The sequence below is a fragment of the Panthera tigris genome, chromosome B3, assembly GCF_018350195.1.
Source record: "Panthera tigris isolate Pti1 chromosome B3, P.tigris_Pti1_mat1.1, whole genome shotgun sequence".
Taxonomy (NCBI): domain Eukaryota; kingdom Metazoa; phylum Chordata; class Mammalia; order Carnivora; family Felidae; genus Panthera; species Panthera tigris.
The window spans coordinates 98,194,922-98,339,100 of NC_056665.1; the positions used below are offsets into that span (position 1 = coordinate 98,194,922).

The 144,179-nt window shown below is 40.5% G+C and overlaps 1 protein-coding gene across 2 annotated transcripts; it reads right to left on the minus strand.

Annotated features, from left to right (window-relative positions):
- Window positions 1-624: 624 nt before the first annotated feature.
- TRIM9 (tripartite motif containing 9) lies at window positions 625-111,662 on the minus strand. 2 transcript variants are annotated; one of them, XM_042989689.1, is made up of 10 exons: window positions 110,716-111,662; window positions 49,832-49,927; window positions 47,401-47,523; window positions 35,346-35,456; window positions 33,844-33,997; window positions 25,555-25,712; window positions 24,223-24,361; window positions 7,359-7,662; window positions 4,661-4,823; window positions 625-2,634 (listed from the first exon to the last, which is right to left on the minus strand). In XM_042989689.1, exons 1-10 carry the CDS (start codon window positions 111,535-111,537, stop codon window positions 2,572-2,574), a joined length of 2,133 nt encoding a protein of 710 aa, XP_042845623.1. In that variant the 5' UTR covers window positions 111,538-111,662; the 3' UTR covers window positions 625-2,571. The 2 variants fall into 2 exon arrangements, with proteins under 2 accessions (XP_042845623.1, XP_015399990.2); XM_015544504.2 differs by having other exon boundaries at window positions 2,565-4,823.
- Between the last annotated feature and the right edge of the window lie 32,517 nt (window positions 111,663-144,179).

Below are 144,179 nucleotides of genomic sequence, written 5' to 3' on the forward strand. Positions count from 1 at the left end.
GGAGGGGTAGAGAGAGAGGGAGACACAGATTCCAAAGCAGGCCCCAAGCTCAGAGCTGTCAGCACAGAGCCCGACGCGGGGCTCGAATTCACACACGGTGAGATCATGACATGAGCCAAAGTCAGACGTTTAACCGACTACGCCACCGGGCACCACCCCCCACCCCCACCACCGACCACCTCAGAAAAAACAGTTCATTTTAAAAGGGTAATGACAATAATACTGTTGTGATTATTTAAAAACAACTGTATGGTTCAGCCAGTCAAAGCAATGTTGGAGGCACCAGGTTTGAAAAAGTCAGTGACACTGTATTTTGCAATACACGTTTATGGCCTTTCTCAGGAGCAGGCTTGTTAAAAAGTAAGTCCCCGATATTTGGAGTCAGACCCAAACAGCATCTAAGTTCTAAATGTTTCACACCAAATTAAGATTCAGGAGGTGGGTATCACCAGGAGACAGTGCCAGGGCTCCCAAGGAAATCAGATGAAGAGCAAATATTTTCAAGAGCTCGGGGGACTTTCTAATTACACTTGGCTGGAGAAATATCGTTCCAACAAAGGTGAATTGTCATCCCAACTAGGTAAAAACCACGACATTCTGAAGAGACATATGATCTTCCCTCATAAAAATCTTTTATTGGCACACCAGAAATATCCATTTTTTTCTAGTACAGTAGCTGTATGCATCTACAATGGCCATTCTGTGTAAACTACGTGTTACAAGTCACTAGAAATCTAATTAGCAAGATGAATTTAATAAAGAACAAGAGTAATTATGAGTCTACAGTGGCCCAGCCTTCGAGTCTCATTGGAGAGTAAATCAAATATCAAACTAGTGTTGCCCTGCAACAGAGTTTTTCTGTAGCCAAGAAACCAAGATGGACGTAAACAGGATAGCACCCATTCAATAAATTAGGTACGCTTAACTAGAAAAACACTGTAACTGATAGAAATGACCTAAATAAAGCACGAAAGGAAATAATCAGCTATTTACATATATTATTTTTTGCCAAAACTTTAGTTTGTTAGCCTTCCCACCTTACCTCTTCTATTTGTTATTCTTGTTTTTTCATGGTGAATTTCTTGGCTCACTGGCAAATGCTTAGGCAACTGATCAGGACCTCTTTCCCTGTTCTCCGTTTTCTAAAACTTCACGGCAAACTAAAGAATCTGAAAGGTAACCTGTGCGAGTCTATCTCTCTAGAGAAGTAATGAGAATTATTGTTCTGTTCTCAGTCACAGCCATGACGCACAATCGCATTTTTCTTCCACACATTGAACTACTCCAGAGAGCTGGGTTGTGCATGGCAGCAGAGTGGACGGATTGGTCATTTGTGACAGGCACAGGTACACATGGAGACAAGCGTGTTTATCCTGAGAATGGGGGTGCCGTGGACTGCAACTTCAGATCCCCCATTACTGAAAATGGGGTCTCTCTCTGGTTGCTTTTGTTTCACATTTATTTTTAAGGCTTAGTGTCATTGCAGCATTAACAAATAAGAATGCTGACGTCGTTTCTGTCAAAGAAGGGCTCTGTGATGAATGGCAGCAGGTACCATAATTAAAATAGCGTTGTTGAAAAGGCATCGAGTTGGTATGTTTCTGCCGCTATGGCCAGAATGTGTAGATTTTTAGCATCGCTCTTGGAGATCTGAGAGATCTTGCCAATGAGCCTCTTTGTCCCTTGTTTATTCCCTTTCTAGTACTTATAACAATTTTGTAATTGTTTTATTTTCAGTTTGCTTTCCTATGAGAATATAAGCCCCAGAAGGGCAGTAACCACACCTGTGTATTCACCACTGTGTCTCCAGTGTCTAGAACAGTGCCTGGTCCATAGTAGGTTCTCAATTAAAAACTTGTATTAAATAAATGAACCAAATCATAAATCTCCTGGTCTGCCTATGTCTAGAGACTTTCTAGTTTGACTAGATGACCAGGGTTTCTGGCCTATCCTAATCATCCTACGTGCTGTGAACCTCTGTGTAGCCCTATGGCTAATATTTTTGTGCTTCGATGGATAGTATAACTTCTCAATGCTGCATTCGTTCTGCCCATCTCTCAAAGACTAGCTATGCAGGGCTAACTCTGCATGAGAGATAACAGGGCAAGAACCTTGTAGGAGGTAAACTGCAAGCTCCAAATTCAACTCATTCTTCCCCGGCTCTCTTTACAACCTCTTTGTCAGAAAGCTTAAGAAAAAGGTCATCAGGAGAATATTCTCTCGGTGGTACCAGTTCAGTTAGTCACCAATAACATGATCAGAAAAGAAACAAAATAGAACTCACCTACATTAAAAGAAACTTAAGTTAAATGAAAGCAAAATCTGGGAGTGGAAACTAAGTGACACGGTGGGCTGTCTAGGTCCTTTGTTGCTGGACGCGGAAGTGACGGCAGGCATCAGAGCAGGAGGGGGGTTGGAAAAGAAGGGGTGGAGCTGTGGGGTGTGAAGACACGGGGGTCCAGCTTTTCTCTCCTCCTCCCCCTCTGCTTCCGGAGTGCTCCCTCTGCATGCTGGCTGAGCTCTTGCTGTCGCTCTCTCAGGCAGAGGTGAGGACGGCCCGGCCCGTCGTCCTTAGGCTATTGATGCTCTGCTGGAGTAGAAGTCGGGGACTGGGAGCCCGGTGTGAAGCGTGACCTGGGGGACGAGACTGTGAGTCCTGGAGGCACCGCGGGAACCCTCCCGGCATGCCCCTCCCCAGGGCACAGGGCATGTGTTCCTAATTCAACAGGGGCCCTGTTGGCTTCCTTTAACGTCTATTCTAGTAGACGTTAAAGAGAATTCTAGTAGAATTCTGCCTGTGCGAGGAGCCTGGCCACCATGGTGGGCTCCCAAATCCTGGAGACACTTGATAATATGGTTCTCATCCATCTGCCTCTTTTAAGGATCCTGGGAAGACCGTGTTCCTTATGACCGAAGACACAGGCATTGATCTGCAGGTAGCAAAGCCTGTTGGCGAGGACGCAGTGACACTGCCAAGTCCATGGATAGAGAACAGGTGAGCAGACAACCCTTCCCTTACCACTTGTCCACTAGTCACTCCCAGGAGGGTAAGCCTTTTGTATGGGGAACGAACAGGTGATTGCCAGGTAAGAAGAAACATGGGCACTTATACGGTTTCCCTGGTTCCGTGCAGCCTTGCACTTCAGTGGGAAGCTGCACGGATGTGGCTGGAACTGTTCCATGCGGGGCTGTCATCCCTCCCCTTCTCGTCCCTGTCTCCCCCAGCCCAAGAGTCTTTCTCCAGATACTCAGAACATCCCGGAAACCGCTGAAGAGCATTGAGTGCCATACTCCTGGGAAGGGGAAACAGCTGAAAATGTGGAAAACTTCGAAGGAGGTTTTTCTAAGACTCACTTCTAGGGCAATTTATGGTTTTCTTCCTTCCAAGGTAGAGGCTGACCTCTGAGAGATTAGATTTCAGCCTCCCAGAAAACCCGGTCTAGTCGCAGGAAGAGAGAAGGGCAGAGGTCACTGGGTTGTAATCACTTTTACTGCACACACTGATAAACGACAATTTTTTTTTTTAATAGTTCCCGAGATTGCAGTTCTGAACAGAGCAAAAATCACCTGCAGTGTTTTGATTCCCAAGGCCTATGTACCTTAAGGCAGCCGTCTGCTGAATGAGGTGCACAGCTGATAATGAGAGCTCCAGGTGAGAAGGGCAGGGGCAGCCCCTCAGGGCACCCCACAGCTCTCTGATCTTTGCCCCAGCCGTGGCCCCTTGGTCCCACCTTGCCCCTGTGAGGCCCCTCATACCTTAGAAACTTTGTCCTGGTTGCTCCCTCTGCCAGGAAACCTCCACACGGCTCGCTCCCCACCCCCCTCCAAGGCTCAGCTCACCTGCCACAGCAATAAGACCTACCCTCAGACTGCAGCTGCCCGCCGGTCCAACCCCAGCACTCTCCACCCCCTCGCCCTGCCCTTGGCCTTGTCTCCCTTGCACTTATTGCCTTCTAACACATTATATAATTAACGTAGTAATTTGCTTATTATTTCTTCTATCTCCTGTAACTCTATGAGGGCACAATTTTGCATGTTTTGTTTTCACTGATAAACAACAATACTTACAGTAATTATAATAATGGTGCCTTACGTATTAAAGGCACCCAGTAGGTGTTTGTTGAGTGAATGCATGAGAAGAACCTGTAGTTTTGCCATTTGCAGTAAATCCTAAGTAAGTGGCCCACAGGCAGGGATTGTTTTCTATCCCTGTGGCATCTAATAGAACCGAGTAAGAGTGCAGAGAAGATGTTCAGGATTTCTGATAATGGTGCTAAAACTTCAGTCTCACACCTTCACTTCTGGGGTGCTTCTGGCGCTCTGCATAAGTCATTCCATCTGTTTTCATTCCAGCTGGTTCAGGGGTTTCGTTCCTACTAGGGATGAATCTAGGCCTCGGGGACGATCAATAGCAAACCATGAACAGAGTTCCAATTCGCTGCTCATTAGACTGCGTCCAGGCTTAACGAAGGGGCTGATGCTGATCTGGAATCATCTCAGTTGTCACCGTTGATCCCTTTCCCCTCTCCTTTCCTCCGTGTCTTGGTCTGGGCCTTACACGGTTGGCTTCCCTGTCTCGGGGATCAATGTACTGCCCGCGGGCAGGCTTTGAAGCAGAGCGAGCAGAAGCCGAGGTGACACCCGGGGGCGCGGTGCTTACCTGCACGTTCCTGTTCAGGCTGACGGCCGGGAAGAACAGGCCTTCCAAGTTCTCGAAGGCTATGGGCCCCTGCTGTTCGTCGTTGATAAAAAATGTCAAGGTTTTCCGATTTAAGTCGAGGAGCACCCCGATGGTGGCCCCCTTGGTGATTCCTCCCTCAGTTCTGTGAGAAAAGAAAACATCACGTGTCATCATTCTAGAAGCTCTCCTTTTTGTGCCAAATGTACAAACCCTTTTGACTAACCAGTGTTTCTCGACCTGTTTAAGAATATCGTTCCCCACCTTCAAATATCTTTTTTCCTTAATCACCCTGCCTCACATAAAATTTTCATATCACAGATATGCTGCGTATGTTTCTGTGTTGTGTATATATCTGTGCTTTGTGAATGAAAAGAGTAACATGTTTTGCTTGCCCCCAACCCCCACACTAATTTTCACTCCCTTGGGGGGAGATAGCGCCCCCGTTGAGAATATAGAGTCAACCACACTGCTCTGCTGTTGCTGAGGGTGAACTCTTTCTCAGAAGGTCTCTACCACTGAACCACAGCAGCAGAAAACAAATCAGTAAAGTGCAAGAAAAAACAAAGTAGGCTTTGGGCTATCAGAGCTCTACCTACAGCTGTGCTGTGTACTTTGCACAAATGGTGTGGCTTGAACATCAACTCCAAAATGACTTAATTTGAAAGTCAAAATAAAGAGTCACTTAAGCTAAATCTAAAGCATATGCATGAAAAATTGGATTTGGGGCCTTATGCTACTCATTAAATAGAAAAAATCATTCCGGAAAGATGTTAATTTTTGGCCTGTTGAGTTTGAATTGAGAAGGCTGTCCATAAAATGACAACATCGAAGAGGATTCTCCCCTGCAAAGTGAAACAATTACGTTGTAGAAGATGGAGTGGTTTTCAAGAACCTGCACTGAAATGTCATTTTAAAACAAAGTATGTCTTATGCTTCAGTTGGTGGTTTCTCAAAAGTCATTAACACGGATGACCAGATTTGTCTTACTGGCCACTTCCCAACTCTTTGAGGTCTAGCAACATTGAACTTCACCCTGATCTCAGCAGAGCATACAAATTGGTAAGTGTTGTTCCTCCCCCCCGGCATGCAGAATACAGACTGTACATAGCGGTTAAAAGACAGGCTTGTACGTTGCATCTTGTTAATCACAGCTTCAACAATGACAGCACAGGCGACGTGCAGTCTGCACGCAAGCAGACGTGTTCAGCTTCAAGAACGTGTTTTTTTTTTTTTTTTTTGCATAGTGTGACACTTGTATTATTCTTTACTCCTTTACTCCAAAATAAAGAAGCTAGAAGGGAAAAGTAAGTGTGCTACCTCGGGGAATGGCATCAGGAATCTAGTGACTGAAGGCTCCCCCACGTGTAAATCACCAAAGGTGACCGCTCATCTACATCTAGAAGGATTTGATATCAGGTGCAAGGGCATGTATGTTCACTTTCAGCGATAGTGGACAACGCACACCTGAGTGGAGATGTATAGAAAATGTCTAAGGGAGTAGGAAGTGGAGGTCCTAAGAATCCTACTGGCTGGAGAAGGAGCAGAGATGATGTATCCAGAAAAAGGTGAGACCGTGGAGCCCACCAGCCTACCACTGCCAGACTCACTTTCCTTTTGATCTGACTGAATAGAACTCTATATTTTTTTCCTTGAAACACCAGTGAGAGCGTATCTCAGGGAAATCTTTGAGAATAAGGTGGATGAGGATCCATGAAAGACACCTCTCTACTTACACAAACCAAATGATAAAGGAAGTGTAGGGGGAAAATGTGTAGCATAGATTAAATTATAATTGCTTATGATTTGCTGTTAGAGGCAAACCTAAGGAGATTTCTATGTTCTCTTTCCCCAGCAAACAAATCAAATTTATACGATAATAAGACAGTCCTACCCAAAGGAGTAGGTGTTAAAGGTTCTCAAGTTACCCAAACTGACATCCATAAGATTTAGTTTAATGAATGGCTTCTATTCTGGGCAGTGGTAGTAATAATAATCATACCAAGAAGAACAATGGCTTCTGTTTTCAGATGCCTCTGATGTGACACATTTCCCCATATCTATCTCATTTAATCTTGAGAACACTCCCACATGAAAAAATATTATTATCCTAATTTGGTGGATTTGGAGATGAAGGTTCAGAAAAACTCAATGACTTTCCTGGGAAGTTGTAGCTCGGGATTTTAGAATCCTGGGATGTTTTCCTGAAATGGATATGCATTGGAATCCTTAGTTTCCAGCCATGGTGGAATAGAACAGTGAAGGGCCTAGGAAAGTGCTCATGTCTCTGGCATTATGCAAAACATCATATATATATATATATATATATATGCATGTATATATATATATATACATGCATATATATATATATACACACACACACATACATACATACATATATATGTGTATATATATACACACATATATATGTATATATGTATGTATGTATATGTATATATACATGTATATGTATATGTGTATATATATATATATATACACACACACACACATAAAATAAACAAACACTGAGATGGAGAGTGGTAGAATTCCCGTGCTACCCACTGAAGACCACCTGCCTGGCTCCCTTAATGTCATCTCTTTAACAGGACTTTGAGCCTGGGCTCTCGTTTTTGACCAGAAGCCAACATGAAGAAGGCTCGGTTTGGGGGCCGCTGGGTACCTGTTGGTGTGCGAGTTGTTGTGCATGAACCAGCTCCGGTTATTGTCCACATACATTGCCCAAGCTTTGTCGTCCTTTCCTAACATCACATCCTTCATCACGTCGATGCGAGCCACGCCGAAGGCAGGGTCAGGGTGGTTGTCATAGCGGTCTACAGTTAGCTCCCAGTAGTGGACGCCCTTGGAGAAGCCGGTCTTCCCCAGCACCACCCGGTCATCGTAGCTGCTGCAGGTCACAGTCAGGTTGTCATTGGAGAAGATGATGTCAGAGTGTGCTGAGCCGGGGTCGAAAGCAAACCAGGCCACTGGGAACAAGAGAAGGGAGTGCGGTTACTAAGGCAGACCCAGCGAGCTCTATGCCGCAACACGCTCCTGCGCGGGTGAGGAGTGTCGTGTCCCGTTTTCATGCTGCCATGCAGGAAGGAGGCTTCCGGGGCCAGAGGGGGCCCTGAGTGAGCAGACCGGGGGCATGTCCTGGGAGGTGGCACTGTCTGCACCCAGAAGCAGACGGAGGACACAAGACCGATTCAGCAGGGGTTACCTGACTCAGACTGCACTCCCAACCAGGTGATCCGGGAGTGAGGTGGCATCGATTTTGGAAGGTGCAAGTCCCTTCACCCGGTGACTGGGACAACAGTACACCAGAGACATAAAGGGAGAGGGTGCGCTAAGATGCCTGTGTAACCCTGAGGCGGGGAGGCTAGGATCTACAGTCCTAGATGGAGGAGGGATAAAACACACTGAGTGAAACCAGCAAATATCCCTTCGGCAGAAGTGCTGAAGTCTAGTCATTTTGAAAACTTCCTTAAGCGGTATTGGAAGCTTAAAGGCTGCGAAGCTGTCGGCAACATGAGCTGATGTTCATGAGTGACTGTGACTCGGACTTAAGACAGGTTGCTTTCTTTGTACCTTAAAAATAACAGTTTGCATGTTACTCCTGACCCTAACGTGTAAACTATTTTGCTGGAGCAGCAGGTATTTTGGACATCGGGTGAACACAGAATGACATCTTTGAACACATCATTATGACTCGAGTTCTAAATGCTGCCTACCAATAACACACTCTGGAGAGATGTCATTGCTGATTTACTGAACCTGTGAGCCACCTCACATGCACTTTGGTCTTTGCTATTTGTAACAGAATAAGGTTATTCCATACCTGCCAACAGCTTTTTAATGTCAACTGTTGTCATTCCAAGTGAAAGGCATGGGAGAGAGAAATAGGAAGCAAAATTGACATTGATAAGAAAATAGGTCTCTTTTGATAGGCTAATACCAAAAAAGGACTCAGTGTAGGACACTGCAAACATTACAACAGTTGGTCTGACTGGTACCTTTACCCACGTGAGCGCTCATAAAGAGTGCATTGGTGTTTAAGAAAAATGGGGGGAAATGTAACCTTCTTCTAGGTATAAAATTTAGAAGTACATTTTCCAAGTATTTGAGAAACTTATAATAGGATTTTAATGACAATTAGACAATTTTATTGACATAAAATAAGCTGCCGCCATTTATTTGCTGAAGGAGATTGAGCATGCCAACCACAAAAGTAAAAGATGACAATCACAGTAGGTGTACTTGCCTAATTGAGAGTAAGGTGCAGATTGTGTCTCAAAATTGCATCCTATAAAGAGATACTACACATCAAAGCTATGAAACAGCAACCAGGTTGATAAAAATTATTTGTATACAACGAAAAAGCACCAGCTGAAAAGAATCACCAGAGGCCTGATTCATGAAAAACCAAAGCCCTTTTTATATTTGTTTAGTTTTCTGGATAAAAACTGTTTCTCTTGCTCTTTCAAAACGAAAAGTACATCTTTCTTTTTTCCATTTAACAAATCCTCCTCCAACTGATGCTAAACTATACAGCTTAAATTTTTATCATCTCCCCACGCTCAACCTTTCCCACTAAAATTTCCATTTTAAGAAGGCTTGCTGTTTAAAATGAGAAAAATGTGGGGTGGGAGGGAAGCTAAACAAAATAAAATACAAAATAAAAATGAGAAAAATTCACCCAATTGAAATGGAGAAACCAACAGATCTTGATAAAACTCTGTTCTATATTACTTGTCCGTGCACTTCTAACTCTGGTGATGCAGGAAGGCCTTTGTCGTGACTTGGGCCCAAGTTAAATGACACATATATGTATAAATGAACATGGAATGTAACATGTATGTTAATAAAAGCATCTGATAATTGTTAATAATGACATGAATTAAATGTAGTAAAACAAATTACTTCATCCCCTTCTCAGATCATTTTGTTATATTAGTTCTTCTTACCGAAGGGAGGGGAGGGGGCCCTGGTGGAGGTACTATGGTCTCAGAGACATATTAGAATCACCTGTGGAACTTTTTCACCCCCTCCAAATCTTAGAAGATTTGGATACCCTCTAGCTACTCCATGAGAAACTGGGTTGGGGGGAGGAAGCAGTCTAGTTTTAAAATGTTTAAAGGTGTATAAACTATAGTTTCAAGTCATGTTGGGGACTGAACTGGAAAATGCATTTTTGAGGAGCACTAGGGTATCCCCTAGAAAGGATCATTTAATTTTTTTTAAGTCAGTAAGACCCTTATAAAGTAATTTCTAAAACAATCAAATGATGATACACTGAATTCAAATAATTTTAGAATTAAGATAGCAACTTACCATAAAAAAAAGGACTAATGATTAAGTTAAAACACAAAATTGAAAGGTTATGACCTTACTTTTGGTTACTTTATTTTACTACGGGATGAGTTCACAGACAAAAGAATCAAGAATCATCTTCTCCCGACTCATGGCTGATTTTTATGTTTAATTTCCACCATTTATCACTTAAATTCCTATTCATGGGTTAGAGCATAGTGAGTACTGACCACAGGGGTTTGATTAAAGCTGAATCGCCTATCCCACTTTGGAAATAAATCTGTAGAATCCAAATAGGGCTTTTGAAAATTTTAAATGAATCATGCCTTGTGCAAGTCTTTTTCAAAACAAGTTCTCTGAAATCTTTTTACACTATTTAAAACATACCACCATACATTTAAGATTCAACGATACAATGAGCACAATGCTGTGAAATACAGCCATCACATCTCCCCAAATCCACATTTCATTTTATTCTCGAGACAGTACGTGTTACAAAGACTACAACAATATTTCAGTACATTGGACACAGGTGAAAAGAGTTCCATAACAAAGCATGTCTTGAAAGCCAGTAGTGCACAGAAAAACAATAAGAAACATACAAGCACAAAGAAAAAGGTCGTTTTAAAGGGAGCTTGAAGTCCCTGCATCCTTTTTGCACTGTCATGCTGTGGCCTTCTTCATTCCGGGATGTGGGATGAGCAAAAAGAAGAAAATAAAAAACAAAAGAAACCTTTGGAAATGTGAAATGTGCACCACGTGTATCCACGATTACAATATAGTCCTGAAGAGATCAAATAGGTCTGCATCTTAGATGTTTTCGGGTTCTATTTGCTAGACAGAGTTGATTGCACAGTAACGCATGTCTAGCTTCCCTGAAATCAGCCTGAAGCCCTGTCACAACCTGCTTGGCTGTAGGAAACTTGGGGGAAGCCAGCCTTTTCCATGACTTGGATCTTTGGGCCTTAGGCCAGTTAAGGGTTTCTAATTTGGCTAGTGATGATCCCTCCCCTTCGCTAGGGAAAAAAAATCAGCCATGAGCCAGACCGTCCTACCAGTGAGCACGGGCTTTTGCAGAAAATACTTTCACTTTCTGCTCTCTGGTTTGCCCGTTTTGTAGGATGCATTCTGTTGTTGGTGTGTTTTTACTTTATTTTTCCAATAAAGATCTCTTGAGTCTATGTTTAATCAGACCACTATGAGCTGGATGCACTGATCCAGTCTCCCAGACACAGCTGGTTTCCTGGATACAGCAGGGTTGCAAATCTCCAAACGAAGGCCACAGCCTCCACTCAGCCAGCCTATGCCGTGCGATGCCACTGCATGTGATGACGGAGCGGGTTATCCGTGGCGGTACCAGCTTGTGCAAAAAGAACCATTTCGCTCGTCACTGTCCAATGCCATTGTACATTGACCACAGCTCGATGGTTGGGCCTTACACCACACAAACAAGAACGCCACAAAGCTCCAGCATCCAAATGCTCCTCAGACCGGAAGCAGGCCACAGACATAGAGACTAGCTCATTGCCCTCTCCATGCACATGAATGGCAAGAACAAAACAGGTATTCGGAAGATGCCATCAAGGCACAGAGAGATCAAGGGGAAAGGTCAGACGAGCTCAGCTCACCCGGTGCATTGAGAGACTGCAAAGAGGAATGCAAGCTCAGCTGGTGGGGTGAGGGTCGGAAATCAAAGTAGGATCTCCCGGGAAAGCTGGGTTGTAGATTAAGGGTGGAGGAGAAAGGACTCATTCTACGGAGCGGCAATCTTTCCGAAGGCACTGGAAAAGGGAGTGTCTGTTCTTCTGAATCTGTGTCTAAATGTAAGATCAACGCAAACTAGAGATCAGAAATCTGGTACCTGCCCGTGCACGGTTCCCCAAGACCTGCCTTACCAGTGCATGTGCACAAAGCCTCATCCATCCCGCAGGTGCCACGAGGCATTTACAAAACCAATGTGGCTTGGGGCTAGGAGGGCACTCTCAGCAGCCAGGACTCAAGAGCACGGGACACCTCAAATATCACAGACAATTGCTTTCACTTCTCCCAATTCTCAGTGGTAGAGACAGTATCTTGGAAGGTTCCCTTTTAATTCAATATTTTAGAGTTGAATTTAGAAACTTTAGAGGTAGATTTTACCCATTGATGACCAAGAGTAACACTTTACCCCTTTCAGCTACCTTGGAAGGAAGTTACTACCTGTATAACAATGGCCTCTTAAAGGGTTTTTGTTTAGGAAATGATGATTTTTTTTACCCACTCTTTGCTTTTCCATATTTTTCCCTTTTCTCTCTTATGTATATATTTCCATTTCTGAATGGACGAGATGATTTTTCTTGTGTACTAGCACACAAGACCTGCTCTTGAATAGGATAGGAAGATAGGGCTGAGCAAGTAATCAGGGAAGGAGCCTTACCTTTGTTTCCGAATTAAGATCAGACCCCAGCAATGCCACTTGGACATCTCTGGTTGTCTAATAATAAACAAACTGGGGCAGTGGTAAGGTGCGTTGGTGGCAAAAATGTCTTTATTTTCAGATACTTGGGTATGGCATGAAGGTCACTATTATATTAAATAAAGACTTATCGATTATCCGACCTGGTTTTAGAAGGGCTTATTAGATAGTTTCTCTAAATTGCTAAAATCACTCCTTTCTCTTTTGTCAAACAAGAGCTGGTTCTATGCAGCAGGGTGGTCTGGTCAGAGACAGATATTTTATCAATTGGGGCCTTCTTAGAACATAGTTTGACAATAATAATTTAAGAAATAGACATGGTACAATGGTAATATTCTCTGTCCAAAAACACCAAGCAACCATCTTTTCATTGAAAAAATAATTTTGTTTTTGTGGCCAGAGGATGTTCCTAGGGATACTTTTCTGGTTTGAGTATGTCAGCATGCTTCTCATGTTGAACATACCCTTAGCCTATCAAAATACTATTGTGGACATGTTCAAGCCAAAATAACTGAAGTGTGTGAGTGTGTGTGTGTGTGTGTGTGTGCGCGTGCATGTGCATATAACACGATCCTATTTGCAAAGCTCAGAATAAGGGGATTGGCTAGTTTCAGTTGAAACTGCCAAGAGTCAGTCCCATTTTAGTTTCTGAATTTACAATATTAAAATTAGCTTTTCGGGCTTTACTCTTATCCTTAGGGAATTTTCTTTTTAAGAAGTATAAAAAGATCCCAGAGAAAAGGAATTGCTATCTATGGAGTTAAGGTGTTGTGTTCCCAATCACAATGTATCAAAATTTCTTCAACCTAAACTTCATATAATTTCGGTGATTTGACGTACGTGGTCATTTCTTGGCTCAAAAATGTTAAATAAGAAATGATTCTGATTCTATAATTGTCTCAAGGGGGAACTAGTCTTTAATGGAAAAATTTTGAAATACAGCACCACAAACTGACATGGGCTTCGTTTAGGAAGAGAAGGCCATATTTATGTCAGTAAAAGATTTTTCATTAACAAGAATTTGCTTGGAAATGTATTTTTCACCAGGTGGTAGCAATCAATTCATTATATTGAAAATACTTGTTGCTTTAAAAATTAAAGGAAAGGATATACAGAGTAAAATGAATTCCAGAGTATATTGAAACTCCAGGTCATCATCTGAAAACCAAGGAAGAGATGTATACTGAATCCAGATCACAGGGACCATACCCAAGCCATCATGAATCGTACTCACCTTTCCTATTCTCAGTACTGAGTTGGTGATGGCACCATTCTGTGGGGTGGGGGCTGTGAGTAGCTGTGGTCATTCATACAATCAACAACTTGACACTAAAACAGTTATTGCTTTTCTATCCTCTTATGTGGGTCCATTATATTGATGACCCAATTTTCCTTGACTTCTCTCACTCTTGAACTATGCCCTCTCTTCAGGCAAGCTTATTTAATATCCAACCATTCCATCTCTGTCTTTTTCCCCCCCACCAATGGCCTCCCATACTCTTCAGCTGGGCTGATGTTCTCTAAGGAGAGTCTAAAAAAATTTCTTACCTCGTTGTGAAAACTTTCCAAATGAATTACAAGAGAGAGAGTGTTTTCCACCTGATCCCAGCAGGCCTAAACGACAGTGCCCCTTTATGCCCTTCCCCATGGGCACATAGTACAAACGTTTGGTCAGTTGCCTCTAGGTCATCTATGTTACCTGATGTTATCTTAGATTACAGGAGTCTTAGAGGAGGACGCTTCTTTCGGTAACGTCTAAGGAGCAATCATCATGCTTCCCCTTGAGATATCCTGGGTGGAAGAACTCATTGCCTCTGGGCAGCCCCTCTCCAGTTTACAGTTACTGCTTATATTGCTCTGGATATTCCTCTTTGGGATCTTTACTCATCAATCGTAGCATTACTATCTGGGGCCAAGATAGTTTTAGTTCTTCAAGTATTTGAGGGCAGTCAGCAAACCCCTTTAAATCTTCCCTTTTCTGGGCTAAATAGAATCTATTTCCAACCCTTGTTCTATGGTATGGATTTCAAATCTTTACTTTCATTGTCTTGCCCCTCTGGACATATTCAAAAACATGAACCAAAGACAATATGACAATATTGGGAACAGTATTGCCACTCCCCGGTTTAGCCAAATCACACAACTCACAATGAATATACACACAGCTACGCAGGAAGGATGTACATCCTCCTCCCTCACCTCCTCTTGAAAGCACAACTATTGAGATCTGGAGAAAGTTTCTTAGTCATCAGTATTCTATTAGCCAAGACAAATAGGAACAAAGTTAATCTTTTTTTTCCCCCAAAATACATGATATGGAAGCCATGTTTCAGATCATAGTTAATATGCAGGATTATTATTATTATTTTTTATTAAAAATGTTTAATGTTTATTTATTTTTGAGAGAGAGAGAGAGACAGAGAGAGAGAGAGGGAGAGACAGAGAGAGAAGCAGAGAGAGAGGGAGACACAGAATCCGAAGTGGCTCCAGGCTCTGAGCTGTCAGCACAGAGCCTGATGTGGGGCTTGAACCCACGAACTGTGAGATCCTGACCTGAGCCAAAGGCAAACGCTTAACTGACTGAGCCACCCAGGCACTCCACAGGATCATTACTATTAATTTTTAATGTATATATCACTAGAGAAAGACACGTAGCGCCTTAAAAGATTTTTAATTTCTTGTCATGTTTCATTCTATGCAGTAATCTGTCTGCTGAAGAGTTTTGCTGAGTAAAAACAGTTTATCAGGAAAGACCAATGGAAAGAGCAGTAGAATGTCAGCTGAATACTGTTATGGTAACTCTAGGCACAGCTGAATCTCTGGGGTGGAGACTGTGGTCATAATGGGAATGCATCAAGACACAATTTCCATCAATTCTATCAAAGACCACCATTTTCCTCTTGCCCTTGCCTAGACTGTTTTCCCTTCCCACCCAGCATTAGCTGGATTCAGGAGTTGAGGCCTCTGTTTTAAAGAAGCTGTTAAGAATTATCAAAGCAAAGATCAACTGGGGATCACACTTATTATTTAATGACTTTTGGCTTCAAGGTGAAAAAAGAATGTGTAGGTACTGTACTCCTGTTTGGCTTAGTGTTTATACTTTTTGTTGCTGTTGTTCATTAGTTAATATTTACCGAACACCTACCGTGTGGCAGACATTGTATTAAAACTGAGCAGCTATGAAACATGAAGTTGGCAAACTGACCACAGGAAAAATAATAATTTAGAGAAAATCTTCTAGAGGTAGAATTTCTTGACTGATTCCAACATGTACAGAGTACAAAAGATTTCTGTAGTGTGGTAGAATATTTTGGAAATATTTCTCATCAGTCTTTGACGTATTATTTTTGGAATTCAAAGAGGAAAAGCAAACTGACAGGTCTTCCTTATGACAGTGTATGCTAATCCAGTTTCTTTGTGACTGGTAGAATTCTTGGTCATCTTTTTGTCTGGTAGCAAACAGCCTCATAACTTGGACAGCCCTTGGGTGCTGGGCTGACAAGACAGTTATATTTCAAAGCACAGTAAGGCAGAATATGTCAGTAAGAACTGCACAAATGGCATTAAGCATGAGTTTCAGTTCAATTATAAACCATCTGTAAAATAATTTGCCTTCTTTAGGAGACAAAGAAATGAATGAAGGAGGCTGAGATTCCTCAAATGATCTAATAAGCATCCAAAGTCACAATTATGTCCAACTGGCACATAACTTACAATGAAAGGTGGTATTTAAGCTCTCTTAAGTGTGGCATTAATTGCAACTGGGAAGTGAGAAGCAAATACGTTTTGAAAAATTCCTTCTAAGGGAAGAAATGAAATAGTCTCTTACCACTCCTGGGACAATTGCGTACTTTGTCATCAAATCTCCACTCCAATTTAGAATTATATCATGGAGCTATTTATAAGTAACTACCACCAGAAGAACCAAAAATTCCTATATTTCAAATAGATACAAAAGATCCCAAAGGACTAAACTGCTCTCCAGAGTGTCAACTGCAAAGCATATTCCCCAAAACCAAAGACAGGGTCTGGATCCAATTCAGTTCTATGGAAAAATTCAGCAAATTCCCTGGGATATCATGCATGTTGTCAACATTGAGAGGAACAAGGTATCTCTCTTTTCTGGGTTCTGAAACCTATCATGCTTCTCACTTTGGATTTTGTAATATCGACCCGAATTTGTTCAAGTATGATTTACCTACCTTGAGGATTTTGTCCTGGAATTGCACATTCTTCTAACTAAATAATGTTTTGGGAGCTCTGATGCTTTGAGTGAGGAGAAATAAAGCAGAGGCATAGGAAAAAATGTCTCCAGTGGACAATATACTTCTCCCTATATGACCCTTTATCAACTATTTTCTATTATTGTTGAATTCTCAGTATCATAGGCAGATCTTTAAGACCTATTAAGACCCTTGGAGGAGGGGGGAGGTGTCTATGCCTGTTCATAGCATTTTCTGAAACAGTTAACAGATTTCACAAGTATTTTTGAAGACAGAAACCATATAAGAAAACCAGGGGTACAGATTGTAAAGAACTTATAGGTTATCTGCTCTAAGTCTCTAGTTTTGGAGACAAAAACAAAAACAAAACCACCCCCCTAAACCAAGAAGCCTCCCCACCCCCCTTCCCAAATACAACAACCACAAAGCAAAAACCCCTAAAGTCCAGAGAAGTTAAGGGACACATCCCAAGTCACACTGCCAGTTGTGGTAGGACATGATAGGGACCTAGGCAGGATCAATTCTTGGGGAATAATACCTTGGGAGTGACAAGGCCATTGTTTCTCTTTTGTGCCTTGGAAATGCACAAAAAGGTAAAGTCTATGCCACAGGCCATGGGCACATGCCAGTGATCTCAGGGGTGGCCAGGCTTTGTGCAGATGAACCTAATATATCATTCTCCAAATCCTGCACCATACTGTGTGAGGGTGAATCTTTCTTCTCTAAACGGAGCAGTTTTGGGGACTGGGGTGGTTAGGGATTGAAAGGCAAACACATCATCCTCCCCTTCGGGATTTTGGTCATGGGGAGTGGGTGAGCAGAGAGTTTCCTGTTGTTGTTCTTCTGAGATCAGATGAGGGTCCTTTTCCCTCACAAGGTTACAGCTTCTCTGGGGTGGAGGGGGGCCGGCGGTTCAAGACATCAGGATTTAAGAGTGCAGTACTTACATTGGTCCAAAGTCACTATAAAATATCTTCAAAGAGATTCTGGACAGATGCATCTGGGGCTACTCTGGGGTCATATTCTATTTCTACCACTGAATATTCTTTGGATTATTTCCTTTAATGTGCAGGAGAAGGAGCTATCACATTAGAAGGGGGAGTATGATGCTAACAATCCAATGCGGGGGCGGGGGGATAGACATTTTGATGTTATGAATAACATCTTCTATGCCCTCTTTTAGAAAGCATTTTCTAAGATGTAATTTTAAGAATCTTAACCCTTTCATTATCATTACACAAGACAATCCTGAAAAGTGTTGAGGAAATGGCTCCTGTGGACATTCAGCTAAGAAAATGCTGGAGAGCATCCTCTAAAGACTGAATCTCTATCACTATTTACCTTCTCTCTAGTTTTCTCACAATTGAAATCTGGAGGGTTGAGAGCTTTTGTCAAGAAATGGCTCTGTGGTTTCAACCGCACAAGAGCTCCAAGACCCAGACCTCATTTGGTAGGATCTTTCAAGGACCTTGAAAAGGTGACTCTGACATTCCTTTTTTTCCCCCAAGCAGCGACCTGTCACTGCCAGCCAAGAGCATACTCTAGTACCAACAGAGGAGAAGGGCCTCTCTAGGGAAGCACTCACTCCGGGGAGGAAAGAGGGGGGAGCTAGTGGAAATGCAGAGACAGAAGAAAAGGACAGGACTTGAGTAGGAGCTTGGATATGACGTTGGAAAGGACAGCCTCTTCACACCTCCTTCTTAAAGGACGAATGTTATTTTTTTCACCAAAATTCTAACATGACTGTTTGAAAGTGTTAAAGTCCATTTCTGGCTGGGGTTTCTGGATGAATACATGAGACAGCTATGCAATGCTGTTGCATTTTGACAAGATGTTTCACACACTTAGCAAACAGATTTAGGATAGGGTTCCCTCTTTCCTCCCTTTTGGTTGAGCGCAAATAGCACTGTTCTAATGTCAGCACCAGAGTGCACTACACTGGGCATTGCAGGCCGAAGGCCCGGGTTTGACATATCACTTAACCTCTGGAAGGCTCAGTTTTCCCAAATGCAGTGTGAGATAATAATGCTAATACTTCCTCCTAGAGTGTGGTAGGATTCCAGTCCTTGGTATCTGTGAATACATTACCTTACTGTCAAAAAGAACTTCACAGATATCATTACATTAGGGATTTTGAGATGGAGAGATTATCCAGATGGGCCCAAGATAATCACAGGGCTCCTTATAAAAGGGAAACAGGAGGTTCAGAGTCAGGAAGAGATTCAAAGATGCTACACTGCTAGCTTTGCAGATGGCGGAAGGGGCCAGGAACCAAGGAATACAGGTGGCTTCTAGAAGCTGGAAAAGGAGAGAGAACAGATTGTCCTCTAGAACTACCTGAAGGAATGCATCTCTGCTGTGAAATCCACTTAGGATTCTGACTTCCAGAACTGTAAGGTCATAAATGTGTGCTGTTTTAAGCTACTAAGAGTGTAGTGATTTGTTAGAGCAGCAACAGGGAATTAATACACAGGGTAAATCTGGAATATTGCAGCAACAGAACAGAAGAAGGGTTTAGACATTACATTAGCAGTGGGCACGAAGGTGTAGTCTGGAATCTAAATAGCTGTCTTAGAGTGAACAGAAAAAAATTCCTAGTTTTTCCTCAGAAGCTTAGAATGAAACATAGAATGGATAGTTTTTATACAATTCCTCCACTGGATTTCAGTCTCCTAAAAATACTTGCTGGCTGTCGTGTTGCTGTCATTTTTCATGGACTCTTTTACTGGACAATGTAGAAATGAGGCAGTTTATTGCAATAGTTTTCTCAGTGTATTTTGTACTGTGATCCCATAAAGCCTTCTGACAGACACCTAATGCTCATTATGAAGGGTTCCAGATAATGTACTTTTAAATGTTAGATGGAAATATTTTTAAAATTCATGTATGCTTTCTTCCTTAATCAGAACCCAAGCCACAGAATGCTCTCTTTTGACTCCCCCCTCCTCTGGGTCTGTTTTCAGTTTTCTGTTACCTTCCCTGATCACCAACCCTGTCTCTTCTAATGTGAAGATCCTAGTCTGCTGTGGTCTTCCCAGCTGGGTCAAGGAGCTCTCGGACTTGTGTGTAAAGTAAGAGTAAGCAAGAACTGAGGGAGACCAGGGGCCCTGCTGTAAAGACACAGGAGTGTCTACGCCTGAACTTTGTTGCCCGCCCCCCCCCCCAACCTTTTTTTTTTTGCTAGTAAGAGGTCATTGTCACTTCTTGATTGTAAGATGACCATCTAGATTTCAGGGTGGATATCTTAGTTCTAGAAAGGTGAGATACCATAGTTTTCAGGCACTCTTGAGTCAGGTGCCATGGAGTTCAGGAGGGAGGAGGGGTGGAGCCTATAAACTCCAGGGCAGGGGCCATGTCTCATGCATCTTTGTGACTCTGGGCCCAGCACAGTCCCTGACAAAATTGAGGTGCTCAATTAATGCTTTTGAATGAGTGAGGTTTCTTTATCATAGCCAGCTCAAGGCAGACTTTGAAGTTTTTGCCTTGCATACAGTTATTCCCTGTGTTTGGATTTCTGTCTCTCTACTCTCTGGGAAGTCTTCTCTCCTTTTTAGATTATATTCATTTTCCCTGCAATATGTTGTAACATATTCCATGTAGCTCTTAGATGTAAAACAATTGAGATATTATTTCCATGAAAATATAAATTTCAAAAGCCCTGTTTGAGAAACACTTACTTTTAGGGGGCTGCTTGTTAGTTGAAATTAAACTCCAAATAGAAGTAAGGTGATTTTAAAAAACGGAATGGCTCATACATTTCTGGTGTAAAATCTATCTGGAAAGCAATTTAGAAACACAGATCAAGGGCCTTAAAAATGTTCCTACTCCTTGGTCCAATAATTCTAATTCTAAGAATTTGTCTAAGGAAGATAATCTTTTTACACAAAGATTTGTGTTGGAGAGTATATACTGAGTAAAGAGTGCCACCCTTCATGTTCTAATTTCCCCGAAGGACTCCCACCTATGCTCAGACTGTGTGAAGCAATTCGCTCGCAATTCTCTCCTCTGAGAGGTGGGTCAGAGAGAGACCCTCTCATTTCAGCCAGTTAATAGTTATTTGAGCCCCAGGAATGTTACCTTCGGTCTATTTCATTTTCTCTCCAGATTAAAGAAAAAGAAAAAGGTAAGTCTGTTTAGTTAGGTAAAGGGAAAATAGGGAAACATCAATAGGAGGTTTTCCTATTCTGTTCTCAGCCTTGCCTAGAAAATTTTTTTGTTTCAGGAGGACTCTCCCACATAGAATAAGCCCCAGAACTCTAGTAGGAACAAGGCCCTATTACATAATGGCTACTCTTTTGCAGATAGTTTCAAAGACTGTGACACAGCCATGGTGGCTATTAAATGGGTTACTTTAAAAATATATACAACTGGGGTTGTGGTGCTTATTTTAAAATTTCATAAAGATTCTTAATTGCTTACAGTTATATTTCTTCTTCAGTCGGGGGGTAATTTGGTTTAGATCTGCAACTGGCTTTATTTGCATGGCTGTTTTAGGTATATTTCCAAGAACTCTGCTTTCAGGGAACTAACCACATTTGAATTCATCCAATAATGCATTTTCCTTTCCTTGTCTCTTTTAATAACACATTCTTTATCATTTCCATTGAATTACATTATTTTCATTGTTTTCCTGATGAATCCCACCCCCCACCCCCCCGCCGCATACAAATTATGTCTTCCTACTAGTCCTTTTTCCTTCCTTCGCAGGGTTTATAATAACTTGTATGTACATAACTAGCCATGTGTCTGTGTTTTTCAGGACCATCTCTCTTCCTAGACTGTAAGCTCATGAAAGCAGGGACGACATCTACTCAACCCTCTAAACTCACAGCGTAACAGACAGTGAACATTTACCAAACACTGCCCAATAAATACACAGAATTGCTGTCAGAAAAAATGGTCAGCATTTCTAACAATGTGGACATGTGATCTCCCCTGCATAATGTTACCTGTAAGTCAGCAGATGGTTTTATGACAGTTCGAACAGTATAAGTGATAAGTGATTTAAACCTCAGACTAAATGCATGTAAATACAAGTCAGACTTGCTATCACATATGAAATAATACCCTTCTGTAATACAGATTTTTGTTTTGAAACTTGGAAAGGGGTTAGCTCTTGCTACGAAGACCGCACAAGATTTGTTACAATAGAAAGCTAAAATGAACCACCACATCACCCCCAATAGCAGCAAAGAAAAAAAATGTTTTCCAAAGCAAACCTTTCCAGGAGCTGTAGGAAGTAAGATTAATAGAGGATAATATAAGTTCAGTTAATGTATTGATCTCTGTCAATGGCATTTTTCTCACTGATTTCTAAAAAAAAAACAATATATATATGTGTGTGTGTGTATATATACATATACATATATATGTATATGTATACACATACACACACACACACACATATATATATATATATCTACATATGACTCTTTAATTCTCTAGGTTTTCTCTATCATTACAAGGTTGATCAAATCTTTTTTTTTCTTTTTAATTGGCCATTCATGATATTTTTTTTCTTGCTTTCTAAACCTTGTCTCACCATTTGAATGGATTAGAATGAGGGAGAAACAAATAGAACAAACCAAAGTTATGGAGAAAGTATGTGTGTGAACTTTATTTCATCATGAGAAAATCACTTCTGGGCAGTAACAGAGAATACTGATATCTACAAGATGATAAGGTTTTCTTTGTATTTAGATACATACCTTATATTTGTACACAATATATAAAATTCATGGAGGAAATTAATTTCTACAGTACAGTTTCTTTGTTGGAAGAGGACTTGTTCCGTTAGTTTCTTTTAGAAAATGACCCCCAGTTCTGTGACGGGGATCGCAGTTCCAATCCTGGAATTTATTAGACACCATAATCTTATGAACATTAAGAGAAACTGAGAAACTACATCCTCCTGCAGGATGAAAAGAGAAACGTGAATGCTCAAGCTGCTATGCTAATAACTGATTTTAGCAGAAGAATATGATTTCCATGATGGATTATGAGTAGAAATAGGAGGTCTCATGACACATATTAGCAACATTGCTGCAAACTGGCTCCCTGCTCTGATGGCATGCACTTCACTCTTCAATCAAACCGCCTTGTACGCCTGGTACGCACGTGGGAAACGAGGCCATCATCAGGAAGGGCCTTCTGCCCCGCATCGAGGCAACTCTTGAGGGCTTTAGCATTTAGCATGGTGCTTTGGGAAAAGAGGCAACTGCTCTCAAGCGGATAGGTCATCCCAGAGAGAAGTTGCTAACGTGATCATTCGGGAGACTGCCGCTGCCACATCCCCATAACTCGACGGGAATAGGTCACGCGGCCATTTTCCCTTCAGCGAATCCTTCTCTTCGAATACCGTCCCTCACAGACTTACCCCTGCTCCCCAGGCACGGTTTGTATGGCTAGGGACCTGCCAACCTTGCTGTGGGATTTGAAGTTGTGCTTGTTTTTAACCATGTGAACCATTTTAAGGGTGGCTGGCACATGCCAAGGTCTGTGGGACATGGGAAAAAAACACCACCACAGTTCTTTTAGCTAACATCTTGAATTTGAACAAAATCAACACAATTATAGTTCTGCAGACGGAGGTCATGGGGGAATGCCGGTGGGGGGTCACTTCTGTGATTAAAATGACACCCAGGGGGTCTGAAAATGCTTTGGCACCAACCACAAATACCTCTTCATAGGTTTAATTTCATGTGCTGTGATTGCTTTTAAAATGAAAATGTTAAAAGCCTCAGAGGTTATACCTGGTCATCAAATTCAAGCCCTTCTTCCGAGGGGAATGGCTTGCCTTTGATGGCCAAACTATTTACAGTACAGCCAAGAAGCGAGTGTTCGCTAGAGAGTGACCTTGTGTGGTGGCCCTAAGGTGGCCTGACCAAGCCTAGAGGGACGGGCAAAGGTGAAAATGGCGAGGTAATGCGGAGTTGCTGGTCACTTCCTGTTTGGTGCCCACAGGAAGCCTCAGTCCAGGCGCCGCCGGCCTCGGCTTTGGGTGAGATGGAAGCGGTCCGTGCTGGGGAAGCCAGGAGTGGCCAACAGGCCCTCTCTGAACAGCTCTAGCACCCACACCCACTGGAAACATGTTCAGTCACACAAATCCACAGCTGGAAAGAACCTCGGTCCCACCCTCAGAAACAAGCAAGCACTACAAAGCAATTTAGAATCATCTGGGCAAAACTGGCAAGTGATGTGTATCGTGGAGAATGGGAGCCTGCCCTAGAGCCTAGATACATTTGTGTCACACACCGGGGGGGACATTCAGGCCTTCATTTTTCAGCTTCTTCAACTGCAGCTTATTTAGAATGTTATCAAAGGAAGCCGACGCCCCAGGCCATTTGAACTGCTGCTGTGGACTCTTTGGTTTGATCACATCCACATACCATGGGCTCTCTAACTGCAGGAGAGGAACAGCGGCCTTGTGCCAGAATGCAGAGCAAGTCATGGAAACACTTGAGAATGTGGGCAGTGGTGGGGTTACCTCCGGGCTTGTCAGCCATTTTAGATGCCTCGAAGTTCTCGCTCTGAGGGATACTGCTGAAGGGCCTTACCCTCAGACGTTTGGAGGACCAGGGTCTTGCTGTACTGGCTGACTCCTGTTTTGTTGAAGGCCTTGATGCGAGCGTTGTATGTGCTGTTGAAGTGAAGACCGTCCACGGTGCACATCGTCTCCTTTCCAACATACACTTCCTGAGGGTCAACAAATAACAGGCCACCGTTTAACGCCATCTCCCGTGAGGGGTTGGGGAGGCACTGTCGCTCAGAGGTTAGGAGCAGGCATTTTAGTGTCAGCCTGATCTGGTTCAAATCCTGTGAGATCCTAAGCCATTTAATTGACCTCGTTTCGTCTCAGTTTCCTCATCTGTAAAACGGGGACAGTAATGCCCACTTTATGAGGTTGCTATATGAGCATATATGGAGGTCATGTGTGCAAACTGACACAGTGCCTTACATTTAGCATGGGCCTCACACCTTAATGAATGCCACTTACTAGTGGCTAGGGCTTAAAAAATTAAAACTGGGTGCTTTAGTTAGCATTATGCATACTATTATTAACTTGGCGTTTATAAATATGTTATACCTACCGAGCTCTTTATCCTTCCGTGAGATTTTTAAAAACTGGTTTGAAAACATGAGGGTGGTCTCTGCTATGTTTATAACTCCACTGGTAATTTCAGAAACTGTCACAAAGACTACCCTCAAAGTCACAGGAATATCGGTTTTATCGTGGTACAGAGGGAAGGGGGAGGAAACAGGGGCTGGAGGAAGAATGACATTTCAAAGGCTTAAAATAAATCGTAGCATAATGCATCTTTAGCATAGGTTAGGCATGTGCCTCCCTCTTTAGCTGTATGCTTTGCAACATTATGCTGATGTAATGAGTAAAAATAATTTGTATTCCAAGCACAGCCTTAAAATGACGACTGTCTGGTGGGATACTAACACGACTGGGGTTGGGGATCCTGGCATGCTGAGAATTGCATACGGGTTGTCTAATTGACTCTTAACAAAAATGCATAAGGTACATGTTAATATTATCCTCATTTTCCAAATGAGGGGGTCCCGAGGGCTCAACGAGGCGAGAAATGGGCAGTCACACAGCTAAATGGTGGAGTCCGGATATGGGTGCACACAGTCTGACCCCAGAGCTTACAGCACTGCATCCGCTTTCTCTGAAGAAGTGTAGGGCAGTTTCTACTTAGAGACTCCATCATCCATCTTTAATGGTTCAAGGAGAACACAAGCCTCAGTTGAAGGGCAGGCAGGCCCTGCCAGGATGGTCTGGCTCTAGGAGACATGGGGAAGCTTGGCCTGAGACCCCACGGTGGGCTCTCTGAGGTGGTCAGTGGCCTTGGTTGACAAGTAGCAGGTTCTCTGCTTACCCGAAACTGACCACCGTTGCCGTCATCCAGCTCCAGAATGTAGCCTTCGGCAGGCACCGTGGACAGAGGTGGCTGTTTCCAGGACAGTGTGGCGCTGTTGTTGTGAGTGCAACACTCCTCCAGCTGCAGGATGGGGGTTGCTGGGACTGGAGAGGAAGCTAAACAGAAATTAGTGTGACCCTGGTTTCTGTTGAGCTGCAAACATTTCGGTGTCTCAGAATGTTAACATCCCCCTGATCAACACGTGGCTCCACTAAGTAGCTGGCCCAGGGACGACCTGAACTGGATCCCTTCCGGAGTCTCCAGGAGTGGGGATGGTTCCTGAGCTGCCGTGCTGCCTTCTCCCAAGCTGGTGGTGGGGCTTCCTACCTTAACTGGAGGGGAGACAACTGCTCTGTTCTCGCCCCCTTGAGGACTGAAGACATCATCCCCAAGGGACACGTTTTACATGGGGGATGGGTTGACTGGTCCAGACCGCTAAAGTCTATTTAACTCACAACATGGCTGAAAATTTTATCATAAAATTTATTCTGTGCCTTGACCCCCCAGTTTATAAACTTGGAACTGCCTTCCGAGCAGTAGCTCTGAAACCATCGTCCTTCTAAGGTTCTATCCCTTTTTTTTTTTGTTTTTGTTTTTAAACCAGTGATTCTACTCAAGTCTTGTGTGCATTAAGTAGTTATAACACTGGCTTTTGAAAATTTGGTGCCAAGTGACACAAAAACAGTGATTTTTGCCATTTCGAAACTTCTGAGGAACTTGACCTCATTCTTTCAAGGTAGCTATGCTAGCTCAAGTTCACTCTTTCCGCGGGCGTAGAACCGCCAACCGTGAGCCTGGAGAGTAGTATGGGAGCAGAAGGGGCCTGGCAGGGGAGGGTCAAGTCATGTCCTCATGACTTTGTGAGAATCTGCCACAGTATTACTAGTCACAACATGCCCCTGTCCCCATTTTGAGCCGAGAGTCTTTTCTATTACTTAAAACTGCAGAGTGGTTGAGGCTTCAGACACAAAGACGTGGAAATGTTAGGTAACACATAATCCCAGTTCCTAATATATAAACTCAGTATATGTATTTGGAAACAATGTTTTTATGAACTGCTTCAAATATTTTTCAGCAACAAAACATTAATCTTTAAAGCACTTTAACAATAGGAGGGAACAGTTTGGACCACACCCAGGGACATTTAAGCGAACAAATGTTAATTGTACAGCACCTGGTATGCTGTACCAAGATTGGACTCTGTGTCACACATTGAGTTACACGCTCCCTGCCATCACCTCAACCAAAAAGATGGCTTATTTAATAGCAGTTTAAGAAGCAGGTTCTATGGTAGACAACGTAGAAAACACAGGCAGTGACCATAACACAAGAAATGGGAAGCTGAGGCAGGTCAATTATACGTAAGAAAAGACTGTGATACAATAAAACCATGCCTGAGTGACTAGGTCAAACATAATTAAACCAAAATTATGAGCAGTTAATGGAGGTGGTGAGTTTAGGAAGGGAAATCACGTTTCAGGTTTCAATGGCATGGAGTTCGGTTGGTCTTAGGAGAGACCAGTGGCTTCTGCAGCCTTGGAGGTCCCAGAACATCTGGAAATGGAGGAGAGGAAATGAATTCATTGCCTTGTTCAAGAAATAGACTACAGGACTGGATGGGAAGGGGAGGAGAGAAAAGATGTAACTCCTCATGATCATCTACATATAAACAGGCATCACCTAACAGTTGTAATTGGAGGGCTAGCTTTAGGTTATCATGTATTAGGGAGCTACTTTGTCATTAAAAGGTTTTTGTTTATAAAAACAATAAATTTTAACATATTAACAGTGGAGTAGATTATAATAAGTTTGAGCAACCTGTTCTTCAAAGGGCTTCTAGAGACATGGAATGATTCTCCCCAGGGATATTTGCTGTTAGTTATCCTCATTAATCAGCGCCTACCATAAAATAATTCCTTGGACTTTCTTTATTTCATTAGCTGCCCTATCAGTCTTCATTTTCCCTTTGTTCATGTTTCAGGCAGCTTACATTTCATCAATTTTCAAATCAAAGAGTAACATCACAAGATGGTTTCAACTTGAATCATGCAAATGCTTGCAATGTCTCTGATAAGAAACTCAGATTTCCTTGTATAGGCATAGGTATAATTAACAGATTAATTGAAACACATGGTGTCACGTGTAATTAAAACATGGGAACTTCATTTGTAATCCTCAGCGGATACACTTTAAAAGACCAGAAAGATAATAAAAAGTCTAACCAGTCACTAATCTTTAGATTTTAATATTGTCCAGATTTAAACAAATAAGCACACAAAAGATCAAGCTGAGGAAGAGAAGGAGGGAGGGAGGGAGAGGGAGGAGAGAGAGAGAGGAAAATGAAGGACCACAGAAACATTTGCATGTCTACATCTATTTCTCGATGTGCTTCAAATTATTTTTTCTGTTTCCTTATTTACTCCAAAGTGATGTTGCCTATAAAAGGCAAATGTGACAAAATTACAGCCTCATTAGTAAAGACTAAGGCTGACATTTTAGCAAAACAGATTTTATAGTGGGTGTTATATTACCCTATTTCACTTTATTAGGTATAAAACAAATGGTCTATAAGAATCCAAAGTATTTTCAAATTAACTTATTATTTGTGTTTTGGAAATGGATAGCATCACGGTTCCTGGGCTGAACTCTAAGAAAAGTTTTATTTTATTAAAACTGCGTCACTGGGCTGCTGTAGCCATCTCAATCTTAACACTTTCATGATCATTCTTGGATGTTTATGTTTTTCCTAGAGAACTAGTTTCCCCTGCCCTGATCAGAAGACTAATGCTTAGCATTTTTGTTAACCATAAAACGAAGTCTCTGGCTAAAAATTCTCTTCTTAGTTACAAGGAACAGCTATTCTTACTGACCTCCTTGAAGGGGACCTCCTTGAGCCTGGGCTCAAAATGAAATTCTGCAACAGTGTCTTCTTAAAGTTTTCAAATAGCCATTCTGGTTCAGATTATAGCTTAGTTTTTTTTTTTTTATAATCATTTTTTTTTTCCAGATCCTTCAGATTGTGAACACTCACAACTAGGCAGAATTCCTCTGTGAAATGTCATAGGACTATGATGAGGACATGTGAGGACATATGGCCTCCCGCACTGGACATGAAAAATAATGGCAGGGGCTGCTTTTCGAGCACTTACTGAATGCCCGAAAGTGTGGTGAGAGGCTTTCCATGTAGTCACTCGTGTAATTTTCACAGCACCCCAACAGTAATGGGTACCATTATTATGTCTATTGTGTAGAAGAGGAAACTGAAACACAGAAAGTTTTCATGGCTCCTACCTAAGTGGGAAAGCCAGGATTTGAAGCCAAGCAGACTGGCTCCAGGGGCTGTATGTTTAAATTGTACTACACCGGTGTGTAGTAATAGTGTACTACAGGGAAGTCCCCAGCCTAATTCCAGGAGGAATGTCTCTTTTTGCTTCCTGTAACATCCATGAGAAAGTTCCCCAAGACTTGCTGGTATAATTAAGGAAATATTTCACCACACATAGCATAATGTAGCAGTTGGTCAAATGTCTATGTTGTTCATCTGAAACTAATGTAACATTGTGTGTCAACTATACTTGAAAAAATTGCAGAAAGAAAGAAACAAAGAAAGAAAGGAAGGAAGGAAGGAAGGAAGGAAGAAAGAAAGAAAGAAAGAAAGGAAGAAAGAAAGAAAGAAAGGAAGGAAGGAAGAAAAGAAAAATATTTCACCATAAGAGCTACAGTGGTTGGGAATGCAAGTCTACTGAATCATCTTGTCTGAATGTCCTTGGTGGACCGTCACTCCTTTTTACGGTAGCTGAACTATACGAGTGGCATCTGAGTAAAATATAGACTTTAGAGGGACAACAAACCATTTCTGCAAAGCTCTCATTCGTACACTGTTAAAGAGAAATGTGAACGTAGGTTTTGAGGACAAGCATTTCAGGCCTCCAAACCATGAACAGATCACATGCATGAACAAATTACATGTGAGTCAGCATTTGTGCTCAACCCTATCCCCACCAAACAAACCTCTAGGTGTTCTTTCTCCATGATTTATAAGAGGGTCTGTTCACATCACACTGACCCTGCCCATGACCTTGGTGCATAATCAAGGCTTTTACATTCAACATGAGTTAATGAAGACAAATGTGTTCTTAGGTGAGAAGAGGCACTTAAGGGATTAGCAGCCATCGCTCTAAGTGCTAAAAAGGCTTGGAAAACATTAGGTCACTGTGTTATCCTGGTTCAGAATGAACATGCTGGCATTTCATTTTAGTACTGACTCATGAACCTTGGGATACCTTGTACACTTAAAACAATTCTGGGCTAATATTTTTCTGGAGATGTTTGAATAAAGAAGGTTCTGGCATTCTCCACTTAGATTTCTTTCTTTCTTTCTTTCTTTCTTTCTTTCTTTCTTTCTTTCTTTCTTTCTTTCTTTCTTTTCTTTTCTTTTCTTTTCTTTTTATTTATTTTTGAGACAGAGAGAGACAGAGCATGAACGGGGGAGGGTCAGAGAGAGAGGGAGACACAGACTGTGAAGCAGGCTCCAGGCTCTGAGCTGTCAGCACAGAGCCCGATGCAGGGCTCGAACCCACAGACTGTGAGATCATGACCTGAGCCAAAGTCGGAAGCTCAACCGACTGAGTCACCCAGGAGCCCCTCCACTTAGATTTCAATTGCTTGAGGGAGATGTAGAATAAGAAAGAGCAGATCAGTTAAATCCTTGGCTACGAGAATACTTTTAGGCAGTGCATTCTTGCTGAATAGTTGCTGGCCTAACTAGAAACATTTAAAAACCAGCAACACACCTATCTTGGATATCAAGGGACAAAAAGGCATCTGAGATGAAATCTCAAAACCAGAGAGATGCTAACATTTCTAGTCAAGGAATAAACAGATATTTTTTTTTTTTAAACATTTATTTATTTTTTTTGAGACAGAGAGAGACAGAGCATGAACAGGGGAGGGTCAGAGAGAGAGAGGGAGACACAGAATCGGAAACAGGCTCCAGGCTCTGAGCTGTCAGCACAGGGCCCGACGCGGGGCTTGAACTCACGGACCGCGAGATCATGACCTGAGCTGAAGTCGGCCGCTCAACCGACTGAGTCACCCAGGCACCCCAATAAACAGATATTTTTGTTGTCAATTTGAGTCATAAGTTTAAATGCATATTTTAAGTAGCTTTGAAGATCTTTTAACTTTCTACTGTAATCCACTTAGTACTATTAGAAAACATATTAGTAAGTACACGTACTGTATCAATGGTCAGATTACTTTAGCACCATTCTCAATGCTATTTAAATTTTGGCCATTTGTGCATGGATTCTGGGGTACAGTTTCTTGAGATATTTTTACTGACAAGCTGTGAAAGTGCAGTTTATTAAACTGACCAAGAAGAGCCTAAGGGAAAAAAATGTCTAACACTGCACTGGGCACAGTTGTGTATGTTGACAGGTCTCAAAAAGGCTGGTAGGAGTAGTTTTAACTATAGCTAGCTAAGATCTGTTGCCTCATGACCTTTTGGCTTTTTCTTTCCATCAAAGACATCTGACAGGTAAAAATTATTTAGAGTCTATAGAGGACTTGGCTCTCACTGAATTAATTAAACTTAATGAGCACAAAGCAAAGCATATAAATGAGCTCTGTAGAAGGACACTAATCAGAAGTAAATTAAATTAATAGGAAGTGTTAAAAAGAAAAGGAAAATGGAATAATCCAGTCTCATGCCAAATGGCCTGTTATATGAACTTCAGAAATAACTGTTTGGGATAATTTTGCATTCCAGGTGAATTTTTGCTGTGATCGTGTTCTGCGTTTTGGTCTTTACAGTGCTTGGTATTCTCTGCCGTGTGTACAGACTTTAGTGGAGCGTGCACACAGCCACGTTCACGCATATTTCTGTAGGCAGCTTTACATGGCTGAGTGACGTTGCTTTAGGAATGTGGTCTGTGACACACAGCACACGAATCTGCAGTTCCCATACCAGATGAAGGGCCTGTTCACTCCAACACAATTGTTCCCATCCTGCCAACTGGCCTGGACTCCACTCTGGGCAGATGGGCGTGATTCAGAAGGACAGCAAATGGGGGAGGAGAGGGCTTGGTCAGGCAATGAAAGCATTTGAAAGCCCTGAGGCTTTTACCCTCTGCCTGTTCCATCACCAAGGCTAATTGGGTTGGTTCATTTTTTTTTTCCGCTTCCACCAAAAGCCCTTCTCTTGCCGTTTGGGACATATTTTCTCCCCTGAGCTGTTTTGTGACATAACCTTTTAATGATTTTACATTATTGGGAGAACTGGGTACAGAGAGAGGCTGATTGAGGGGGATTTACCCGGGCTCCCTATATTACTCTGATGGCTGTATTTCACAGGTCACCATGTGCGTGTGAAAGAAAAAAAATTTAAACAGTAAGAAAGACTCGCTGTAACAAAAAATTAAATTTCTGAAATTTAAGAGAGCAATTCAGTTATTCCTTGAAGAAGCCAGTTCATTACACAGTAACATTATAACACAAACTGGAAGTTGTGTTATAATGAGGACAAGTGAGGTTCCGGAACCTCACTCCCTGGTTTTGAATCTCTGCCCTGTCACTCCCAGCTGTGTGAATTCAGGCAAGTTATCCAGTCTTCCTGTGCTTCAGTTTCCTCAGCTACATACTAGGGCTGTGAGAATAAACTGAGTTAATTCACGTGAAGCACTTATTTGGTTTGGTAAGCAGTCGGCAAAGGCTAAACATTTTTATTACTGCACCAAAGTGCTTTTATTTACAATCTTTATAGTACTTCCTCCAAAAATTAATGAAGGCACCATCCCAAAGCCATACATATTAAACAAAAAGTGAGAAAACTGAAAATAAAAGAGCAAAAATCTATTAAAGGGATGAGAGAGGTACTTGTACAAGGTACAGGGGTGAGTTCAGCTGCATGATGGAAGCCACAAGCGTATAGCCTTAAAACTTGCTGGGTTAGACGGTTTTCTGTCTAATAAAAGGAAGTATGTAGATTTTTCTTAAAAAACCAAAAATTTTAAAGTGCTGGATTCTAAGTCCTTTATTATGTGGATGCTTAAATTAGGAAAAGCAGAGAGCAAATACATTTCTTCAGTTTTAAAAAAATATTAGAAAACGACAAAATTACAGAGATGAAGAACAGAAGAATCCAGGGATTGGAGGTGACAGAGGGGAGGGGCATGGGTATGACCGTATGGTGATAATGGGATAGCATGAGATCTTTGTGGTGATACAGTGGTTCTGTATCTTGACTGCAGCGGTGGTTATATGAGTCTTCACATGTGACAAAATGGCACAGTCATACATATACACTGTACCAATGTTAACTTCCTGGTTTTGATATGCTAGTTATGCAAGATGGAACCATTGATGGAAACTGGGCTAAGGGTATACTGGACCTCTCCTTACTAGTTTTGCATCTTCTTGTGAATGTATAAATAGTGCAAAATGAAAGTTAAAAAGAAGTCAGAATATTGTCCAAATGGATATTACCTACACAGCCATAAAAATATTGTTGCATGGTTGGCTTTTTATTTTTCTTTGTAAGAGTAATTTTAGGTACTTGCATTTCCCATCAGCCACCCCAAAAAAATCTCAGAGAGATCTTGCATATCCCTGTATCACATAAGCCAACAAGTTTAAAAAGTTAAAACTTGTCTCAAATTTTCATTTTCCTTCGGTAACCAGGCTTGCATTTTCCTGATCAGTTTTGGCAAGCCAACTGGGATCCTCTCAAAGTCCCACTGATTTCATGCTCAGCCATTTGCTCACTACCTATCCACGTGGAAGCAGTCACTTCAGTTCTCAACTGCCTTGATTCAGTAACTGGGTTACTTTCTGTAACAAGATTTTATTTATGTACAGTGATGCTGTCTCTATCTCCTTAACTTTTTAACGTCAGCGATCCCCTGATATTAGGCTTGTGAAATTTCTAAGAGTCTCAAAGAGGCAAGCATTGAGTTTATCTGAATTTATCTGACTTTCTGAGAGTTAGGTCCCACTGCTACAACCATATATTTCCTTTATGTGATAAGATAGGAGCCACTCTAGATTTCTGTACCATTAACCAGAAGTGTGTGTGTTTACTTCCTCACCCCTTAGGTGATTCATAAACCTGGCAGCTGCCTTTTTTTTTTTTTTTTTTTTTTTTTTTTTTTTTGCAGCAATCTGGCACAAAGCCTTGATCCTGCTTCAAGCACCAGCACCAGTATCCACCCGGGATGTTGCTCTGTTTAGGGAGATGCAGGCACATACCTTTCATCTGTACGAAGTCGAGTTGGTGAATGGATTGCAGCAGAGGGCTGTTGTCCAGACTCAGGTCAAAGTCCGTGGTCATCCTGGGAGTGAGCGTGCCTTTCCCCCACTGATCCTCAGTCAGGTGCACTCTCCTTATGAGGGCGTCAGAAATCTAATCACATCAAAGACCACAGCCTAAGAAATATAACACCACACTGGACACAGAACGCTGCTCCTCCACTCTCTGGGAGCTTTACCAAACCACTTTGGGACTCATACCCTTCCTGTCTCCATGTAGGCAGTGAGGAGTCTCTTCTGATAAGAGTGACCCATGCAAATCTGGGTCCTTCTGTGAGTCAGAGGGGGCCACTAGAAATAATTAGCAGCTGTTAATTGCTCTAATAGACAACCCTGGATATATGCTCATGCTATTTATGACTGATCATAATATGTTGGTGATCAATTAATCCTACTAGCACCAACAACCCTAAGTTTCTAAGAGGAGGTGTGGGTTTCCTGTCAAAACTTGGAAATGAGGGTTTTTTTTAAGTTTATTTATTTATTTTGAGAAATAAGAAATAATTATTTTGAGAAAGTGGGGAACGGGGAGAGAGAGAGAGAGAGAGAGGGAGAGAGAGAGAGAGAGAGAGAGAGAGAGAGAGAGAGAGAATCCCAAGCAGGCCCTGCAACACCAGCACAGAGCCCAATGTGGGGCTCAAACCCACAAACTCAAGCCGAAGTCTCAACCGACTGAACCACCCAGGTGCTCCAGAAATGAGTTTTATAAAATAGTAGAGAGGCTGCATATGGTAATCTGTAAAGTGGAATTTCTTACACTTTAAAGCAGATCATCTGACTGTATCACTTTATTCTTTGATAGAGACCTCTTCCACTTCTTGTATTTAATCTCCCTCTGTCATTCTTGGCCAGTTTGACAGAATGTGAGTTGGAAGGATAATCTATGTATTCCTTAATAAAAGGTCCCTTAATCATTACGATCAAAACTTAAGTAAAATTCAGCTGACATCAGCACATCTCATTAAAACAATACTGAAGAAATCATGAGAAATCCAAGCAATGAAAAACCTTCACTTTATTTAGGAAATCACTGAATAACTGGCCAGTAGGAACTGTCAAGAAGGTAGAAGCCTTGCATATTTAGACATTTCTAGCTGACCAAATTGTCCAAGAAATTAGTGGAAAGGGACTCAATTCTTAGGCAAGTCAGTAGCTCTGCTTTGGGGGGAACTTAAAGGGAATTACATTTTCAAGATTAAACATGAGCAAAAACAAATTTTAAAAAGGCCACGCGCTGCTCAATCTTGTAGCACATGGGGGCCAAGGCTTCCAACAAGTCAATGGAGTTTTGCCGGCACCCATATATGCATGGCAGTCTGAAGGTGGGTTTCATTGTGGAGGGGATCTTTGCTCTCCAAGGGCTGTTAGGAGTCCACCCTGGCATCGGAGACTCAGTCTCATGGGACATTGAGAATCTGAAGTAGAAACTAGCTGGCACTCACCTGTAAAAAGCCACTGGGATCATTTTCCTTAATGACCTCCAAGCAGTACTCCATGAGACCTGTGGTCTGGCGCAATTTCACTGTGCAGTGAGAGATCTGATCTCGAACCACCTAGGGTTGATGAGAGAACAGAGTGGTCCAAAATGGCAGAGGGTAAAAAAGAAGCAAACTGGGACGTTAGAAAGCTTCTTCAAACCATATTCCAAGAGCATCATGGAATGGAATAAATGTATGAGAATATTTTGTGGCAGTGTCTGCTGTGGACAATGGCTCCAGAAGACAGATTGTATAAATGCTTTTATTACAGGGACTGGTAACAACAGGACCCATCAGAAAGGCATGCAGATGGTGGAAGCCCAGGAAGCTGGTTACTCTGGTGCCTGAAGGGACGTCTTCCTAATTCCCCCTTCTTTCCGTCTTCTGGGAAGCTGATACTGTGAGCTGTTCTAAGTGGGAGGTCGCTGGGAGTCTACAAAGGAGCTGCGTAACCCGAGGTGTGGCTGCAGCTTCTGTTCTGGGAACAGTCACCCACCTGCTCCCACCCTGTGCCTGTCTCTTCTAAAGAGCAGATGTCACCATCCGAACCAGTTCCTTCTCATTCTGATTCTTTTTCCTGAGGGGGTGGTGGGGTGAGGTTAAAGGTGAAACTTGCTGAAAGACAATGAGCTAATAACCACAAGTAAGCCAGAGAAAGACGGATGCAGAATTAAGTTTTGAGAATAACCCACTTAGAAGCAATCACTGCCTCATTTGGGAAAGCAGTTTTAAAGGCTCTCTATTTACCATGCTGTGAGTCTGGTTTAACCTAGAAAGGCCTCTCTCTGAACATGCAGTTTCTGCCTCTGGGAAGTTGTCTTTGCCCAGTGTCAAACACATGACAGTCCTTGAAAAGTTTCTTTCTTCAAAGATGTTCATTTTCTGTGTCCTCTGCTCAGTGACCCAAATCCTGAAGTGGTTTCTGAAGCTAGAGTTGAACAAGAGTTTTCTAGGAACCTCAATTGCTTACATCCTCGATATTTATACTACTTTGCAAAAGCCTCAGAAATATCCAGCCTTCTGGATTTTTACAAATAATAACTAAAAGGAGTTTTAATATTAATTATTGAAAACCTTTTTCTTTGTTCCTTCTTTTTAGTTTTGATTATACACCTTCCATTAAAGGATATTTCATTTACTTTCAAAAGCAATTGGAAACTAGACCAAAAAGCAATCATCTCATCACTCTACTGAAGATTTTTAAAGGATTTTGATATTTCCTTTCAGGCTTTATCCTTGAGCTAGATATATGTATAGTTGCAATCGTAATATGTGACAATTTTACCTCCTTCCCACTTAACACTATACTATAGTCATTTTACATGTTGCCACCATCAATAAATGTTACTGGCTACATAAATATCCCACTGAGTGGGTTATCATAATTTATTTAATCATTCCTGTTCCTCTATTTTTGGACATTTAAATTCCTCCTAATTTTTAAAAAGTTCATTTATTTATTTTGAGATTGAGAGAGAGAGCACACGCAGGCATGCACGTGCGAGCAGGGGAAGGGCAGAGAGAGATGAAGAGAGAGAGAGAATCCCAAGCAGGCTCTGGGCTGTTGGTGCAGAGCCCATGCAGGCACAGTCCCACTAACCGTGAGATCTTGACCTGAGCTGAAATCAAGAGTTGGACATTCAACCAACTGAGCCACCCACGTGTCCCTAAATTCCTAATTTTTTGACAATTCATCCATTTATTATTGCTGGTCTTTGTTTCTAATTTTTTTTGTGTGTGATGAAACATATATAACATAAAATTTACCATTTTATCTATTTTTAATTGGATAATTATATGGCATTCATATTGTACTCAATACATTCATATTGTTGTGCAACTATCATCACCGTCCATCTCCAGAACTTTTTTATTTTTCCAAACTAAAATTTTGTACTCATTAAACAATAACTCTCCATTCTCCCCTCCCCCCTGGACCCTGGAAACCACCATTCTACTTTCTGTGTCTATGGATTTGACTACTCTAGCGCTCTCAGATAATATAATATCATACAATATTTGCTCTTCTATGACTGGCTTGTTTCACTTAGCATGATGTCTTCAAGGTTTACCCATGTTGTAGCTGGCGTCAAAATTTCCTTCTTTGTAAGACTGAATAATATTCCATTGCAGGTTTACACCACATTTTGTTTATCCATTCATCTGTTGATGGACATTGGGGTTGCTTCCACCTTTTGGCTATTGTAAATAAAGCTGTTATGAATATGGCTATGTAAGTATCTGTGGAAGTCCCCGTTTCACTGCTTTTGGGTAGATAGCCTGAAGTGAAATTTCTGGATCACATGATAATTCTATTTTATTTTATTTTTTTTAGAAATCATTATACCATTTTCCACAGCAGCTGCACCATTTTATATTCCCATCAGCAGTGCACAAGAGTTCCAATTTCTCCACACCCTGTGATACTTATCGCTATCTGTTTTTTTTTAAAAATGATAATAGCCATCTTAATGGGTGTGAAGTGTAGCTCATTGTGGTTTTGATTTGCATTTCCCTAATAACTAGTGATGTTGAGCATCTTTTCATGTGCTTATTGGCCACTTTATCTCCTTTGGAGAAATGTCTATTCAAGTCTTTTGCCCATTTTTTAATTGGTTTTGTTGTTGTTATTGTCTTCTGATGCACAAAATTTATACATTTTTGTCTACCTTTTCCTTTGTTGCCTGTGCCTCTGGTGCAATACCCAAGAAATCATTGCCAAATCCAGCATTGTGAAGCATTTGCCCCGTGTTTCCACTTAAGAGTTTTATAGTTTTACTTCTTACATTTAAGTCTTTGATCCAATTTGAGTTAATTTTTGTATACGGTGTTAGGTAATGGCCCGACTTCATTCTTTTGCATGTGGATAGCCAATTTTCCCAGTGTCATTTGTTGTAAATCTGCCCTTTCCCCATTGAATGGTCTTGGAACCCTTGTCAAAAATCATTTTACCATATATGTGTAGGTTTAGTTCTGGGCTCTTTATTCAATTCCAGTGGCCTATATGTTTGTTTCCATGCCATACTACACTGTTTGGAATTTTGTAGCTTTGCTGTAAGTTACGTAAACAGGAAGTGTGAGAACTCCAAGTTTTTCCTTTTACACGATTGTTTTGGCTCTATGGAATCTCCTAATTTTTTGACAGATGATTTGTTATCACTTTTTAAATTTTAGTAAAAGAAAAACAAAAAATAAAATGTAGGATTTAAAAATCTCCTTATCAGAATTGGCGAAAGAAACCAACTTTGATGTGAAGACTGATTTTGACAGGTAGAAGGGAGATCAAATTTAAAATTCACTGGTTGACTTATTTTCTTCTGGCATCTAGTATTCTGCTCAAGGGATGGAAATTATTTTATTTTATTTTTTAAACGGAAAGTTTAACCTTTTTAACAGAAGGTTAAATTTCTACTCCTTAGTGGGGAGAAAACCTCACGCATAAGTGAAACAAAAAATGCAGGACAGGTGACCTAAAGCTAATCTGCTACTTCTCTCTGCTATAATAGGCTTAAGTAAATTGTTCTCAGAAAATGTTGTTATATTTTGGTAGCCAGTGCATCAACGCCTCTAGCTAGCAGAAACCTCAGCAGTCATCATTCACTAACCAAATGGCATCTGTCCTAGGACTGTGCAGAAGTGACTGGTGCTCCAGTCTGAATAACAAGCACGGATTAGGTCTGGGCATTGTAACCCAAAGCGAGTTAGCTTTTGAAGCAAAATAGACTTGAATTGTTGTATTTACTTTCCAGAGCATTCAGATCAATGATAATTTTATGACTGAAAAGCTGAAATAAATACATTAATCAGGCCTCATAAAATTCTATGTTTGCTTCTACAAATTTCTTCTCAAGTAAGATTTATTTGATGCCAAAGGAGCTGAGCATTGGGTCTCTCTGACTACTCTTAGGAAACTTCATTGTTGCAGTGCCAAAGAGTTGGTGAGTTTCAGTGGGGGTTTGCCATTGCCATTTGCCATTTGCTCCTGTGTTCCATGGTTCAAGCTTCTTGGAAGGACTCACTATTCCTGAGCTCCTGGCTCTCAACTCCCACTGTTGCAACAATGGATTTGGGTCCATCATTTTACCTGTTAATCAACCACTTCACAATGGTCACAGTAGCCAGTGATAAAAATCACTGCTTGGGGCACCTGGGTGGCTCAGTCAGTTAAGCATCCAACTTTGGCTCAGGTCATGATCTCATCGCTTGTGGCTGCGTTGGGCTCTACGCTGACAGCTCAGAGACTGGAGCCTGCTTCGTTCGGATTCTGTGTCTCCCTCTCTCTCTGCCCCTCTCCTGCTTGCATCCTCTCTCTCTCTCTCTTAAAAATAAACATAAAAAAATTATTTAAAAATTCACTACTCAAAATTAAACTTCAGGTTTCCCAGAGGCGGTACTTTTGGATGTGTTGTAATTGACGTCTAGTTTTTGAATTAATTTGGCAAGATTTTCCATCTTATGGAAATTAGCCAAATAGTTAGATCTTTTAAGAGTATAAATATTTTTTCTTCAATTGCATGTCTTTATCAGCTCTCTCGTTACCTTCTTCACTCTGTGTTATTTCTACTATTTACTATTATTATTTATTTTACATTATATTTTTGTATGGAAAACAATCCCTAGGAAGTGAGGCCATGTCACTTTTTCTTTGGGTTCCACATTTCTGTGCAGTTGCTTGGATGCTCCGGAGAAACCATTGGCAACGTGTTTGCTGCTGGCCGGAGTTAAGAGTTCCTTTTCTCAGGAAGGAAATGTGCAAGTGACAGGAATGACACAAATAGGGACTGGGAAACAATCTTCCTGCTTTCATCTGCAGTAAAGCCTAAACTAGCTCTGGGACAATGAGTTAATCTTTAGTTCATGGTTTCAGAGAAGGCTTTCACCATTTTATTAGCAGTCCCCATCTGTTCGGGATGGCAAGTCTTATTGCTTGCTTGAACAGCTTTACTTTGCTAAGTGGCAAATTTATGAAGGTCATTCCTTGGGTCAAGATATGTCACTGACACTTTGGAAAGGGGGAATTGAGCATTCCCTCTGAATGCTTGAACTTTTTTGGTAGCATAGAGCAATCCACGAAAGCTTATACAGTATATAAGTGTAAGATTTTGTTCTATCTACAACTACATTTTTCCATCCCATCTCTAGTAGACCAATCTCCTCCCTCCACTCAGCTCAGGTAACACAACCAGCAGCAAGAACTGAAGCCAATTAGGGTGAATTTCCTTATTTTATCCAATTTGACCTCGATACCCTTTCTCTACCTCTGTTCACCTCTCCCATCTTGCATATGGCTCTTTAAAATTCTTTCTTTCTTTCTTTCTTTCTTTCTTTCTTTCTTTCTTTCTTTTGTTCTTTCTTTCTTATTTTTAATAAATACTTTCGCTCATAGTATTTTCGTTCGTCCTGGAGTCTGGAGAGATACCACTAATGAATTTTTAGTCTAAGTCAACACTAACATTCTGTCTCCTATTTTAAGAAATTTGTTCTTAAATATATCCCTTCCCATCACAGTTTAAAACAGTTTCCCCCAAGTATAAAGTAACCTCTTTTTTTTTAATGTAAGGTACAAGTACTTTCAAGATGCAAGCTTGAAAAATGTATTCTTCACAGGTCCTTTTGGTCAATGGAGGAAATTTCTATATGCACCATCATTCCTGAAGCAAGATGACTAACTAATGCCTGGAATTGACTCATTTGTGAGTTACAGGTGAAGTGCTTTGGCCACGAGGTTCAGCTAATAAAATAATGAATTCTCTTTTTCTCCCCCTAGGGTAGAATTTTATCTTCTATATTATCACTATATTCAGTGACACTTAGAGGCATTTATATTAAGGGGGAGCTTTTTAAATTTCTCACATGCCACCATTCTCCCACATGGTTAGAGGCAAATATTTCCCCTTTCTCTTGGTACCACTCTTCTGTACGAGTGTTATTAATTACTCACATTGGCAACTAATCATTTCAAAGACAGTTTCTTGAGGCTTTGAGTTTTTCATCAAGAAAAGGATCAGTTAGCCCTATCAAATGAGTAAGACATGTACCTGTTTTGAGAAACGCTTGAGATTTTAACAGCAAAACTGAACTTTCCATTCCAGAAATGTAAATGTCACCAATAGCCTCATCAATAAACGTTGGGTGGAATATGCAAAGAAAGCATGCTCTTAGTGTGTAGAATACTACATCCTTGTACAGAGAAGTTAGTGAGGAAACACAAGTCATTTGGAGACAGAAGCATGGTGGTGCGGACCCATCCACACAGGAGGACACTATTTATGCTCACCCGCAGTGGAAGTGATGCATACAATGTGGTGTTTCCTAGGCTGTGAGGCTCAGGGAGACTCACTAGATTGCCATCTTCAAAGTATGTGTTTAGTGCCCTCTGGAGGTAAGGAATGTCACTCATGTCTGGGTTCAGGCAAAGGGCGTCAAAGGTCTGTGACTGCCCTTCATGGACGTTGCCAAAGCGGGTACGGGGTGTTCAGGAGTATGTCCCGGAGCTTTGGTGAGCTCCAGCTGTGTGTGTGGCGCCCGGTGATTCCATGGGCACCCTGGGCACTCTGTTCTGTATTGTCCCTCTGTGACTTCTGCTCCTACGTGGTAGGAAGCAGAGGATCACAGAATTTGCCAAATGAATTCCCCCTTAATGATAGGCTTATAATCAAAAATGATTGTGATTAAAATTTTAGGGTTGGACCCCTAATGGCAGCCAAAGGTTTCAAGTGTTTTGGTGTGCCCGATCTTTCCAAATGTCTTGACTGTAATGGACTTAACAGAACTTGTTGCCAGTAGTTTTACTGGGATTGTGCTGATTATTGGGTTAAATTTGTTGCTTTTTCTTTCTCTTTTATTTTTATTAAATTTTTTTTTAATGTTTATTTTTGAGAGAGAGAGAAAGAGAAAGAGAGACAGAGTGAACATGAGCAGGAGAGGGGCAGAGAGAGAGAAAGAGAGAGGGAGACACAGAATCTGAAGCAAGCTCCAGGCTCTGAGCTGTCAGCACAGAGACCGATGCGGGGCTCCAACTCACGAACCATGAGACCATGACCTAAGCCAAAGGTGGACACTTAACTAACTAAGCCATCCAGGCACCCTGATTTTTCTTTCTAGTAAAGTCTGTAGCCCGTTAAATCATATCTGATTATTTAAACAAAATTTTGTGGGCTTGGATAGGTCTGTCTTCCACCCTCCCTCCCTCTCTTTCTTCCCCATCCCCCACCCCAATCTAAATCAAGGGTTACTTGTTTGTTTTAAGACAATGGCAAATAGCTTAAGTAAGCAATTCGACAAGCCGGTAATATCCCTAGTGTAAATGTGTACTCTTAATGATATGACTGTATAATTTTTTAATAAACATAATGGGAACATGATACGCAATACATGGTAAATAACAACCAAGATAATTGTCACCATAATGAGAATGATTCTAACAAGATCCAACAGTACACTTGGATTCAAAATCAAACCTGTGTATAGTTACAATTGGGATGTGTTGGCTGCTGTAAAAACAGTACACTTTATCGTTATCCCTCAGCACACTCGCTCCATGATTTTGTTGGTACGTTCATTTACCGGCCACACATGGAAATTAAAGCCTAGATTTTTGGGGGGATATTTTTGAATAACTATAACTTTTTTTCTTCCCAAGAATCTTAGAATTGAAAGGTGACCAAGAAGAAACCTGTCACTTTGTTTCGCACACATATGAATTTACTCTAAAATACTGGAGCAAGTATGTATTTAAGATCATTGTGGAATTACTTCAAATTCTGAGCGTTACATAAATAAAAATAATTCTCTGATATTTCTTTGGGCCTACCAAAAGAAAAATGACATTGTCAGTTTCCCGAGAAAAGCACAGATCTCATTAATGGCACACTTCAGTGTTGTCACAAATTCCCTGTGAGGATCGCAGATGGTGAGGATACTCTAAGGTCCTATTCAGGTCAAGAAGGCCCAGAAAGGATGTTAACAAAACATATAGTTCATGTGGCACCTGAGTGGCTCAGTCAGTTGAGTGTCTGACTTTAGCTCAGGTCATGATCTTCTGGTTCATGGTTTCGAGGCCCATGTCGGGCTCTGTGCTGACAGCTCAGAGCCTAGAGCCCGCTTCGGATTCTGTGTCTCCCTCTCTCTGTCCCTCCCCTGCTCACATTTTGTCAACAACAACAACAACAACAACAACAAAAACCATGTAGTTTGAACAAGACACCCAGGGGTTCCGGTTTACCGTGCTTATTGTGGGGATATCACCCAAGTAGTCTCAAAAACATGAGTTAGTAATATCCCTTGGAAGCTCAAAAGCAATTTTCCCCCGTCAGTAGCTTTCTGACATTTCATTAGTTCACCACATCCTGAAAATAGATATGTGGCTCCCAGTGTTTTTTTTTTTTTTCAAACCAAAGAATAGTATTAAGAAACAATATTCCTAAAATACGGTCACAGCTGCATACATATGTCTCAAGCCACTTTCCTAGGTCCAGAGACAATCACGCCTGTGTATAGACTAATTCTACACCACATTCTCTAGTATTATGGAAAGCCAGTCCCTTGGAGAACTTCTTCAGTGTACTTACTAAGTGATACCAGGTTTCCAGGCATTCTCTCTCAATGATAACAACAGTAATAGCTAATATTTATTGAGGACTGTGCTAACGTGCTTGGCAATTTCCTATGATGTGATGACTGCTTCTGGCCCGATTGTACACACAGGTGAAAGAAACTGAGCCACAGGCTTGCCCACAGTTAGAGATCTAGTAAGTGAGAAAGTGTGTCCTCACACCCCATTCTCTGTGACACAGAATCTGGGCTCTTTACCTCTCAGCGCCAGCTTGCCTCAGAACCAGAACTATTCAATCTGCTCAAGCAATCAGTGCTTTCAGAGAGGGGCATGAGGAGATTATAAAGACTGTCTTTATACACACTCACTTTCCAGCATCCTTAGCCCTTTGGATTGCTCAAGGAGAGAAAGTTGCCAGAAAAATACACACACAACTCTCCTCTTTGTCAGCAAAAAGCAGGGCCCCTAGAGAACTCTGCCAAAGGGAAGCGGAAGACCATAAGATTATCCTTGCCGGGCTATGAGTGATGGGTTAGCCAACAAAGACAGAAAGAAGTACTGTGCTTGGCAAGCGATGTCTATAAAAGGCCAGTCTTTTCTCACAAATCTGAGGAGCAACAGAAATGACAAGAAAGGGGAAAGGCAGGAGGGAGAAAAGCAGAGGGAGGGAAATTGGAGGCTGCATCAGTAGTCACGGCGTCGGCCCTGCTGGCTGTTTTTAGAAGCAGTGACATACAATCCACTGGCAACAGCAGAGAAACAAATCGCTCGAGACAGAAGACAGAACAGCTTTCCTGCCGTGGGGGACAGCCAGCCACCTGTCTCCTGTTTCCGTGGCCCTATGGGATCAGGGGCAGGGAACGCCGCCCAGGGCAGGGTGGAATGCGAGCAGGCAGCTGCTGCTGCTCAGTGTCCCCGGGCACACCGCTGTGCCCTGCTGGGGCAGGTCACCAGGTTCCTCTGCAGTCCCTCCATTAACTGATTTTTGCACAGTCCCCTACAGCAGAGGCAGCACTGAGCAGAGGCACCTGGGGGGGCTTTCACACCCCTCTGCTACCGTTTGACATGGAGAAGTGATACTTTCTCAATCCTTGATTCCCTTTTCTGTCCAGGTCACTGCCCTTTTGTCTCTCCCACGCAGAAAACCTGGAGTTGCGGCTACAGTCACTATGTGGTTTATCACAAATGGTTCACTGCGTTCTGCTTAAAGATACCAAGAAAGTGTCTGAAATGTCTTAAAAAAGAGATTTCCACTGAGAACAAGTTAAAATCTGGTGGCTACCTACTAAAGCGGTTGGTCTACTATTTAGAGAGAAAATCCAGCTGTCCAGCTCATTTCCTGAAGATAGCTGTGGTTTTATTTTAGGTGGCTCTAGGTGGTTCAAGTGGTATTCTGAGTTCCACCATAATAATAAAAGTTCTGGGTTTCTGAAGAGTGTTACATGAAGGGCAATAGCAACAATCGTTTAGTAATGTCAGAGCAGGTGACGGAATCAGGTTTGAGTGCATTCTAAGATGAACCTAAGAGGGTTTTCCAGTAAGAGCCACCACCAAGAAACAGCAATGGCATCTCTGGAAGCAGGGTTATAATCGCCAGCCTCGCTTCACTGTCTAAGCCAACAGGCTGAGGCTCTCTGAACATTAGAGCCCTGTGCACTTTTCTTTCCAAACTCCTTCCTGGTTCAGATTTAACTTCAAGGCACACAATTTTCTTTATCAAGGAACCTACAGTACCTCTCCTTGATAAGATTGCACTGCTGCTCCCTCATCAGGAACATGTGGAGAGACATAGCCCTGATACAGCACCCAGGAAGTCAGGCCAGCAGACTTCATCACAGGGCAGAGCCCTCAAGGGCTCTTTCTGGACTTTGTTGCCCCAGCTCTGCCGCCTGCCTGATTGAGTTCCACAGGCCCTCTCAGAGCGACACCTGGGCAAGCCACAAAGGCAGGGGAGAAAGGTTTATATTCCAGCCACATTATTGCTCTGACTTTGGGGCAGGAAGAAGCAGGTGTGTGGCTCTAAATGTTTTGCAGCAGGTGGGCAGCGGAGGAGGGAGCCTCTTAGAGGAGGAAGCTGGAGTTGGGGTTTTCTTACTCTTGGAGAAAACTGTTAAGCTTCCCTGGGGAGAGGTTGTTCTTTATCTTGTTGCCTGTCTCCCTGCCTTCTGGCTGAGCCCCCTGGGGCTCCGGGTCCTGGTGTGTGGCTGGGGCATAAAGTTGGAAGGTTGGTGACTGCTGCTCAGGGCTCAGCATTGCCAGTCTTGCTGCGGGTCTTGCCAAGGTCTCATGCCCTAGTTGGCAACTAGTTTATTGCCTTGTTTCTGGTACCCATGAAATGGGTGCTGGCCCTGTTTGATGAAGCTTCCCTGCCACTAAGCTTGAGCCCCAAATCTTGCAAACTGTGCTCTCTTACTTCTTCATTTCTCCCTTGGTTTTCCTACTGGAATCCCATTAGTTTAACAATGGGGCCTTCCCCTATTCTTCAGGGACTATAGCCTGTTTCCAACCTGCTGGGGTATCTGAGGCTCACAGGGCCATTCATGAGCTCACGTGAGGTTGTATCCATTGCCTGCTGCCCACATCATGAGCTCCCTGAAGTTGGCTGCCTAACCCCAACAAAGGGCCTGTGGTCAGACCTTACCTCTCCCTCTACCCTAATGTCAGGCCAACATTGTGCACCTCATATCCTCTACCCACTGGTAGTTACCCTGGGGCTTACTGGCCATGCATGTGGACCTCTGCTGACTGCCTACTTCTGGGCTCCCTCCTGCGGGGTTGTTCCCATGTCTCCAGCCTGCTCTCACATCTTGTTGTCCTGCTCCAGTGAGGGAGTGGATGGGGTATCAGATGTCTCCAGGAGGACCAATCCTTTTGCCAATAGGGCCCACACTCATAATCAATCAACTCTACTGTGCGATGACAAAAGTCTGTGTAGCTGTCCCGTCACACAGTTCACTTCAGAAGTTAAGAAAAACCTTGTTTGTCTTCTGGAAAGCATGGTTTCCATTCCCATTTCAAAAATACCTTTTGCCTCTGTATGGCCACTCTGGCCACCTTGTCTAAAACTTCAACCCCCTTTCCTAGGACTTCCATCCCCTAATCCTTATTATTTTTCTTAGCTTTTTTTTTTTTTTTTTTTTTTTTACTAAATACTGCGTATTTTACTTACTTATCTTGCTTACTGTTTATCCCTTCTGGTGGAAAATAAGCCTCATGAGGGCAGTGATTTTTATTTATTTAATTGTGCCTACACTCAGAGCAATTCTTGGCCCAGGGGAGTCATTCAATAAATATCACTGAGGTAAATGAGGGAGTGTGTGGGGAATGAAGGGATGCTTGCTCCTTGCTCTCCAGGCCACTGGCCACCAAGACTGTGGGCATCTGGCCCACCCATCTAGCCTGTCCATCCCGGCCCTGGGAGCCTGGCTCCTTGGCTTTCTCCTCTCCCCATGGAGCAGCACTCACCTTCAGCTTGTGCTCATGCTCCTTGTTGACACGTGCGAGCAGCTGGGCTTTCCTCCTGTTGAGGGCATCGATGAGGGCATCACACTGGGCCACCAGGCAAGCCTCGAACTCCACACTGTTCTCCTGCATGAGAAAGCACATCTCTCAGCCGCAAAGCACCCGGTCTCCTTGGGCTGCAGGAGAAGACAGAGCTCCCCTGACCATTTGTGGGGTGCAAATCCCTGCTGAAGGAGATGAAAAGGAACTCTGCCCACAATGCACATTTCACGTTGTTTCAATACCTGGATACATTTCATTCTACAGTGATAGTGTTCACTTTAAATTGAAAAGGATAAATATTACTTAATAAATTTATCAAAAGGAAATCATACCCACAGTTTACATTATATTGTACAAAATAAAGCTTCAGTTTGTGGAGTTGAACATGAATCTTTCTGAGGGCTGGCGGATGTCTGCTTATGTATGGTGGAAGGTGGCATTCAGAGAGGCTGGCTGCCTGAGCAGGTGGGGTATTGTAGAGGCATGAGAGCTAAAGAATCATTAAATTCAAGAGAAGAGGGAAGAAAGAGGACAGAAGTGGTCTTCAATATTAATCAATAATCCAATGATAATAGAACTTTACAAGAATAATCATGGGCAAAAGTACTTGCTGCTTTCATTAAGGAAAGCAAATAGTTAATGTACATAGACAGTCAAGAACAATTGACTTGACTTCTACCCAGCCCTAAAAGTCAAGCCACGAACCAATAGCTTGTGAGGGAACACTTACCATGTTCTAAATGAATTATAGCTTCTCTGTGATGTTTACATTGAATGTTGGATCTAACTATTTTCTTGATTTAAATCTGTACATGCTATAGCATTTCTTTCAAGCAATTCTCTCCCTAAATCATAAGCATTCATTAATGATAGTCCTTTCAGTAAATCACATATGTAATTTTGATTGTCAAGTGATAATCTGAAAGACAGTTATAATTTATAGCAAATGAAAGATGAATACTCACACATACATGAATAGCATTGAAAAAATAGCACCCAACTGAGTCAACTGTAAGCTCTAGGGGGCTGGCAAGGAAGGAACAGCTTAGCCTATCAAATTTTAATTTATTCTCTAAGTCATAAAGAACTATGTCTCTTAATATAAGGATCTACTGATAGGCATTTGAGAACTTTTTAAATGCAAGATCTTCTTCATGTAATGTGTTATATTAGGAATTGCTTGACTAGTGCCTTCTACATGCTAAGTTTTGGCTTTCCTGGCAATTGTTTTTGAGTACTCAGAGAAGTCCTCTGGAAAACGTCATTTAAGAGGGCTCTATGTCCCACACAGGGTAATATTGGGAGGATGAGGGCAGCCCTCTTGCAGTTTCTGATTTAGAGCAGAAGGAAAGCTTTGCTCTGATGAAGAGGTGGGGTGCAGGGCAAAAGCAAAGAAGGGACTGACCGATCACCTCTGTTGTTCTGGAAAACAGAAGAAAGTGTACAACTGTTAGATTGTCAGGGGATCAAAAGTTTTAACATGAACATGCGTGGAAAAAAGAGTGAGGAAATCAATATAAGATGCTTTGAAAGCCTGGCTTACCTTTAAAAAGACCATTCTACTTTGACATGGGTTAAATATTAACTAGGAAAGCCAATTTACTGGAGGCCAGAGTGAAGGTTATTTCTGTGAGGCAAACCTCAAAACATAAGAACAGTAAACAGTGTAGATGTTCACTAGTTAAGCATCTCATGCAGTTTATGGTTTCTCCCTTTAGCAATAGTGGAGAGCTCACGAGCTCTCAAATGCTGGCTGATCTTTGGGTCATTGTGTCCAAACAAAGCAATCTGAAATTATAGTTACCAGGGGGGTCATGGTTGGAAAACACTTAAGTATCTAAGTAGAGAAGAAGCATTACTATGGGCAGGAAGGAAGGAAAGAGTGAAGGAAGGAAGGAAGGAAGGAAGGAAGGAAGGAAGGCAGGAAGGAAGGAAGGAAGGAAAGGCAGGAGGGAAGGAAAGGAAGGGAGGGAGGAAGGAAGGAAGGAAAAAAGAGAAAATGTGACCTGTTTGTTATCATCAGATAAGATATAATTATTGCAAGGTGTTTTGGGAACCTGAAGAGTTTTAAAAACTCAACAATAATGACTCTGAATTCACAAAGAGGCCTCTTTCTAAATACGCAGTAGTGGAGAATTAGGACCCTAGTGCCAAAGGTAGCAACTATTTGGAAAACTAGGTTGTGTTGCTGGCTTGTTGGCAAAACACAACCACCTCGAGAAGGGGTGTGTTTGAAGTTGGCCTGTATGTGTGTTTGTATTAGAAGGGACAGAGCAGAAAAGAATAATTGGAATTTCTCCACAACACATTAAGGTAGAAGAAACAAACTCCCTGCTACACAGCTACATTTTAACCCACGGAGTTTGCTTTCTGTCTCAGGTGCTGGCAATACCTGGATCTGTTGGACCATGTTGCGGAGCTGCACCAGAAACTCCTTGGCTTCTTTGGCCCTGTCTGACAGTCCGTTCAGCGCCTGGGAGAGCTGGCTCTGCAAAGATAAAGAAGGAAGCCAGGGAGCTGTAACCACAGGAAGTAGCAACAAGGTCTTACGGTGTTGTTTTGATCCAAGACCCAAGAGTTCTCAAGCCCCTCAGATTCCTCTTCTCAGAGCTTGGGGCAGTTAGCCAACATCTGTATATGAGGATTCTGGTACTAATGGCATCCAGGCACCTTCCACAGGCTCCTGAGAAGTTTCTCCTCTGAAGCAGTGAAAGCTCCTGGTCATTGCAAAGGCCCTCACCAGCTGATACCTGCCTGGAAATTCCACATGTCATGAACTAGTTAATTAATTCAGCAATAATTTATTTAACTTAAAATTAAAAGCTAAAGTGAGTCAGAAGATATGATGATTATCAAAATTATTTAGGCCAAAGTGCTATTGGTCTGGCGTTGGGGCAGGAAGAATACAGTCAAGAACAGGATGAAGGAAGGAAGGGTTAGAGCACTGGTATGATGCTCTGGGGCTACTTCAGTGTAATGGCACATACAAAACCCACAATCACATTTTTTTCATCAAGGTCACCTTCCTTCTCCCAAATACAGCCCTGTTGCCCTAACTCCTGTCCATTCCTCAACCAAGGAAGACTCTCATCCTAATTTTCCACAGTGTCCTGTCCATCTGGAATGAAGTTCTGCTGGGGGCCATGTGTCCAGGTAAACACTGGCTTTCCCAGCCTCCCTGTCTGCTGGGGTGGCCATGGGACATACTACTAATTGATGAGACTCAAGTGGAAGATGGCTGGGGGTGAGGAGGGGTCTGAGAAAGCTCTTGCTTTTCTGCTAACATGAGACCAATGTGGCTGGTACAGCCTCTGCCCTTTTGTTCTTGACTTTATGGCAGATGTCTTATGACTCTCACTGAGAAGGCCAACATGGTAAGGGAGGAGGGGTGGAAGAAGAAAGAGCCCGGCTCCATTGGCATCATTGAGCAGCTGAACAACAGTTGAGTCTCCTACCACTAGGCTTCTTGTTTGTGGGGAAAATTAACTCCTTGTTAAGTTCCTGTTTGGGATTTTCCATTACTTTCAGCATTGTACTTAATGCAAAATTCCTTCTGCTATATCCTTTCATCTCACCTGTAAATTACAGAGACAAACTCCTTTCCCACAACACCTTCTTTAAAGACTAAAGCCCACTCTCCTTACCAACACAAAGCTTCATCCCTCTCTCCTCTCAGTAAAAGGGCAGAATCTTAAAATTGTATCTCTTGGTCTAATGAATGTTTCTCTTTCTTTTTTCTCTTCAATCCAGTACAGTTAACATACAGTGTTATATTAGTTTCAGGTGTGCAATATAGTGATTCAACAGTTCTATACATTACTCAGTGCTCATCAAGTGTACTCATAAGTGTACTTTTAATCTCTTTCACCTTACCATATGATCCAATAATTCCACTACTGGGTATTTACCCAATGAATACAAAAATACTAATTTGAAAGATATCTGCACCCCTATGTCTACTGCATTATTGAAAATAACCAAGATATGGAAGCACCCCAAGTGTCCATTGATAGATGAATGGATAAAGAGGATATATAGGAGATATATCTATATCTATATCTATATCTATATCTATATCTATATCTAGATATATAGAAGATATATACACAATGGAATATTACTCAGCCATAAAGAAGAATGAAATCTTGCCATTTGCAAGAATGTGGATAGATCTACAGAGTATAATGCTAAGTGAATGTTCTTTTTATATCTGCCTTATTAAATACAAAGTTAGGCACTGGATCTCTTTAAAAATATGCATGTCAAATGCTTGATAGAAATAATGTGGGGAGATAGAAAGAACATAGGCTTTAGAAGGGTTCAAATTCTGGCTCTGTCCCTTACTAAATGTGACCTTGAGAAAGTTACCTCTGCCTGAGTTATTCCAAAGCAAACAATGGGAAGCATAATAATATTTTGTAGTTGGGTTATTGTGAGGGTTTAGTGCACTCACCAATAGGAAAGCTCCTGCTAGTAAGGGTAATGGTTAAGGGAACTAATCCAAATTCATAAATTCTGCCAGTCAGTGGCTTTTCAAACTTTACACATGGTTTTACCTCATCCATAAAATGAGAAGAATATTACTCTTCTCGGGTGTTATGGGCATTGCATGAGATATTAGATTAAAGCTCAGAACCTCTCTGGTGCATGCTGCGTGATTAATCAACATTGGCTGTTATTCATCTTCTTCCTTCCTGCTCACAAACACCTGCAGACTGACTGGGGAGAGTCACAGGGCAGATTCCTGGAATGGGCTCTGCTCATCCCTTGTACTTTGATTTATGTACTCAGACTCTGGGAGGCTAGACCAACACAGCTGAGGAAGAAAAAGCACAAAGTGAGCTTGCAGTGCTGGAAGGGCTGCTCAATTATTTATTACTAGTCCCAACTGCACCTATAATTTGGGGTGAAAGTTTTCTCCTCAAGAACTTTTTCCAAGAGCTGAGGGGATGAGGGAGAGTAGTAGGGTCTCATTTAGAAGAGAAGGCAATAAAATGGGAGAGACATATTCTAAAGGAGACATTTTTCATTGTTACTTTAAACTCACTTCCCTTCTTCTGAATGAGCAAAAGTTTGCTGGCTACCAGTTTTCTTCCCTCTTTTTAAAAATTTTTTAATGTTTTTATTTATTTTTGAGAGAGAGAGGGAGACAGAGCAGGGGTGTGGGAAGGGCAGAGAGAGAGGGAGACACAGAATCTGAAGCAGGCTCCAGGCTCTGAGCTGTCAGCACAGAGCCTGACATGGGGCTCAAACTCACGAACCACAATGTCATGACCCGAGCCAAAGTAGGACGCTTAACCGACTGAGCTACCCAGGCACCCCGTCTTCCCCCTTTTATGATAACCTATGCCTTAGTAACCACATTTGTATGTTGGAGTACAGAAGCCAAGTTCACTCATTTATACAGAACAGACGCGACCTGATTTGTTGTATCCCAGGCTTGCAATTAATTATACAATGTAAGCTAGATCTGACACCCATAAAAAATTGTTGACCAGGTACTGCTATCTACTTAGAAAAAAATTATTCTGTAGTATACAAAGAGTGCTGGCCTCATCCACTCCCAGGTTTTGATATGGCAAAGCAATAAGTCAACTGGAAAAATCAATTCGTTTGCAGATTACCTTTCTTTGTGTCTATATTCAGTCCCAAGAATGCCTTCTACCTGGCTAACGATGGTTCTGGTATTTGATAAACAATTGCATTGTAAGATAAAGATCTAAAAACCTTTCTCTTAAGCTTTGCCAACTTGTAGAAATTTGAGCAGGAAACAATGAAAAACCCTGGAAACTATTTATCATTAGAAAATGCTCTTATTATAAGGATTTATGTGTGCGTCGCTTTTATAGGATAGTTCTTTGATCACATTTATAAGCTAAATCTGATGTAGAAGAACATTATTATTGATTGATTTTGTTTCCCAGATGCATTTAAATTCCTGCTCTGGGCTAACAGAAATGTTCTGTATTCAGGACCACAGAGCAGCCTTGTAAATTTATACCAGAACACCAAAGATGCAAATATTTAGTGTGTGTTTTCGTTACAGCCTCCCTGGCTGTATATGTAGCCGTTAGAAGCGGTTTTTAATGCCTAAGAAATGACATTCTGATTTCCTGGATATTTGTTTTCCAATTTTCTGAAAAGGTGTCACGTTCAGAAAGTGAATGAGAGTGGGGAAATGATGTAGCCGTGGAGGCACTGACAAATTTCCAGGCAAGATCTCAGAGCGTGCTCTGAATAACCAAGATCTCCCAGAAAGAAGGCAAGTTGCTCAGAGCTTGAAGGAGAGGAACAAAGCACTCCGCCTCCTCCTTCCTTCTTCTGCTGCTTTGTCCCTCCAACTTCCACCCAGATTCCCTACACCTTCCAAAGGAGTGGAGGTTATAAGGGGTCAGAAGCTCAACCTGGAAGCCCCGGGGGGAGGACAGTTCACAACCCATTATTACTTAGGCTCAGCAAACCGGTATGGGATTCAGTTAATCCTGACCAACTCCTCACTTGCCCGAGCATCTGCCCAGCTGCCAAGGCACGCCCACGCAGAGGAGGGTGCCCTGCCATGAACATGATTCACGTGTCACTTCCTCCCTCAGTTTACTATGAATATTGGATGGAGACAATGGGGACAAATGAAAGGAAGCTTCCTAGCTGTCTGCAATCTGAAGTTACGGGCATGGGATGGGTCAAAAGGGTCAACCAAAGAATTAGTACAAAATAGATGAGGTGACAAACCAGCAACAGTGGCTTGATGGCCCCTGTGACCCTGTCACAGTGCACACCTCCTTCCCAGGTACGAGGGTCAACACAAAATGCAGGAGCAAAGTGATGATTGATGCCATGTGATTCTAAAGTAAGGCCCCTCGGAGAATAACAATTTTTTTCTGGAAGAAATACTGGTTTTTTTAAGTCTTACTACATTATTGACATTATATAATTAAAAAGCAAAGGCAAGAAATTCTAATAGTTATGATATATTGATTGTTTCTTATTATCAAGGAACTGATGGTTGCTTTTAATGTGTATCCTATTTAATCCCAGTCACCATCCTGCAATTTTGCAGAGTCTCAGAGAGGACACACATGGGTTTAGGTTTTATTTATCTATTTTTTTAGTGTTTATTTATTTTGAGAGAGAGAGAGAGTGGGGGGCAAGCAGGGAAGGGGCAGAGAGGAGAGAGAGAATCCCAAGCAGGTTCCTTGCTGTCAGGACGGAGCTGGACATGGGGCTCGATCTCACGAACCGTGAGATCATGACCTGAGCTGAAACCAAGAATCAGATGCTTAACCAACTAAGCCAGCCAGGCTCCCTGAGTTTAGGCTTTACAACTTACATACAAAAGAGTAGGAACACAAAGCCTAGTTGTCTGACTCCAAAGTTGTCCTCTTTGCTTCAGCCGCCCAAAGAAGAGAAGTCTTCTCTCACTCATGCAGGAAGAATAAAAACAACCTGCAGTGAGAGCATGTGAAACCAAAGAAGGTGATTTGGTGGGGGGATTATGATTGATTATGAGGGAATTTGATTATACTTAGCAATCAGGTAAGATGTGAACATGACCTGTAAGCTCTGTGGAGGACAGAAGGGAGGAAGACCTTACACACCTATAATCTAACACACTGTTCCATATTATCCCATTTCTGTTCCTCAGTGCTAGATCTGGACACACAAGTACACAAATATCCACACCAAAAGCTAATGCATAATGCCATTTACCTCCTTTTTGATAACAATTTAAATCCAAACATTCTGTTTTTGTCATTCTTTAAAGCATAAACATGGACCAGAAATGCTGTTATTTCACCAGAGAGCAGCAACTGAATGAGATAGGGCAATGGGAATTAATCTGGCAGTGGGGTTAAGAGGACAGACTTTACAGTCAGATGGACTTGGCTTTAAATCCTAGCCTTTTACTAGCTGTGTGACCATGGACATATCACCTAACTGTAGTGGATATTGTGGTGCTCTGCCCAGATTCCCTTCTAAAGGCTGGTGTGTTCTTCTTCCAGCTGCTGGGAATATCACTGTTGATAGATGGCACTAGGTGTTGTTCTTGCCTATGGAACTGCATTGCTCAGTGCTGTGCCCACATCCAGGGTGTCCCATGAATGACTGACTGGCCTCCTTGCCATGATCTGAGAACCACCCTGAAGGGCCATCCCAGCTCTAGAACTCCCTTCAGACTTGGCTGAGGCCACTGCAGGTCAGGTTCATCCTTTGCTCAACCCTGGCCTTCTCACTTCCTCACAGGTGGACCTACTGAAACCCTGAGCAGCTAACTATCCCTTCACAACTCTCTGAGTCTGTGTCCAGGAGGCCCAATTTAAAACACTAAGCTTGCTAGGTTTCAGTTCCCCCACCTACAACATGGGGATAATAACACTACCTCCGTCGTAGGACTGTAGTGAGGATTACGTGAAATCATGTATTCAAAGTTCCTCTATACAACACCTGTGAGCATTGTGTAAGCATGTAATACTTATAAATAATTACTATTTTTATAATAAGAATTATGTTAAAATATACATGCATAAATCATTGGAACATTTTGTTATGCCACATGCCCCAGTTGGGGGTTTGGTCAACTACGATTAGTCAGACAGTGCCCTAGATTGTAGTATTGTTCACAACTATTTGCCCCCTCCTCATTTTTGCCATAAGACTTGTGGTGTCTCCTGTAGAGGGAGCATGTGTTCCTGCCCCGTTCTTATTCTTGGCCATGTGATTTGCTTTAGGTTAAAGAAACGTTGTGATTTTCTGCCAGCTCCTTTGCTCTTCTTGTCACACAAATTCAATGGCATGTGGATAAACTGGCTCTTAAAAAACACATTCGATTTGTAATGTTTGCTAATTTCAAAGGTGTTAATACATAGTTGGTTTTAGGCTACCAACACGACATTACTGAATGTGGAGTTAGAAGAGGTGTGTGTACTATCAACTCTTTGGAGCAGTGTGCAGGTACAACGAGGTACCTGCATACCTGCTACCACTGGGCGTGTCCCACACAGTGGCTGTGGGCTTCAGAAAGAAGACATATGGAACAGAACTTCAGACTACCTCCTACGATAGAATATGAGCAAGGAATAAACCTTTGCCTCTGAGATTTTAGGGGTTGTTTGTTACTGTAGCAAAACTGACTAATACAGATAGCAATGATAAACTTTTCCTTTGTGATTTGATTCAATCAATTTTCATGGAATTTGCTGTGGACCAGCCACAATGATTCATGCTAGGAAAACAATGATAAAGAAAATAAATACAATCCCTTCCCTCATGAAACCATCACTGTTCTGAAACCACCACCATTCTGAGCTTAACAGTGTCCATTTAAAAGTTCTCTCTTATGGGCTCTCTATTGAAGCAGAAGAAGACTAGACTATTCTAACAACTAACAACAGAAATGTACCTTCTCCACCTCTCAGGGCAAATGAGAAGTAGCTGCTTTCCTCGCCAGGCATAGCCAGTTCTGGCTACAGTTTGAATTCCAGACATATACTCTGCACGGCCTTAATCCACCCAACTTAAAATATTCATCTGCCTTAGACAGGAAACTCTCAAGCTGGAGATGCAAATCAACATGGAGGGTTTCTTTCAGCGAACTAGATAGAAGAGCCACTTATCACCTTAAGGCACAGCAAAAAAAAAAAAAAAAAAAAAAAAGAAAGAAAAGAAAAAGAAAACAACAACAACAACAAACAAAAACAAAACAAAACAAAACAACAAAAAACCTGTTGCTTTGCCCAAAGTTCATAGCTTCTTGGGGGAAAATCAATTTGCCATGTCTCTATGGCTTTTGCAGAGTGCTGGAAGCAATGAAAGAATTCATGTAGCAACTGTTGCCAGGGAAGGCATGAAACTTTAATAATGCAGCAAGCCTATAGGCTGCATGGTCAACATCACCCTGCCCAAGGCTCTGTCAGAGAGCATGCCTTTCTATGGATATTCAACACACATGATATGTGTGTTGTTAGGCAGTTACTAAGTATTTACAGCCAAGGATCAAAAATATGCCTTCCTTGGGCTAAGCCTTCATGTAAATATTGGATTTTACATCCCAGAGATTGATGACTGGATAGATCTCCTTTGTACGTATGTTGCCTTTTCTCTGGGGAGAATTCTAGGGCACCCGTCAGCAGGCTCTGAGTCCTTTCCCAGAAAGCTGTTTTCTTTGTGGATCCCTCTGGCTGCCTGAATGTCCACACCGGTCTGCCATGCCCTTCCCGGTGGTATAGCATTCTGCATTGTCTGATACTACTGGGGAACAGTTTGAAGATAAGCAAAACAGATTTGAAAACAATAAAATTTTAGTTCTCTATAGTTTTTAAGTGTCCCAGAGGGAAACTTTCATTCTTCAAATGAAGGTTTTTCTCTAAACAATTAAAAAACATGTTCTTAGAAACATATATGATGAAGTGAAAAAAATCACTGAACTATTTTTTTATATAGAAATGCTTTCATTGTGTTCTTTCAGAGACACAAGTGGTAAGTGCCAAAGCTGATGACCATTATTTGTTCCTCATGTTTCTAGTGGTGAGAACTAAGTAACTACTAGTAGGAGCAAGACGTTTTTGTTTCAAGAAATAACTCCCCACCCCGCCCCCCAACTCACCCCATGTTTCAAAACCAAACATGCTCCTCTCAGAAAAATCAGAAAATAAAAGACTTAAAAGAAGAAAAAAATTATGTCACCAGATACATTATTTTTTGAATTTATTTTTTAAATAAAGCTTATTTATTTTGAGAGAGAGAGCATGATCAGGGGAAGGACAGAGAGGAAGGAGAAAGAGAGAATCCCAAGCAGGCTGTGCACTGTCAGCACAGAGCCCAATTGGGGGCTCAAACTCAAACCATGAGATCATGACCTGAGCCGAAACCAAGAGCTGGACATCCTAGCACCCCACCAGATACATTATTAATAGCATTAATAATGAATCCTTGATGTTTATCGTTGGAGATCTTGTGTACATTGATAGGCAAATATGTATCCCTCTATGAACAAAATTGGAATAATGTCATATACCCATTCCTGTCTTGAAATCTGCTCTTTGCACTTGATATGATATAAATGTTTTCCCATCTGACTAAAAATATGCTACTTCCCCCTTTGTGATAGCTATCTAACACTTTGATAACATTTACTATGTGCCCAGCACTGCTTGTAATGCTTTGTACATATTAACTCACATTTTACACACACACACACACACACGCACACACACACACACACACAACAGCAAAGGTGGGTACTATTATTGTTCATAATTTTTGTAGGTGATAGAACTAAGCAAGGGAAGTTATGTGGTCCAAAATCATTAAGCAGGAGTGCATGGGTGGCTCAGTCAGTTAAGCATCCAACTTCAGCTCAGGTCATGATTTCACGGTTCACAAGTTTGAATCCCGCGTCCGGCTCTGTACTGACAGCTCAGAGCCTGCAGCTTGTTTCAGATTGTGTCTTCCTCTCTCTCAGCCCCTCCCCCGCTTGCACTCTGTCTCTCTCTCTCTCTCTCTCTCTCTCTCTCTCTCTCTCTCAAAAATAAACATTAAAAAAAACTGTTAAGGAGATGCTGTGACCAGAATCTAATCTGTTACCCACTGAACTATGACCACTAACCCAATGTATAGATGCATCCTAATTGATTTAACTAATTTCCTACTTTAGGACATTTAGTTTGCTTTCATCTTTTGCAAAGAATTTCTGACATGAATTTCATGAAGAAAATCCTTCAATACATTCTTGATTATTCTCATTTCCCGAAATGAAAATTCACATTTACTTATACTAAATGTTATCATGTTATCAAAATGTCCTTGAGTGGTCATTCAATTTACACTCCTGATAAAGCTGATGTGAGTGATACTTGCCTATATAACTCACTGAAAATATCATTTGGGGGCACCTGGGTGGCTTAGTTGGTTAAGTGTCCAACTCATGATTTCAACTCAGGTCTTGATCTCACAGTTTGTGAGTTCAAGCCACACACCAGGCTCTGCACTGACAGTGTGGAGCCTGCTTGGAACTCTCTCTCTCTCTCTCTCTCTCTCTCTCTCTCTGCTTCTTCCCTTGATCACGTACTCTCAATCTCTCACAAATAAATAAATAAACTTTAAAAAAACCCACAAATATTATCATTTGTATTTGTTTTCATGATCAGATAGGCAATGAATGAAATCTTACTCCTAAAATTTGCATTTTAAAATTACAGGGTAGTGGTTTCAAAAGCTTCTTATTGATCTTTTCCTAGTTAAGGTGAAAGTTCCCACTGGTATTATTTGTAAAGCACTCATGAGAGGTCCTAGCCCATAGAGCCCTACTAGTAATGCATAAGTGTTTGTTCAGGAATTAGTTTCTTCCTACTGTTGATGACTATTGGTGAACAAGGCTGGCCTCAAAACACTTGTTTTCTTACCAAGAATGCCTGAGGGACCAAAAACTGGAAAACAACCTGGAAAGTTTAGGTGGCCTTCCAGAGAAGTGAAAAGTCGTGGCTTAGTAGTTTTAGTAGAATTCGGTCAGAATGTCTGGTTCACAAAATCTCTACTCTTTAGAAGTTATAATCCTTATTTTGTGGACACATACATGTACACAAGAGCTTCTGTAAACATTAAATGGGTATAAAAGAAGAATATAGTCTTTGCTTCTAGGAGAGAATATATATAATATAAAGATAATATGCACAATATAAACTTTTGTAACACGTTTGTAAGCATAATTAAACTTGTTAACTGGGTTATTCAGATACTCTATATTCTTGCTTGTTATTTGTCTCTTTGACCTACAATATTTTCAAATAAATATGTGATTAAATTTCCCACAAAGATTGTGCTTTGACTGTATTCTCCTTTATTTCTGGGAGTTTTTATCTTATATAATCTGTGGCTTTGCTGTCCTATATTCTTTGTACATTGATTGTACCTTTTAACGTTAGACCACATCCGTCTATGTTTCACTTAGGTCTTTTGGCTTTGAACTTCATTTCATCTGATATTATTATATATACCCTCCTCTCTTTCTCTCTTTTGTATAAACTTCCTCATCTTTTATTTTACTAAAAAAAATTTTTTTAATGTTTATTTTTTTGAGAGAGAGAGACAGAGAGCAAGCAGGGGAGGGGCAGAAAGAGAGGGAGACACAGAATCGGAAGCAGGCTCCAGGCTCTGGGCTGTCAGCACGTAAGATCATGACCTGAGTTGAAGTTGGAAGCTTAACTGACTGAGCCACCCATGTGCCCCTGTCATCTTTTATTTTAAAACTACATTTGTTTTTGACTCAATCTGATGCTTTTTCTTTTACCTTATCATAGGGAAATTTGGGCTATTTACATTTATTGTATTAATTGATATAGTTGGCTTTATTCCATTTTTATCATATATGTTTCTATTATCCATTTTCCTTTAAATTTTTTTTTGGCTTTATCACATTTCCTTTAATATCTTAAAGTACTAATCAGCTAATTTGGATATTTTGCTGTTTTTCCATTTTGCAAGCTGTTACCTTCCCATGTTTCATCACATGTAAACCTAGATTTGTCTATAACTAAGTCAAAATTAACTAGTAACTTTAATTCTCCTACCCCACTACATTCCCCCAAATGCTTCACTTAATGTTTAATAATCTCTTAGAAATTAAGAAATATCATTTTAAAGAACTCCTGGATCAAACAGAAAATTAAAACTGCATTTACAGGTTCCTATATATTAATGAGGAGAATCAGTTTATGAAATATATTGCTTTATTTAATATGATGTTTTTGGGCTAGCTAGGCAACTCAAACACTTTACTACTGCTCCCTCTAGAAATACTGTTCTTAATGGAAAATAAAAGAAATGGATCATAAAAGAAAGAGGTGGCTTTTTTGTACTTAAGTGCTTCTATCCAGGATGGCTCTGATTATTCTTAAGTTCTAAGGGTTCAAAATTTCAGAATATTTTTTTAATGAAATCTCAGCTTACTTGAACTTACCTTAGGAAAGCTATATTTTTCAAAGGCATGGGGTTATTAGTAGGCTGGGAAATGTTAAACACAATATCTGAATTTTAATTCTGACCTTAAGACCCAAGTACACCACTAATGCAGACATTAGCACAGATTCTTTATTTTTTTTTAATTTTTTTTTACGTTTATTTATTTTTGAGACAGAGAGAGACAGAGCATGAATGGGGGAGGGGCAGAGAGAGAGGGAGACACAGAATCGGAAGCAGGATCCAGGCTCCAAGCCATCAGCCCAGAGCCCGACGCGGGGCTCGAACTCAACTCACGGACCACCAGATCGTGACCTGAGCTGAAGTCGGACGCTCAACCGACTGAGCCACCCAGGCGCCCCATAGCACAGATTCTTTAAAAACAAAGGGCACACGAGGAGACACCACTACACACCTACCAGACTGACAACACCGAGTTCTGGTGAGGACGGGGAGCCTCATACATTGAGAGTGGGAGTTAAAATGGCAAAAACCACTTGGGAAAACTGGCTCTTTCTAATAAAGTTAAATATATACCTACCCTACATGACAGCATATGTCCACAAAAGGCTTGGATACAATGTTCCTATCTATTTTATTTATACTAGCCCCAAAGCTGGAAACAGTACAAATGTCTATTAGTGGTAATATGCATAAATAAATTGTGTCTATTCATACATTGGAATGAAAAAAATTGTGTATATTCATACAATGGGATACTATTTGGCAATAAAAAAGTACAAGCCAATTTATGCAAGACATAAATAAAATTTTAAAAATTATATTGAGTAAAAGAAGTCAGACACAAGAAAGTGCATATTATTTTTATGTAAATTTCAAGAATAGGCTATTTCAAGAACTAATCTATAATGATTGAAGTCAGGAAAAATGGGGAGAACTTGAAAGTAATGTAAAGAAATTCTCTGACGTGGAGATATGTTCTATATCTTGATTGGGGTGGTAATTATATATATGCATGCATGTATATGTATGTATGTAAATATAGACATGTACATATATATGTTAAAGTTTATTGAGCTGTCAATTTAAAATTTGTATACTTCATTGTAGACAATTTATGCTTTTTTAAAAATGGATATTTTTGATCCTGAATAGCCAAAGCAATCTTAAGAATGCACAAAGTTAGAGGCATCATGCTCCCTGATTTTAGACTATATTACACAGCTATAGTAATCAAAACAGTATGGTATTGGCATAAAAAGAGACAGACACACAGATTAATGGAACAGAATAGAAAGCCCAGAAATAAATTCACACGTACATGGTCAAGTAATTTGCAACAAAGGAGCCAGGAATTTATAATGGAGAAAGGACAGTCTCTTCAAGAAATGGTGTTGAGAAAACTGGACTACTATTTTACACCATACACAAAAATGAACTCAAATGGATTAAAGACTTGAACATGAGACCTAAAACCATAAAACACCTAGAAGAAAACCTAGGTGGTAACCTCCTTGACATCATTTGTGGCAATGTTTTTTGGATTTGAGACCAAAAACAAAGGCAACAAAAAGCAAAAGTAGATGTGTGACTACATCAAACTAAAAAGCTTCTGCAAAGCAAAGAAAAGCATCAGCAAAATGAAAAGGCAATCTGTTGAATGGGTTATATGAATATTTGCAATATGTGATATATGAATATTTGCAAATGATATACCTGATAAGGGGTTAATATCCAAAATATATAAAGAACACATACAACTCAATAGCAAATTAACAAATTATCACATTAAAAATGGGCAGAGGATCTTAATAGGCATTTTTTCCCAGAAGATACAGAAGGCCCACAAGTACACAAAGAGAGCACTAATAATCAGGAAAATGCAACTCAAAACCACAATGAGATATCACCTCATACCTGTTAGAATAGCTTTTTCAAAAAGACAACAAATAGCAAGTGTTGGTAAAGATGTGAAGAAAAGGGAATGCTTATGCAGTGTTGGTGGGAATATAAATTGGTTCAGCCAATGGAACACTCTAAGGGGGTTCCTCAAAAAATTAACAATAGAACTACAATATGATCCAGCAATTCCACTTCTGAGTATTTATCCAAAGAAAATGAAAACACTAACTTGAAAAAATATATGCACCCTCATGTTCATTGCAGCATTTATTACAACAGCCAAGATATGGAAACAACCTAAGTGCCCGTTAGTAGATGAATGGATAAAGAAGATGTGAGATATATACTCAGCCACAAAAAAGAATGAAATCTTGCCATTTGAGACAATATGGATAGACCTCAAGGGAATTATGCTAAGTGAACTAAGTTGGAAAGAGACAGAGAAAAACCAAATGACCTTATTTATATGGTAGAATCTCAAACAAAACAAAGTAAAACAAAACAAAAAGACCCCCAAACTCATAGATACAGAGAACAGATTGGTGGTTGCCAGAGGGAGGGGGTAAGGGGTGGATGGAGGTGGTGGGTGAAATGGGTGAAGGGAGTCAAAACGTATAAACTCCCAGTTATAAAATAAATGAGTCATGGGGATGTAATGTATGCACAGCATGGTGACTATAGTTAATAATATTGCATTGCACATTTGAAAGTTGCTAAGAGTAAATATGAAAATTTCTCATCACAAGAAAAAAAATTTTGTAACTACGTGTGGTGATGGATGTTAACTAGACTGATTGTGGTGATCATTTTGCAATATATTCCTTATCATTAATATATCATTAATGATATATTCCTTATCATTATGTTGTCCTACACCTGAAATAAATATGTCATATATCAATTATACCTCACTAATAAATACATAAATAGGTTAAAATAATGGACATTTTTTCTTCAAAGATGAATACTCCTTATATAATCAATCTCTGCTTACTAAGACCCCATGCTGTGTAGAAAAAAAATGTTTGCAGATGGCCTTGTTTTTTCAATTTAATCTCTGAATTTAAGTAGATATCTACAAAACCCTCAAGCATCTTGTAATGGATCCATAGAAATATTTCACTCAATTTTGTTTCATACTTGATATTGGGAACTGTCCACTTACAGGCTGTTATTGTCTTGGATCATCTCATGCCCTTCCCCTGGTCATCATGGCACTTTTCTCCTGTTGCAGAAGAATTCCACTCCGCCAGTATCTTCGCCCACTCTCAGAAACGTCCTGTCCTTTGGGAAGGCACAAATGCCATCAGGCTCCTTACACACATGTGCCCTTTTTAGTCAACTCATGATGTCATAAGTTTGTAGGAAGAAGAACTCGTGTGTAGATGTTCTTGGTTCCCTTACTTTGATTATGAGCTTGAGAAGTATGTGATCCTTTCATCTTGATAATAAATCTACATATTCCCTCTCTGACAGTCCTAACATTTAATCTATGAAGTCCAAATATAAGAAAATTAAATTACCCTTAACATAACTCTCCTTTTCACTACTATTGCTTTGATTACTCTAGGAACACAGTAAAACACAATGTTTTTCTAATAAATGATTCTCTTTGGCAAAAGAGAAACTCTTTGGGATATCTTAGGTAGCATCTAAAGCATATTTTGGTTTTTCTCTCCCGAGTATTGAAAGATTTGTTAGAATTCAGTATATATAGGTCAATTCCCATCCAACATAAAATTAATAGTGATCATAAATATCATTCAGGAAAATGGATTGAAGCCATGTCTGATTTCTTTTCACCCTTTCCCTCTGCATCTCTGTCAATCCACCTCCATGCAAGTCAAGTGCAGCACCAGCCTAGTGAAAAGGGAACGGTTTCCATGACAACGGATTTTCGCTCTGCTAGTTAGAATCTAAGATATGACTCCCACAGAAATAAATCTCACCATGGGAATTGGTTGATTTTGTAAACGACTAAATAACTGTGCAATCATTTCCAAAGAAAAGCCTGTTCAAAGCTTGCACGAGCAAGGGGAGGTTATGCGAGGTGACTGCTGAATCTGCCGCTGACATCACACGGAGCGCGGTGCTGGGAAACGCCTGTTTTGTGCTGCAGCTTGTTCTGTTCTGCACCCACCAGATGTGGGTTGTACAGCCTGGCCCTCTTGTGAATTTCAATGATGTTTTAATTCCAGGTGGAGGGAATAGATTTTAGAGCAACCTCATAGCAAATGACAAGTGTTCACCCCCAAATGTCTTTCCTCTTATATCCAGAAACTATTAGTTCCTTGAAAGGACACGATTCCCAAAGCTATGCTTAAGGCATCCAGCATGGTGTGAATTTAATTGCTTATATCTATTTCTCTGTTAAATTAGTTGCCGCTAGCGTACAAAAATGCTCTTTTCCACTATCATTTTCCCTTTTTAGCTGTCTGTCTTATTTTATTAATTATAAAATATATAGAAACACTTCCAGATTTTTAATTTTCATTTAAAAACCTGACATGATGCCAAGTGTTTCAAAAATGCTTTATGAACATATTTTCCTAATAACATTCATGCAAATTATAATGGTTAATTCTGATGTGCAAGACAAAAATTGCTATCAATCTACTGGCATATAATTCAAGTGAATTCCATTGCTTCCATTCCTGGATCCAGTAAGCCAGGTTTCCTTCTGAACAGCGGGGCTTGCTGCTGAAGCAGGGACTTCTGTCAGAATGAGGTGGTATCTTCAGCAGGGATGTGAAGAGGGAATGAATGTGTGTCTTTGAATAAGAATACTTTGGAAGTATTCAGGGCTGGAATGAGGATGCACTGCAAAGTGCAAATTTAATAGCTAACTCAAATCCTTCCCACCCCAGCATATGGATGCATTCATGCTCAGTGAGCTGGTTTTGAAAAGTCAGTGCAAGTATGCGACCAAAATCCCTTAGTACCCAGCCTGTCACTGTCCCTGCCCAGCAGAAGATAATTATGGCTAAGTCTGGTAAAGTCCGCATCTCCATGTTGTGCACCTTTCCTGTCACTTTACGCTGTCCCCTGATGCCCACTTGCCTTTTCCTTCCTCCTTTCAAAGCTTAGGAAGGACCTAATGTCAGTCTCTTAAGAATGATGGGCCAAGTAGCCCATTAGCCGCTCAGTGAAATTCATGAATATTAAATTTTTATCTAAACCAAAGATTTCCCTTTTACATTTTTCATCTCTAGTTCTCAAATGAAAGATTTTGTAGTTAAGGAAATTTTCAATAATGTGTAGAAACGTGGGGACAATTTGGCTTAGGAAAGGGGACCTTGAAATCGCATTAATTTTACCTTGCTGGCCACAAAGGCAAACCCGATACTATATTTTTAGGATGAAGTTTCTTTTCTCCTACTTCTCCCATTGGGCATCTTGTCCTTAGGGCAAAAGCATCCCTCTGAGGTCACTGGAGGCCTAGTCTTATTAGTAGGTGGGGGTGGAGGAACTGGTCCGTTCATCATGAGCTTTTCCTAGGACCTAAGCCCAAGATGGTACAGACATGCCAGCATTTCTTCATGCAGACCTGTCTACAACCTTCTCTGGTGAACAAAGGGCTAGCCTCCTTCCCTGCCTCCTCTGATATATAGCCTGGCATAAAACATGATCTAAGCTTATAGTTAATAATGGCAATGGCATAACTTACTTACATGAGGTCTTAAAATGGATACATTCTCTCTCCTATTGTGTTTCTACTCCTGAATTTCTGACAAAGAATGTTGTTAGTGGAGTGCATCGATTTTATGGCAATTTTATGGAGTGTATCTTCTTGAATGTCTTATATTTGGAACGTCACCTTTTGCCTATTTCTAGTTATATATTTCAAATGACAGAACTCAGCTACGCTAATGGCTAACTGATGACAGGTATGGAGAGAGGCAAGGTGTTGGGGATGGTAGAAACCAGACTGTATGGAATATGTGGTCCCATGAGCAGAACACAGCTGAGACATCAAACTTTGGAGAGGAACATCCAGAGGGAGGAGACAGGGAATGGTGGGGACAATGGAAAGAGGATGAAGGTAAAGAGATACACACAGGGAAGATGGGGAACAAGTTAGAATCAAATATAAGACCATGTGCGGTGGGAAGGAGATGCCATGATCTCCAGAGCACTCTTGATCATTTCTATCTATGGCCCCAAAAGCTAGGTGATGTGGCCTCAACTGGGGCTAACCCTGAGGAACCAGAGGGGATCAATGCCACAGAGGTTATAAAATCTGGACAGGTAAACAAATATTAGTACTTATAGCTTAGAGATTCCTTATCTGTTTCTATATGGCATGCAACCACAGTTAGCAGAACTAGGCAGCTCACTATATGAATGCTTTTCAGTTCATGGTCATACAATGAAACCAGAAGTGGTAGCTTCCAAGTGTGTCAAGGTAGGTTGAACTACACCCCCTGGAAGCCCCTCTCCTGTATGTGTAGTTAGGGTGGGCCACAAGAGAGATTCCTGTAGGAGATCTGGAGGGAGGAAGTGAATTATCAGTCCTTTTGTAGCTCACAGACAATGTTATTCCTGCTGTCTCAGCCAGTTGGCATGCAGCAGCAGCTAAGCTAAGACAGCATCTGCTCCCCTCTCCCCAGGTCCTCCCTTTAGCTTCTCTAATTTTGGGGGCCAGGTGTGTGTGTGTGTGTGTGTGTGTGTGTGTGTGTGCGCGCGTGCGCGCATGCGCGCGCATGCGTGTTTAGTTCTATGACAAAAGGCCTGTGTGTTTAGTTCTATGACAAAAGGCTCCAGATTCTACAGGATACCTGCATGACATCACCAAGGTCAGAAGCAAGAACTGACATGGGTTTCAGTCAAACCTCATGGGCTCCAACTTGTGCTTGTGCATTTTAGCCTTTGCTAACTCTGCCCTGTGAACTTCAAGCTCTGGGATCAGATGTGAAGTTGACAGCCTTATAGACACTGCTTAATGTATCAGTTCCCCCACAAATGTATAAAAATTCTTGTACCAAATCCATCTAAGTAAGTAAGTAAGTAAGTAAGTAACAATACCTCCTAGTGGAACTGCTTCTTTGATTGGATCCTGACTGATACCAGAAGGTAAGAAGGGTTCTGAAGACATTTAATTCTAGCATAAGCAGATTAAGTCTTCTTTAATGACCAAGAACACTGTGCATATAAGAATCAAATCAAAGCGTGAATTGAAAACCACTGATTCACACCCATTAGGATGAGTATAATAAAAATGACAATAACAAATGTTGGAGGATGTGGAGAAGTTAGAATCTCATACATTGTTGGTGAGCATGTCAGTTGGTGCAGCCACTTTGGAAAACAGCTTCCTCAAAAAATTAAACACAGAGTTACCAAAAGATCCAGAAATTCCACAAGAATTGAAAACATGTCTACACAAGAATTTGTACAGAAATATTTATAGCAGCATCATTCATAAAGCCCCAAAGTGGAAACAATCCAAATATCCATCAACTAATGAGTAGATAAATGAGATGTGGCATATCCTTACGATAGAGTATTATAAAGCAATAAAAAGAAATGAAGGACTCATATATGATATAATATGGATGATGTACTAATTTGGATGTTCATTAGAAAGAGGATAGTGGTCCTGATAAGATCCTTCTAGTGATCATGATTATAGCAAATTATCCACTGGTAACGTTCATTGGAAAAGAAGCAAATTGCAATATAATAGATGGGTTAAAAATTAGGCTTTACAATGATAACATTTTAGAAACGGAGGACAGTTTAGTGGTTTCCAGGGATTAGGGAGGGGGTTGGAGCAGGTTGAGGGGGTGACAGAGGAGGTATGGGTTTAAAAGGGCAACATGAGGAATCTTTGAGGGGTTGGACTTATTGCTTATATTGACTGTGGTGGTGCCTATATAAACTTCCACAAGTGCTGAAGTTGTATAAAAGTTAACATACACACACATGAGTGAAAGTAAAATTGGGAAACCTGAATAAAGGTGGTGGATTGTATCAATGTCAATACCCAGTGATATTGTGATATTGTATTACAGTTTTAGAAAATATTACCACTGAGGGAAACTGAGAAAAGCATACACAGGATTTCTCTAAATTATTTCCTATAATTGTATATGAATCTACAGTTTTATTAATTTAAAAAGAAAGAAAGAAACATCATTTCAGATATGAAAAAACTGGAAAATATTCTTTGTCTCCTGTTCCATGATAGAAAATTAAAAAACTTTTCACTCTCACAGAAAAACAGGGTGATTCTCACTAATAAAATTACTTTTATTTGTTTATTTTTTAATGTTTACTTATTCTTTTTGGGAGGGGAAGGAGGGAGGAGAGAGGGAGAGATTGAATCCCAAGCAGGCTCCATGCCTCACGTGGAGCCCTCCATGGAGCTCAATCTCACAATTGTGAGATCATGACCTGAGCTGATATCAAGAGTTTGATGCTTAAGTGACTGAGTCAACTGGGTGTCCATAAAATTACTTTTAAACACAAGGTAAAAAAACCTCAGTCTTTGGAACCAGATTGCCAGGGAGTAAATCCTGGCTTTACCACTTATTATTTGTGAAATTTTGGACAAATTAAATACTCTGAACCTTAATTTCTTTTTTAGTAAAATGGAATAACAATAGTACTGACATCATCAGGTTGTTGTGAAAATTAACTGGATCAATATATTTACAGTGTTCATAACAGTGCTTGGCACATATTAAGTGCTGGTTCTTATTACATGAACACTATGATACCACTGATATAAAATTCAAAAGTAGGTGTTATTAGGATAGGAATCCACACATGTACAGTAAGACTATAAAGAAATGCATAGAGGGGATAAATACAAATTCAGGACAGAAACACCTCTGGTAACAGGGAGGGAAATATCCCTGGGAAGGAATACAAAGGGATTACCATTTATCTGCACAGTGTGCAATTTCTGGGGCACCTGAGTGGCTCAGGTGGTTAAGTGTCTGACTCTTGGTTTCAGCTCAGGTCATGGCCTCACAGTTCATGAGATTGAGTCCCACATTTGACTCTGTGCTGACAGTGTGGAGCCTGGTTGGAATTCTCTCTCTCCCTCTTTCTCTCTCTCTCTGCCCCTTCCCTGCTCTCACTCTCTCAAAATAAATAAGTTAATTAAAAAAAGAGAAAGAAAACCATTCTGTAGGATGATGAAATCATGGGACTGATTTATTATCAGAAGTGCTTCAGTTAGGAGCAAGAGAGGACAATGAACACTCTGCCGCAAGCTATTTGATGGGCAATTAATTAAAATATTCATGACACACCTAACATGTGCAAGGCACTGGTCTAGGCCCCGCCATACAAAGGCAAACAGGATAAGGCACATACTCAAGGGACATTTGGTCTCGTATAGGAAAGACTTGCACATATGATCTGTCTCTGGTAAGAAAAATGGCCAAAGAAGGGTACTGACAAAATGCTGTGGGGTGAACCTGATATTCTTTTTTTTTTCCCCAAGTAAGAATAACACACCACATCTTAGAGAATAAGAACAACACTTTCAACAGAAATCTATAGCTTTTAACAATGTTTTATATAAAAATATTTTTAATGGAAATATATAGACATTAATAAAAAGCTATATTTCATTCTAATTTAAAAAACCCCTAACATAAGAGAACAATCCATTCTGAGTATATATATATATTCTTATGTAATTTATTATTAAAAAAGATCCCCTTAGCAAATGTTATAACCGTGCAGTATATGCCTTCATTCAGACACCGAAAGGTAACATTTTCCTTCCTGATTGATAGCTTGCTCCAAGATGCCATTTCCTAAATTTTACTCACACAACATACTGTTGTTAATGTTAGAACAATGAATATCTAGTTCTGCCAAATTAAATCCCCCAACTGTTGTGCAGTGCAGCAGTTTTCAGAATTAAAATGGTTGTCTAGTCGCTTATGGAAGAATCACTGCATGGCAATCTTTGCCTTGTTAATTAACATTCAATTGTATGTGATGTAGAGGCCATGCTGAACACCTTGAACCCTGTCCCTGAAGGCCAGTCCTGAGAATTCTCATCTTACTGATCTTACAGACAGGAGCTATATTCAGTGCGACAGTCCAGGAAGAGAGTCACCAATCCTTTTCCCCAGTGAGTATGTTATCAACATGAGTAAGCCTTCTCTTAGGCTTTCAAGATCTCTCTTGCTGAGAAAGATCTCACTGTTAAGAAAGTTCCCACATTTGTCTGTCTGCCTATCTATCTATCCATCTATCTATCTATCTATCTATCTATCTATCAAAGTTTCCTGTTGAGTGTGTCCTATGTAAAAATCATTGCCTTCTTGGTGGGGTACAGAGACCAGTAAGACCCAGACTTTGCCTCCAAGCTCCTGGTGATCCAGGAGAGGCCAGGCACACAAACTATTAAACATAAAAAGGGGTGCTACAATTCTGGGAGAGGTGTGTGTACAGGGTACCATGGAGTCAACAGAAGGAAGTACCTGGTTTGACGTGGGTGTGGGTTGACTTCCGAGAGGAGGCAAGCTAAATAGTTGTAGCATTCCCAAAACAGGGAACACAGTGAGCAAAGGCCTAGAGGTGTAAGATGGCCCAGTTTGGCCAGGAACAGTGAGCAGTTCAGCATGGATGTAGTAGGGCAGTGAGGAGACATGGTCCAGAGATGCCTTGATGCTTTCTCTGCTTCCCATAGCAAGCACAGCCCATCTGATCAAGTCATTGCTAAATTTCTTAAATTAGTGAGCATGGGTGTTATTCTTGGTTTTATTCTGCTGGCTTTCAGAAAAGCTCTGACCTATCATCTCATCAGCAGTACAATTTACCTTGTACCCAGTGACACCCAAGGCAAGCCTGCCTTTAAAATATATCATAGAATTCTATTTACCTTGAAGTTTTAATCCTTTGATATAGCCTCATTACGATAGCACTCCACTATTTCTTTTTTTTTTTTTTTTCAATTTTTTTTTAACGTTTATTTATTTTTGAGACAGAGAGAGATAGAGCATGAACGGGGGAGGGTCAGAGAGAGAGCGAGACACAGAATCTGAAACAGGCTCCAGGCTCTGAGTAGTCAGCACAGAGCCCGACGCGGGGCTCGAACCCACAGACCGCGAGATCATGACCTGAGCCGAAGTCAGACGCTCAACCGACTGAGCCACCCAGGCGCCCCAGCACTCCACTATTTCAAAAAGCCTCAAAGATTGTTGATTTTGGCATGAATGATGAAGAAACTCAAAAGCAAATGGCTGGTTCAGATTCTGAATCCACAAATTAGAAGTCATCCCATCTCAGTCTTATCATTTACATTAACATGGATTATGTGAGCATGATTATGGACCTTTCTTATTCATTTATCAAGACTGAATAGATGCTACCAGGTTCACTATAAGTTGAAGCGATGTGAATGCTTCTTGGCAGCTAGAATCTGTGCAGGCAGTGGAGTCCTGCCAGACACATTCACTGCAGTGCTTCCACCACTGGTCAGAGCAACCTGGGAATGGCCTGCAGAAAGAATCACCATCAGTCTGTTTTTTCAATCATCCATTCAACACACACACACACACAGACACACACACTGAGCACCTACTCTGGAGTGGGTATAGTTCCATGAACTGGAGATAGGAGATGGACACTGTTCCATACACTGAACAAAATGAGTTCTTTCCCTATGGATCATCTCTACTTCTGTATTTATTTATTTATTTATTACTAGACCTCAACCACAGCCTTCTTTTTCCCCTTCCACCTCTTTGCCTGTAGGATGTACTGTATGTAGTCATGCACTTTGTATTAATATATTAGAAATCTACAAATCTGTTTTGTACTTTTTATACTGTTGGATACTTATAATCAAAACTTTTACTAGGGTATTGAATAAATTTAGTCTTACTAGAAAATAAAAAAAAAAATGAGTTCTTTCCCTTAGCGATAGGTGTCTTGAAGAAAAACAGAGCAATTGATATGATCTGATTTACCAGCTATACAAAAGAGTTATAACCACTTAACCATAGGAAATCCTCCCCTTGGAAGACTATATTTTCCAGAGATAGCCATATCTATGTATCTATCTCTTCCTAGATGTACTTGTAACGATGTTTCCTCTTCCTGAATCTGGAGAGACTCTTGGAGTATGACAGAGGTGATCTTATGTACCTTCTAAGGCTAGGTCATACAAAGGATAAAACTTCTGCTAGCTTCCAATCTCTCTCCCTCTTTCCTTCTCTTCTCTCTTCTCTTCCCCTTTCCCTCCCTCTTTCTTTCTATGGATGTTTACCATTGGAAACCAGCTGCCAGGTTGTAAGGAAGCCCGGTCTACCCGGAGAGACCTATGTAGAGAGGACAGAAGCTTCCTGCAAACAGCCAGCATCAACTGGCTGGCCATATGAATGAGCCTCCTTGGAAACTGATTCTCCAACCCTACTCAAATCTTACAATGCCTTTGATACCAGATAACATCTGATTTCAATCTTAGGACAGACTCTCAGCCAGAATTACCAGCCACTCCTGATTCCTGGTGCAAAGAAACTGTGAGAGATAATGAATTATTTTTAGTTACTAAGTGGTGCCTAAGAGCTAGATCATGTAGGGCCTTGTAGGTCATGGTAAGGATCCTGGATTTAATTCTAATTATGGCGAGTCACTGGAGTATTTTTTGTAAAGAATTGATATGCTCTGATTTACCAGTTACAAAAAAAAATCATAACCAGATAACAAAGGAAATCCTCTTTGCCCCTAAAAATTTTTTATATATTTTCTCTTTCCTCCTATTTCTTTGTGTCATCTTTTCCGTCCTTGTCTCCCTTCAATGTCTCTCTAGCTCCTTCTTCCCACTCACTGCTTATAGCCCCTCTCTGTTATTCTCATCTTCTCCCTCTGTGACTTGTCCAAGGCCACTCAAGGAGTGTGATTCTCTTAGCGAAACTGACTGTGGAGGAAAGATCAAACAGGAATTTGGTTTGGGTGGGGCGGAAGCAGGCAACTCTGACCTGGCAGGCCTCTGTTGCTCATTGAGGTTGGAAGATCAGAGATTTTTACCCAAAGCACCCAGGAAGAGATGCATTCACATAACTTGCCAGTGTGGTTGTACTTGGCAGAGAAGTATAATACAAATAGCTACATCATCCTGAACATGAATTGTGAGGTACAAATGTGGGCTCCCTGAAGACAAAGATGGCAGTTAGATAATCCATACTTAAAATCTTTTAGCTTTTTATTTTGAGAGAGAGAGAGTACAAGCAGGGGAGGGGGGCAGAGGGAAAGAGAGAGAGAGAGAGAGAGAGAGAGAGAGAGAGAGAGAGAGAGAGAGAATCCCAAGCAGGCTCCATGCTCAGGGTAGAGCTCAATACAGGGCTCTATCTCATGACCCTGAGATCATGACCTGAGATGAAATCAAGAGTTGGACACTTAACTGACTGAGCCACCCAGGCGCCCCTTAAGTCTTTTATATGACAGTCATAATGATCCAGGTACTGAATTCTAATATCTTCATCTATCTTGGCATTAAATTAATTCTTTCAATGCATATTTTTCCAAAATCATTAATATGGTGAAAAAAAGACCTATAAATGCTGTAAAGCAAACTGCCAACTCCCTAATACTTGAAAAGACCCTTTAAAAATAACAAAAGAGCCAAGGTCTGTAAACAAGATTAGAAATTACTTTTTAGTTAATAATGACTTCTCAAAACATTTTTACCCCCTATTGTGTATCTGCTGAATTCCTTTTCTCCTGGGAATTAAATGTGATCATCACCCCATCCCTCAGCATTTTGGCTACTGTTGCTATTAGCAACACTTAACTTGTGTTTATTCCCTAAGGGCTTGATTCTGAATGGGAAGGAGAGTGATTCCGATTTTGCCTGAAGCAGCACCATTGAATCAACGTGTCATCAGTCTTCAATGACACGAGTCCTTGATTTCAAAGTAGGAGTTTTGATGTAGGCACAGAGGCGGCCAAGATTATGACACTCAGTTAGCTGCTGCCACTATGCACTCAGACTCTATTACATAAGCAGATTTCTTCAGCCCTCATTTTAGACTCCACATACAGACATTATTGCCAATACTCTATGTGTTGAGGGTTAGAATTCGGCAGTTCACGCCACTTTACTGGTGCACTGTGTAAGCCTCATACCTCATTCCTGGCACTGACAGAGGGAACATGTCACTTTAGTACCTTTAATTTTTTTTTTTTTTTTTTTAGTTTATTTTTGAGAGAGAGAGAGAGAGAGAGAGAGAGAGAGCGCGCGAGCATGAGCAGGGGAGGGGCATAGAGAGAGGGAGACAAAGAATCCAAAGTACATTCCAGGCTCTGAGCTGTCAGCACAGAGCCCTACGTGGGGCCTGAGCTGTGAGATCATGACCTGAGCTGTAGTCGGACGCTTAACCGACAGAGCCATCCAGGTGCCCCTAACTTTAGTAACTTTAGAGTAAAACAAGAAAACTCAGAATCAAAAAGAATCTTGAAAAATGCCTTGCCCAAAGCTACTTCATATTTATGAAATGTTTTATTAATGATAATAAGGTAAGCTTGATTTTAGGTACTTTCTTAGTATTTACCAGATATTACCAAATTCTTAAGAGTCCCAAGAGGAGTCAAGTTTATAAATACTCATTTGCTTCCAAGGTCCTCAGGGTAATCCTCTGCTTCTCTCAGTATTTTCTTTTAAGGAGTTGAGTCTTTGTGGAGGGATGTGTGTGTGTGTGTGTGTGTGTGTGTGTGTGTGTCTGATGACAGGGAAGTGATACACATGCTCACGGACAATTGTGGAAGGACATGTGTGTGTGTCTGATGATGGGGACATGCATAGTGACAATAGGAGATGCTTCAATTCAAATGTGGAAAGTTCTTTCAACACTCAGTTTGTAGTGCACACTTCATGCTCTCTGGGAGTGCCTCAGACACACAAGTTCAAGTGCCAAATTGATCAGAACTGGTATTGTTATGGATGGGAGGGGTTACAAATTGTCATTCAAAGATAAAGACTACAAAATGTAAAGGGAATATTTATGGGCAAGGCCTACAAGGTTCAGCTTCCCTAAAACCTTTAATAAAGGAAATTGTCAATTTAATCAGCTGCCATCTCTAAAGACAGATGAATGACCAACCTGAATTTTAAAAATTCATTATTTTAAAATTTGATATAATTGAAATCCAGAGACTATCACAGAATTTATTAATCTTTCTATAGAAATCATCTTGACATCATTCTGAAGGTATGATTTATGACACACAGAAGAGAAAGAATTGAATCTTATACTCATTTGGTTTATTACGGTGAAGCTACAATAAATCATTTCATTAAGTCTAAATGCCATCAATTTTAAGAGGCACCATTATTTTATGTTCCAACAAGAAAGAAAAGAATTGCCAATGTTTTAAACTAAAAACTAATCTTTTCTTATCACATTGATTGTAAGATGTATCCTGATTGTAGACATGATAATATGTGAAAAATAAAATGTGGTAGGCAGACTAATGGTCCCAAACATGTCCACATCTGGATCCCTAGAATGCATGAATAGGTTGGGTTACATGGCAAAAGGAAATTAAGGTTGCAGGTGGAATTAAGGTTGCTAATCAGCAGATGGGGAAATTATCCTCCATTACAATCACAATGTAATCACAAGGGTCCTTAAAATGGAAGACAGAAAAGTTAGAGGGAGATGTGATTATAGAAGAGTATTCAGAAAGAAGTAAAGTTGCTGGCCTTGGAGATGGAGGAAGGGGCTATGAGTCAAGAAATGTGAATGGCCTCTAGAAGCTAGAAAAGGCAAGGAAACGGATTTTCTCCTATAGCTCTGCTGTCACCTTGATTTTAGCCCAGAGAGACCTGTATCTGACTTCTTACCTAGAGAACTATAAGAGATAATTAATTTGCACTGGTTCAAGCCACTAAGTTTGTATAATTTGTTATAGCAGGGATAGGAAACTAATACATATACATCTTACAATCCATGATGATAATATAACTTGTGCAAATTTGAAATTGTAATATTTAACTTTTACTAGATATATAAATTCATGAGAACTGTTCAACTATTATTCATAAATAAATAGTTTTAGACAATCCTGAAAAGCTTAATTATGGCACTCCTCTGCCTTAGGGGACAACTTTCATTAGCATGTATAAATTATACAGTAGGATGTATGAATTGTCAATTGTATGTCCAAAGCCCAACCTCACTACTCAACACTCCTTTCATGCCTCTGATTCTTTTTTTTACTTCTTGGTTTTTGTTTTTGTTTTTGTTTTTGTTTTTTTTACTTTTATTGCAGACATGGAAAAGAAAGCTTTTACAATGGGACAAAAAATTATGCTTATGCATTCATAGTGCTTGATCCAGCTAAAAAGTCAGAAGATCCCAGAAGTATTAAAACCTCTCTAATCAGGCCAGAGATTAATTTTATACTTATGGGGGCACCTGGGTGGCTCAGTCAGTTAAGCATCTGACTTGATTTCAACTCAGCTCATGATCTCACGGTTCATGAGTTCGAGTCCCACATCGGGCTCTGCACTGACAGTGTGGATGGAGCCTGTTTGGGATTCTGTCTCCTCTCTCTGCCCCTCCCCTGCTCGCTCTCTCTCTCTCTCTCTCTCTCTCTCAAAATAAATAAATAAACATAAAAAAATGTATACTTAGTGAATTTTTATGATGCAATGGACTGAAAAACATTAATTGGCATTTATTAGGTTTAAAAATTTTTTGAATATCAAATTCTTTGCTCGCCTTTGGTCCAGCACATAATACATTAATTCTGTACAAATGCATAGTTTGCAACCATACTACCTAAATCCAAAGCTGAACCTCTAACAAAACAATAAACAAACTCATCATGAAATAATCCCCAGCACCAAATATGCCACATTCTAGATCCCAGATCTCATAATCTCCACATGTAAAACTTTGACATTAAACAAATGAGTCCAACATTTTTCAGGCAGTATGGAAATGTCACTTCACATGTGCACAACAAGCTATCCGTCAGAGAGCAAAGCCCTCTGAATACAAAACAGATGACGCAGGCAATTTGTTTGGATCAACAGCTCAGCAAACCATCAAAAAAGACTATGACAGTATTTTGCTTTTTTATGCCATTATCCTTCCTTCCAGTTTCACAATTCCAGGATCTTCACTGCAAATGGTCCAACATCTTGATTATTCCAGCAACCAGTTTTTTTCTTTCCATTTCTGTGTTTCTTCTATCATTGCTGTCTTGTCATATGGAATACAATTTGCCCAAGCTTTTCCCTTACCTCTTTCAAATCGAAGGTCAGTATGTCCAGCTTCAGGTATTAAGAAGCAAGTATTTATTAGGGTGAAACAGAGATTGAAGACAATTATCTTGTACCTACTAATATTCATCTGGCTTACCTTAGCTTCTGCCTATCAGATAGGAGAACAAGTAAATGAACTCGTCTCCTATTCATTAACACAGCCATTCTGGAGCCTTTTACTTTCTGGAGCATTTGGGTAGCCAGCATAGGGCCTCAGATATATTCTATCTGTATCACCACTGATGCCATACTCAAAACTCCCTATCACCCTTTAGTAAAAATTGCTCACACTTTCAATGGGCGGCCATGACAGCAAATTACTTAGCTAATGAATTGTTCTAATACTGCTATTAGCCTGACTATCAGGAGTGCTCCTCTTTTTACAGAATTAAAATGTTTCTGTCTTCTAAAATAACTCAAATAAATTTACAAATATTTATAAATCAAATATTCCTTTAGTTGTCTTCAATGATGATGGTTATAATGCAAGTCATATTATTTCCCCTTTCAGATGAAAGGAAAGGATTTGTTTTCTGAAAGTCATCACAATTAACATTATTAAAAAGAGCTCCTTTTTACAGTAATATTATATCTGCTAAAATAAAACACTAAATGTAAGATACCGCTTTGTTATTTTTGAAATTTTTTCTTAGGTTTTTTTCATCTTTACAATCTGCTTATCAGCTGTCGGACACACTAAAAACATTACATCCACAGGCAGAGTTACATAGTATACTCATCAGCAGTTTTCAGGAAGTATGAAAATCATGTGTTATTTTTGTTATAAAATCCAAATCATGATCTTCTAATCTGATTTATTTAGATTTCTAGTAGTATTTATATTACTTTCTTCTAGTAATGTACTCTATTGATTTAAAAAAATAGGCCACACTTATAAAATATGTAAGTCAGAAAAATTTTTTTGAGACTAAAACATTTGTGTAAGACTAAACCTCTCTGGAATTCAAGTAAGAAAGAAGAGGTAAGTGGAAATGATGCCCGGCAGAGCCAACTTGATACACAAGTTTATCCATTAAAGATCACTTAAAGATAATTTACTCAAAGGAGAGAATTTGGGCTCTGATTCCATGCTGATTTACTATGATTTTAAGTTAAATTCTAATAACCTTGTTTATTTACTTCTACATCTATAACTCATTGAAGGTAACACTTCTATAAAAAGATTACAGAAGAGGTAAGAGCTGATAGCCTGTCAGTAAAGAGCCTGAAAACCAAGTGAAAATGAAAAAAAAAAAAGTCTCCTGGAAATCCAGGGGCCTTGGCTAGCACAGCCGACTGAGGATGTTCCTATATTACAGTACAACACGATTAGACACTGGGACTTAGAGCCCAACAAGAGCCTAGTCCAGAATAACCACTTAATGAGTACCCCTGGGTATGCAGGTGCTGCGAGCCTGGCATCTACAGAAAGGAAAAAGTTATTTCTGCCTTGCCTACTCCTTCATTGTCATTGGTTGGGAAGACAAAGTGAGATCATACACTTATTAGTTAGGTTATTGATTCAGTTGCATGCGAATTCTCTCTACCAGAATAAAGACTGCATTTCCTAGCCTCTCTTGCAGCTGAGTGTGCCACTAGAATGACCTCTGGACTCTGGATGTGAGGGGAAGGCATCCTCCAGGAAATGCTCTCCCGTTGCCTTTTCCCACTGTGGTGAGAATGCATGTCAGGTGGTGAGCCATCCTGACCCACAAGGAGGATGGACAAGACCAGAGGCACCTGCATTCTCAGTGACTGCTCCAGCAGCAGACACACTCAACTCAGACTCTTACCTGAAAGAAATAAAGTTCTACCTTGTTGAAGCCCCTTCAATTCAGCTGCCCAATTCAGAATGACAGATGCCCTAAAGATTTTGGATGGGATTTGCTATAAGGTGTTTGAAGAATAATATGTGTGTGTGTGTGTGTGTGTGTGTGTGTGTATGTGTGTGTGTATATGTGTGTGTGTGTATATATATATATATTGCTGATTTAGAAGCTTTCATGGGTTACATTCTAGAATTCTCATGTGATCACTTGCGTTTTTCTTCAGGAACTCTTGGGCTGACCACAGAGTTCTCCAAGTTCTCTAGAGCAGGTCAGATTATGTCAGTAAAGGAAGAACCGATGAAATGGAGGCTTAGTCGGCCAGGCCGAGGACCAGACCAGTATCAGCACAAATCCCCACCTTGGGAAATCAACTCATTCCTCCAGGGAGCAAAAACCGTGAAGAATAGAGATGATCAGAGAGCAGAGACAAGGCAGAGATTTTTCATTTCCCCTAAACGCCACTTCTACAACTTTGCCTCATGTTACCATGGTTACCACATGACTTTTGAATTAATTTCTACAGAAACAGCAATTGTGGCCTAGCACAGCATAGCAGTTACCCAGGTGCTCTCATTATTAATAGAACAGGCTATCCATTAAAAATACACATTATATATTTTCCAACATTTGCTTTTAATTGTTCACCAATATTCAAATTGGAGGCATAGAATCGGGGACACAATGAACAGAATGGGGAAAAAAATATAGCCCTAGTCCTTTACTATGGCTTTGAACATCTAAACCTTCAATGTAGCTTTTTTAGAATATTGGTTACTAGCAAGGCCATTAAAACCACATTCCAAATAACACATTAAGTGGCAAATATGGAATAAGTTTTTGTAAAAGAAATGTTTTATCACAACTTGGGGATTTTTACAGGTCTTTCATTCAAAAAGAATTCTATCAAACTAGAGTACACAGATGAATCATCTCCTCCTACCTTGAACACATCGGAATTTGTGATGGGTTTTCTAGCTTTCTGTTTCTTCCTTCTATAAATCAAATTGCACTTGGCTGTGAAGACAATATTTCATAACCATTTCTATCATATTATTTATCTGTTAAGAATCTAAATATTATTATTTTGTTTGGTCAATTCTCACTCCCTTAGACTACCCTTTGGAGTCCTTTATCAGTTCATCGTCCTGTTACTATCTAGTTAACCTCTTTACCCCCTCAGTACTCTGAGGTCAACATCATAACACTCTCTACCTATATCATACATTTCCTATTTTTTAAAGAAATTTTTAAAATGTTTATTTCTGAGACAGAGAGAGACAGAGCATGAGTGGGGAAGGGGCAGAGAGCGAGAGGGAGACACAGAATCCGAAGCAGGCTCCAGGCTCCAAGCTGTCAGCATGAAGCCCGACGCGGGGCTCGAACTCACAAACCATGAGATCATGACATGAGCCAAAGTTGGTCGCTCAACTGACTGAGCCACTCAGACACCCCCATGCATTTCCTATTTTTATAGAACCATACAGTACGAGGTTTTTGTGTGTGTGTCCACTGCTTTTACTCAACATAAAGTTTTTGAGATTCATTCATATGTATCACACATTCATTCTTTTGTATTGCTGAGTAGTATTCCATTATGTGGATATTCCACAATGTGTCTATCCTATCCATGCTCATATTTATAGACATTTGGGTTGTTTACAGTGTAGGCTATTATGAGTATGACTACCATGAACAACCCTGTACAACTCTTTTGTGGGCATTTATTTCTCCTAAGAGTAGTATTGTTGATTCATAGCATAGATATTTAACTTTTTAAGAAATTGCCAGTTTTCCAAAAATCATTTTATTCCTCCACCAGAAATTGATGAAAGTTCTAGTTGCTTCATATAGTTGCTAATATTTGGTATTTTCAGTATGTTTAATTAGAGAAACAATTATATAAATATAAAACAATGTATAATATAAAATGGTATCTTATTGTGGTTTTAATTCACTTTTACTTGATGATTAATGATGTTGAACATCTTTTCATGCGCTTAATTGCCATTCCTAATTTTTGGTAAAATGTCTGTTCAAGTCTTGTCATTTTTATTTTATTTTATTTTTTATTTGAGTATAGTTGACATGAAATGTTACACTAGTTTCAGGTGTACAACTTAGCGATTTGACAAGCTTGTACACTATGCTATGTTCACCACAAGTGTACTACCATCTGTCCCATTACATCGTTACTACAATGTCATTGGCTGGATTCCTTTGGCCGTGCCTTTTATTGCCATGACTTATTCCTTCCATAAATGGAAGTCTGTATCTCCCTTGAGTCTTGTCATTTTGAAATTGGATTGTTATTTTTTTTTATTACAGGAATATATATGCCAGATTCAAGTTCTTTGACACATGTTTTATTTTTTCCTCGTCTGTGTCTTGGTGCTTTTTGATTTGTAAAAAATAAATTCTTTTACATTTATTTAAATTCAAGTTAATTAACATACATGTAGTATTGGTTTCAGAAATAGAACCCAGTGATTCATCACTTACATATAACACCCAGTGCTCATCCCAATACAAATGCCCTCTTTAGTGTCCATCACCCATTTAGCTTATCACCCCACCAAACACCCCTCCAGCAACCCTCAGTTTGTTCTCTGTATTTAAGTCTCTTATAGTTTGCCTCCCTCTCTGTTTTTACCTTATTTTTCCTTCCCTTCCCCTATGTCATCTGTTTTGTTTCCTAAATTCCACATATGAGTAAAATCATATGATATTTGTCTTTGACTGACTTACTTCAATTAACTTAGCATAATATGCTCTAGTTCCAGCCACATTGTTGCAAATGGCAATATTTCATTCTTTTTGATCACTGAGTAATATTCCATTGTATATACATACCACATCTTCTTTATCCATTCATCAGTGGATGGGCATTTGGGCTTTTCCATAGTTTACCTATTGTTGATAGTGCTGCTATAAACATTGGGGGAAAATGTGCCCCTTCGAATCAGAATTTTTGTATTTTTTGGATAAATACCTAGTAGTGCAATTGTTGGGTTACAGGGTAGTTCTACTTTTAATTTTTGGGGGGAATCTCCATACTGTTTTCCAGAGTGGCTGCACCAGTTTGCATTCCCAAAAACAGTGCAAAAGTGTTCCCCTTTTTCTTCATCCTTGCCAACATCTGTTGTTTCTTGAGTTGTTAATTTTAGCCATTCTGACAGGTGTGAGGTGGTATCTCATAGTGGTTTTGATTTGTATTTCCCCAATGATAAGTGATGTCAAGCATCTTTTCATGTGTCTTATTAGCCATCTGGATGTCTTCTTTGGAAAATTGCCTATTCATGTATTCTGTCCATTTCCTCACTGGATTGTTTGTTTTTGGGGTGTTGAATTTGATAATTTTTTTGTAGGTTTTTGGATACTAATCCTTTATCCAATAAGTCATTTGCAAATATCTCCTCCCATTCTGTTGGTTGCCTTATAGTTTTGCTGATTGTTTCCTTCACTATGCAGAAGCTTTTCATCTTTTCTTTAAAAAATTTTTTTAATGTTTTTATTTTTGAGAGAGAGAGAGACTGAGTGCAAGCAGGGGAGGGGCAGAGAGAGAGGGAGACACAATCCAAAGCAGGCTCCAGGCACTGAGCTGTCAGCACAGAGCTGGATGCAGGGCTCGAACTTGTGAACCGAAGATCATGACCTGAGCCGAACAGAAGCTTTTTCTCTTGATGAAGCCCCAGTAGTTCATTTTTGCTAAATATTTTGAAATTTTGATAAAATTAATTTATATATTTTTCCCTTTATGGTTAACACTTTTTGTATCCTCTCTAAGAAATTTTTGCTCTTTCCAAACTGAATATACACTCTCCTATGTCTTCTAGCAGCTTTATGATCCTCATATATACTGTTAGGCCTATGATCCAATTCAAGCTATTGTTTATATATAGATTAAGACTTGAGGTTTGTATTGTTTTTATTATCTATCTATCTATCTATTTATATTTGTATACTGGCATAATTTATCTTACTTAGGCTTCTGGCATAATTTATCCTACTTAGGCTTCTGTTAGCCTTTTTGGATCCATGGCTTAAAACAATTCTTCAAATATGGCAAATTCACAGGCATCATCTCTCCAAATATTTCTTCTGTCCCATTCCCTTTCTCCACTCTTCCGGGACTCTAGTAACATGTATGTTAGACCATGTAATATTATCCCACAAATTTCAGACCCTCTATTTTGATTTTTTGTTTGATTGCTTCCTTTCCCTTATTGTTCCTCTTGGCGTTTTAGTTCAGATGATTACTTCTTCAGAGTCACTGATTCTTTCTTCTACTATGTCCAGTCTGTTATTAAGCCCAATTAATAAATCTGTTTCATGTTTTGAGGGGGGGAGGGGCAAAGAGAGAGAGAGAGAAAGAGAGATAAAGAATTCAAAGCAGGCTCCAGGCTCGGAGCTGTCAGCACAGAGTCCAACACAGGGCTCAAACCCACAAACCATGAGATCATGACCTGAGCTGAAGTCAGAGGCTTAACTTGACTGAGCCACCCAGGTGCCCTTGGAATAGCTTTTATTGAAATTACCCTTGTACAAGTATCAGTTATAAACCATAGGAAAAATACGCATTTAAAAAAAGTATTTGAAGACACTGGAGAGCAACCAAAAACAGGCACAGGTAATTCCTTATTCACCACCTCCTTCTAATCACTCCCCAATTCATTTTACTATTTTATTTGAGTCTTAACACCTGTCTTTACCAAGTATCAAATATATTATTTATTTGAGTTTGTGTTATTTCTGTTTCTTCCAACAAAATATAAGTCTCATGACAGCAGAGATACCCTTGTTTATTGCTGTATCCCAAATCCCTAAAAGTTACTGACAATGGTAGGTGTTCAATACTTGCTGAATAAATGAATTAAAGTTTGAGTGGTAATCAAAATTTATTATACACCAAAATCACCTAGAGGGCTTGTTAAAACACAGATTTCTGGACCCCATCCCCAGAATTTCTGATGCATAAGTCTGGAGTGACACTCAAGAATTTGCGTTTTTAACAAGTTCACAGCAGATGGTCTAAAGACCACACCTTGAGAGCTGGGCTAGTATTTACTGAGTGCCAGCTATCTTTTCCTATGCTAGGACCATGAGGAGTAATACGAAGTAAACACAGGACATTGGCTCCCAATAAGCACATACTCTAGTTAAAAAAATAAAGAAACCTTATATGTATGTGTGTGTACACATACAAGCAAACACACGTGTACATAGAATAAAGTCAATAGATGTGAGATGTCAAATAGGCAGCATTAAGTGGTAAGATCAATAAGATCTCACAAGAGGAAGGTACAGTAAGAATAAATATCATGTGACATTTATTAGGAGCTTCCTATGTGCCTATAATAGGCCTAGTATTTTACATGGAAAATAATAGTTAAGTGTCACAACAACCTTGTATGTATTATTTTTAACCCCCATTTAAAAAATCACAAAAATAAGGTTCAGAAAGGTTAAGGAACTTCTTGAGAATTGTAACCTGTATCTCAAAACTCAAGCACTTAGCCAGTCATTGTTTTGCCACCGTGGGTGGGTTATAAGTTGAGAAGAATAGGAAGGATGGGACATTGGGTAGAATTAGAAGAGGAGGAATTAGAAGAAGCGAGCCTGTGATGCAGAGCCAAAGCTTAATCCAGGGTTCCTGGCATTCTAGAACACCTGTTTATTCTCCTGCCATGCCTCCATGCTTCTTCTGATAAGATTTTATAAGAGTTGTTGGGTGTTTAGCAACGATTTCTGTTAAATGAAGCATTGTTTAACATTTTTGAGTGAGGACTGGGATGGTATGAGGTTAACAACATGGTAAAAAAAAATTAGTGTCTTGGAATATCAATTCAGAGTGATGGTCTGATGGAAATAGAAAGGATAAATTAGTGTGGGGTGCCCAGGTAGGAGACAATTTCAATAGTCTAGACAGGAGGATATAGGGGACTGAGGTAAGGTTTTTAGTAAGAATAAAGGGAGAGCTGAATATAAGAACTGATAGGTTTAGAAATGGAATACATCTGAGAAAGGGAAATATCCAAGTATTTGGAGGATTCATGCCTGGGTAATCAGGAGAGTGGCAGTCTCAGGAACAGAGAAAGGTTGAGTCATAGGTGCCTTTATATGGTTCATCTGTCTCAGTCTAGCCCAGTGGTTCTCAATTGGGGGTGATTTTGCTCCCCAGGGGCCCCTTTGGCAATATCTGGAGGAATTTCTGGTTGTCACAGGTGGTAGGATGGAAAAATAGATATTCTACTGGCACCTAGCCAGTGGAGGCCAGGGATGCTGTCAACATCTTACAATGCATATGACATCCACCACCCAACAAGAAATTACCCAGCCCCAAATGACTCACTATTGACACAGTGCTGAGATTGAGAAATTCTGCTCTAGACCATAGGGACAAATTGTAAACCTGAGGCCCTCAGGGCAAGTCAGACAAGGTAACAAGATGTGTTTAGTGTGTTCTGTGATGCTGTTGTTTTTAATTTAAACCAACATTTAAAACCAAGAGAGTTCATATTAAAATGATCCAGATGGCAGGCTTCTCTTGGAAGATGTGCCAACTCTGGCTCCAAATTTCTCCTGGGTGAGGCCCGACTGCAACCGACTAACTGCACCTTCCTCGGTTTGCCAGTCTCACAACTCCAATTTTCTCTCCTATCACTGAGACCAAACTCAGCTGCCATTTATCTTTGCTTTGCACTATTATTTTTCTTATGGTACAACAGTACAATCAATCCTTATTATTTGCAGATTCTACATCGGTAAATTTGCCTACTTCCTAAAATTTATTTGTGGCCTGAAAATCAACACTCACAGTGCTTTCATGGTCATTCATGGACAAAGCAGTAGAAAATCTGAGTTGTCCAATGCGCACGTCCTAGCTGAGGTACGTGCGCTTCATTCTTGCGTCAACTCTCATACTGTAAACAACTATCCTTCTCAGGTGTATTTAGTGCCATATTTTTTTTTGCATTTCTGTGCTTCATTAGTGATTTTCCTATTTAAAATGACCCCCAAGGGTAGTGTTTAAATGCTGCCTGATGTGCAAGAAGTGCAAGAAAGCTGTGATGTACCTTATGGAAAAAATGCATGTGTTAGATAAACTTTGTTCAAGCATGAGTTATAGTGCTGTTGGCCATGATTTTAATGATAATGAATTAACAATATGTATCAAATAAGGAATCTATAAATAGAAAAACACATAAAACGGGGTTATATATTGATCAGTTGTCAAAAATGTGACGAGAACTCACAGGAACCTAACCATAAATTTCCCCTAGGAGCAATGGTTCAATATTTGCTAATTCAGTGCTCTTGGTGACTTCATACAATACAGCTACCTTGGATAATGAGAATAAATGGTATGCCTTTTTCAAAAGTACATAAGTCAAAGTTAGACTAAGGGCCACATGTTACTTGAAAACTGAGACAATGTGTTTCTTTCTGAAGGTGAAAACTATTGCTGTCCTGGACTAAATAGGAAAAACTTGCTTGTATCATCTGGTCCCTGTAGGCATTTGACTCACAACCTTCGGCGTTTGTTGTTTTTGTTTTTGGCTGAGATCGAAGATGTCTTGAACCAGGATAGAAAATGATGAGTCAGAGATTCAGACAACAAGAACCATCATATAAGGTAATGTAAATAATCTTGGGAACTATAACACACTTACATTTTGGGGCTGCTGCAGAAGATGGAATAGGAGTCATACTGTCTAAGAAAGTGATGGCAAGTAGGTACCATCTCAGATGACAACTCTGATAGATTGGTATTGGTCTCCCAGTGAACTGTGTTAAGAATCTGGGGCTGCGTTTGGGTTACACCTGGACTCACTGGGAAAAGTGCTATGGTTGACAATGGTGGTTGCCATGGGCCCAGAATAGAGGAATGGCAAGGTGCTTTATATTTGCCAGTCCTGGTCTCAGCAATGTGAGGAAGCACCATGAAGGGACAGCATAGGGACAAGAGAAGCAGACTGCATGGAAGGGAAATTTCTCCTCTTCCCAGTTTTGCTCTGGGCTGCCCAAGCCATGTGCAGTGAAAAGGCACATGTGGCAGGACAGGCAGGCCTAGCCTTTGGGGGCAAATGCTGGGCCTTCAGGTGATTCTGCAAATATCCCCAATTCTTTCTGGAACATTTTAAGAAATTTCTTTCCTCTTCTTCATGGGGAGACTTAACTCTCCTGAAACAGTAGTCTTAATACTTTATCCTATGTTGTTACATGATAAAAAATAATGAAGGAGGTAAAGCAATTAGGCTTCTATGAAAAAACTGTTTGGTGTGTTTGACCCACATTCAACCACCCAGGAAAAGTTCCTTAATCTCTGAAATTGTGAATGTTCTATATTCTTGCCATAGAATCAGTTTTGGATGAATAGATTGCACTCCTGTATCTAAATAAGGATTTAAAAAACTAAGAAAGCTCACACAATACATAGGAGGAATTCAATTTTTAGTGAACATGGTTTTTTAAAAAAGGACTTACAGATAAGAAACAAGGTTTTTCTATTGAGATAATAGAAAGGAAAATGAAGCGTTACCTCTGGAAACTTTAAAAAATTCACATTTAATATGAAATCAGAATTACTTTTTTGAAGTAATTGAGGTTAGAATTTATTTTTTTTCTTACAGACTATTTGAATAGCTCTCACTTTCATGTAAGAAAGAATGGCTCACTTTTGAAAATGTATTTGCATTTGCACTGTTTTTTCTTAAAAAAAAACCCTTCTCTCTAAAATTACCTTACACTATTTTGAAGTGAAGCTATGAAATAAACCCAAAATCTGGTAAAGACCTATAGAGAGCAATGTACAGTGTAGGAGAAACTCTGAGTTGAGAAAAAAATTACACAAGGAAACAGAGTAGGCAAATCTTTTCTGGTTAGCGCCTTTGGCCCACAAGTGGCTTGTTTCATAACTAGGGTTTGTTTTGTTTTTGTTTTTTAGTATTTATAGGTAAAAAAAGAAAGAGCAAAAATAAGGTAGACAACTCAATGGAAAAGTGGGCAAATTTCTTAGACTCCACATGAAAGAGGATATTCAAAGGACCAGAAGACATACGAAAATGTCCTCAATACGTGGTACTGTGTGGTTGCCACAGCACTGTGGTACTGTTATATGCCAACCAGGATAGTAAAAATGGAAACAATAGCAAATGTTGGTGACAATGAGGTTTACTACTGGGGGAATGTACTATGGCATCACCATTTGGTAACACTGTTTGGCAGAATGTACCAACGCTGAGCTTATAAGCGTACTCTATGACCTGGCAATTTCTCTCCTAGAGATAAAACCGACAGAATCACTTACATTTGTGCACCAAAAGACATGTACTATAACGTGTACAGCTGCACTACTCGTAATAGCCAAAACCTGAAACTGCCCAAATGACCACCAGTGGTAGAACGGATAAATTATAGAACATTCCTAAAATAAAATACTATAAAACAATGAGAATGATCTAAGACTACATGCAGTAATGTGAATGAATCCAACAAACACAAAGATGAGCCAAAGAAGGGGCGTATGGGTGGCTCAGTTGGTTGAGTGACTGACTTCAGCTCAGGTCATGATCTCACAGCTTGTGAGTTCGAGCTCTGCATCAGGCTCTGTGCTGACAGCTCGGAGCCTGGAGCCTGGTTCAGATTCTGTGTCTCCCTCTCTCTCTCTGCACTACCCCCCCACTCTTCACATTCTGTCTCTGTCTCTCTCAAGAATAAATAAATATTAAAAAAAAAAAAAGATGAGCCAAAGAAGCCATGTTGAAGGGCATGCTGAATACTTTCATGTAAAATACAAAACCAGGCAAAACTAACATGCAGTTAGAAAGCAGGGTACTTACTGGTTACCCTTGGCAGGGATGGGTGGACTGTTGGCTGAAAGGGAGCATGGGGAGGGCTTCCAAGGGCTGATAATATTGTTTCTTGAGTTTTGCTAATTACACAGGTGTAATCAGTTTGTGAAAATTCACTGAGCTGTACATTCATGATTTCTACACTAAAAATTTCTGTACCATATCTTTTTTTTTCTTTTTCCAGCTGCAGGCTTAAATAATTTTAGAAAACTTTCAATTTGGCACTTCCTCTGGTCTGACATAGAGGAAAAGACACTAACAATAAGTGGTGGTGTGCTGGAGCTGGCTTGTTCTGACTCTCTTCTCAACTTCAAGGTCAGTACCTTCATGTCAGGGTAGCTGGAAGTCACCCTTGGCAAATGCTGGAAATCAAGGATTTGCATATTTGACAGCACACCACTGAATCACAGCAATGATAATGAAAACAAAAACCCAAATATCTATTTCTTCTGCATAAATAATAATCACTTGAAATAGAAAGAATTAGGAACATACCTTATTCCCTTTAGAAGTTTAGCACCCAACTGACTCTTTCCTTAAAATAAGGAACTCGAGGGGTGTCTGGATGGCTCAGTTGCTTAAGGGTCTGACTTGGGCTCAGGTCATGATCTCACAGTTTGTGAGTTTGAGCCCTGCGTTGGGCTCTGTGCTGACAGCTCAGAGCCTGGAGCCTGCTTTGGATTCTGCTTCTCCCTCTCCCTCTACCCTTCCCATGCTCATGCTCTGTCTCTCTCTGTCTCTCAATAATAAATAAGTGTTAAAAAAATTAAAAAAAAAAAAGGAACTCGAAGTCAGGTTCACATCAACACTTAATCTTCAAAATCCCCGTGATGGGGGTGTGAGAAGGCATAAGCATTATTTACCCATTTTGTTTCCATCTTTTACCTTTCTCAGTAGAATCTTACCTCTCATTTCAGGAATAGTCAAAACAGCTTGTTTATTCCTTCTTGACCACCCCCCTCCACCCCACACTTTTCTTCCTCTGCAAGGAAGTGACAATGAGTATCATCTGTAGACAAGGGTCATTACAGGTCCACCAGTGGGTTGTTCCACCCAGGATGGAGAAGCAGAGGCCAAAACTGGGCAGCAGGTGCCTCTCTCCCCACTTAGCTGCCTCTGCCTATTACACCTGTCAGTGCCCTCCACGTGGCTCTGGAGACCCGGGGCACTGCCAAGTCCTGGGCAAAATGAGGGGGATGGAAGGAGAATGCTATCTGGTCCATCTGCCTTTGATTTCCAAATGGTGAAGCCCCAGCCGAGAAACTTGAAACAAGAGGAAAATTAAAGTGTCTCTTTACAAAGGCACAAGCAGCAGGTAGCCGACAGTTTTATCCAAGAAACTCTTCTCAGGAACTGGGCCAGAGAAACATCAATAAATCTAGATCCCATTAAATTCACCACTGACAGGGATCTTTGCTCTCATCTAATTCTACACCCTTACCCTCTACATGAGAAGCTGGAGGTCCAGGGGAGTCAAGTGGGTTGCCCAAGAGGTAGATACAGGATCAAAACAGAGGTCCCTAGCTCTGTTTTTTCTATTATATGTGGCTGCCAGTATTCTCAATTCCTTGATGGACCCCCACCACCACTGTTACACCATGTTAATGTTGCTGAAATTGGGATATATCTTACAATTCTTTTTAAAATTCTTGTTCTTTTTGGCTCTTTTCTAGAAAACAATTTAAAAGGCTGTTATTAACTTGTTGGTGTCCTGGAATCTAGGCAATGTGGCTTTACAACAGATATTTACATTTGAAAAGTATATACCAAAGGTTTCTTTATACTGAAATGTCTTAGTACATTTAAAATATGGTTTGGTTTACATAAAATGTTTAGGAACACATGCCTACTTGGGGCTGCATTTCAGAAGCAACTTGTTGCCTGCCAATCTTTCTTCTATTTTTTCTGCCCTCCTTGAAGTTGCTGCCCAAATTCTCTGCAAATACCAAGAGGTGAGTGAGAGACAGGAAGCCTTGGAGCAGGCCCTGGGCAAGAACAAAGGACAAATACAGACGGCTGAGCTGCCTTAACTCTCAAAACTTTGGGGGGAGGAATCTGATCTATCTGAATTTCTTATTGCTCTTGGTCAACTTCTGACAAAACCAATGTGATGGTTAATTTTGTGTGTCAACTTGACTGGATCATGGAATGCCCAGATATTTGGCTACACATTATTTCTGAGTGTGTCTGTGAGTATGTTTCTGGATGAGATTAGCATGTGAATTGGTAGACTGAGGAAAGCAGTTTGCCCTTCCCAGTGTGCACAGGCATCATCCAGTTTATTGAGGGCTTGAAAAGAACAAAAAGTGGAAGAAGGGAGAATTTGTTCTCATTAACTGATTGTCGACCTGGGACATTGGTCTTCTCCTGTCCTCGAATTGGGAATTATGCCACCAGCCCCCCTGGTTCTCAGGCCTTCAGACTCAGATTGAACTATGTCACCAGCTTGCCTCTGTCTCCAGCTTGCAGATCATGAGACTTTTCAGCCTTCAACTGCATGAGCCAATTCCTTATAATAAGTCAATATGTAATATAAATAACACAAACATAATATATAATTACAAATTACAATATAATTTATATCTATGTCTATAATTTCAAGCCCCACTTCATAGGTAACAATAGCACACATTAATCATGCACACATTCTGGCCAAGCTGTGTTCCAAGGGCTTTGTGTCAACCATACCTTTCATCCTCACAACACTCTTTGGAGTGATTTTTAAAAAGCAAATTTTTAAAATTCTAGTATAATTAACACATAGTGTTACATTAGTTTCAGGTATACAACACAGTGATTGCACAACTCTATATATGGTCTGATAATTGTCTCCATTTTACAGATGAGAAAACTGAGGCACAGAGAGGTCAAGTAACTTACCTAAGTTCACACAGCTAAGCAGTGGAAAAGCCAGGTGCTAAATATAGGCAGTGTGCTTTAAGGCCCATGTTCTCAACCCTTCACTGTGTTGTCTGGATTATAGTGGACCCAGGAACAGACCCCAGCTTTTTGGGCCCCATACCAGTGAGCTGCACAATAGCATGCAGGCAGTCCACACTACAGCTTTCAGCCTCTTGAGCCTGGCTCTAGTCCTCTGGTTCTAATCCTTTTAGTACTTGCAATAAAAGGGGTTAACCAGAGACCAATTTTTGCATTTCTGCCATGCTCATTCTATTTCCTGTTACCTGATTCTTGCTGTGAATCTTAGATTCTCCAGCCTTATATATAGAGTCAAAATGCTTGTCATCATTTGCCCTCAGCCAGCAAGGCACTGATGTGGCAACTTCACAGAGGCTTGCATGATCGATTACTTTTAGGAGCAGGGAGGAAGGAGTCTCATGCTTCCTGTAGGAGACATGAGAGCCTTGACAGGGTGTTTTAAGGTCGGAGGTAAGGTGTTCATTGAGCGTCAGACTTAAGTTCCGGCCCTCAGTCTCAGCTTCAATATACACAAAGCCCTCCTAACGCAGTTCTAATGATCCTTGCTATTAAATCAAAGAAACAGTTCATGGTGGAAAACACTCTGATATGAAATCACATCTTACAGCAATTGGTGCACACAGCAAATCCTGTTCTAGCAACAGCTGTTCCATGACCTTGGTTTTAACATTATGAGAACAAGTTCTTCTTGGAGTGCTTGGGAATTGAAATGGTCACACGCCATTATCTGTGTAACCATTATCCAGTCCTCTTCCTGGGGCATAAAAGTGCTTTGTTTATGTGTTCAAACTGGAAATCTCCCTTACTGTGTGAATTTCCCCACTTGAGCAGCTGAATAAACCTGGAGCACAGGGTCGGCTAAATAGACAGTGGTCTCATGCTATACCACCAGTATCCTAATCTTGAATCAGCAACAGGAATGGCCTTACTCAGCCCACATTGGTTCTTGCAGTAATTACAGTGAGGATGGAGTTGTGAATACAGATCATTTAAATTCCTTAACATGGCTGGGAAGATTAACAAACAGCAGGACAGGAAGGAATGTAGTGGGCTTAGTATATCACTGATAAATGTAACTTAATCCCGGAAGAAAATCATGAGATATGAACAAATAAATACTAAATGAAATTAATTTTCAAATATAATATTTATGGGAATTTTATACCAATCTCTTCAGATACACATTCTAATTAAGGAATTTCTCTAAAAACACTGGCTTAACTTTTGAGGGCTCTATCTCACAATAATAACCTTTTGTACATATAATTTTAGAAAACTTAATAATTGACCATAACCTAAAAGCCATCAGCATATGCAAATTAAGTAATATAAACGGTAAATTGATGACACTGTTCTCATGTAAGTAAATAGAAGACCTATGGGAGTAAAACTACAATATAATTGAAGTATTTGGCTCCACTTAGAAGAGAGTAATTGGCCAGTCTCTGGCTAGCCTCCAAATTGAGTAATAATCTTCTACTAACTAACTCATTCCTTCCCTGTTTTACAGATGAAATTTGTAAATTACTTCTTACTTTCTGCCTTCAACGTAAGTAGAACTTCCAGGTTCCACTAAATATCTTATCATATTACATTTCAGTGGTGGCTATATGTCAACAGATTCTGTGTTGGTATTTGGTTAAATCATTTTATGGCATGTTTCAAACGAAAAGAATTATGTGAGTGCATTTTTATACAACCTAGATGTATATGTTATAATCTTATTTTAACATTACGGGTGATGGGCCAAGTACATTACAGTAATCTATTTTTGGGATCAGTGCCAGCTCTGAAGCTGCTACCTGTGAGGTATGATTTGAGGAGCTGTCAGCACTGGGTCCTTCACTGGGAAGGAAGCCAGCCAGGAAAGCCAGTGTCAGGCTGGAGGCAGAGGATGCACAAGCCAGAAGGGCTGGGCAGAGAGACACTCCCAGAAGTTGCTCGTCAAGAGTCTAGCTAGGGTTGGGTGAAGAGAACGGATACACAGAGGTCAGAGCAAGGCATGGCGATGACCAAACAAAGGCACATACGTTGGAACCAAAGCTGGGCTTTCAGACAGGTAGGCAGAAACCAGAAGATTCACAGGAGACCACTGTGGGAGGGGAGGGGAGAAATAGAGAGCACTGGTGGTCATTAAGGTGCCAACAGAGTTGTCAAGTAGTGTACTGGAGCGGGAGAGAAGAGCAACAGGAGACTCTCTTTTGCTTCATCCTATAAACTTCTTTTGTGCTTTTGGCTAGGGCAGTACCCAATCAGACAACCAATCCAAGGGGACAGCCATGCTGTAATGCTTCAGTTCTCTGTGTGTAAGGGACAAAACAAAGCTTATTTTCTATAAATTCTTCCCTTTCCAGTTTTTATGCTGAAACTCCTCCATTGGATTGATCCTTTGAGCAAAGGCACTGTCTATTGAGGGCCAGTATTAAAAAAAATATATCTTATTTATAAGGAAGGAACATTAATTCAATAGTATAGAGATATACAATTTCCCCTTAAAGAGAGAACAACACAGTTAAGATAAACTTTGATAGTTGTGATCATGCAGTATAGAAAACCGTGATTATAGTTATCTGGGGGCACAGGAGAACCTCTAAAAGAAAATAGGTGTTTTCATTGACCTTCACTGAACACACACACACACACACACAGAAGCAACTGAAAACGGGTCCTGGGATGTTCAGAATTCTTAATATAAGTTCTAAGAAATCAACATTTTTTGTTTTTGTTTTGTTTTCTTGTTTTGTTTTTGATAATACATGCTGTGTGATTTTGGTAATTTACTGAAGTGTTCTGGGATTTACTCCTTTGATTTTGGAGGGGGTTAGAAAGTGATCTCAAACATCTAGTGTCCCAATTCTATCAACTCATAACTCTCAAATAGAGGGGAAGAATCCACCATCTTGACACCCTAAGGTGATGGTAATTTTTTTAATACCATGTTGATAACCTATAAGTAACAGAAAACATAGTACCACTGAAACTTAATAATATATGAGTGAATATCACCACCAAAGTTGGCACAAGTGTAACTCAAGTTGAGGAGGAGGTACGGCCACCATATCTAGGTACCTTGATAACCAAATTATTTCCTCCTACTACTTTTCCATGTTTCCTATTCGTCTGGAGCCAATTCTGAGGCAGAGCTCAGATAAGCTCTACCAGAATTGGCTGATAGAGGTTATTGGGCAAGAAATTAGCAGCAGGTCCTGGTGGGCCACAGTCTTGACAAGTTTTTCCTCATACTTAGTGCTGTGTCTGCTTTTTACTTTCTGTGTCTTTGAGAGAAGAGAGGCTCACATCGCTGTCCCTTCCATTTTAAATGAGTGAATAAGTGTCCAGAATATATAAAAGCTCTCTTACAACTCAACAATAAGGGAGAAATAACCCAAATAAAAATGGCAAAGGATTTGAATAGACATTTCTCTACAAAAGATAGGAAAACAGCCAATGAGCACATGAAAAGATGTTTAATATCACCAGTCATTAGAGAACTGCAAATCAAGACCACATGAGATATCCTTTTGCAACCACTAGGATGGCTCTGAACAAAAAGTGTTGGTGAAAATATGGAGAAATTGGATCCCTTATATATTGCTGGTAGGAATGTAAGATGGTACAGCCTCTTTGGAAATCAACAATCAAGGATATTGTCAATGCTAGAAGCATGGACTTTCTCTTTGGTTTCATGTATTTTTTAATGTAAAATATTTATGTGTTGATTTGCCAACCAACACCAATATTTACTAGTATGTTTTAGATCTACATAACTGGACTTCACTATGAATTCAAACTTTTCTACAACATTTTTTATACACAATTTATTGTTAAGTTAGCTAACATACAGCATATACACTGTGCTCTTGGTTTTGTGGGTAAATTCCTGTGATTCATCACTTATATACAACACTCAGTGCTCATCCCAATAAGTGCCCATCACCCATTTCTTCCCTCCCCTGCCCCCCCATCAACCCTTAGCTTGTTCTCTGTATAAGAGTCTCTTATGGTTTGCCTCCCTCTTTGTTTGAAATTATTTTTCCCCTTCCCTTCCCCTATGGTATTCTGTTAAGTTTCTATGAGATAACCAGAGCAATCAGAAATCTACGTCCTCCTCATGCACATGGATTCTACCTAAGTCTAGGTAGAAAGGTGACAGTTTTGAACTGTAACAGAAGGGTAGTTACCCTAGGTGCCCTTGCTTATTATGCTTATTGAAGCCAGCCTGGAAATTCAGTGCTTGTCCAAGTTTCTGTATTCCATATTTCTTGTCTCTCAAAATAGAAAGTTAGAGAAAATTTTATTTAATGCTGAGCAATATTTTCATTCCACTACTAGAAGATTTGCTTCCTTAATGGCAGAAGGTAGCCAGATAACATGAGTTGAATGTAAACATCAAGCTTCTTCACACTGTATTGAGCTGTGTTTTGGAAGCTATTTATATTTCCTTGCTAAGTCTGGCCAGATGATTGATGGTCAATGAAATCAATAACGTCTGCTTGTTAAAAGCACCACAGATTTATTCGCACCATGTAAGATTTATTAGATTGGATGGGAGTCCAACTTTACATTTGATTTTTTGTGACTAATGCTCTTGGGATACCATTTCATAGATGTAGGGGTGAGGATGGCACAGGCAACACCATTTTATCAAGTTACCCATTTTATCATGAACCTGTGTCCAGGTGATGGCATAAACATCATCAGGAATACCATGTAAATGTACCACATATATCTATAGTAAAATCACTTGTTGGCTTTTTGTAGTGATGAACAGAAATTAAAGTAGAGGCAGCAAAAAAGGATAGAATATAGAGTTATTTTCCTTTGGCTTTGGGTGAGCTGTAATTACAGTTGAGCCTGCATATTTTTGACCTTCCAAGCATTTTCTCCCTACAGAATCAAAAAGCCCATTAAGAAGACCTGCCTTAGGAAGAAACTGTTTAATCCCCCCATATTCACATTTACTTCTCTCTGCAACCTGCTTTTTCAGAGATTAGATAATGTCTTAGACTGGCATACAGCATAGGTCAGAGCAGCATGGCCCTGTCCCGGGCTTTTCCTGGAGCACGGGAGAGAGTAGTATTTGGTGTCAAACAGTTGCTTCTTAAAATGCAAGCTGCAAGCAAAGTAAGAGTAAAGAGAGGGTGAACAAAAATCTCAATAAAGCTGAATTGATGCTATCTGGCTGGAAAGGCAGCTTCACATGAATAAATCAGCAGTCAATGAGAATTAACCATCTATGTGTACTGGCTAATGACAGAAGGTGGCTATTCCCACACCAAAGAACAATGTTAAGCATTCTACTTCTGAAGCTAATTCTTTAAGGAACAGTTTCTTCTTTGACCAGAGCTATTAGTATAAAATGCACAGTTCTGGCTCTATGCAAGTCTTATAAAAAACAAATTTTATTTGGTAGTGCTTAAACCCATTCTTAAACAATAGGCTTTTCCAATTCATATATTCCTTTTCATACTTATGGAAAAGGCAGGCCAGGTGTATATTCTCGAAAAGGAATGTATGTATTTTCTTTTAACCACCTCAGCAAAAGGTCCAAGAAAACAGAGCAGACACCCGCTTATGGGTTTAAGCATAGTTTTGTGTTTTCCAAGATAGACTTGTAAATGTTTTAGAGCTGCAGAAATAAAGATACTTAAAATGCCAAAAAAACTCAACTTAATCTTTTATGTTATTTCTGTCTATAAAAATTTTAAGATGATTATTTTGTTATAAGAGGACAATGAATCAGTGACTGAGCTGATAGAACCCCACTGCCTGCCTGTTGCTTGATTGGTTCGGACAAGGAGGCGGGACAGAGCCCTCCCAGGGTAATCTGGCCTACCCAGTGCACCTCCGATGGTCTGGTCTATGGAATACTCAACATATTTGTCTTTCTTTTCTCTCTGCCCCATATTTTTCTTTTTAAATATACTTTATCACCAGGAAACTTAGGAGACAAATGACTTAATTGCTCAGTAATTTTCATACATGAGAACTAAAGGAATTCAGTTATTTGTTTATGCCATTGTAATTTGCAGCATCATAAAACAGTGCTTTATAGGACATGTGTTTCCTGTGATTATCAGAGGGCAGGACAGATAGCAGTTAAGTACATGAGCTCTGAAGTCAGACAGCTTGGATTCAAACCCTGGCCCTGCCACTTACAGCTGGTACAACTTTATAATCTTTCTGTGCCCCAGTTTTCTCATAGGAAGATGTGTGAATTCTGAAGATTAAGTGAGAAAGTGCTTGGACATGGCTTAGAACAGTTCCTGTCATGTAGTAAGTGCTCAGTAAATTTTAAACAAAAGTATAAAATAGAAGGTTTTCAAATTTAATTATTGTCAGACTAATATGAAAAACTTAAAATATTGGAATATTTGCTAATCATTCATCTGTTAATTGACTCTTTTCTTCATTAAACCTTTTCAAATATCTACTAAGTGCATTAATGGAGGAAACAAGGGCATATTAAGAAACTTTGAGACTTTGAGTTAGTAGGGTCCAGTGGAAGATTCTAACATATGCAATTATAATACATTGGGGGATGCTCAGTGTTGGAACACAGAGATGGGAGCTGTGGAGGGGCGTGGAAAGAAGACAGAAGAGAGTTTGGGAACACATTGGGAAAGGGAATGAGACTGATGGCTGGTTCAGACATTCAGGTGCAAGTGAGAGGTGAGACCATGGAGTAGATGAGTCTCTAGAGACAGGCAGGTTGAGGAAGAGAGAAGAGTCGGTGATGCTTATTTATTCATGATTAGAAACTCAAGACAAGTTTTCTTGCTTTTTCAGCTTAAAATGAGTCAGTCAAAATGAAGAAAAAAACTCTACAGTTGAGGAAAAAAAAGTGTAATTAAACCCAGCTGGGGTGGGAGTGGCGCAGGTGCAGGGGTGACTCTGGTGGAATGAGAGCAGCACTGAGCTTCCGGCTGGCTGGTGGGTTGGGGCTGGTGGGAAGGTCAGGGCCAGCTCAGCTGGTCTGAAGGTTGAGTTTTAAAAAATGCTGGAGGGCAGGGCTGCTGGACTGGGAGACGGCTCTGTGGGGAAACTGGAAGACCATGCGGGTCGAGAAGGAAGAGGTAACTTAGGCAGATGGGAGTATGGCTGGATCCGTGGCCAAAATGCTGCACCATAAGCCGTCACTGTTAACAAGATGACAACGCCAGGGCTGAACAAAAGTGAAGTGAAATTGTGATGATTTCCCTGACGATGTGTCAAGTGCATTCTGTGTATTCTGCTTGGGTTTTTCTAAATAATCTCACTCTGAGTTTCAGACAAGGGTCCAGTTTGGGGTTGGGATAAAACTGCTGTGAGAACACCGCAGGGAAGTGTTTTTGGTTTTGAGATGTCTTTTGGGATTAATTAGACACACTGCTGACAAAGCCTAGATGGTCTCTAATAATATAGGTACACTGCTGGGGGCCATTTTATAGCTAACTCTTCTTCCAAGGTTACAAATTGACTCCAAATGTCATTTTGAAAATATTAGCAAAGCCTAGAATATAACAGTCAAGCACTGCTCTTTTAACTTTCATAAATTGTTGTGATATGCTGTCACAGAAGCAACTTTAGAGTTTAAACTTTTAATTATCATTTTTTGCTTTATCATAAGTACTTTAAAACAATCTATTTATGTCTACCACAATTTAATGACAAACTCAGTCAAATAAGTCACTTGGCATCATGTACACAATGCCTAAAAATAGTCAAAGTGGATCAAAGCCATTATTTCTAGTTATATTACATTAGTATTACTGATGCCTAAAATAATTTTTCAGTTATTTACAATACAAAGGAAAGCAACATATACTGAACATATGTATATAAATACTATAAAATTTACATTAATTGCTTTTACCTCTATCTTTAACTTTAATATTTAAAGAATAACATAGGGGTGCCTGGGTGGCTCAGTTGGTTAAGCAGTCGACTTCGGCTCAGGTCATGATCTTACAGTCCGTTGAGTTCAAGCCATGCATCAGGCTCTATGCTGACAGTTCAGAGCCTGGAGCCTGCTTCAGATTCTGTGTCTCCCTCTCTCTCTGCCCCTCCCCTGCTCAATTCTCTCTCTTTCTCTCTCAAAAATAAATAAACATTAAAAATAATTTTAAAAATAAAAAAATAACATAAATTTAACTTTTTAAATGTTCATTTATTTATTTTGAGGGAGAGAGAGGGAGAATCTCAAGAAGGCTCTGCACTGTCAGCATAGAGCCAGATGGGGGGCTTGAACTTATGAACTGTGAGATCATGACCTGAGCCAAAATCAAGAGTTGGCTGCTTAATCTACTGAGCCACCCAGGCACCCCAAATTTAATTTTTAATACATGTTTTAAGAATTAATACAAGGGGCGCCTGAGTGGCTCAGTTGGTTAAGTGTCTGTCTCTTGATTTTGGCTCAGGTCATGATCTCACGGCTATGAGATCAAGTGCTGTGTCAGGCTCTACACTAGGCATGGAGCCTGCTTAAGATTTTTTCTCCCTCTTCCTCTGCCCCTCCCCTGATTGTGTGCTTGCTCTCTCTCTCTCTCTAAAAAAAAAAAATCAATATATGGTTTAAGGATAGTCTTATTTGGAACAGTTATCCATAGACTAGAGTTTTAGAGTAGTCTACTCTGCATACACAAGAAACTTACTTTGCTACTGGCTTATCATTGTCTAGAACAGTGTTTCCCAAACTTGTTTGGCACTAAAAAAGAGGTTCTACAACTTAAGTGTCCATCAACAGATGAATAGATAAAGAAAATGTGGTATATGTACACAGAAGACTATTATTCAGCCAAAAAAAAGGAAAGTCTGCCTTTGGCAACAACATGGATGGACCTTAGAGGTTATAAGCCAGAGAAAGACAAATACTCTATGTTCTCACTTATATGTGGAATTTAAAAAAGCTGAACCCAAAGAAATAGAGAATAGAATGGTGGTTGTCAAGAGTTGGGGGTTGGGTAAATGGACAGATGTTAGTCAAAGGGTACAAATTTCCAGCTATAACATGAATACGTTCTAGGGATCTAATATAACATGATGACTATAATTTACAATACAGTATTATATACTTGAAAGCTGAGAGTGTAAATCTTTTTTTTTAATGTTTATTTAGAGAGAGTGAGAGAGAGACAGAGACAGAGAAAGAGAAGGGGAGAGAGAGAGAATCCCAAGCAAGATCCATGCTGTCAGCATAGAACCCAATGTGGGGCTTGAACCCATGAACCGTGAGATCATGACCTGAGCGAAACTAGGAGTTGGATACCTAACTGACTGAGCCGAGGCACCCCCAGAGTGTAATTCTTAAAAGTTATCGCCACACACATACAAAAGGCACTTGTGTGAGCAGATGGATGTGCTAACAAACCTTGTTGTGGCAATCATTTCACAATATATACATGCATCAAATCATCACTTTGTACACCTTTAACTTCCATAGGCTATATGTCAATAGTATCACAATAAGGCTGGAAAAAAATGAAAAAATAAAGTTTCCAAAGACAAATAAGTTTAGAAATTTCTAGATTAAATCAAGCAGGGTTTTTTTGCTGCCAAATGGGTCAGTACATTGTTATAATAATGTACAATGTGGACCATCTGGAGCATATGTAGAGTGGAGTGTCTCAAAATTATTTAATCACAGAAACTTTGAGGGAACGCAGTTTGAGAAACTCTGACCTAGAGAACGGGTCAAAGCAACATGTATGTTTTCAGAGGTTTCTTGACTTTGGAAAAAAATAAAATTGATTATTGATTTCAGAATCTCCCTGTCCAGCCTGTTGCCCTTGACAGTATCATCACCACATACACCAAGTAATTTAAAGTTGGTAAAAAGGAAATTTCCTTACGCTTCTTTGTAAGAAACCCCTCAATAAGAATAGAGGAAAACAGCCAATAGACTAGTACAGACTACACAGCAGCGAATGGGTAGACAGTGTTAGATTAAATATCACATGATTCCTGCTTCATTAAATCAAAAGTGCTTTCCATTTGTATATTTGTATTTGTTTGTATTTTTGGCATCAGAATATAATATTCTAGAGACAATATCTAGAATGAATAAGAATTAGTATCTTCAAACACAAATGTTCACATGTGTTAATTTGTTTTTATAAGTTAGGACTTCTCAGTTGAAAGTGGCTGAAAACTGACACAAACTAGCTAACGCAAAAAAGGAGGGAGGTCTCTTGGCTCAGTAACTCAAAAGGCAAGAGGGGTTAGCTGGCCTCCTCAGTCATGACAGGTTCCAGAAGCTCAAATACTGTTCTCTGAATTCACTCTCCATTTCTCAGCTCTGTATTTCTGTGGGTTGCCTTATTTTCTTCTACTTATGGGGTAGGTGGAAGAGGCATGGATATAGACAGCTTCTGGCTTTTATTATTCTAGCTGAATAATATTAACAAGCCCAGAGAAGAGCAAGGCTCTCTGTCCCTGACTCAGTAGATACAAACCTCAGAAAGGACGCTGATTGGACTGGCTTGGGACATGTGCTAATCTTTTAAATGAATCACTTGGGCCAAAGGGATAGGGTGTCATGACTGGCCAGGCCTATGTCACATGCCCTCCCACCTGGCCAGGTAAGGCAGGGCGTTAGATTGGCAACCCCACCAGAATCGCAGGCACTGGGCAGCGGTAGGAACTGGTGGTGAGGGAAGCATTTAACTAGGGCAAGAAGAATACTGCCGTTATGAGGCCAAAAGACAAAAAACACAAAACACTGAACTCCATGGTTACTAAAGCTCTTTTTTCCTTCTATGAAGTAGCTGCAATTATTGACATGAAACTATATGAATTTATTTTTCTCCCACTCCCAACCCAACTACATACTTTAAAAGAGGTACCCAACGTTAGTACAAAATCATGCTTTGGCACCTTCTGTGCTCCTTTCTCCATTCATACATAAGTCAAGTCAGAAACTGCTTTGCTCTGATGTGGCCACATTCACCATAACATATAATAGTAATAACAACACACATCACTTTGGTGGTGGAACGCTGCTGGGGAGAGGAAGCAGCGAGCTACAGCTGCGGTGTTCGCTATACTTCTCTGTCTTCTTTTTCATCATCATCAACTCTTGCTTCACCTTCAAAGCAGCTCAAGAGATTAGTGCTGCAGCTAGAATGCGGAAGGTCCAAGGAGAGCAAAGGGGCTTTCTTCTGCACCCAGAAGGGTTTCCTCTCAGACTGCACAAGAGGTACTAGTCAGTGCCTCCCTGCCCCCGCTGCTCTCAAAGGCCTTCTGCCTGGAGCTTTCCTCTGTCCATCAGGACTGGGACTGGGGGTGGGGAGGGGGGATGGGGAGTTGAGGCACTCGCCTCTGGTGTAGAATTTAAGGGAGTGCCAAAAACCTCAGTCATCAACATTAATACTATTTTAATGCAGTATTTTTTAAAAATAAAATTAATGCAAAGAATCTATGAAGAACAAAAGGTCAAAATATTAAACAAAGAGAGGACCAATACTACTGATATTTCCTGTTGACACAGGCTCCAATATGGCTCAACATGGCACTGTTACTGACCTTGCCTTTATTTTTTTAAAATGTTTTAAAACGTTTATTTGTCTTTGAGAGAGAGACAGAGTGTGAGTGGGGGAGGGGCAGAGAGCGAGGGAGACACAGGATCTGAAGCAGGCTCCAGGCTATGAGCTGTCAGCACAGAGCCTGATGCAGGCCTCAAACCCGCAAACCGTGAGATCATAACCGTGAGATCATAACCTGAGCCGAAGTTGGACGCTCAACCAACTGAGCCACCCAGGTGCCCCCCCGACTTTGTCTTTATTTAAAATGTTGATATGTTGTCCATCATGGATTTTTTTGCATTAATTTTTATTGTTTAAGATATTGCATTATAATATTTTGTATCTTGATTACTGAGTGTTTGAAATTTTTTAAATGTTTATTTATTTTTGAGATGGAGAGAGAGACAGCATGAGCAGGGAGGGGCAGAGAGAGAGGGAGACACAGAATCCGAAGCAGGCTCCAGGCTCTGAGCTGTCAGCACAGAGCCCGATGCGGGGCTCGAAATCACGGACCGCGAGATCATGACCTGAGCCGAAGTTGGACGCTTAACTGACTGAGCCACCCAGGCACCCCCGAATTACTGAGGTTTGGTGCCCCCTTAAATTTTGCACGTAAGGTGAGTGCCTCACTCTAGTCTTCTGCATCCACCTCACCAAAGGGGTGGGGTCATGACCTGGAGCACCATCAGGAAATACCTCACTCAAGTTGAGCTAATCAGATTCTTTCTCTAAACTTGAAAATGGAAAGAGACAGAGACTCTATCCAGATGACAGTGAACACTTGCACTGAAATGTCATTCTGAGTTGTGGCTGGAGGACTCTTGTCAGGCCTTGTTCAGGCCAAAGAGGACCACTGTAAGAGACAGAATGAGGGAGTTGAGCATGTGGCAGATTTTTATTATTTGTCCAAAATATCCTCTGCCCCCCTCTATAGGGTCCTTTTCTGATGCCTCTCTCTGTTGGAAGAGTGTATTGCCCGCAGCAGGGACATCAGGCATGGCCACATGACTTGTTTTAGCCAATGGAATATAAGCAGAGGCAAAACGCCACATCTGAGTAGAAACTTCAGGTGCTATTGAGTAGTTCTGCTTTGCTGTCTTCCCTCTATGGTAAGGTTGGCATGTTCCAAACATGCTGTTTCAGCTGAAGTTCAAGAATAAGAAGATGTGGAGAAGGGCCACAGCTGATTCTCAGTGGGCACTGAGGTAAGAAATTATATACTTCTGTTATAATTCACGGAAATTAGGAAATGGTTACTGTAGCATAACTTAGTCTAACCTGACTGATACAGAGAATAAACTTAGTTTCTAGTTTTTCAGTTTGTCCTCCTTGAAACTTGATTTTGTTTCATACCCATGAAATCCTCTGAGATCACTTAAGTGGGTGTTCTGTTCCTTATAACCAAGAGTCCCTGATAAAATTGATAACAATGATATTATTTAGAACGATTTTGTTCTTTTTACCATGTAATGGGTTCTTTCCTCCCCTGTGCCAAGGTTGAGTTGTATGCATGCACACACTTTGAGAAATGCTTAGATGAGACAATTTACTGCACTGAAAGTAAGGATAATTTTTGACTGTGTATTATTATTAGTCAATAACAGATAGCTATGATAGTTTTCTCTTACTTTATGCAAACTGCGACTTAACCTGAAATTTCAATTAATAGCATTGTTTCATGGTATATACAGGAAGAACAATTTCTGCTACTTCAGAGTGATAACACTATCTTCACTGGAGAATCTGAAACAATGGAGTCCTATTAATTATCATTTTAGCTTTGTTATTGAAAAATAAAATCCCTTTGTTTACTATATACATAAATCTTTGTGTAGTGTTTTCATTCCTTGAGTTTAATTCAACTGAGTATTCTCTGAACCGCCCCCCCCCCCCACCACCCATGAGGGTTTGGCTCAGTCTTTCAGGCTACCCTCAAGAGAAGCCTTTTACTGCATCCTGTGCTCTGAAAGGAGCGAGCAAAGTCTCCAAAATTAGGGCATGAGATTTTTATGCAATAATTGTTGACTAGTGAGACAGTAACTTCTGTTTTACACAAAACTTTCTCTTGTGCCAAACTGAAATGAATAAACATTTAAATTAGTTTTTCAAAATATTTCCACAAGTATAGTTTTGTGGGTAGGAAGCATAGAAGTTGTAAGACTTGCTTCAAGCTCTTGGCAAGTAAGTGGCAGCATCAGGTCTGGAATGGGATCTCTTGTCATCTAGCTATTTCTATTATGCCTTGGTACAAAGAACAACTGGCTTCTCTGATACATTCTCCTCAATATCTGTAACACTGTGCACAGAATGTTCTGATTGTCCTAGAAGTAAATTCTAAAACTATAAAAAACATGAATATCTGCTACCTATTATATTTACCATAGGAACATCTAGATTATACTGTGTTTACTGCTTATAGTTAACTGAATATCATTTTAGTTATATTAAATGACACGCTCTGCTACACACATATTTGATGAGATGCCAACATACTAAAAAGCAGATATTTGTTTTCCAGAATAGTTTGAAAATCAAAGCACTGACAGTTTATTTTAAAATGTAGCCTAAATTGCAAATTTTCATTAAAAAAAGAAGGTAAGAGAAAAATAACATTTGAAACAAGATTCAGAGTAGATAGTATAGAAAGGAAAAGAAAATCCTTGCTCAACTGCACAAATACAAAAGAACAGTTACAAATATATTACTGATTCAGTGATTGATAAAATATACCAAGAATTCAAGGAGGATGTTAGATTTAGAAATGTGAATTGCTAAAAATACAAAGCAGTAACAGTGGTTCCAATTGCCTATTTGAAAGTCTCTACAAAATTATTTTTTTGTGTAGCAATTCTTCATACCAGCCTAACTTGGGTAAAATAACATAGCAAATGCTGGTACTAAATATAAATTGTTACCAGACATTTTTCTTATAAGGCAGTATTATTTTTCATGGATTTTGAAGGCCATACCATGTGAGAAGTATTTTAATTTGGTCAATTGACAACTAATGAGATTCAACCAGTTGTTTTTAAAGCCTCTAAAAATAAACTTCAGCCATTTTGTCTTAATGTGTAAGATGATGATTTAGTCCTTGAGGGAAATACTTATTCATAGAATTTTAATCACTAGAAATGACTAACTAATACAGTAGAACATTAATGAAAACTTTCGGGTCTAGTAATAACCTGTGTTGATAACTACTTGCCTAACTTTGGGAAAACTACTTAATGTAATTCTTTGCTTTCCATTGTTTTGAAGGGCATAGAAATTCTGGCCTATGAGCTTTTGTGGAAACAGAGCATAAAGAGACTATATGGGAAAATTTAGTATTAACACATTAATTACTTTATTAAGAAGATAAGATGGGCGAGTAATGCTTGTTGTTCATCTAAGATGATAAGCAAATGTTAAAATCTGTCATCTTTGTGCCTTATTTATTTATTTATTTTTGGCAGTTTAATGATCCTGATGTTGACTGAACAAAAATTATACATATTCACTATTTTGGAAAAAATGTGCAATAGATCAGAGAAGAAATGTTCTCCCTGCCCCCCTCCCCCCCGCAATGAACTAACCTTCCTTTTCTAGCCTGCTTATGTCTCAAGGTCTTTGACATTATTGGTTTTTTAACAGACATCCAAATTTCAACTCAGTCCACACCAGTGTCTACTCACAAATTCCATTTCTCATAAAACGAATGATTTAACATTTCAAATCTACACAGGGTTTGACAAAGATGAAAGGTTGCTTTTGGTCTTAATGGATAAAGTATATAGGCTCTCCGTCACAGAAAAATAATGCTGTGGTTTGACCATCCTAATTAGCCTGTGACTCTAAGTTCTTTTTTCAGACAGGGCGATTAATTTCTTAGTTCCAAGGGTAGTTTTGAAGGGTAATTTAAAAGAGGCTGTAGTTAGCAGTTTAAGAGTGAAATCATAACATGAAGAAAAGATTGGCGGCAAACTAAAGTTTTGAAAACTTTGAAAATTAAGTATCGTTAACAATTTTAAATTGAAGTGTCTTCAAAATAGTGGCATGTGCCTAGTAGGGCTCAGATTTGTGCTGATTTAGATTTTCATCAGTACACATAAGATGTAATAGGTTACATGTGAGAACACAAATGACTGTAAACACAGGTCACATTCAACTAATACTGAATTGAGAAAACCTCCCTGATGGCTGAAAACAGTGATACCTTATTTCTTTTCTTGTTGTAAATAAAATATCAATGTTCCAGCCTTAACCCCATCGTTTCTCTCAAAGGCTAGTCTTTCTGGTCTCCAAGCAATGCTGGGAAATCCTTAGTGGGGCACAGAGGAGGCCTGAGCACCAACTTTACTGCCCTGCCTAATCCTTGGGCTTGCAACTCAATGATGTGAAGAAAATCTCCTTACAACAATCCTGAACTCCTGTCTTACCCTTTGCATCTTCAACAAAGTGAATTATTTAAAATTAGAATGGGGCACCTGGGTGGCTTGATTTCAGGGCAGATCATGATCTCAAGGTTCCTGGAATTGAGCCCCAAGTCCAACTCTGTACTGACAGCAGGGAGCCTCCTTGAGATTCTCTCTCTCCCTCTCTCTCTGCACCTTCCCTGCTCACACTCTTGCTCTCTCTCAAAATAAACAAACATTTTTTTAATCTTAAAAAAATTAAAAGTGCAATTTATACACATCTCCTCAAGAGTGGTTCCCTTCCTTCTAAGCAGGGTGGGCATAACATTATCAAGATCTTTCTCCTCATGAAGCTTATTTTCTAGTGTGTAAGGAGGGGAGCAATAAATAAATACAAAAATAACAGGATAATTAAAATATACAGCATGCCAGTTAGTGGTGGCTGAGAGGAGTGGCGGCAACTGTGGCCAGAAGGGTCTGGCAAAGGTGACACGTGAGCGACAATCTTAAGGAGGGAAGAGAGTGAGCCATTCCATTACAGGGTTTTGGGTAAGGCTGTCCCAGGTTGAAGAAACATCAAATGCAAAGGCCCAGGGGCCGGAAAGGTGTCTGGTATTGGTTAGGGGACAGTGTAACTGGAGCAGAGGGGAAGAGTGGGAGGAAATAAGGTCGATGAGACCGAATGTGAACAGGTCAAGCAGGTCGTGGTGGGCCATTCCAGGGCCCGTCTAAGAAATGGACGTTTGGAGGATTCTGAGCAGAGGAGTGGCATGACCTAAATGTTGTTAAAGGCACTCTTCTTGAAGCTAGTTTTGGTGGAGGCGCCATCAAAAGAGATCAGAAAGATAAATCCGATGGTAACAGGTGCCTCAAAGCTTGCTAGGACAACTACTGAAAGGGGAAAAGGGTTGAGTCCTGGACCAACGGATGCGTGGTGGTTGGGAGCACGGAGTACCCTGGGAGACGCACCTGCGCAGCTTTCAGGCCTAGACCACCCAGAAACCTCTGGTCCTGCTACTTCAGCCCCAGGTCCCTAGCCTGGGGAGGGTCAGGGCCCGAAGCCCTCAAGCCTGGTTGCCGTAGCCACCACAGGATTTTTCTTTCCCCTCGCTACACTCCCCACTCCTGGGAGCAAAGCACCAGGTCCCGCATCCGCTCCAGCGCAGACTCCCAAGTTTGGGGCAGCGCAGACTCATCAGTATTCCGCCCGCGGAGTTCTCCCCGCCCCCGCCGCGAATCACCGCGCCCGCCTATCCCGCAGCTCCAGCCTTTCCGCGTTCCGCGCCGCCTCACCGCCCCCACCCGGTCCCTGTGGACCGCAGCCTCATCTGCCCTGAAGCGTTCCTGGCAGCCCCGGGCACTGGCGGGGTTACGCCGCGCTTTCCAGCAAGCTGGCGGCGGCCACAAGCTGCGCCTCCGCAGCGGAGAGGGGGCGCCCTGTGCTAGGCGGCGCCCCCGGGGAGACCCGCTCTAAGGCATCCCCGCAACAACTCTAGGGATATTCAACTCCCCAGCTCTCGGTTTAAGGTCCCCCTGCACTTCTGCAGTGCACCAGACGGGGGAAGCAAATATAGGAGGACCTGCATTGCGCCCCCGCTGGGATGCACTTGCGCAAAAAGGAGACCGTCTGCTGCAAAACCGGAGGATCCGAGGCGCAGGGAGTTAGGGGTGGGTTTTTCTTTTTTTTTTTTTTTAAGGACTCACCTTGTGCAGTTTCCACATGGCCCCCAGGGCTTTGACTTCGTGGCTGGAGTGTTTGCCCTCCTCCAAGCACTGGTAGCACACAGGCATCTTGCACTGCACGCAATACATGCTGTGGTTCTCCAGCTCGTGATCTGTGCAGGTGGATACCTTGCGCGGGCTCAGCCGCCGGCTCACGCGGCCCTGGGCCGGGGGCACCAGGCGGTGCTTGGCTAGGGGCCCTCGGGGCGGGTGGCAGCGCAGGCGGCACGGATCGCAGTAGAAGACATCGCACTGTTCGCACATGACGGTGGCCTCCTTAGGCGCCTTCTCGCAGAGCTGGCACTTGAGGGCTGCGGCTTTGCTCTGTTGGTAGCGGTCAATCACCCCTTCCAGGACGCGGTTCTTGGGGAAGCCGCGGAGCCCCCGGTCATCCAGTATGAGGCTGCGGTGGCACTGGGGACAGGTGATACAGGAGTTGCGGGGCACCGGGGCCAAGGCCGGTGACAGATGGGTGGCCGGTGGCGGCATAGCCGGCGGGAACACGCGGACGCCGTTGGGGGACTTCTGGCACGGCGTAGTGGGGGCACTGGCGAAGCCCCCGTAGGAACCATAGCCGCTGTCTGCTTCGCTGTACAGGCTCATCTTGTCCAGGTCCAGATAGTCATAGTCGGAGACCCCAGAGCCCGAGGCCCGACGGCTCTGGGGGGACTCAGACTCCGGGGTCTGTACCAGGATGTTGCGGGCGCACGCTTGACATAAATTGTGAGAGCAGGGCAGGATGATGGGCTCCCGATAGAAGGAGCCGCACACAGGGCATTTTAACTCTTCTTCCATCTCTTCCATGAGGACCGGGCTGGGAGCGAGGCAGCAGCGGCTGCAACGGTTGCCTGAGCTGGTGAAGCGGCCGACGGCCTCTCGTCTCCAGCACCTTGGCCAGCGGCGGCGGTGGTGGTGGCGCCTTCCCGCGTCGCCTGGGCACCGACTCCCGGGGAGGCGCTTTCTCTCCAAGCCACTCTGTCTGTGAGCCAAAGAACCGCGACGCCGCGCGCCAGCCCCGGACCGCCCCCTCCTAGTCCCGCCCTGCCCTGTAAACAGCGGCCCATTGGACAGCGGCGAGAGAGCGAAGCTCTCATTGGCCACGCGCCCCGTCCTTCTCCTCTCTTCTGCAGGCCAGGGGGGGTTTCGTAGCGGACTCTGAGGATGAGCGAGTCTTCGCTCCCGGCTGCAGGATCTCGGGAGGGGGCCGGCGTGCGGAGGCGAGGGCCCGGGAAGGAGGAATTAGGCGGGATGACTCATCCTTCGCCCCGCTTCCTTCCGACCTCCGGTGCAGTCACCCAGGAGCAGGGGGCGTGAGAAACCCCTCCCCGCAGCGAGTAGGCTGGCGGAGGGGGCTGGCGCTTCTCGCCAACTGTCTTGTGTTTGGCTTCCAGCTCTGGTGTCCGCGCCGACCTACCACCAGCTAGGGCCGCGCGACACCGAGGACCACCCTCCCCGCCTTCTCTTTCCGCTGCTGGCAGCCTGGGCTGGCGCCTCACCCAGGCCTGGATTTCGGTACCGCAGCCGGGCTCTTCTCCCCTCCAGGAACGCGGTGCAGCCCGGCCCCGGCTCTACCCCATCCCAGGCGTCTGGCGTGAGCCCTGGGAAGCGCTTCTTTGCTTCTTTCACCCTCAGTCCCTGGGTTTTAAGACGGGATTAATAATATTAATTTCTTAGTGCTGCCGTGAGACTGAAAGGCTCAGTATGTTAGTTAAAACCTCTGCCCCCTACCTTTCCCGCTTTAAATTCAGGCTCGGCCCAGAGGCTTCCCAAGCCGTGGTGTGAACCCTAGGGTGCGAACGTGCCTCTCTCCTCTCCTCACTCTCCCTGCCTTCCAAAGCTGTGCTGTCACCCTGCTCTCAGCGCCCGGTTGTGCTTTCGCGAGGCCAGCAGTACCTTTGGCTCAGTTTGAGGCAGGTATGGGTTGCCTATTTCTCAGTGCCCACAGTTTAGTAACTAGCTGCAGATGAATCACTGTGTCACTGCGGAGTCTCCGTGTTTGAATCCAAACAGCATTATTCAGTGTCACGTGGCCTGAGCCTTTACCACAGCTTCAGAATGGTGGGTTCTTTCCGTTTCTTCTTGTTTCCTCCAGTGAAGTGTGTGGGGGTGCTGGTGGAGGGGTGCGGGTAGGGGATGGGGGTTAGTTTTAGTGTTAGTCCTCAAGTATTAAGCCCCCTTCTTCTCCCTGTCCCCAAACATTGATGGAGATATCTGGTCCTGTCCCTTGCCCACAGAACTGTTAATTTGATTAATGTAGGAGGAGGAGGAACCCTCCCCAGCAACCCCCCCCCAAAAAAAAGAAAGAAAAATCTTTGAGTCAAGTGACATTCTGAGATAGCCGCTTTTTGAAATAGTACATGGCTGCCTTTTGCTGAGTAAATGGCAAAAACTCATTCCAAGGTTTAAGAAATCTTCCATTTTTCATCTTCCAAAAAAAGATAACTTGATTATATGCAGCTACGTTTATAATTTAAAAGCACTTTATTGCCCAGTGAAAAATGGACCATAATCCTGCCCTTGGAGAAACAGTCCAATAAACTAGGTTATCTTTCCAACACCTTCAGTTGCAATGAAAATAGCATTTGATTATTGTTTGCCGGGGGGAGGGGGGGGAGTTCTCATTGTTATTTAAAGTTACGCTAATCACAAATACCATTTGATTTATTTTTAATCTGGTTTTTAACTAGCTTAGTTCACAGCATCCAAAGGCATATGTACTCCTGTTTACAGACATACAGTTTCTTCATGTGGGCTTGGAACATTATCTGTATCTGCAGGATTTATCTAATTTAAGGGTCCCAGAAGAATTTGCTAACACTAGTTAATTATTAAGAAACTGTTAGAAAGGAGTGTCAGTACCACTCATAATTTACAACCCTTTCCATGACTTTTGTATGCATTTGCCTGAAAGTCAAAGTGGCCTTGGGCCAAGGCTATGGACATTTCAAGGCGAGCAGCTGTTACTCCTTTTATGAGTTTGAACTTTGCTTATCATAGTATACCATCTGCTATAGATTAAATGTATCTCCCCAAAATTCATATCTTGAAATCCTAACTTGCAAGGTGATGGTATTAGGAGGTGGGGCTTTTGAGAACTGATTAGGTCATGAGAACAGAACCTTCATGAATGGGATTAGTACACTTATAAAAGTGGCCCAAGAAGTCTCCCTTACCCTCTTCCAGCCTCATGAGGTTACCATGAGAAGACCACCATCTATGATGGCATCTTGCCAGATGCCAAATCTGTGGGCACCTTGATCTTGTAATTCCCAGCCTCCAGAATGTGAGAAATACATTTCTATTATTTATAAGCTATCCAGTCTGTGGTATTTTGTTTTAGCACCCCAAAAAGACAAAGACACCATCTAACAGGTCTGCTTATTAGCAGAAAACGTATCCTAAGTTAAAAATAAAGGATAATTTGGGGTGCCTGGGTGGCATAGTCAGTTAAGCAATAGACTCCTCTTGATCTTGGCTCAGGTCATGATCTCAAGGTTTGTGAGTTGAAACCCCACATTGGGCTGTGCACTGATGGCACGGAACCTGCTTGGGATTCTGTCTCTCCTTCTCTGTCCCTCCCTCTCCTGTGTGTGCTCTCTTTCTTTCTCTTAAAATAAATAAACTTAAACATTTTTTAAAAAATAAAGGATAATTTTAGGAAATGTCTGAAGTGTCATACACTGTTGGTTTCACAGAGACTCAATAAAATACAGATTTATAATATAATCAATACACAAAGAATTGAGCTATTACACAATATATTGAGATGATTTAATTGTTAGATCTATTTGGCCAGGAATTAGCTAAACCAATCCCAGGAGAGCTGTTAAAATGACTGTAATTTGTTAAGTGTTCATTTTGTTCCAGGAAGTGGGTTTATTTATTTACATGGATTACATAGTTCAGTCTCTGTGATAATAAAAAGAGGTGGGCATAATCATCTTCATTTTAAAGATGAATAATCTGAGGATAAACAAAGTACTCAAGGTCAAATATTGATGAGGCTGGGATTTGAATCCAGGCACATGTAATTTTGCTTCCTTGCTCATTCATTCAAAAAATGCTGAGTTCTCACTCTGTCAAGCTCTGTGTGTAAGAAATACCCAAAATGATATTTTTTTTAAGTTTATTTATTTGAAAGAGAGCACACATGAGAGGGAGGGGCAGATGGGGGCGGGAAGCAGAGAAAGAGGGAGAGGCAGAGAGAGAGGGAGAGAGAGAGAATCCCAAGCAGGCTCTGTGCTGTCAGCAAAGGAGCCTGATGTGGGGCTTGATTTCAGGAGCCATGAGATCATGACCTGAGCCACCCAGGCACCCCCAAAATGATCTTTGTTAGCTTCTATACTATTCTGTTTACCTTCTCGGCGAGTTTATTGTTTTTCTTGAATTCATTTCTCTACAAATATTTTCTAAACTTTTGAAGATTTTCCCTTCATGTGGCCATAATGTACTTTAAAGTCCTCCAATGAGCTGTGTTTAAAAAGAAATAAAAATCTGAATATAATTGATGGTATTATAGAAATACTGTAGGGAATATCTTCTCTCTTCCAGCTGGTGATCAGCCCATGCCCTGAAGCATGAGGATTGAAAGCTCTGTAATTTTATCATTCCTGGGGTGACTGCAGATGTTCTCATTTGTGTAAAGTGCCTTATTATACTCTGAAACTTACTAAAGTATTCACCCAAATGATGTTTTTTAGTAATGGGTTGAGCACATTTAAAATGTACTAGCAGCTTTTCCATTTTTTTTCAAAAACAAATGCTTTCCAATGAAAAATTTAGGTGCTTTCCTACTTAATTTTTGACTAAAGTGCTTGATTTTTGACACAATAATCTCTTTGATTCTAAAGAATGAGCACTCAGAGAAGAAAGAAGTCTCTCTCTTCTCCCTGCATTCTCTCCTAAAGCCCTCAGTCCTTAGTTGTAAAGGGAGGAATCAATTAAAGGAGCTCATTATAGGCTTTGGCAATTTAAGATTCTTTGACACATAGATAAAATACTCTGTATTTACTTTGTGATTAAGGACTTGCTGATGGTGGTTTGTAAAAATTGCACTATTTAAATAGTGATGTTTTTATTTCAGAAGAAATTCTGAGGAAAGTCATGGGGTAATTTAGCCCATTAACATTTAATTTTATATTTGTAATGTTTGTGCCATCCTTTAATAACTCCCATATTTATTTCTTATTGATATCCTATTGCCTTTCAAATTACACAAATATTACAGTAAATTAAGAGTGTTTTGCCCATTTAGTACTACTATATTCAAATTCTGTAGTATTCCTAACTATAAATTACTAATAATGTAGAAAGGGTAGACAGGAGAATCTGGGAAGATGGAAGTTTAATGAATCTGGTATCAAGGTAAGAGAGTTGGAGGATAAATCCAGGAGGCCCGATGTGTGAATAATGGGACTCCTAGAAGGAGGAAAAGGCACAGATGGAGGAAGAAAATCATGATTGAAAAAGTAATTGTCCTGAATTAAAGAAAATATGTGAGATTACAGATTGAAAGGGTTTTAGAATTATAGATGACATTGATGAAAAATTACCGAGCTATATATGGACATAATTCTTGAACTCCAAGGGAAAAAGAATATCTTACAGGCTCCTAGAGAGAAAACTTAATTATAAAGAAGAAATAATCAGATTGGCACTGGACTTCTCTGTACAGCCTTGAAGACATCAAGAATGTGAAATAAAAGAACTAGCCTATGACCCAGCAATTGCGTTACTAGGAATTTATCCAAAGGATACATGAGTGTTGATTTGAAGGGGGCACATGCACCCCAATGTTTATAGCAATGTTATCAACAATAGCCAAAGTATGGAAAGAGCCCAAATGTTCATTGATGGATGAATGGATAAAGAAGATGTGGTGTATATATATATACAGAATGGAATAGTGCTCAGCAATGGAAAAGAATGAAATTTTGCCATTTGCTACAACATGGATGGAACTAGAGTGTATTATGCTAAGTGAAATAAGTCATTCAGAGAAAGACAGATATCATGTGATCTCAATAATATATGGAATTTGAGAAACTCAACAGATGAACATAGGGGAAGGGAAGGAAAAATAAGATAGAAACAGAGAGGGAGGCAAATGATATGAGACTCTTAATACAGAGAACAAACAGGGTTGCTGGAGGAGGGTTTCCAGGGTGGGTTAAATGGGCAATGGGCATTAAGGAGGGCACTTTTTGGGGTGAGCACTGGGTGTCATACGTAACAGATGAATCACTGGAGCCAAGACTACACTGTATGTTAACTAACTTGAACATAAATTTAAATACATACATACATACATACATACATACATACATACATACATACAAGTGAAATAAAGCCCACAGCCTACTAAAAGCAAAAAACAAACACGAACAAACAAACAAACAAACAAACAAAAACCATCCTAAGTATTTCATAGCCACCCGAGAGATCACTTGATTGTCAGGTTAAAGAATATTTGCAAGAATATACAGAGTGTAGCACTCACATATTCCATCTGAGGAAAATACTTCAGAAAAGATTTTAAACTAAGTAACAAATGACTCCTAAGATGGTAAGGGTAAGGAGCTAGTGGGGAAGGAAAAGTACCCTGAGGCCCTGGTATTACTTGAGAAAGAGAAGAAATGGGAAAGGTAGGAACAGAATATTTTGGTTGGAGGGGTTACTTAGCATCTTTTGTTTTTCGCACAACAGTAAATAAAATGGGCATTATGAGGCATGCCAAAGGAAATATAATTATTGATATAATGGAAAGTACGATAGAACTCACAATTAACAAACACTGGGAAAATACTATGTGAAACTCTATGACAACAAAATTTAAAACCTAAAGGAAATGGGGGCACCTGGGTGGCTCAGTTGGTTAAGTGGCTGACTCTTGATTTTGGCTCAAGTCATGATCTCATGAACTGTGAGACTGAGCCCTGAGTTGGGCAGAGCCGGCTTGGGATTCTCTCTCTCTCCCACCCCCTCCCCCCTGCCCCCCCCCCCTCAGGCACAAGCGTGCACTCTCTCTCACTTTCTCTCTCAAAATGAATAAACAAACATTTAAAAAACAAAATAAAACCTAAAAGAAATGAATGCTTTTTCTGTCAAAAATATTTTGACTTAATTAGTCCTTCAAATCCAGCATCAATGTAGCATCAGCTTTCTTTTGTGGTAGCTGAGTAGGTATTCTCAGAATTGGATACCTTTAATATATTTTTTTAATTTTTTTAACGTTTATTTATTATTGAGAGACAGAGAAACAGAGCATGAGCATGGGAGGGGCGGAGAGAGGGAGAGACACAGAATCTGAAGCAGGCTCCGGGCTCTGAGCTGTCAGCACAGAGCCCCATGCGGGCCTCAAACTCACAAACCGGGAGATCATGACCTGAGCTGAAGTCGGAAGCTTAACTGACTGAGCCACCCAGGCGCCCCTGGATAGCTTTAATATTTTTATGCAAATTGAACCTTTGGCTTTTTGTCAATATGTCAAGATAGATTTTTTCTTCCTCATATATTCCTCGTACTGAAGAGTCAAAGATATTAAATTGAGCTCTTAAATTAATGGATTCTATGTAAGTTACACAGTCTTAATTTTATACCTGTAAATAGTACTAGATAGGCCTTCTACCATAATATTCCAAGAATGAAGATAGCAGAGGAGTTTAAAAAGAACATTTTTAAACAATCAGTTAATCTACCATGTAAAGTTGCTGTAAAGGATAATGTATACAGATTTTCTGTTCGAATATTCTATTGTAAGCATGCTAACACTATTATGTTTCTGCTGGTTTTGAATGGAATGACATTGCAAAAAGCAAAAGAAAAGAACCTTCAAAAAAGATGTTAATATGTTCTCAAAGTGGAAAGCTTGCATAGACCAATTTCCAGAAAAGAGATTTGAAAGGTAATTTCAGATTTATCATTAAAAAGGATAGGACGGTTGCACAGATGAGTTCTAGTTAACTTTTTAAAAACAAGTAATTTCAATGTTATCAAGATAATATAAAGAAAAATACAGAATGTTCCCTGATCTGCTTTATAAAGCCATCATAACTTTAATAATAAAATTTAATAATACAGTTAACAGAAAATGCAATAACTAAAAAAATACTATAGGCTAATATCACCTAAGTAATAGATGTGAAAGTGCTAAACAGTACATTACAAAATAGATTTTAACATTGTTTCAAAAGATTAATAAACTATGACCAAGTAGGGATTTTCCCAGGAATCTAATGTCAGTAAAACTATCAACACCATTTATTACATGAAAAATTAAAGGGGGACAGTTCCCTCTTTGGGCCATATGGGAATAATCCTCCTTCCATCAATACTAAAAGGCAGGATTAATTATAGGAAACGACTATTGTCAGACGTTGGATAATAGGCAGTGTAGCACTGTGATTCCTGAGAGAAGGCAAAGAGGTGAGTCCTACCGTCAGCCGGGCTTTCTAACAGATGGTAATTTCTAGAACAGGGAGGAGGAACCCAAACAAATCCCACCAATCTCTCTGAGTTGAGGAGACAGACAGACTAGATTTGGGGAAGGTCAAGGAAGGTACAATCTGCAGAGAGGTATGAGTGAGACAAAGAGTTTCAGCATAGAGATTTGCTTGGGTCTCTGACTGAATACAGTGTGTGCACGTATAGGGTGAACCTCCACCAGTCGGCTGGGTGAAACAACTTCTGAGGAAAGAGCAATTACTGGAATTGTAATACAATTTTCAGAGCACACACAGGACCAGGAATCATTTATATTCCCTTCAGTCAGAATGAAGAGAACTCACTGGATATACAAGATACACAAAAATCAATCATACTAGCAATGCACGACTAGCAATTGATATTAAAAACTGTAGCATTTATAACAGCATCAAAAAACATGAAATTGGATTAACAAAATATGTGGAATATCTATACATTGACAACTACAAAACATTCCGGAGAAAAATTCAAGGCAACTTCAACAAATGGTGAGATTGCTATGTTCACAGATTGGTAGTCACAATATTGTGTAAGAAGCAATTTCTCCCAAATTGATCTATAGATTCAATGCAATCCCAATTAAAATTTTCAGAGGACTTTTGGGAATGAGGGGTAGAAATTGACAAACTGATTTTAAAATCTACTTGAAGATGCAAAGAAGCCAGAATACCCAAAAGTGTTTTGAAAAATATCCTACTTGAAAGACTGATACTAACTTATTTTAAGATTTACTGTAAAGCTATGCTTAATCAACATGTTGTGTCTGTGACTTAAGAACAGACATAGATCTCTGAAACAGAAAGAATCTAGAAATAGAATCACATACCTATGGTCAATTAATTGTAGGTAAACATTCTATGGAAGCTGTATGGAAACGTGTATTAAAGTCAAAATAACCATCTAAAAAAGTTGAGAAGTTCCACTCACCAATTTCATTTCTAGGAAGCTATGTTATAAAAAGGATTGATATGTAAGAATATTATAGAAAGCACAGAAAGATTGTAATGGGAAAAACTTAGTATGCCTGACTCCACAGTGGCTTCTGTCTCCTTTGCTGCTGTGACCTATAGGTTAGACACTTCTATTTAGTCTTGTACATACATATGTTAACCATCAAAGGAATTTTGCTTACAGCTACGATCTGCAAGGCTGTTCTTTACCTGAAATCCATCTCCCCAAGCAGATGCAGAAGCATGTACAAAAATAACAACACTGCATTTAAGGTTTACAGTAAGGACAGGACCAGATTCCTGTATGCAAAGATCAAGTGACTAAGGACAAACAAGTTATATGACTTCCCTTGGACCCTTGTAGGCACCTATGGATGTCAACTACTTTTGATGCTAGTCACCTGCCACTTCCTCCTCTTCCTAACCTAAGAGGCTTGAATTTCATGCCGAGTTAAGGTGGTACTTTAGGACAATAGTGCACAATCTCTTTGATTTGCTGGATTTCTAAATAAAGTTGCTTTTTACACCCCAACATCTTGTTTCTCAACCTACTGGCCTGTTGGGCAGTGAATGGAACAAGCTTAGACTCACTTACAAGATGTTCAGATTGTCCCTAAAGTGGGGGGTGGGGAGCAATAACTTTCACTGATAGTGTAATGTTGAATAAATTATATTGCATCCACACCATGGAATATGAAGACATGAATTGGTTAGCACTTGATTTACATGGATTTCCATCAATCTTGTGGCTTCAGAAAAGGAAGGTACACAGAGTGTACACAAGATGATTTTGTTTTTGGGAGGTTGACAAGGACGCCTGCTTAAAATACCTATGTAAATATGTTTGCATATGATTATATAATCACATGGAAGCTTATTAAAGCATGTACATCAATTGTAAACCATGGTTACCTAAGGAGGTCAGGGGATGGTCTGTAGGTAGAGATGGAGGGAGAGTATGGAAGTCATTAAAAACGTATCAATTCTATTTCCCCAGCACATAGGATATCCCACTTATGTAAACAAAGTTTATGAGTGTCTTATGTACTTTATACACACACATACATTTTTATTGTTCCAATTTTAGTATATGTGCTGCCGAAGCCAGCACCACACACATACATTTTTAAAGAAAAATTACCTAGATGTATAGATAGTGACATATATGGTTATCCTAATATCCTGTCAAATGAAAAGCAAATTGCAGGCTAATGTGCACATTATGATTCCCTTTTGTTAAAAACCAACCAGTTCTGGGTGCCTGGGTGGCTCAGTCAGGTAAGCGTCTGACTTCAACTCAGGTCATAATCTCACAGTTTGTGGATTCCAGCCCCACATCGGGCTCTCTGCTCTCAGTACAGAGCCCATGTCGGATCCTTAGTCTCCCTCTCTCTGCCCCTACCCCCCCCCCTCAAAAAAAGATAAACATTAAAAAAAAAAACAACCAACCCACACACCACTGGGTATAAATATATTCACTTGAATGTATATGTATGAACAAGAAGAAAGGATCAGAATACCATATTATCAGCACTGCTTCTGAGTTCGGGCTGAGAAAGGAGCAAAAAGAGAAATAATTGGCTTAGTCTTTATACACTTTTGTACTAGGTTATTTCAATGTTTGTAACAAGCGTATGTTACAAATGTGTTATAATTTGGAAAGTATCTAATAAATAATTTTCAGAAGAATTCTGAACTAATTTCCAAAGGAGTGTGAGCATTTCTCCTTGGGATCCCCTTTCTCCTAGCTAATCTACATTGTCACATATTAGAATTTGAAAGCACCTCTTATATTCCTGATCTTGTATTTTGGAATTCTACTTTCCATATGCTATTATGGTGTTAATCTGACTTTACACCACTTACTTTGTCTCTATTAGAAATCACAGCTACTTCCTCCTTAGAACTTTCAATACGGTTCCAATGCCGTTGTTTTTTATCATGTTCTCAGGAGTTTTCTTCCTGGTGAATTTCCCTACATTCTGTAAGTTTTCAAATATTTTTCTTTGCCTTTAAGAAGACGATAGTTTGCTAGAAAAATAAATTTGCTGGGAGAATCCTTTTTCTTTAGGTGTTCAGTAAATAGTGCCTCTAATGTGTAAGTCTCAAAGTCAGAAGTCATTCATACCATAATTTATTTTCAATTTAGCCATTACCACTTTTGGTCATGCTAGAAGACACTGAGTATAGGAATTTGAAAATGGAAAGACTGAGTCCATTAGCTGGGGGGGGGGGCTGCCTAAGTATAAAGGGTAAGAAGTGTAGTAGAGGCCAAATTAGCCAATATGATTATACAGAAGCTAAAGTTTCAAAAAACATGATGGTGTGGTAGACATTACCAGTGTCTCACAATATTTAGGGAGCCCATCCTTCCTGGGCATATGGGAAACTATTCATCCCACCCCTTTGTTGTTAGGGAAGAGTTTGTGACCAGTTCTGGCCAAAAAAATGTGTACAGAAGTGGTATGTTTTATTTCCAGACAGGGTCAGTTAAAAAGTTCCTGCACAATGTTATGGAAAATGTGTTGAGATTTTGTTGAACCAGAAGATCAAGGCTGCCCTGATTACTGAATCACCACATGGGAAAACAGCTATCAGAACTGTTGTTTCACTGCTTGGAGAACAACTTAGGAGAAACTAACTTTTGTCATGTTAAGCCAGAGACGGGAGGGCGATGTGTTACTGTAACATAGCATAGCCTATCCTGACTAATATAGTATAGTAAAGGGAGATGAGGAGAAGACACAGGCTGAGACCAGTCACGAGTGTGGTACTCGAAAGAAACAAAGCAGCTATGTTTCTTCTTAATAGCTTATGTCATTACCGTTCCCATTAGGCCTAGCATTACTTTGGTTTCTTTATTACCTTGCATGCTCACAAACCTATTGGTGTCTTTACAATATATTTAACTTTTCTTGGTGAGCTTACGGGTGCCTTTTTTCCTGGCATTCAAAAGACCAAAATCAAATTATTCAGTTAGTCACATTTTAATTACTTACATATTCAGCTCTTGTGGCAGATGCTGTTGGTGCTCTTAGCATGCACCTCTTCGTGCTGAAGGCTGCTTCGTGCAACAATCTGAGTTTTTAAAGGATTTTTCTAGCTGAGGGCGTGTGCTCAGTGAAGACACAGCCAGCAGGGCTAGAGAGTCAATACCTCTAGAAGCAGCCCCAATAAATGATGCTGGGTAGGTGAAGGTTTTGGCGGATAAATACACAGGTCCCTAACATCTCTTGGTCTAGATAATTTTGAGGCATGTTCCACATTGTCTTCCAGAGTCCCCGTAAGCTCAAGATGCCCAACGTGGCCTGATAATATCTTGTCTTTCTTTATGCACTTCCTTAATAGTATTCCTTGGGATCATCCCCCAAAGAAAACTTACACTTAAATTCCTGTCTCTGGGTATGCTTCTCAGAGGAATCCGAACCCAGATAACCATTTTGTGTGCATAAGCAGGCCATGAACGGCAGCTTCATCTCATGAAATTGTCATTTATCCCTCCACTTGTAGTGACGCTCTGCCCATTCTGCCTTTTATACCACCTAATTTCAGCTGCCAAATTTTCACTTGGTTCTTTTTAGTTCCTATCTCTTTGTTTATATTCGCATTCTGTTCATGTATCCTTTTTTTGTTTTTTGTTTCACTTAGTTGTCTGTGTTCTAAGCACATTGAACTTCTTTAAGACATCTATTTTGAATTCTTTGTCAGGTAATTCACACGTTTCTTTATGGTCAGTTTGTGGAGCTTTTTGTTATTGTTGTCCCTCTGATTGGGCCATGTTTCCCTGTTTCTTTGCATGCCTGGTGAATTTGTGTTGTTGTTGTTGAAAGTTACATATTTGAAAAAAACAGCCACCTCTTCTAGTCTTTAAGGGAAGTTCTGTACAGAGGAAGACCTTCGCCAGTTAGACTGGGCAGAGATTCTGGGGACTTCTGAAACTTTTTCTGGGGATGTGTCTTTCCTGTTGTGCATGTAATTTTCCAGTCAGAAAGGTTTGCTGGTTTGTTAGGAGCTTGTAATCTCTTGCTCCTTCTGGTGTCTGTTTGTGGCACTGCAGTCTCTACGGTGCTGCAGCAAGCCCCAGAACTCTTTTGTTCTCTGTGTCATTGCCCTGCCTCCCGTCCCCCAACCCCAACGCATGCCCTCAACTCCCAGCATCCAAACAAAGTAAACTGGTTCCATTGTCTTTCCAAACCAGGTGAGACAAAAAACAGTGTCTTGGGCAACTGGAACATCAGAGGCACATTCCACTCTTCTCTCTCTATTCTGAGAAGCCCTGCGTTGGGCTTTTTCTTCCCTAAACTGTACCAGCTGAGGTGAGGGGCAAACTGCAGATCGAATGCAGTGGTTTTCTTTACCCATTTTAACCCAGCTGTTCTTGGCTTTGCATTCACCTGGGGTATCAGGTTTCTTAAGTAGTTTCTGGAGTTCTCCTAAAGGCATTTTATTCCATCTATTGTTGTTAAGTCAGTGTCTCTGTATGGCAATGAGGGCTGGAGCTTCCTGTTCTCTTTCTGACATTATTCTTATCTTCTATATTTAAACAGAATTTATTTGTGTCTCCATCCCATAGAATATAATTTTCTCTTTTAATCTTTAAAAATCATTCAGGAGATCACAGAATATATAACAAAAGTGCCTGTGTTCATTCAGGACTATATAACCTATAGGTTATATACATCCACATTTACCATCTTCTTTGTTAAAACTCTGCAAAATAATCCTGGCAGGCATGTTAGTTTTAAAGGTACAGAAACTGGGACTTAAAGAAATCTAGTGACTTCTCCAAGCTTACAAAGTAATGATCAGAGCCAGGATTTTAAGCCAGGACTTCTGATGTCCAGTACAATTCTTTTTTTCCTGCATTGAGCTAGTAGAAAAGAAACAATAAAGTTATCATTCATATATTTTTTAATATTGGTAAGGTAAGAGAATTTGTAAAGATCCTGGACTTGAATATGAAGATTTGAATGGACTGATTCTTTCAACTTGATCGTTCCTTGAAGATGGGAATCATAGGTTCTGGTTCTCAAGTTAGATTTCTAAAGACTGTATGAGCTATATGATCTTGAATAGGTCCTGTGCAGATCCTGTACCCTGTGGGCCCTAAATTTCTAAGTCTTAGGAATGCCTAGATGGTTCCTTGGATCCTTTGAAGCTCTACAAAACTTTGGTTTTAATAGCTACACTATATTTCTGCAAAAGAGGAAGAAAAAGAGAAGGGAATGAAGAAAAAATAGGAGGAGGAGGAGAAGGCAAAGAAGGAGGAGAAGAAGGAGGAGGAGGAAGATGAGGAGAAGGAGAGAAATCTGCTATGTAGTCTCCAAGGAAAAGACTTACAGATCATATTCTCCCAGGCCAATGAGAATCAGGATAGACTCTAGGACCCACTTAGTACTTAAAACATCCTGTACAAATTCATGTGATAAGCAAGTGGTTTTTACCACTTGCTACATGATGACATCTAAATGGGATAAATTAGAGCCCAAACTCATTTCAGAGAGGGTAACTGCTCCAATATGGCTATAGTACTATTAGCCATTTATTATTAATTCCTGTTCTTTGATATGATTTTTAGTCAATTTCTCAAGCAGAAAATAACTATTTATATCTTTAAGTAAAAGTTTAATGTAATAAACACATTAGTTTAATATTTAAACTATATTATTATATATTATATATAATAATGCAAGGTGAATGCAAATATAACTATATTATATTATATATTATATAAACATAATAATATCTTTGGTATGGTTCCTAATTTTTCACTATCACCTTCATATATTTGATGTTCTCATGACCCTGCAGAGTAAGTGACTTTCTCTTTAAAAAGCAGAGTCTCTGGAAGGTTAAATAGGGTGCCCAGGGTCATGCAGATATCCTTGGAGTAGAACTCAGGTCATATGTATGTGTAGCCAAACCAACCTGTAAGGCGACATTTTGTCATAATTTTTGGAAGCAGCATTCTACTATGCAATGTTTTCTCAGCTTCAGTGACATTTATGGAGTAGTTACATAGAAAAATGAGATACCAATTTTTATGAACTGGTTAATATGTATTGCTCCATATTTCTCTTCCTTGATGCTACTAATGGATACTATATTAGACTGTCTTTATGCAGATTTTTGAATAGTTTCATTTATTTCTGGTTTTTGAGCCCTAGGTTTTTCAATTTTACTGAACTATTCCTGACAAGAGACTGAACGAGCAAGATCATTTTCCTTGCCCTAAATCCATGATTCAAATCTCTTTGAATTGCTTATAATCACCTCGTAATTGATTAACTATTAAATTATTTTATAACACTTCACAAATTTGCATGTACATTTGGTTCTTCAGTGCAACCTCCAATTCTCCTGGAATAATTCCTTGTGCAGTATTAATGACAAATAATTATTTATAGATTGAATGAAAATCCTCTTCCGTATTCTTACAGGTTCAAGTTAACTGTAACGTGGGGTTTTTATCTGAGTGGCATGTTTCTTTGTGGCTTTGAAAATATCTGCTTCTCTAAAATGGCAGTTAAAAAATCTGAGTAGAGATAATTATGGGCTTAATTATAAAGAATAATACAGCCAATTAAAAGCATTTACCGCTCATCTGTTGATTATGAGAGACTTGAGAAGGGCATCCCTGACCTCTCCGAGTTAATGTTTTGTTAGAGAATAAGACAAAAGTCACTCATGATTATAGAAGACCATAGATGCCAGAGAAGGGTTCCAGAATGTCATAAAGGTCAGAGGAGGAGGGTAGCATGTGTGGGTGAGGTTATGAAGCCTCCACAGGTGGGATTTCAAAAGAAAGAGCTAGGGTAAGGAAGAACATATAGTAGGGTACATAGTAAGCAGAGAAGTTGGAGCTTGGGGTTTTTGAAGATATAATTTATAGTAAAGGAGAATCAATCCTGAGTTATTATTTTACTGTATGGAACACAAGAACATATGGATGGAAGGGTCCATTGGATTTTTTCCAAAAGGGCAAAACATGTCAATGAGTCTTAGCATCCTCTGAAAAACTCAGAATAATTCCTTCTAGTGAAAATCTGATCTTTTTCTAGAGTCTATACAGGAGAAGGGGAATTTAACAATATATTTTTTAGTGAAAAAATAATATATGCTTATTGTTTAAAAAGTAAACAATTTAGAACCAAGAATTGAAGTTTACTTTTTGGGTACACTCTTTTATTATAGAACAAAGGCAGCACCACATAACATTTATTCAGATTACTCAAATGGCACAGTCTTCTCCCTTCGAGTTCCTCCATTCCAGTTGCCATGTGTAGTGAAAAAGCATGAATATCGGGATAAGACAGATCTGGATGTAAATCCACTTACTAAGCTGCAAGGACATGGGCATAAATTCCATGAGGACCTTTTTCTGCTCACTGCTATGTATATCCAGCATCTAGAACAGCACCTGGAATATGAGTGCTTCATAAATACTTGTTGAGTGAATTAACAATCAACCTCAATTTCCTCATTAATAAAGTGGGGAATGTAATACCTAACTTAAAGAGTTGTATTGAGAAATTGCATAAGAAAATGCTAAGGGAAGTGTCTAACAGTACCTTTCATGCACCAGGTTTCTAAAAACATGATATTCTTTACATTCTCTGATCAAGGTGCACCTAACTATATCTTTCATTGATTAATTCCCTTTTTATTTTTATGACTGTACAGGTGGTTTTTAAGACTATGTGGCTTGGGGCACCTGTGTTGCTCAATTGGTTAAGTGGCTGACTTCAGCTCAGGTCATGATCTCATGGTTTGTGAGTTCAAGTGCTGCATCAGGCTCTGTGCTGACAGCTCAGAGCCTGAAGCCTGCTTCAGATTCTGTGTCTCCTCTCTCTCTGCCCTCCCCCGCTTGTGCTTTCTCTCTCTCTTTCTCTCTTTCAAAGATAAACATTAGAAAAAAAAAGAATATGTGGGTTAATTTCAGTAGGTCCAAGAACATGATGAAAATGTGTCTTTACATGGATTGGGAAAACAAAACATTTATTGGCTTTGATGCTTTTTGCTGGCCCAGTCAGCACCTACATTGAGAGAAATGGAGACAAGGCTCAGAATGACAGTGGGGCGAATCAGTGATTTTCTCCTCTGTGCCTGTGGGAACACCAGTGGGTTCACTTGTTTTCAATGACAGGATCAACCAATTTAGTTTAACAAAAATGAAAGCAAGCTAGTTGAGCTAGACTTTTGCCGCTCAAGTTAGAAATAAGTCAATCAAGGGCTTGTTCCCTTTAGTCAATACAGATAAAACTCCTATACTGATAATACCATAGAATTTTATGAAACTTCAATCCAATAATACGTTTGCCAAGAGCTGTGCTATATGCTAGGGGTACCGTGAATTAAAAAACTTCATTCTACTTTTAGATTCAGGATGAGATTTGCAAGTGACAAAGATGATATAGTGAAGCTTTGCCTCATGTTTATCAGTTGACTTTTGAGAACAGTTTAGGTAGGCCATCAAAAGTGACTACTCTTAGGCCCACGGCTGGATAGGCCTCTGAGTAGTAGAGGTTGGCTCAACCTTAAAAATTAAGATCTCCACCCACCACCATACATACTCTGGATGGCCAGTCCAACCTCTGGCCGAAGAGTAAGAAAAAGTTCCTTTTCCCATCCTCATTGCAAGACCCACTTGTGTTCCTGTTCGAGAATGACTGTCAGTGGGCTGTCCTTTTCTGCCACCAGAGATTGACAGGGAACCATCCATTCCCTTTAGGAGTAAATCCATATCAGTCAGAGCTTCTGGTCCTAGGTCTGGGAAGTCCAAATAGTTGATAGTACCTTTCCTAAAGTCTGGCTTATTCCATTTTTACAAAGTCCTAGAATGAACAATACTTTTCAAAGACACTACAGTCTAGGGCTAAACTTAGATAAAAATCTTTGATTACAAGGGCAGAAATAGATCTAATACATTATTAAACAGAAGACTAAACATCTCGATTGGAAGTATGTGCATTCCAGTTAATATTGAGAAGGCAGAGTTTTCTGTCAAACAATAGGTATGTGTTTGCTTAGGTTGATGATTTTAAGACAGACAGGAAGGAAGGAAGGAAAGAGGGAAGAAAAGAAGGAAGTTTCACTGATGTTACCACTGCTAAAGACAAAAGAAGCTTTCTCTTTTTTTAAAGATTTTATTTATTTACTTAGGACAGTGAGAGTGGGGGAGGGGCAGAGAGAGAGACACTCCGAAACCGGCTCTGGGCCTTCAGCACAGAGCCCCAGGAGGGGCTCCATCTCATGAACTGAGAGACCATGACCTGAGCTGAAACCAAGAGTCAGACGCTTAACCGACTGAGTCACCCAGGCACTCCAAAGCTTTCCCTTTTATTTATTTATTTTTTAAAAAAAATTTTTAACGTTTATTTATTTTTGAGACAGAGAGAGACAGAGCATGAATGGGGAGGGTCAGAGAGAGGGAGACACAGAATCCGACACAGATTCCAGGCTCCGAGCCGTCAGCACAGAGCCCGACGCGGGGCTCGAACTCACGGACCGTGAGATCATGACCCGAGCTGAAGTCGGCCGCTTAACCGACTGAGCCACCCAGGTGCCCCCAAAGTTTTCCCTTTTAAATGACACTTGCCTCATTCAAGTCTTCCCATCACCTGCACAGGGGATGATGAAACCTCGTGTCCTAAGTATCTGCGGTTTGTCAGTGACTGCACTCTCTGAAGGTGTACAACTGAGCTACATTTTGTGTTTTCTTTGTCTCTTAATTGGTTAATGGGTATCTACTACATGCTTACCAGGAGCATTGCATTATATTTGTTGCTTTTAATTTCATTTTTAACTTCTGCCTTTATTCCTTTAGCTACTATTCCAGGGGATTCTGTGACTGAGCTCATCATAACTGCAGGCTCTAGTGGGTTCTTTCCCATGTACAATAACAGATCTGCCTGTGAAAGCACGGGAAGATTTTACTGGGTCCTGCAAGAGATGTTGCAGATGTTCACGGAGGCTGTCATATCCAGCAATCTCCATCCAAATTCCTCCATGAGACACTGAAGAAAAAGAAGTCCAGAGCATCACAACATTATTCGTTTCTATATTCTCTCACCAGTATAGCCTAAAAGAATTTTTAAAATAGAACACATTGACTGGCTGATAAAGTTGATGGACAAATTACAATGTGAAGAAAGGAGAGACAGTATAGTCAGGTCGGATGCAAAAGCTGTGGGGAACTGCTAAATCAAAGACTATGGGTGTGCACTTGCAAACCAAGTTTACCCATGAAGAGCTAAGCTCGCCTGGGGAGTAGGGTCACCTGAACAGGCAGAAAAGCTTCTTGGTGACTGAAGGATGCAGGACAAAGGAAATCAAGCGTGGCCCTGGTGTACCATGAGATTGTAAACACGGGGAGGCTAAGCTGAATCAATGTATTGATTGATCGTTACTTAAGAAAAGCAGAAAACAATTTAGTGTTCTGCCGGGCCCAGCGATGTAGCGAGCAAAAATATACGTGCAGTGAAGTTTCGGTTATCCTGTGTGACTAAGCACAAGTCAGTCTTTCTTTTCTCCTCTGCTGGACAATGTGGAGGTGACACACTAACGGAAGTGAAGAGAACATGTCCCCGTGATCATTTGTGTGCTGTTGGAGAAGTTGGGAAATGGTTTTCTGCAAGTCTTGTGTACATAACCATTCCCAACAGAGAATTTCATTTCAATTCAAAGAAAGTTATCTTGCTCTTATTCTTCTTGAAGGGGAAATCAACTACAAAAGAAGTCTAAAGAAAAAACAAACAACTCAATGTTTTGTCTGTTTTTCTATTGTTAGGCTACTTCTTCAAAGATTTTAATGTGCATTTATTTGGGTCAGTTCTAGATTTGCGGAGGTACTGATTGGCAATCTAATGATGTACCCTTTTTTTAATGTTTATTTATTTTTGAGAGAGAGAGAGAGAGAGAGGGGGTGGGGGGGGCGAGTGGGGGAGGGGCAGAGAGAGGGAGACACAGAATCTGAAGCAGGCTCCAGGCTGTCAGCACAGAACCCAACCTGGGGCTCGAACTCACGAACTGTGAGAACTAATGATATACTCTTAACAGCTGTGCTCTAGGAACTCCCAGAGGCCAGATATGAGAGTGGGACCCAGATCCCCCCTCTTCTCAGCCTTTCTACCCAGGATTTCTTGAGTCTGTTGCACAGTGTGATCAGCTGTATTGCACAAGGAAATAGATAAGAGATAGATAATTGAGAAGGGGAGGTTGTAGTGGGCTTCGGGCACCAGAGGGTGGAGGGGCCATAGTAGAACATACAGCTGCAGGATGGGGAACATTATGGACTTAGGATAAATGAATAGAGACATTTCCTGCGAAAGTTGGAGTAGAGAGACAAAAAGGGGACACCTCACTGCTACTGGCAAGGAATGGCGGCGATAGAGTGTACACACTAGGGACAAAACTTAGAAGAAAGGCTACATTGGTTTTGCATTTTGGTGTTATGTACCTACCTGGTTCAATCTCAGCTTTACTTCCATTAACTGATTAAGCTTGTGGGAAAGCCTTAAAATGTGCAGTTGATGCTAATGTGCTCACTTCTAAAATCCTAGAACCCAGAGGTCCAAAGGGGCTCTATGTCTGCTTCCTGATGCAATGCAAGGGAATGTGACTTATTTGTATTGACTGCGTAGAACGCCTTGTGGATAAATGGTTTTGAGTGATCTGTTTTATAACCTTTTTGTGAAACTGTAGGGTAGGGGATATAGTATTAGTTTTAGTGAGGTCTTCCCTTCCCTTATCAGAAGTTTTGATTGCTAGAAAAACCATAGATTCTAAAAACAATTTAATTGTCAAAATTCAGAATTTTTTTTTGAAATTTAATGGGTCTGGCCTGAAACAATAATTATTACATAACTGTTCCACAAGTCAAGACATTTGTCTTAAAGCCTACATTTAAGTGTCTTTCTCAGAAAATTAATTAGAAACAAGCTGCTTCAGTATTAGTATGAATCATTTAATAAACTATGTCTAACTATAATCACTGATAGTTCTGTAAGCTTAAAATTTATTTCAAATGAAAAGTTGGTGAAGACTCATCTCACCTCCTTTGTTGCAGGATAGACTCTGCTTATATTTTTCCACAATTCTTATCTACCTTCTTGAAGACCAAGGCCACCTGTAGCTTGCAGTGCCATCTGTATGGGAATTGAGGGTCCCTTAGGAGTGAGAAGCCCCCAGGGAAGCATGATCCAGGAATAAATGTTTTATGAGTATCTACTATGTAAAGACAAATGATGGTATAAAAGTACTGATCTCATCGATCTGTATCCAGTTAAAATTCCAGTATAAAAGTAGTAATGGTGGTAATAATAATACTTGACAAGGTACCAGGTGCCATGAAAGTACTATGCTAACCAATAATGCATACTGTCTCACTTAACCCTCACAAGCACCCTATGAGTTTGGGATTGTCATCTCTATTAATAGTTGAGAAAGCTAGGGGCGCCTGGGTGGCTTGGTCGGTTAAGCGTCCGACTTCAGCTCGGGTCATGATCTCATGGCCGTGAGTTCGAGCCCCGCGTCGGGCTCTGTGCTGACAGCTCAGAGCCTGGAGCCTGTTTCGGATTCTGTGTCTCCCTCTCTCTCTGCTCCTCCCCTGTTCATGCTCTGTCTCTCTCTGTCTCAAAAATAAATAAACGTTAAAAAAAAAAAGAAAAAAAAAAAAAGAAAAAAGAAAAAAAAATAGTTGCGAAAGCTAAAGTTCAGGGAGCTGTCTACCTGAGATTTCACAGTTACTGAACACGAGAGTTGAGATTCTAACATAAATTTCACTGATTCCAAATCTATTTGTACTTGTTTGCTAGGACTGCCATAACAAAATACCACAGAGTGGGTGACTTAAACAACAAGGATCTATTTCCTCAGAGCTCTGGAGGCTAGGAGTTCAAGATGAAAGTGTCAGCAGGGTCAGCTTCTTCTGAGGCCTCCCTCCTTGGCTGGTAGATGGCTGTCTTCTGTCTCCACCCTCAAGAGGTCTTCCCTCTGTGCCTGTCTGTGTCCTAATCTCCTCCTCTTCTTCTTTTTTTAGATTGTATTTGTTGAGAGAGAGAAAGAGAGAGAGAGGGAGAGAGAGAGAACACGAGCAGGGGAGGGGCAGAGAGAGAGAGAGAGAGAGAGAGAGAGAGAGAATCTCAAGCAGGTTCCACACTGCCAGTGCAGAGCCCGACAAGGGGCTTGAACTCACAAACCATGAGATCATGCCCTGAGCCAAAACTAAGAGTCAAATACTTAATCAACTGAGCCACCTAGGTGCCCCTAATCTCCTCTTTTTTATAAGGACACAAGTCATATTGGTTAAAGCCCACTCCAATGACTTCATTTAACTTTACTTCTTTAGAGGCCCTATCTCTCACATACTGAGTTACTGGGGGTTAGGACTCCAACACCGGATTGGTGGAGGGACACAATTCAGCCCTAAGTCTTTAAGCGATGAAGTCTGTATATTGTCTATAAGAGGAAATATTAAGCCGCTAGGCATTTCCACTCTGGTATGAATTATCTTTTCCCCAACTAATTTCTTAGGGGAAGATTTCAATGATGAAACTGATGGAGAAAGTTGGGGCACTGGGTCCTTCAAGAAATGAAGAAAACCCACTGAAAGTGGGAATAAGAAAGGAGACCTGGGGGTGTGGGGAAGCTGGCATCTCCTAATTTGCTTTTTAGGGGAGGGCCAGACTTAACAGAAGTAAGTTAAACACAAGCCTCACTTTCTATTTTTATGTCTATAGTTCATCTTTCTAGCTTCTTTACATTTTTGCTCTGAAAGTATTATTGCTATCCATCCAAGCCAGCAGGCTTCTCAGCTGTTGGAAAAGCTCCTTAATAATCTCATTGTCACTTCTAAAATGGTACCAAAAAAAAAGTAATAAGCTGCTTGATTCTAATTTAAAAATAAGTTATTAAAAACTGTAGTCCTCTGTTGATATTGATTGGAATCCAGAAATTGTTAGGAGGTGTTTGGAATACTTAATGAGAATTCAAAGGGAACCAATCATGAAGGACATTTTTTTTCCAGTTTCCATCAGAGCTCTTACATCTAAAGGGATATATCAGAGAGTAAATCAGAGCAGTGCTCACAACTTGCCTTCTGATAGTCCTGTTTCTATAACCTCTTGGGAGCCAGACCTAATGGGAGGAGATGGGGCCTTCCCCTCCACTCTCATCTATCAAGAGCAGGCTCTCCCATTACTATTCTTTCTCCCACATTAGTGGGTTTGTTCATGGGTGTATACTTCTGAATATATCACTTGTCCAGAAGCAAAATTAACTACAAATCTCCTTTTTGGACATCAAGCTCAATGTTAATAATCCTGACAGCCTGTTAAGAGCTTCCTAAATCAGGAAGGGCTAATAGGCCTCAGTCTGTACACCAACACTGAATGATTGATTGGTAGTGACCCTCTAGGAGACAGTGGTGTTACATGAAGGTTGTGAAGCCATTCTTTTTGTTTTTTTAACAGAAAGAATGGTATAATCAATTAGTGGGGTCCACCATGGGAGAGGGACTGGCAGCATAAGCATAAATGATCTTCCATCATTAATAAATTCAGAGCTACAATTTATTGACAGCTTGCCTTGTAGTAGGCCCTGGGCACAGCACAGTACATTCATTATCTCAGTGAATCTTCACAACTCTGCAGAATAGGTGCTTTATGTCCCCTTTGTTAGGGGGAAGAAATTCAGGCCTAGTGGGATTAAATAATTCGCCCAAGATCACCCAGCTGCTAAGAGCTGGCACAGGAATTTGTACCCTCGCAGTCATGATATAGACTCCTTGAAATAGTACACCAAGTGTGTGGATCAGGATTTGAGCTGAGGTGGTGCCACAGACAGAGCTACAGTGCCCCAGTCACCATGAGAATACAGGGCACCACCAAGGGCCAGGGCACCCCACTTCCTTGGATGTGCCCTCAGTACAGCCCTTCTGGCATAGAGATGGGGGAGGGGGGTAGGAGTGAGGTTGGCAGGGAGGGCGGCCTGTCTCCCCAGAGTGAAGTCCACACTATGCCAAGCATCTGGGGGTGCAGCAGATTTGTCTGCCCTGTAGGAGTTTGAGCCCAAGTTGAGGGGGACAGGTAGGAAGTACAGAAACACGTAAGATACCTTTGGGCCCAGGTAAATGTGGAGATACTTAAACAGGCTTACTGGGTGGGACTGGGAAGTGGACTACTTTAGTGAGGGATGAAGGCCTCTGGGGAAAGAAACTGAAAGGCAGAAAGGAGACAGTGATGGGGGGATCTGGGAATACACACCCAAGACAGAAGGAGTGACAAATGCAAAGACCCTGACCTACAAGGAACTCGTCCTGTTTGAAGGAAAAAGCCTCATTTATTTGCATTACCTTGTTCAAGACTAAAGACATGGTCGTGCTGCAGGACTGTCTGGGATTCCCCTGCACAAAACCACTGGGTGGAGAAGACAGGCAAGAGATTTGCCCTCTCTTTTCTCTCCTCCACCCTCTGAGTTATGTCTCAGTGCATGTAAATCAGTGAGGTCACACGTGCCAGAGGCTTCAGCTCTGAGAAGGACTGAATTAATTTGCTTGGAGAAGAATGTGAATTACAGCACGTCTTACAGAAAATGTGTATTGATAATATAATGGTCACACATTGATCAAACTAGTCATGGAGAGAATCCCTCAATTAACACAACAGAGTTTATCCTTGTAGAGAATAGGTTAGAAAATTCAAGGAAAGGGAGGTCATTGTCACTAGTCCTGCTACATAAATCACATATTTCCCACAAAGCAGACTCCCTTTCTTCTAAACCAAGTGAGCTTTTGAAATAGCTGTGGAGGGATGGATACCTCAGGTTAATGGATTTAGAGTGAAATTATGGGTTTTTTCTTGGAGTCTTTTCCCACATTGATTTGATTCACATTAGTTCGTGTATTGTTTTAAAGTAAAACAATGTACATGTCTTTCATAATTATTATAGATAAGACGATTATTGGCTAAAAGCCTGAAGTTGTCTTTGCAAAGTGGCTTAGCCAAGCTTCCTCTAAGACAAAACTTCTGGCATTGTTGTCCCACATGCTTATGCTTATTTAAGAAACATTCACCAGGCTCTACCTATGCACCTGACCATACATCCAAATTCTATGCCAAATTCTTTTGGAGATAAAATGACAAGCAGAGAAGTCATGGTTTCCACTCTTGAGAAACTTGCATTTAGTTGGGGGCCTGGTTAGATAAGTACTTGAAAGGGCAATTAAAAAAAATGATAGTAGCTAAAAATTGTCTGGTACATTATGGTTTGTAGATTTTCTTCATATACCTTTGTTTCAGCCTCACATTGATCTTTTGAGATAGTTACTAATATTATGCCCATTTCACAGATGAGTAAAATGAAGCCTAGAGAGGTCAAATACTCAAGACAACTAATATGGGACAGAGGCAGGACACTGTAGTAGTTAAGACCTCTGGGGTCAGAGAGATAAAGTTGTCTTGGCCTCAACTCTTACTAGTTTTGTAAACTTGGGCAAGTTCCTTACATTTCTAAGACTCAGTCTCCCCATTTTTTTTTTAGAAGGACAACCTTCCATTAAAAAAAAAATTTTTTTGTGAGAGACAGAGTGCAAGTGGAGGAGGGGCAGAGAGAGAGGGAGACACAGAATCCAAAGCAGGCTCCAGGCCCTGAGCTGTCTGCACAGAGCCTGACACAGGGCTCAAACTCATGAACTGCGAGATCATGACCTGAGCCCAAGTCGGAGGCTTAACCCACTGAGCCAGCCAGGCACCCCTCAATCCTCCCATTTGTAAGGATAACAGTAGTATTCACTTCCCATTGTTGTATTAAGTGAAAAATGTATTGAAGTTGCTTAGCGCAGGGCTAGGACCACAGTACGTGCTCGGCGAATGTAGACGTCACTATGAGGAAGTGGCAGAGTGAGGGATGAATCCCAGCATCTCCAGCCTCTCAGTGCAAGGTCCTGCACACTGTGTGGACTCCAGCATCTTTCTGCTTAGGTCCAGAACATGGCCCTGCCACTTATTTACAAAGGTGACTGGGGGCAAGATACTTAACTGTCCTGTGTCCCTGTTTCCTCATTTGTGACATGCGGCAAATATAGTGGCTGCCTCACAGGCTGATGTGAAGATAAAGTGATTAGTTACATATACTTCGAACAGTACTTGGCACACCGTGAGCTCCCTAAAGGAATTCACCAGAAAGGTTGAAAGACGGGGGTGGGGCGAGTTTATCCAGGAAGGCTTCTTCCAAGCAGCACTAGCCACATGCATCCTGATGGGACAAATGCCAGCACAGCCTGCTGATCCTCCACGATGCACAACTGGGGGAGGCGTCGAGGCATCCTAGCTAGATTTGCAAACCTACATCCACCGCTTCTCTTGCACCTGTCAAAACTACAGGGGCTGCTGAGCAACAAGAAAAACCTAACTTGCAATAAAATCATTTTTCCCCCCAAATTCATCTGTCCACACTTGAAGGTGGCAAAACACATCAGAGAATTCGCAATCCCGCATGGGGGTATGAACTTGTCAGCTTGTTCTGTCAACAGGCTTGATGTCTGAGCAGTGTTGTCATCACAGAGCTACTTGTTACCTGCCAGGCTTGACTGCTTCCCTCCCAAGTGGCAACCGGAACTGGAAGCTTCACTAATGGAGAAGAAAGCTTTACCAAGCCCTGAACACAGTTAAAAGCCCCAGACCTTGACTTTGTGAAGCGGGAGGTTTGGTCTCCACACTCTCAGCTGCGTTTGGCTGCGCGGCCTTGAGGCCCTGGCCCTTTGTGTTATTCCCCTACCTTCACTTTTCATTCCCTTCCTCTCCTCCAAGGCTGTCTAATGGGGACAGAAGTCGGGTCAGCTTTGTTTGCCACTCAGTGAAGTATTTGTCAGATCAAGTGACTGTTTATTGTACGTCTATCAGGTGCTTACATACATGACCTTGTTTAATACTCAGCAACCCCCTGAGAATTTGAATATTGGCCTGCTTGATGACAGTGTTCAGTATATGTGCTGCCGCAGCAAGCAGGACGTCAGAGTATTTAAACCATCGTGCGGACAGTTTGCTTCTGTTGTCTGAAAGTCATGGGAGTTTGGGTTTTGTAATAGGGGACTGTTGTTCAGTGCTGTTTTTTACATTCTGGGCAACTAAAAGGGATGAAATGTAAGCAAACTGTAGATTACATAAAAAAGAGGAGAAAGTAATCCTAGATCCAGAAAGTAAATTAGATGAAACTCAGTGGCTTCTCATAAATGTCATTCAAACAGGTCTTATTAAAATCTGACTGGACAATGAGAAGACACAGGTCACTGGTCTTGGGGTCAGACCCACACAGGATCAAATTCTGACTCCATATGTGGCCTTGGGTAAGTTATCTCATTTTTAGAGAGCCTTCATTTCCTCAACTACAAATCAAGAGATGACAATAGTACATTACAAAGTGGTATAAGATTAAATAAGCTAATGTATGTAAAGTACCAAGCTCATGGTTACCACTAAGTATATTTCCCTCTCTTTGAATCATACCTATCTTTTTTTTTAAAGTTTTATTTTTAAGTAACCTCTACATTCAATGTGGGGCTCAAACTCATAACCCTGAGATCAAGAGTCACATGTTCCATCTACTGAGCCTGTCAGGCACCCCTGAATCACACCTTTCATTAGTGGATACAGAAGGGGACCTTCCCAACAATTCAAAGAACCACAACATGAATGTAATTTTATTATTAAAAACAACAACAAAATTCTTTTGCCATGACCTGCCCAGACAGTTTTAAAAAAGCCACTTAACAAAGGAGACTAGTGAGGCAAATATATATATATATATATAATATATATATATAATATATATAAATATAATAAATATATTATATATATAAATAAAATAAATAAATTTATAATAACTATAAATAAATATAATAAATATAATAAATAAATAAAAATAAATATAATATACTTATATATAATATATATTATATATATAATATAATAAATATAGTATATATAAACATATATATTATATATATAAATATATATATATATATGTATATTTAATAGTGGTATTGCACCATTGAGTAAGAGGGATTTGGGGCTGTCATTACAGCCTTTTCAGTTAATTTTCTGGGAAACCATTGCCAAACAGCAAAAAGAGATTAAGGTCAATTAACAGAATTTTCAGTTTCTTAGAGGAAGCTCCATTGGTATATGACATAATTGCCAGAAGTGAGTGTAGGTTTTGAGTATGGCCAATGGCTTCAGGAGATCCAGGTTGGACTTAGGGAACGCAATGTGAACTTAGGTCATTTTGCTCTGGAGGGTTCTGCGTTCCTGTCTCACTGATGATACCCAGTACCAAGGTCGACGATCTTAAAAAACAAATGATGCAGATGTGAGCATCTTCTCGTTGCTTTTTAGATGTAAAAAGGGCATATGCACAAGCCACTCATTGATAACCTAAGTATCATAAAAAGTCACTTGGGAATAGTACCTTTTCCACAGACTGGCTATGAGAATAGTTATTTTGTAAACAGCTCTTTTAAAGTTGTTCAATCGTAGGCAAAAGAGTAAGTGAAAATGTCAATTAATGTCCTGGTAGAAACAGAATCAAACTTTAAAACAAAGATATGATTAATGATGATTCAATAACTGTTTTTCTTTTTTTAGAGTTACTGTTTATCGCTTCCTCTTGGCAACTTCTTCCATGTCAATTTTAGTAATGACATATGGATAAATTATCAGGCTTCATCCATTAGGTAAGTGTGATTTATTCTTCAGTTTTTTTAAAACAAATGGCTTGGTGGTTTCCACAGAGGGAGATGTTTTGCTTGTGTTAAATGACTAATGGTACAATTTGTTTTACATTACAAAAAATGGAGAGTAATTGACTTGAGAGCTTGTTTGCAAAGGATTTTTGAAGAAGCATTTCATCTTCTGAGAATAAGGCATGTACGAAGGTCCTAATCAATCCTCCTCTGTTTTGAAAAATTGAAGACTGTTTAAGGGGGAAAAAAACCCAGAATGCAAGGAAAAGAGATTTTAGGAAAAGCACTGAGCAGAAAAAAAAAAAAAAACAACAAAAAAACCTGATGGATTTAAAAGTCTATTTTCCATAGGCTTTTAAATGTATAAAAGTGGGTTAAACCAATTTGTGTTACACAGCATTGTAAAAATGCTTCCTTAAAGTTTTTTCAAGATCAGAATAAAGGCATATTCAACATTGTCTGAAAGACTCCTGCTTTACAAAAACGAAACAAAACAAAAACAAAACTCAAAACTTCTCTTACCACGGGTGATTGGTTGTGGGTACATCTCTTCCTCCTGTATTTGAAACAAGTTCTGTGTCAACTGAGATCCTTACTGATGGAACTGGCATAGGATGGGAGAAAAAAAGAAACCCCCAAAGTGATGACTTTAGGAAATCCTCTCCAAAGGTTTTTCTCTCCACTGGGTTCATAATCATTATCCTCTTGGTTACCACACTATTGAAAATAATGTAGGTTGGTCTCAAAAAAACTAATGGAGGGTTATGTGGCTGGTTCAGTCAGTGGAACATGTGACACTTGACCATGGGGATGGGAGTTTTATCCCCACATTAGGCTTAGAGCCTACTTAAAAAAATTAAATAGGGGCGCCTCGGTGGCTCAGTCACTTGAGTGTCTGACTTCAGCTCAGGTCATGTTCTCACAGCTTGTGGGTTTGAGCACTGCATTGGGCTGTGTGCTGACAGCTCAGAGCCTGGAGCCTGCTTCAGATTCTGTGTCTCCCTCTCACTCTGCCCCTCCCCCACTCATGTTCTGTCTCTTTCTCTCAAAATAAATATTAAAAAATTAAATAAATTTTAATAAGGAAATAATTTAAGAAGGCTAATGGAAGTTGACTTAAGAAACAACTAAATTCTAAAAGAAAATATCTAGGTTTGTAGAAGACATAATGATTAAACCACCATAAGGATAGCAGAGTGTCCTGAACTTTATGGTAGACTCTATTTTAAAAATATTTTTTAAGATAGTGAATGCTAATTGATAATCATGAGTAGCTTGGGAAAATCTACATATTTTTGAAAAAGTGACTTGACAGGTATATCAGTTAGCTATTGCTGTATAACAAACAACTCCAAATTGTAGTAGCTTAAAACAACATTCACTTATTATTTCTCATGAATCTACATGTTGATTGGGTGGTTCTGTTGATCTTCACTGGTTTAGCCAGTGCTTTGATTTTAGCTGGGGCTTACTCAGTGGCCTGACAATTAAGTGGCAGTTTGCTGGTCTATGACGGCTTCAGCTGGTATGATTGGACTCCACTCCACATACCTTATCCTGAGAAGTCCTACTAGGCATGTTTTTTGGCAGTTATGGGGGTCCATCAGAAATGTGTAAACAGAGGAAGCAGAAATCTGCAAACTCTTTTTCCAAGCCTGCATGTGTATGTGTCTTCAATTTGTTATTTTCCTATTTACCTAAACAGGTCACATGGCCAAGTCCAGATTTAAATTGGAGCAGAACCACAGAGTTATAAGGCAGAGAGCATGCATATAGAGTGGCCATTGATTGGGACCATTAATGCGATCAACCTACCACTTAAGGGTAGTAAAAGTGAGTGAAAATTGGTATGGTGGGTAATACCCGAGCAGCAACTAAAGAAATCATCACTAAGATATAAAATAACCTGAGAAGATCTCCTGAAGGAGAAGGAAGGGAAACCCATTTCAGGTGGGAAGAAGCTATATTATGTGAATAATATTTAATGGAGATATAATAATTTATGTTACCAATTCCAATTAATAGACATGCAAGCTGCTCTACTCTTTCTCTATTTCAATTAATAGTGATTTATCTAGAATCTATGTATTTGTCTATCTTACATATAAAGGTAAATGGTGTATTCACACACACACACACACACACACACACACACACACCCCATGCAAAAATACTAAAACCTACATTCTTAGAAATGGAGTTATTAATTCAAGTAGCTTTATACATTATTAGAGATATTGTCAAATTGTCATCTAAACAATTGCCATAAAATTTGTATTCCTACCCACAGTGTATGAGACTGTTTTCCTCAAGTTTACATTAGATATTATCAAATTTTTAAATCATGGCTGATCTAATAGGCGAGAAATAGTATCTTGTGATTTTTACGAAATTTTTGGTTGAAGGGAGAAGCAGCTCCCTTCACATATATGGGCCATCTGTGTTGCTTGTAAATTATCAGTTCATCTCTTCACCATCTTTTTAAAAAATAATTAACCCCAACTTTTGTAATACTTTGTTTCAACTTTTAATTTAATTTTCAACGTGGTTTCTTTTGACTTTTGACCTTTATTTACTTTTATACTTTGCACTCTTTTCATGCTAATATTATTCTTCTTTATTCCTAAAAAAAAAAACACGCTTGCTTTTTTCTATGTAAATTTCATTCCTTTCAATTTTTAATTCTCTTATTTTATAACTAACCATTTGGTTTTAATCTCTCCTTAACCTACCACTAAACTTTCATTCTCTGACTCACAGCACAACAGGGCAGACCAGAAGCTGCTTCTGTAGCTCCCCTATTGCACCCCTGAACCCCCTTAATAAATCTCTTACTCTTTCATCTCCACCTTGGGTGCCTCAGAAAATTAAATAGCTAAGCTTGCCCGGTACAACTCCTATTTTCTCTTGGACAGACGGTGCTCTTGTTTTACTGAAATGGTGATAGTCTTGATAACTTGCACTATCCAGAAACTACTTCTAAAAATTACTTCTGGCAAGTTGGTGAGTGGTAAAGAGGATCTCTGCTTTGTACTTGTCCTTAGCTGCACCATTTGGAATGACTCCATAACCATGCAATGCTTTCACAAAGTACACAAATGAAAAACTAATAAATCTTGTGTTCCTCTATATTCTTAGGCAATGGGTGTGGGACAGACCATGTTACTAGCATACCAGAGGTGACATGGGAAGTCAATACTCTGCTCTGACATTGGTAAGAAACTTCTTGATAGATACACATGGGAGGTGGCACTACAGAATGTCTGTACAGACAGATCCTAAGTGGTGGACAGACCCTAAAGTGACCCACAATGATACTTGTTTTCTGGTATTCACGCCCTATAAATCCCCTCCCTTTGAGTGTGATTGAGACCTAAGACCCACTAATAATCACACAATATGGCAAAGGTGATGCGATGTCATTCCCATGACTGGTTATGTTACATTAGATAAGACCCCTTGTTGCTAACTCTTCTCTTGCTCTCCTGCTGGCTTAATAGAAGCAAGTAAACTCTGCCTTTTCCGTCCCTATCCATCCTGCATCCCTGTCCCTGAATGAGCATGGCCTACAGTTCCAGGCTGCTGCTCTGGCTTCCTGGGACCTCTTTTCTGGCACAGGAGATGTGACTGTTTTGTGTATGTGTCAGTTTGGCTTTGCATTTATCAAAATTTTTATTTTACTTTATAAACCTTTTCTAGGAGTTACTATGGGAGGGTATTCAGGTTTCTTAGTTTACTATATTGCTGAAATTAGATCAATCAGAAGTGGATTTTTCTGAAGATCTAATTGGATCATATTTCTTGTCTTTAAGTGCCTTAAAATTTTATTTGGTAACAACCACTTCAATGCCTCAAAGAGTCAGATATCATCCTGCAGTCACCTTCCTACTCAGTATCTTTAGGCTCCTACATGTGACCACAAATCACAAGACTGGACGCCACCTGAGGAAATCCCACTGCTTCCTACCTTCAGGTACAAATTCATCTATGAACACATGCCTGTACATACACATGTCTTTCCCCTTCCTATCCACAGAGTTTCTGAAAGGACACCAACAGGCCAGAAACCAGGGAATAAACTGCAGCCATAATGAACCGTATTTCATTCCCTGAGAATGCCATGTTCTCTTGGCTCTTCTTTGAACTTACTATAGTTTCTATGGGGGCTATTCTCCTTCCTCCCACCTGGCAAACCCCTGTTCAGCATTCAAAACCCAGCTCAGTGATCTTTTCTGCAAAGTTTCTCCTGCCCTTTTATTGCCTGGCACATCTTT

What these genes read in the sequence shown, in the direction of transcription:
- TRIM9 (XM_015544504.2), bottom strand. Translation starts at nt 111,537, where the DNA reads ATGGAAGAGATGGAAGAAGAGTTAAAATGCCCTGTGTGCGGCTCCTTC. An exon ending in AGCATGAGCACAAGCTGAAG is followed by an intron (nt 35,457 to 47,400) that starts GTGAGTGCTGCT and finishes CATCAACCCTAG; the next exon opens with GTGGTTCGAGATCAGATCTC. An exon ending in AACAACTCGCACACCAACAG is followed by an intron (nt 4,824 to 7,358) that starts GTACCCAGCGGC and finishes CTTTTCTCACAG; the next exon opens with AACTGAGGGAGGAATCACCA.